This window comes from Giraffa tippelskirchi, chromosome 13 (genome assembly GCF_054371585.1).
Source record: "Giraffa tippelskirchi isolate mGirTip1 chromosome 13, T2T-mGirTip1v1.2.pri, whole genome shotgun sequence".
NCBI classification, from domain to species: domain Eukaryota; kingdom Metazoa; phylum Chordata; class Mammalia; order Artiodactyla; family Giraffidae; genus Giraffa; species Giraffa tippelskirchi.
In genome coordinates this window covers 90,925,759-91,039,688 of record NC_137287.1, presented here as the reverse complement: position 1 = coordinate 91,039,688, position 113,930 = coordinate 90,925,759, and the positions used below count along the sequence as shown (strand labels likewise).

At 38.6% G+C, this 113,930-nt stretch overlaps 4 protein-coding genes across 16 annotated transcripts; 2 read left to right on the top strand and 2 right to left on the bottom strand.

Moving 5' to 3' along the window:
• Nucleotides 1-2,247: 2,247 nt before the first annotated feature.
• Nucleotides 2,248-24,517, bottom strand: CRLS1 (cardiolipin synthase 1). 6 transcript variants are annotated; one of them, XM_081556432.1, is made up of 7 exons: nucleotides 24,045-24,517; nucleotides 21,285-21,422; nucleotides 16,548-16,677; nucleotides 7,392-7,477; nucleotides 6,354-6,422; nucleotides 4,500-4,591; nucleotides 2,248-2,565 (listed from the first exon to the last, which is right to left on the bottom strand). In XM_081556432.1, exons 1-7 carry the CDS (start codon nucleotides 24,348-24,350, stop codon nucleotides 2,478-2,480), a joined length of 909 nt encoding a protein of 302 aa, XP_081412558.1. In that variant the 5' UTR covers nucleotides 24,351-24,517; the 3' UTR covers nucleotides 2,248-2,477. The 6 variants fall into 6 exon arrangements, with proteins under 6 accessions (XP_081412558.1, XP_081412562.1, XP_081412561.1 ...); XM_081556436.1 differs by lacking the exon at nucleotides 24,045-24,517 and adding an exon at nucleotides 23,777-24,035; XM_081556435.1 differs by lacking the exon at nucleotides 24,045-24,517 and adding an exon at nucleotides 23,185-23,352.
• On the top strand, nucleotides 23,435-50,230 carry LOC145532100 (uncharacterized). 4 transcript variants are annotated; one of them, XR_014072990.1, is made up of 4 exons: nucleotides 23,435-23,491; nucleotides 23,926-24,036; nucleotides 24,502-24,780; nucleotides 44,553-44,770. XR_014072990.1 is itself a non-coding variant. In XM_081556438.1 (2 exons), exons 1-2 carry the CDS (start codon nucleotides 24,349-24,351, stop codon nucleotides 25,164-25,166), a joined length of 474 nt encoding a protein of 157 aa, XP_081412564.1. In that variant the 5' UTR covers nucleotides 24,052-24,348; the 3' UTR covers nucleotides 25,167-25,395. The 4 variants fall into 4 exon arrangements, 2 of the variants coding, with proteins under 2 accessions (XP_081412564.1, XP_081412565.1); XR_014072991.1 differs by lacking the exon at nucleotides 44,553-44,770 and adding an exon at nucleotides 25,125-25,395; XM_081556438.1 differs by lacking the exons at nucleotides 23,435-23,491; nucleotides 23,926-24,036; nucleotides 44,553-44,770 and adding an exon at nucleotides 25,125-25,395 and having other exon boundaries at nucleotides 24,052-24,780.
• A 1,925-nt stretch (nucleotides 50,231-52,155) lies between these two features.
• Nucleotides 52,156-101,855, bottom strand: MCM8 (minichromosome maintenance 8 homologous recombination repair factor). 5 transcript variants are annotated; one of them, XM_081556426.1, is made up of 19 exons: nucleotides 101,527-101,855; nucleotides 98,826-98,972; nucleotides 98,461-98,544; nucleotides 96,450-96,532; nucleotides 95,886-96,035; nucleotides 94,530-94,633; nucleotides 93,576-93,774; nucleotides 88,874-88,959; nucleotides 83,869-84,020; nucleotides 83,419-83,614; nucleotides 80,119-80,149; nucleotides 79,442-79,582; nucleotides 75,724-75,865; nucleotides 70,087-70,282; nucleotides 68,138-68,357; nucleotides 67,612-67,821; nucleotides 61,486-61,562; nucleotides 53,932-54,142; nucleotides 52,156-53,273 (listed from the first exon to the last, which is right to left on the bottom strand). In XM_081556426.1, the coding sequence occupies exons 2-18, from the start codon at nucleotides 98,968-98,970 to the stop codon at nucleotides 53,947-53,949; spliced, it is 2,412 nt and encodes an 803-aa protein (XP_081412552.1). In that variant the 5' UTR covers nucleotides 98,971-98,972; nucleotides 101,527-101,855; the 3' UTR covers nucleotides 52,156-53,273; nucleotides 53,932-53,946. The 5 variants fall into 5 exon arrangements, 4 of the variants coding, with proteins under 4 accessions (XP_081412552.1, XP_081412550.1, XP_081412551.1 ...); XM_081556424.1 differs by having other exon boundaries at nucleotides 52,156-53,250; nucleotides 53,953-54,142; XM_081556425.1 differs by having other exon boundaries at nucleotides 52,156-53,250; nucleotides 53,953-54,142; nucleotides 83,419-83,566.
• A 133-nt stretch (nucleotides 101,856-101,988) lies between these two features.
• Nucleotides 101,989-113,602, top strand: TRMT6 (tRNA methyltransferase 6 non-catalytic subunit). The gene is made up of 11 exons (XM_081556430.1): nucleotides 101,989-102,263; nucleotides 104,981-105,108; nucleotides 106,984-107,093; nucleotides 107,647-107,738; nucleotides 107,866-107,949; nucleotides 108,216-108,340; nucleotides 109,109-109,467; nucleotides 109,850-109,935; nucleotides 110,568-110,670; nucleotides 110,762-110,848; nucleotides 112,118-113,602. The coding sequence occupies exons 1-11, from the start codon at nucleotides 102,136-102,138 to the stop codon at nucleotides 112,307-112,309; spliced, it is 1,494 nt and encodes a 497-aa protein (XP_081412556.1). The 5' UTR covers nucleotides 101,989-102,135; the 3' UTR covers nucleotides 112,310-113,602.
• The last annotated feature ends 328 nt before the right edge of the window (nucleotides 113,603-113,930 follow it).

Here is a 113,930-nt window from a genome sequence, read left to right as displayed (position 1 = left end):
TGGGACCAGATGCCATGATCTTAGTTTTCTGAATGTTGAGCTTTAAGCCAACTTTTTCACTCTCCTCTTTCACTTTCATCAAGAGGCTCTTTAGTTCTTCTTCACTTTCTGCCACAAGGGTGGGGTCATCTGCATATCTGAAGTTATTGATATTTCTCCTGGCAATCTTGATTCCAGCTTGTGTTTCTTCCAGCCCAGCGTTTCTCATGATGTACTCTGCATATAAGTTAAATAAGCAGAGTGACAATATACAGCCTTGACGTACTCCTTTTCCTATTTGGAACCAGTCTGTTGTTCCATGCCCAGTTCTAACTTTTGCTTCCTGACCTGCATACAGGTTTCTCAAGAGACAGGTCAGATGGTCTGGTATTCCCATCTCTTTCACAATTTTCCACAGTTTATTGTGATCCACACAGTCAAAAAAGCAGAAATAGATGTTTTTCTCGAACTCGCTTGCTTTTTCGATGATCCAGCAAATGTTGGCAATTTGATCTCTGGTTCCTCTGCCTTTTCTAAAACCAGCTTGAACATCTGGAAGTTCACAGTTCACGGATTACTGAAGCCTGGCTTGGAGAATTTTGAGCATTACTTTACTAGCGTGTGAGATGAGTGCAACTGTGCGGTAGTTTGAGCATTCTTTGGCATTGCCTTTCTTTGGGATTGGAATGAAAACTGACCTTTTCCAGTCCTGTGGCCACTGCTGAATTTTCCAGATTTGCTGACATATCGAGTGCAGCACTTTCACAGCATCATCTTTCAGGATTTGAAATAGCTCAACTGGAATTCCATCACCTCCACTAGCTTTGTTCGTAGTGATGCTTTCTAAGGCCCGCTTGACTTCGCATCCTACGATGTCTGGCTTTAGGTGAGTGATCACACCATTGTGATTATCTGGGTCATGAAGATCTTTTTTGTATAATTCTTCTGTGTATTCTTGCCACCTCTTCTTAATAGCTTCTGCTTCTGTTAGGTCCATACCATTTCTGTCCTTTATCAAGCCCATCTTTGCATGAACTGTTCCCTTGGTATCTCTAATTTTCTTGAAGAGATCTCTAGTCTTTCCCATTCTGTTGTTTTCCTCTATTTCTTTGCATTGATCACTGAGGAAGGCTTTCTTATCTCTCCTTGCTGTTCTTTGGAACTCTGCATTCAGATGGGAGTATCTTTCCTTTTCTCCTTTGCTTTTTGCTTCTCTTCCCAGCTATTTGTAAGGCCTCCTCAGACAGCCATTTTGCTTTTTCGCATTTCTTGTTCTTGGAGATGGTCTTTCTCCCTGTCTCCTGTACAATGTCACGAACCTCCATCCATAGTTCATCAGGCACTTTGTCTATCAGATCTAGTCCCTTAAATCTATTTGTCACTTCCACTGTATAATCATAAGGGATTTGATTTAGGTCATACCTGAATGGTCTAGTGGTTTTCCCTACTTTCTTCAATTTATGATCCTAAATCAATTATTTTTACAATGTAAGTGCAAGTGACACAGCTAAATGGACTTTATGAATCATAAAACTTCCACAACAGCAGATGACCATAGGATGCTATACAAACAACCCAAGTTGAAGGTCATTTTTTCCCAGCTTTTTTATTCCTTGAACATTTTAACAAAAGAACAGTCCTCAAGTTTAAAAAAAAAAAACTTTGAAAAATATACAGTTTCGTATTATTTACATAACATACAAGTACAGGTCCCAGTATCATACAAACATATGTTAGAGATATAGTGGGATGGTATGATATAACTCACTGCCTCCTGAATGGCTAGGGTAACCGACATGTTTGCATTTTCCAACTACCTTTGTCGCTTGTTATCCTGACGCAAGGCACCTGAGAGGTTGGAAGACTTCTGAATGTGAACTTCAATAGCTTCTATTTTGATCTTATTGATTTCAAAACTGACTACATTTTAAATCTCTTTCCAAGTATACTTTATCCAAAACTAAGCTATCTTTATAGTCATTATCCTAAATAATCAAATATTAATCACATGTACTGTTAATACATACACAGATCTAAAAGTCAAACATACAACTGTGCAGCTAAGTTATACAGGATTTTATATTTAACCCCAGGACACTCCCTAGTGCTTTGTGAGCAATCCAAATTCTACTAAAGTGCCCACTCTTCAGTTTCCATGCTCTCAACTGGCTTTTTGAATGTATTTTTAAAAATGGCTTAAAAAAAAAGACTGACAATAATTAGAATAATTGCTACTTATAAATTAATCAAGAAACCTAAGATAAAAAATTCTAAATTATAATTTTATTTGTATTTAAAAATATGTTGGAAATTCTGCATATGCCCATGATCAAGCTTATTTTCAATGCACATTACTTAAAATTTTGATGACATGGTTTGTTCTGACAAGTCCTCCTTCTTCAAGCTGAACACCAAAATAAGGGAACTCCTGTAAACTTCCACTGGCCCTGCCATAGTTGATGTGTACTGCTTCCTTGTTAACGATAATGGATGACTTTTCATCTGCCTTTTATCACCTGGACAGTTTTCCGGCCATAATGATAATAACTGTAAGCTGATGCAGCTGTGGTAAAAGCTGTAAAACACCTTTTATGGAAGAAAAGAAAATTTAGTTTAAATAGTAACTATAAATATACATAAAGAATATACATAACATATACTAAAGAATACATTTAAAAGAATTGTTTAAAAGTAAAAAAGGCTGTTAGTATAATTTTTTTTAACAAGAATCTAAATATATTGCTTTTCCTTAAGACTTCATTTGAATCAATAATGTCAAATAATTAATATTGTTAACGAATCTGAAAAAAATAATAATAGCAATTGTCATTTTTACCCAGACATTATTCTATGATAGGTAGTTTTATTTTCACAGCCTCACCTTACAGAGGAAACACTGCCCCAGAGAGCTTGCTCAGGGCCACAGAACTATGAGTCTGGCCTGGTTCCAACTCTAGAGCCCTTGTGCTCCTCCCACTGTTCCATGCTGCTTAGAGTATTAGTATTAGAAGCTATTTCTTGCAGATTTGGGGGATTCTAATAATCTGAGTCACTTTAAATACAATTCAGCTTGCTTTACTTAAAATTAATAGAAATTAATCAGATTCTCTTTGAAATGACATGTGTGACACTCAGGGCTCGCTGACGGTATGCAGCTAATACGTTCATTTTTGTGCACACATGAGCTTCTGCTTCTGCCAGGTGAAGTGCATGCTCATCAAGACCATTTTTGTTTGACCCCAAACCTGTTTATGCCAGTTTAATATCCTAAATTCACACATAAATTTAATGAAATATACATGTAGGAAGAGTTGCTATTTCTGAGAATTAAGCTAGAAGCCTTGGAAAAGCAAGGCAATCTGCTAAACACTACTGTTGAAGTAAGTAGACAATATGGGCTTCCCTGGTGGCTCAGTATAAAGAATCTGCCTACCAATGCAGGAGACACAGGTTCAATCCCTAGGTCAGGAAGATCCCCTGGCGAAGAAAATGGCAACCCACTGAAGTACTCTTGCCTGGGAAATCCCATGGACAGAAGGAACCTAGCAGACTACTACAGTCCACGGGGTCACAAAGGAATTCAATGCAACTTAGTGACTAAACAACAAGTGGACAATATAATTGCTAAAATACTGAAGAAAATAATAAAAATCTACAAAGTTTCTATACTCTGCTTCATAAATGTCTTACATTCCTATATCATTTTAAAAGAAAAGAAAATGAAAATCAGAGTTTGTATTATGGATGCAGTTTTTTGCAAGAAAGAAAAAATATCCTACTGATGAGCCTATAACCAAAGAAAATGAGTTGGGCCTATACCAGAAGATATAGGACAAATGAGTGTACAATTTATATTTTAGCAAATAAAATGTTCAGCATGTGTATCATTTTTAAAGCTTCTTAGCTTAGCTGACTTCAGTTCACCATTTTCTGGCTCAGACTGCATCAAGCAATGCTTTAATTATCAAGTTAAAAATGTAGTAAAATGTAGAGCTTTAGTATCAGTGTGATGTATGTGGACTCAAAGTATGAATCTGACACATTTTCAAGGCTACACATAATCTTAACAAAATAAAATTCAAACTCCTTTTTTCAAGTTTCTCCCCTACTCTGCTCCCTTCACTAGGCTGGGTGCACTTCCTTTTAACCACTCTCCTATACATCTGAGTTTGCTCAGGGTCTGTCCTTCACCAGAAAGGCTTCCCCTCAGTATCTCTTCTTCATGGCTCAAATGCCGCTACTCCCTGAAGCTTTTCCTCTTCTTCCTACTTGGAATATATTTCTCTCCTCCAAAACCCCAACACAGTATCTCTCATCCCTTATAGCTTGCATGAAAACCCCTATAACTTCTACATCCTATAATTGATAGTAAACTTCTTAAAAATGGTATCAATCAAAAAATATAGCCCCTACAGCTTTAACCAGGGTTTTAAACATGATTAAGGACAAAGTAATTCTAGGATTGTCACAATAAGCCATTTTGTTGACATCCTCAGAGAGTAATTCTAAGTTAAGCTTACCACAGGATCTGAAGGTAAATGCTGTCAGCATAATTGAAAACTGGAGCTGCCAAAGAAGCTGCCACCAAGATTAACTGGACTGCTGTGTTTACCTTTAAAAAAAGAAGTCACAAATGAACAGTGCCAACCCAGTCATGTTTCAAGCTCACGAGAGAAAGGCATAACCCATCACAGTATAACACAACAGACTCTCAGCATGCCTGATGTTGTAATATCTCTGCCAAAAAAAGCTGGCATTCACACAAAAGGCTGAACTTCACTAACTGGCTCATCTGTCTGCACAGCTCCCTTTTACAAAAGGTGGGGAAGGGCAACTATCAGAAAACACCATTATCTTGAATTTTCATAGCAATTCAGTAATGTTGCAAAGTTCTTTGCCTTTTTCTCAGTTACCCATTAAAACAGACCTGCAAATATGCAAATATTGAGGCTACTCTTCACGGGTGAAAAGGTAATGAGTTAAGTGACTTGCCTACAGTCTAGCAGGTTACAGATCCAAACTGAGAACCCAGATTTCCCGACACTTCGTTCAATGCTCCTTTCACTAGCATTAGGTTAGATATGCAAGTTGGAAAGTTGAAATGCATTCATCTCCATGAGAGAGGCTCTCAGGAGGAAATGAGTAGGTCTCCCTACCCTAAAAGATAGTATGGTGGGTGAAGAAAAGGAAGACAACAAAACCACTGGAGATTTTCTCTACTCATCTAGATAAGCATTCTGGGAAAGTAGGTGATATGTTGAAGGAAGCACCAATGTTCTCTCATCCGTTCTGCAGCCAGATTACAAGGATTTCACTCCATTTTTAAAAAGAAGTAATAAAAACTTTCTGAAGAACTTCTTGCAAGACAAAGGAGTTGAGGCATTTGTTCCTAGTACCTCTTTAAGCCACTTTCTATATGGTGCTATACTCCAATTACTATACTTGATACATATAAAAGTCATGGAAATAAATAAATGGGTAAATACACAAATAACCAACCAACCAATCCATATTTGTAGGTAAAAATTAACCCCAGGGACTCTCAGGTTTAAGAGTAATCATCCTTTTGTCCCAAAGATGATTGGCATTCCTAACCTGTTAAACCTCTGTCACAAGGGATGGAGCAAAATAATTACAGCAAACTCATGTGCCTCAAGAGGCATTAACAGTGTCCTCTCTGTGTGCAAAGACTAGCATGCAGTCACTGTCCTGAAAAGGGCTCAGGAAAACAGATGGATAACTAAGAGCAGGAGTTGTTTATTAGTGAATAAAACTTTCTCCTATCTCTTTCCATGTAATTGCATGGATATTGCACCTGAGAGTGAAGTCACTCAGTCGTGTCCGACTCTTTGCCACCCTATGGACTGTAGCCTACCAGGCTTCTCCATCCACAGGGATTTTCCAGGCAAGAGTACCAGAGTGGGTTGCCATTTCCTTCTCCAGAGGATCGTCCCAACCCAGAGATTGAACCCTGGTCTCCCGCACTGCAGGCAGATGCTCTACCCTCTGAGCCATTATATGGTGTTTTCACTACAGGGAGGGGTGGGTAGTGAAAGCAGAAAGAATCTTCATACTCTCTTTGTGTCTCAATCAATATGCAATTATACTACTACTTTCTCCACCTCCTCTAAGTGATGGCCCTAATATCTCATTCAGAGACTTAAATTCTTAGACCACCAGACCACCAACACAAAACACACATGTATACCAAAGCTCCAGAGAGCCCGGAGGACAAAACCACTGGGTTTTGACTCCACTCTATGGTCAATGCATTAAAATCTGTCTTATTTTCAGCTGCTCTAGACTGAGGTTTATAGTCATTATAATAATCCACAAAGGAATAATAACTTAAAAGGATGCTGTGTGTCTCTTACCTTACTGATGAAGGTTGGTTTTAACCTAGCAGTGGCATAACAAGGATTGAAATACTTAGAAAGTGTTCGCTGGCAGAGGACAAAAAAAAAGGATAAACTTTATTCAATTTATTAAGTTTAAAATAAATATTTTGCTATTATTAATATATGTAACAGTTACTGAGTATATACCACATGCCTGGCTATATGCTAGATCTATCATAAAGTCTGGCTGAGGAAATCTTTTCACTAAACAAATCTCCCTCATCACTATTTTTCCTTTATAGGCTAAAAAATCAAAATGAATAAAATGTTGACATTTTCACTGGACTGGGAATCAAAAGATGAGGCTGTTATGCTCATGTAGTGATTATTAGCTAAGTTATGCTTATCTGCTCAAATATTTGTAGAACCAATGAACAAAAGTGCAGACAAATTACCCTATGCTCATAAAACTGTAATTTTTAAAACCAGTTTTAGAGAATCCATAGTAGAAGCTAAGTTACACAGGAAACGGTGCTTAGTCATACAAAACACTCTTAAGAAGGGACTTCCCTGGCGGTCCAGTGGCTGAGACTGAGCTCCCAATGCAAGGGGTCGGGGTTCAATCCCTAGTCAGGGAACTAGATCCCACATGCCACAACTAACAGAGCCCACAAGCTGCAATGAAGATCAAAGATCCTGCATACCACAACCAAGAGGCAGCACAACCAAATAAATATTAAAAAACAAAAACATTCCTAACAGAGTTTGCTGTTAGGGACAGGGCTAGTTGGCCTGAGTTTTATGGGCTATCAACCAGAACAATTTTAACTTAAAATAAAAACATGCTTTTAAAAAATTGATTATTCACATGTTCACTGAACAAATACTATAATGGTGATTCAAAAGCAAGATGATAGTTAGCCTATTTTCTTTAAATTCCTAGTAAATGGATTAAATACATAATTGTCATAAACTATTCCCATAAAGTGAAAATCAGTACACAATAGTGATTTTTTTCCTTTTGCCTTAAGTTACAAATACTACTAAAAAACATTTTTTTTGAAACAAACTCACCGGTGTTGGAAGAGTTCGATATCTGACATAAAAAACAGCAGCAATCAACATTACATCTCTTGAAATTATCATATAAGTAAGTGGAACTGAAAATCAAATATAAGATAATTTTGATTGGAATTTTGAAAATTATTTAGACATTACACATAACATAAAGCCTTACCATAAACTGGTGTTTCACCTAAGTAAAAATTTTATAATAAACATTTATTGATGCCTGTCTAGGGTCCTTACCATGAACCAATAACTTTTATATTCTTCTTTTACCTGCCTTCAAGACAAGGCGAAAGACAGACTATGGCTTTTAAAATCACATTTCAGAATGTTGATCCTCACTTCTTTTAATTTTTTTCCTTGCATATGTTTTTATGTTGTAGTTATCAGTGTGAGCTCTACTCAGCCACCACCATTTCCTTGTTACTTCTCGGCTTTATAAGTTTGGGAAAAAGATAACCTCACTATAATTACATGGAATGAGATTGTAAAGAGGTTGGAAAAGATGTCAGGACTCAAGCCATTCTGACTTTCAAGAACTGACTGCTTGCTTCTGTAGTCTAGATTATTTTATAAACAGCAAATTTTGCTATATGTACAACTTGTGGAGAAACAATATCTTCAATTTTGCCTGGCCAGTTCCTATGCAAGCAATTTCCATTTTTCCTTCTGTTCATTCAGTCAATGAATTCTAACTAAACATGAACTCAACTTGTTGATAGTTTTCTCATTATTCCTAAGATCCTACAGGATGGCCCCAGAGCCAGAAGAAGGACATTTTAAATGGACAGCCAAGGAACTCCTGCTCCCTTGTTCAGTGAGAATGGGAGCACAAAGGTCTTGTTTCGCTTAACATCCTTCCACATCGAAGGAAGTTTTAACCATGACTATAAATCACATTTTATTAGAAAGAAATATTTTTTAAAGGAAAAAATCTTGAGGCTAACACTCAGTTCAAATTGTTTCAGTTACTAAAATAAAAGGATCATGCATAGCCCTTCCATAAGGATAACTTTTAAGGCTATCCTTATGGTCTGCTCCAATTTTGACATTCTATTGGTTCAGCAACTTAAGAACAATCTCACTAATTAATCACAGATTTGAAATTTAAATCTCTGCTGGTTGTGGCTGTTATATATATAAGTGTTGATCTATGGCATAGTACTTCATGACAAGACGATTACAAAGAGAAAATGCTTATTCACTCAAATCATGGCATTTGGAGCATAAAAAAGACTCTACTGTATGAGCCAAATAACAAAACAAACCAGTCATGATTTTTAGCAGGATTTTTGTGCCTGTAAACCCAACTTTTCTATATAGCAATAATCGGCTGCAAAATCAAATAACAATCAGAGTTTAAAATGCAGCAAACTCATGCAAATTATATATAGTAAACACAACATTACAGGAAAATAAACATCTGTTATTGCAGTTCATCACCACAGGTGGAAAAGAATATAAATAAGAGGTTTCTACAGAACAGATAAGGTGATTCAATATACTGCAAAGCAGTGGGTTCTAGTTCTCTTAACTACCAAAATTACCATTTATTGAGCATCTGGCACAATTTAAGCATTATATACATTTTATGTCATTTAATCTACATATCATCTCCATGAAATATGAACCATCATTATCCCCATTTTACCAATAAGTACCAAGCCTCAGGCAGATTATATATCCTGGCCAAGGTCACCAGTTAGTCAGTGGTACTGCAAAATGCATCTCTGGACTCAGTTCACCATCTCTGAATCTGTTTGGTAGAGGAAAGGACTGTTTAAAAAATCAAGTGTTCCCCAAACTAATTACTCATCACAGAATCACCTCATAAAAGTTTTGTAAAAGCATAGATGAAAGCTCCCTGGGGGTTCACAATACAGCCAGACTGGGACCAGGGCTGCAAGGCCTCTGCCAACTGACAGCCTGTATACTGTACATACAGGCTCTTAACTTTCATTCGAGGGGCAACTTTGTCCAGTTCCCTGGTTTTTGAATCTCCTAACTGTTCCTGCCTTCTCTCTCAGTCTTCCCTTGCCTTTTCTTCCAGGGCTAAAGCAGCTTTCCTTTTGTCTATTAGAGTAGACAGCGTGTTAGTGAAAGTGTAAAATGTGTCAGGGAATGCTCCAAGGTTTTCTTCTCTATTTGCTAATTCTGTCTGAAATATAGTTTCTGCAACAAGTAAGTACATCATGGGCAAATTTTATTAGTGTTAAAGGGGAAATAATAAAATCAAGTCACTTTTACACACAAAGTGATCACTATCAATAGCATACACTGTTGCACTGAAAATAAAAAATTTAACACACAGCCACACTCGTTTGTTTATGTATTTTCTATAGCTGTTTTCACACTATAATAGCAGACTTGAGTAGTTGCAACAAAGACCACATGACCCACAAAATCAGAAATATTTATTTACTATCTGGCCTTGACTGAAAAAGTCTGCCAACATTTGTTCTACATGCTAACCTCTAAATCAGGACTTCCGCAACCGCTAAGGAGCAGATAGACAGCTCCTATCTACAGAACAGACTTACAGGTACTGAAAATTCAGGGCCATGTCTGGTCCCTCCCTGTCTGTTCACCCTAGAGGGAATGATACCACTCCATGAATTCCACCAATGCTCAGAGAGCACCCAGTTAACATTTACGAAGTGAGTAGCCAAGGATCACCAGATTTTAGCAAAGTCTCCATCATGAAAGAGAGACCAAAACAAACAGGAAAAAAGAAAGAGTACACATACATACACACACACATAAACAGAAGATATCTTGAAATGATGATATTCACCTATGATGTAAGAAAAAGACTGTTTTTTTTTTAAAGAGCACATAGAACAAGAGCTCTTGGAAATTAAAAATGACAGCAATAAAAATGTCAATAAAGGGATAAATGACAAAGTTGAGGAAATTTCCCAGAAAGAGAACAAAAGAGAGTTTCCAATAAGAAGAGAATCTAGAGAGAAATGTTTAGAACTTAAGGATAAGTTTTCAGACTGAAGGGGCCTTCTCATTACCCAGCACAATGGAAGACAGACTCTAGAACATAAACTATTGTTAACTCTCAGGCCAACAAGGATAAAAAAAAGATCCTCAGGTTCAGCTTCCATTAATATCTGAGAAGGTAATAATTTTCCTGCTAACACAACTAAAGACCATTAAAAAAAAAAAACTTGAAAGTGAAAAGCTTATAAGATGCTAAGAAAGTATCAGAATGAGAACTTGGGAATACCCTAGAGAAGTAAGCAACAAAGCTGAACAGGGGTTTTGGCAGCCTTATGCAACAGCGGAACCGTAGTCAAAGCCCAGAGTCCTTAGGTTGGGCAGTGACAAACCACTTCCTATAAGCTAGGATCTGAATGAATATTCCCACAGGGTTGAGAGAGGAGTTTGCCCTAAGTAAACTAAGCCTTAAAAGAATGTTTTATCTGGCCATCTAGGTAGTCCCAGACTATCAGCATTCTGAGACACCTGGCAGAACTGAACAAAAAATCTCTTCCAGAGAGTGATGCCATCATCCTATACATCAAAATATTTCTCCAAATTATTTTAAAATATTAATACAGTGTCTAAACAGTTAAAAAATACCAAAGATATAATGAGTAAAAATCAACAGAAACAGACACATGAAAGAGACCCTAAAAAGATATTTCAGAAATATCAATGTTTATAAAACCAAAGCTTACTATGTTCAGAGGGCTATATATAAAAATTAAAGGGATATACATGAAAATGTCAGCAGGAAACTGAAAACTATAAAAGATGATTTGCTAAGTTTGAAGAATAGAAGTTCTATAACAAAAAAATACAATAGAAGATTTAAATGAATTTGGCTCAGCTGAAGAGAGAAGCAGTGAAATGAAAGAGTGCACTTCAGCTTCATTAGTAATCACCTGGAATGGAGTTCAGAAAGATAAAATGAGTAGGTAACATGCAGAAAAGAGGCTATGACACTTAAAGTGAGTGAGATCTAACAGGTATACTGCAGGCCCAGAAGGAGAAAAACAGACAATACCTGAAGGGTGTGGCTCAGAATTTTTTCTAACTGATTAAAGATATCAATCTATATATTAAAAAGCCCAACAAATCACAAGCAGGATAAAGAAAAAAGAAAAAACACACCAAATACTATGAAACTATGGAAAACCAAAGAGAAAGAAGAAATCTTAAAAGCAGCCAGAGTAAAAAAAAAATACCTTGGAAAATGAAATGAGTTAACAGTCGATTTCTTATTACCAACAATGGAAATGAGTAGACAATTGCATAGTATTCTTGTGTGGAAAGTAAGCTCCCTCATGCCATGGAGCAACTAAGCCCACATGCCACAACTACTGAGCCCATACGCCAGAACTGGAGAGTCCATGTGCTGCAACATAAGATCCTGCATGATGCAATTAACGTGACACAGCCAAATAAATAAATATTCAAAGAACAGAACATATGGGTCAAATAAAACACAAAGTAAAACGGAAGACTGCTACACAAATATCAGTAATCATAGTAAATGGATTAAATGTTCCAGTTGAGAGATAAAATATTTTTAGAATGGCTATATTAAAAACCTATTATATGTTATTTACAAGCAATACCTAAAATAGATGTAGGCACATTGAAAGTGAAAGATTTTATTTATCATGCAAACATTGGCCAGAGATAAGCTGGTGTAGCTAAAGTAATATTCAAAGGAAAGAGACAAAAGCAAAAATCATTTCTAAAGATACAGAAGGTCACTTCAAAATAAAATATTCAATTCACCAAGAAGACATAACAATTTTACTTTATATGTACTTAACCCAAAGCAAAAATCAGAGCTAAAAAGAAAAAGTAATGGAAAACTAGACACAGCAGGAAACTTCATTCTCTCAGTAACTGACAGAAAAGCAGACTAAATGTAAAAAATAAGTCAGTAAAGAAATAAAAGTAAAAAAAAAAAAAAGAAATAAAAGTAATTTATTAGGACTAAAAATTTGACGAAATGGACACACATAGACCATCACACCCAATGATCACAGAATACAAATTCATTTGGAAAATGCCTAAAAATTTTGTATATAAAATTTGACTGTATACTGGACTGAAGGGCTGAAAATCACAGAGCATGTTCTTTGAATACAGGTAATTATGCCCAAAATCAGTAACAAAAAAAATTGTTAGAAAATGCCACAAATTGAGAAATAAATTTTTATTAACTCCCTAGGCCAAAGAAAAATCATAATAGAAATAGATTACTCTGAATTCAGATAATGATAAGAACACAAATACCAACATATGAGAAACAGTGAAAGGGAAAATGCAAAATGTCTTAAATGCAAACATTAAAAAAGAAAAGCTGAGTGAATTCCCTGGTAGTCCAGTGGTTAGAACTCCACTCTTCCACTTAGGGGGCACAGGTTCAATCCCTAATCAGGGAACAAATATCCCACCAGCCACACAGCATGGTCAAAAAAAGGAATGAGTTAAACATTCATCTACAGCTGCACTATTCAATACAATAGCCACAAGCCACATGTAAAGATAAAGCACTTGAAATGTGGCTAGTCTGAACTGAGATGCTGTAAGTGCAAACTGCACGCTGGCTTTTGAAGACAGAGTATTAAAAAAAAAAAACTCATTAATGATTTTTATTGATTATATAAAGAAATGACTATTTTTGATCTAGTGGGTTGAATAAAATGTTATTAACGGGGGTGGGGTGGGGGGGTGGTGGTACAAGCAGCAATGCATGCTCGGAACATGCTGTCTCCACTGCAGCAGCAGAACAATCTCACACACACACATTTCACCCGTTGCCCTTCACTATGAATATAACTACTAAAAAAATTTAAATTAAATCTATGGTTCCCATTATATCTCTACAAGACAGGAGTGATCTAAAGGATTTAGAAAAGAACATCAGAGAAAAGCCAAAGGATGACACAGATATAAAAGAACAAGATTTAATGAAACAGTAAACATATCAGAGAAGTTTGACAAAGCTCAAAGTTGGTTCTTTGTAAAGATTCACAAAACTGACAAACCTCTGGCAAGACAAGTAAAGAAAGAAAGAAAGGACAAATAACTAATAATTAGGATGAAAGGGGGGACACTACATACCCTACAGACATCAAAAAGTTGATGTGGATAACTTTAGCTTATAAATAGTTTATGGTAATTTTTTTAAATGTAGCTGAAATGAATCAAGTTCCTAGAAAAACATCGTAACTCACAAAACAGACAAAAGATGAACCAGAAAAAATTGAACATGTATATATTTTTAAAAGTGAACCAATTATTTTAAAACGTTTTCCCAAAGAAAACTCCAGGAATCAATGGCTTCAACAAGTTCTACCAACATTCAAAGGAATAATTGAAATCTCACACAAACATCTCCCAAGAATGAGGGGTTGGGAAGGAAGTACACTCCCTAAAATTCATTTTATGAGATTAGTATAAAACTTGATATTAAAACCTAACAAGGGCATTTTTAGAAAAGAATTTTAAGCCAATTTTGTGAACCTAGATGTGAACTGAATATTAGTAGTAAACCAAATACAGCAATATCTTCAAAATATATCATGATCAAGTTGGATTTATAACAGGAATGTCGTCAGGTTGATTTAATTTAGAAAATCAATAATGTAATTCACCATACATTAAGCTTAAAGGGAAAAAATATAACTACCACAATACATGAAGAAAAAGAAATTTCATAAAATTCAATATCTAATGTAAAAAAACTTCTGAGCAAACTCCCTGTAGAAGTGAACTTTACCCTTACAAAGGGGTTCTACAAAACTCTACAGAAAATGTCATATTTAACACTGAAATATTGAAACCTTTCCTTCTGAAACTGAAAAGAAGACACAGACACCACTCTTAGTCAAGACTGCACTGTGTACTATAGTGAAGCAAAATTTTAAAAAGGTAAAAGTATTGATGAAGAAACACACTGTCATCAATTATAGACAATACATAATTGAGGATGCAGAAACTCCAAGAGAATATACATTTATATTATTAGAATAAGAGTTCAGCAAGTTTTGCTAGACACAAAAATTAACATTAGAAATGGATCTTATAAACAATAAGCAGCTATGACAAAATGAAATATTAGCAGAGCTACATTTACAAGAGAATCAAGAATTATCAGTTACCTAGGAATAAACCTAATAATTATTTATTACCTCTCTAGAAATAACTAACATTTTGACATTTTAACAAACCTAAATAGAGTATATACAACACGTTTACGGACTGGAAGACAATATTATAAAAATATCAACTCTTCCAAATAAATATGTAAATTCAATGTATCCCAATAAAATCCCAACAAGTTTTTTCTGGGAAACTTGAAAGTTGATTCTAAATCTACATACAAATGCCAAGAGGTAAGAATATCAAGATGGAAGAACTTGTTCTATCATATATGGACTTTTAGCAAAGTAGTAGTAATTAGGGACAGTCCTGATACAAAGATAGACAAATCGATGGGGAATAAACTAGACAACCCAGAAATGGACTCATGTATATATGCACATGGTTTTTTAATAAAAACTGCTGGGATGGATAATTGAGTGTCCAAAGAAGCAGTTAGAAAATTAATCTCTAAGAGAGAGAATTTTTTTAAACCATCAACTAAGAATAATGTAAAAAAAAAACCTTAAAAGCTTTCTAATACAAAACATAATCACATATAAAGGAAAAGGTATCAGAATGGCATGAAACTTCTCAACAGCAAGATGGAATCTGGAAACCTAAAGAAGAAGGTCTTCAAAGTTCTGAGTAAAAACAATCTGCAACTGAAAATTATGCCCCTTTTGAATCTCAATCAAGTATGGAGGGTAGAATAAAGACATTCTAGACATCTGTAGAATAAAGACACTGTACACCTCTAAAAACTTGCCGCCATGCTGCATCCAAGCACAGGAAACACCTGGAGACTGCATTCCACATGGAAGCCATGGGAGAAACAGACCCAACACAGAAGACAGAAAATGGAAGCACCCAAAATGATGAGTGATAATGAAGGCTTGAAAAGCAACCTACACCAATTATATCAACATTATCCATAATGCCAAAACCTAGAAACAATCCCTATGTTCAACAGGAAAATACCTGGCTAACCTTTGTGTAAAACAATACAATAAAATACAAAGTAACTCTGAAAAAGCTTCAAGGGAAGCATGAAAATACACCCACCACACAATAATCTTAACTGTGAATGTTAACAGAATGCTCCTTAGGATCTTTTTTCCTACAAATTATCTATATTACATATAGCATACTCCTGCCCATTCAATACCCCCAACCATATACACACCATAATCGTGACTTTCAAAGAAGCACACAAACAGTGGTTTAATTCATTTTTAAATTTGGTTATGCAGATTTAAAAGCCTAAAGATAGAGGAGAAAAAGAATCTCTAGATTGAGAAGAATGTACTAGACTGAAACACCACTACACTTCCTATCAAATGTCAGTAACAGCAGGGTACTGAAGGAGCAAATGGCAGTTTCTTTGTTTTCAATTCTACTTCTAACTCAGAAATAAACAGTTTAATTTGCACCAAAGGATAAAAACTGAGAAACACAGCTGAAGTAGAAAATGAACAACCCAAAAAGCAGTACAAAATACCAAAGATCATAAAATTTTGTCACAAAGAGTATTCAGACAATGTACAAACTACATGATAATTGCAACTGCATAATAGTGTCTAAGTAATAATAATAACAAAGTGAAACTTTATAGACATCTCTAGGCCTTCAGAGCTCTCACTTATTAAATTATACTTAGTAAATAAGACAACTCAGGAAAACTTTAAATTGCTTTTAAAAAGCTATGCACTAAGAATATATAAGTTTCAAAAGATTCTAGGATAATGTAAATTAGCACTTTGAAATATGTGCTCAATTTTAAACAATTTTACTAAGAAAACAGATTCTACTAGTATATACAAAGTCATAAATTTGAAAGTAAAACAAACAGCTTGGCAAGCAAAACAGTTCAATAGTTTAAAATTAGGGAAACAAAAAAGTAAAATAAAATTAGGGAAACACTGTAAAGTTGAAAAACATATTTTTGGAACAAAAGTTATTTGTCTCTCAATCAAGAGAAATCCTAAGCTGACTAATGTCACTCTTCCCTGTACTATTTAAAAGCACACATGACGGCGCTCTTACCTGGAATAAGATCTGCATAGGTCAAGCTAATATATAAGATACTGATAAGTATTTTATCAGCAAGTGGATCAAGAGCACTTCCCAAAGCTGATTTCTGACTGGCCCAGTTTCGAGCAATAAATCCATCCAACTGAAAATAGAAGTTTTTTTTAATAAATGTCATAATGGGTACAGAGTAGATATCTTGAAGATTAAAAGGTACCAGAATAACTATACTTTCATAAAATGTAGATAAAACCTCTTCTGTTTCTTACTCCCAAACCTCCAGTTTTACTGGTACACATTTAACTTTTAAATTACCAATTGGTCAGGAAATAATTTCACTTTCCTACTGTACTTTTCTTTTTCAAGGCCTTCAGCTATTTCTCAATGTTTCTACAATGCCCCTTTGAGGAATGAACCCAGACACAAATTTAGAGATGTAAAGAACCCAAATAAAACTCAAAGAAAGCATGACTGACAGAGCATAGACTAGGCGACCCCTACTCTCAAATCCTGGGCTATTTCACTACGCCCAAAATAGCTGCTTTTACCTGCAAGGGCTACTCTTTAACTGCAAGATTTCCTAACTCCCATTCCTACCTACTTTTCTATAACAGTATCCAATTCTCTAAGTTTTAGCTGTTATTATTCTTATTTTAACTGTTATCATCAATATATTTTGTCTAGTGCCACTGTTAATTCCATGGCTGACTATATTTGCATGAGTTGGATGTGAATAAAATATTCAATCCTTTGTATTTGGCCTACTTAAAATTTGATTTTCACTACTCTTGGAAACAAATTATATTTTAAAGCAGAGGTCATACTTGGTTTCCTGGGAGCCAAGGGGCCTGCAGGCTGGTTTTGTTTGAACTGCCCAGAGGTTTTTAAAATATAAATTAGTTGCCAATATTTAAATATTCAAAGTCTTACCTCAAAAAATCCACATCTCCAAGCTCACTTGAGGAATGGGAAGAAAATTGACTGAAACCAAGTACTGCCTACTTTGATTAAACAATGTAGATATTTTCTGATTTTCCAAGTCCCTACCTCGCTTTTATTCATTTTATTTAAACTTCAAGCTTCAACAAATATTTGCATTTTCTAGTCCTATTTCCAAGGAAAAAGATCAAATTACTTTAGATGCAATTTAACATGGTTCATTTTAAAGGATAAATAAGTCCTTCGTATCTCAAGTATTCCAATAACTTAGAGACAGTTGTCATACAGGATAATGGTTAAGAACTTAGTCTTCACAGCAGAATGTAAGTGGTGGTTCAAGCACTTGCTCTCCTACTCACTTAACTGTGTAACTCTGGGCACATTTGGCCTAAGCCGAAACTGAGGCTTAGGCCTTTCCTTTCCTTCCTTCTTGTAAAACAGAGATAATGCTACCTACCTCAAAGGGTAGGTTGTCTCAGTACCTAATATGATTAAAATCTGTTTAGCACTCAGCACTCAGTAAATCCTCAAAAACATCAGTTATCAACTATTACTACCTCAACTGAAAAAAATCTATTTTCTTAAGTATACTAGCTGCTGCTACTGCTAAGTCGCTTCAGTCGTGTCCGACTCTTAGCGACCCCATGGACTGCAGCCTACCAGGCCCCTCTGTCCATGGGATTTTCCAGGCAAAAGTACTGGAATGGGGTGCCACTGCCTTCTCCGAAGTATACTAGAGGTAACACTAACACAAAGTGCCTAGAACTGGGAGTTAGGGCCTCGGAAGATTGAGGTGTCAGTTCAGTTTCTGATCTCAACCTCCCATTTTTTCACCATTATCTTCTCACCCTTATTGCTCCTCTACCCACACTGGATTCCAAGGTCATCAACACTACTTTTTCTTTGTAAATCTCTATAACTCTCTATTCCACTCTCTCTCAATACTACTTAAATACATCTATCATGTACTCCAAGCTGACACCCAAACAGCTGAACACTGAAAAACACCTAAATAAGCTGATCAGTCTCACTTTTTCATGACCACAAATCTCCTGTGGGCACTCAATACTGCCTGGTAAACCTACACCTGCTTACTATGTTTACCTTCTCTTTTCAGCCTGCTCTTGCCACAAATTGACTCCATCCCTCCCAAAGCCTCTCTCCAGCTCATGATCATGTCTATATTTCCTTGAAAAGTAAAAACAGACTGTCAGCACTCCCTCATATTCCCACCTCTGAATCCCACCACCCACCAGTATCCAGGCACATTTATCTCTATTATCCTGATCCCTGACTCCAGGCCCTCTTACCTTCTGTGAGTTTCCCCCACCTCCCAAGCATCATCAATCTCTCTCTTCCTACTCAATCATTTAATTAATTAGTTAATTAACAACAAAAATTTCCCCAGTATATATTTCTTTATAAACTACCCTTCCTTGACTTTATTCCCCCGTGAAGCAAAACTTCCTCCAAGTAACATCTATTGCCATCACTACCTCACACATGCTCACCAACTCACTCCGACTGCTCCATCCTCTAGAGATGGTACTCATAAAGGTCACCAACCTATCCTCAACACAACTGAAGCACCTTCTGAATATCCGGGACAACTTACTGCTCAATTTCCTTCCTTTCTAACCAGTTTTTCCTTTTCAGTGTCCTTTACCAGCTCCTTCTCCATTGCTCCACTTAACTGCGCTTTTCTCGGACCCATTCTCTTCTTTTACCACAGCTTAGATGATTTCATCCAGACTTGACCATCTACATAATAACTCTTAAATCTGTCTCTAACCATGACTTCCTCCAACTTCAAACTACTGTATTCAAATACCCTATTGTTACCTCCATCTGAACAGGCATAACAAGTCTTTTCCCACAAACCCTGTCCTACCCTGAGTGTTAACCATCCCAGAAAATCTAAACCTCCATGCATCTGCTTGTTGAAAAGAAAAAAGAAACTGCCTAGCACTCATATTTAATTCCTTTCTTTCATCCCACATATCCAATTTATTAACCTATCAATTCTATCTTCAAAACACACTCTCAACCCACTACCCTAGATTACTGTATGCTTTCTAACCAGCCTCTCTGTTTCTACTCTTGCATTCCTGTAATTCCCTTCCCATACACAACAGAAATCAGGCTTTTGTCATTCCCCTGCTTAAACCCTCCATGAGTCTAGCCATCTACCCAGTGGCCATTCTAGAGGCATCAAAACCTCCATGGAGCATAAGTGTAAAACCATGCCAGTTAACTTAGATTTCCACACATATTGTCTTCTATATTGAGAAAAGTGTAAATGAGGCCTCTTCCACTTAACATTTCAATTTCATGTGGCAACTAAAGAAAACCTACAAACCAAAAAATCAGCAAATTTGGTAACTGAAAAAGATCTTGTCTATTACAAAAAAAAAAAAAAAATTCCATTGTCAGTATAATGGTCTTTGATAGACCTGGAGACCATTTTAATAAGTAGAGGCCTTCACACTTCAGAGATAAAAGTAGGGACAAACGAAGAGGTTGTGTGAATGGGGAGAAATTTTTGACAAATAGGAGCTAAATTCTGGAAAAAGAGAGGAGGTAGCCACTTTGAGAGACTGTATTTGATGCACATTTGGAAATATCATATAACAATGCAAACACCCTCCTTTGTTTATCCTGCAAAACCTTCAGCTAACAATGGTCCTGGGCAGGTGGAATTTTGTTTCTATGAATCTCAAAGGGAATAGTTGATGTTGCAAAAGATGTTATACAAATTGCATTAACAGAAAATAAGTTTCTCTTTATTCTCACTAATTACTGAGCATAACTTTTCAAACATACATCAGTTTAAAGAGGCACCAAACTACTATTGCTTGTCTGGGTGCTTACTTGGATCTCAGACCAGCCTTGTACAAGAATATATAGTATATATATACAATATCTATTTCTACATGCTTTTGTCCTGATTTAAAATTTTTCCTCTACCATTTCCCCACTTTCTTCAATTTTGTTTTTGCAGGACGTGTAGTTTTATAAGCTATTTCAATTCTTTATGCAACAGGGAGGGTGATAAATACAATAACGTCATACATGACAATGTCTGGCCAGTCCACAAAATCCTATATAACACATACTGCAGCTTTCTATTATTAAAATTATTTTCCAAGTTCTAATTTGAAATAACCTAAATTAATCTTTCCCTCCCTCTAAGCTGACACAGTGGTGTCAAGGTATTCTCTTCTCCTCTGTCCATCTGCTGGGCGAGTGGAAGGAAGGAAGGATGCCTAATGCCCACCTAGGGCAGAGTCTTCTGGAAGATGGGCAGAGGGGTATGGAGCAGGAATCAAGGACCAAACCTGTGGGGTGCCTATGGCCTCCTGCCAGCATAAACCTGAGCAGAGATCTGGCCTCTACAAGCTCCTGGTCACAACAACTGGGCCACTACTTCCCTCTCCATCAGTAAAACCAACTGTTGTTGCAGATCAGATATTTCTCTCTACTACATAAGCAGAAAAAACAGTCTCAGTTTCTCTCCTTTATTTCTATCCCTAAAGCAAGTAGTTGGCTCTTTGAGAATTTTTAAGGCTTTTTTCTTTCATGAAGAACTTCTCCTATGCCTCCCTACAACCTCTACTTCCTTCCTTAGACAATACAAAGAATAACAGAGTCCCACATAGATGCTAATGACAAGCCTTTATAAAAGTACTAGGTAAAATGCATCTTTGAGGATTTTCTTCCAAGGAAAAGCAAACTGAAGCTGCATTATTTCAGTGTAGTGGAGACTGGGATTTAGAAGGGGAGCAGAACAAGGGGATTGCCTTTACAACTTACCAAGTCAGTTAGCCCAGCTAAAGCAAAAACTCCTAATGCAATATTAAAATCTTCTTCAATAATCAAATAGCCCAAAACTGGGGCCAAGCCAATCCTCGTCATTGACAACATATTTGGGATTGTCCATGGGTTTTCATACTGAAACATAAAGACAACAAAATTTAAATTAAATACTATAAATTCATACTTTAAATAATTATATACATTGGAAAATACACTCCATCAACTTATAGGTATGTCATGTACCCAAACACAGACTAAAGTACTGACTATATATAGATTTTCTTACTAGAGAGAAGGAATAAAGATGTATTATCATATAAGTCAAGACTGTAATACACAACTTCACAATTAGAATTCAAAACTAAAAACACACTGCTTTTAAAAATGAAACTTCAACATTGCAAATCAACTATATTCAATAAATTTTTTTAAAAAAGAATTACTTTCCCTTTATACAAAATAAAAAACTTTTAGAAGTGAAACTTCAGGAAAATCTTATACTTCAAGTAGACAAACAGTCTAGAAAGTGTCAGAAAAAAAGCCAAATTATTGACCATGGGCATTCTGGCTAAAAAACATTTATTGCAAATAATCTCTCCTCATTCTTCTATACATATCCATCAAAAGAATGCTAAATGCCACACACAGCGTTTGGAGATCTGAACGAAAAGGGATTAAAAACACCTAACTCCATAACATCATCACTAAACTGGAGAATTGCTGGAAGAAAATGGAACAAGGAATAGTGATTGAGATCCTTGGGAAATCTGTTCAAAATAGCCACAGCAATGTTAGGATCCCCAACCAGAAGCTGAGGGCTTTCACAGCTTCCCTATGGGAGCTTTATGATACCTTGAAACTTCTTTGGGAGGCAAGGTGTCTGAAGTTGGCACCAACAAAAGGGCACCGTGGCAGCTGCTCTGAAGAACATTCCTTCCTTGCCAAAACAAAATCTGTTTCACGAGAGGGTATTTCAACTTTAAAGAACTAAGACACATTGCGAAAAACTGGGTACAGAAATAATACAGAGAAAATGTCATTTCCTAAAGGCTAGTTTCTCCACTGAGTCAAGACTGCCAGTTCTACCTCATGGGACTAGCTCCTCACAAGATAACCCTATTTAACCTCTTTCTCGATCAGTAACCAATGTGTCTAAATCTTAATCTTTTAGAAAAGTAACAGCATCCACTTCTAAAGACCTCTTTTAAAATACCTTGAACCATTCTGTAAGAAAAGGCAGTTCTCTAAAGATACTAAGCTTGTGTTTATAAACAGAACCAGGCAAGAAATGGTCACCTCAGCCTGGAAGGATAAGGGGGTTTGGGGGGTCAGGGAGCAGAATACTGTCACTAAAGCTACAGAAAAATTCAAATTTTCTGGGAAACAATTAGCACTACAAACCTCTACTGGAGGACCTTTTATTGAAGGTAAACCACAATATTAATTAAATGGAATCATTCTTAGAACATATTCCAAACTCAAGTTCAAAGGTCCAAGTGTTCAGAGTCCAGGAAAAAAAGATAAGTCTGTTGACCATACTGCAGTACAGATAAATCAAACACTGATCCAGTACAACAGCAACTCACTGAGGTGGGGGTGGGTGGGGGGGTGGGTAGAGTTCATGATTGAGAAAAGGGAAACACAAAGCAAAAGGTCAGAATACAGAGGGCCAAAATTCATAACAGAGATGCCCATGGGACGAAATTAAAGACACAGCTGCAAACAATCACATCATTTCATTTGGTTAATTAATAAATCAGACTGAATGTTCCTGGAACAATGAAAGGGATTCTTTTTAGCTCCATACAAAATATTTCAGTTAAAATATCTATTAATTCTAATTATTAAATTTGTAAACGTTTCTAAACTAAAATTAAGAGAGCTAATCTCAGATTACCCAACCAGATAACCTGTGGCATACTCGACCAACTACTGCCGTTCTGGGAAGGACTTCAGCCAGGATATGGCAACCTCAAAGCATCCAGCATTCAAACTCCAACATGCTTTAGCTATTAATGGAGCTGAGACCCCTGCCAGGATGTGGCCAACCCAACCCATGCTGTACAACTGATGAAAGCGGCACAGGGGCCCACTGAAGACATAACAATTGAAGATGTAATAATTGCATGAGTCTTGCTACATGACATCAAAAGCTCTCCCACACTCATGCTCTGATGTCTTCTGTTTGGTCAGTATTTCAACAGGTAAGCAGACAAATATTTTCCTCCGTTACCTCAGAAAGTCTTAATCTTTTTCTATAGTTAGAGGTTAAAAGATCTTTTAATTACGATCTAAATTAGTTACCCTTCATCCTATACAATGTTTAAAGTTACCAAAGGTCAAATGGTAAGTTAACCAAACCTGCACAAGCAAACAGAAAGGCCTGTATATATTTCTGAAGACGATCACAGACTTGCCCTAAACATTGGGGATTCGCTTCATAAAATTTAAAGTGGGCTTTTAAAAAGATAAGTGAAGGCTATTTTTACCAATGCAATAGCCAGAGGCGCGTCCAGCTACAGGTGAGGATAGAGGGGGAGGAGAGAGTTCTAACTTGATCACCGAGACGCAAAGAGGATCAGGCTGGTACTGCTGAAATTCGTCCCGACCGAATGACCCACCCGTAACTTCTCTTCAGGGAACGGTTTAAAAGTTCTGAAATGGAAGCATAGGACCTGACCAGCCAGGGCACGTTATTCGTGTCCGGGACCGAGCCCGCCGGAGCCGTCGCCCCTCCGCCTCCTCCTTGGTACGTACCAGGTTGGAGGCGCTCGTCGGGCCCCACTGGTCGCCTCGGGCCTCAACAGCAGCGTCTTCTCCGGTCGCGGGCCCGGGGGCTGCCTTCTCCGCGCCCGAGCAGTGGGCTCGCGGGCTGGCCCCAAGCAGCCGCAAGCCGAGCGCAGCCGGGCGCAGCCACCAGCGCTCAGCCAGGAAACCCAGGCAGCCGGGAGCGGGCGGCAGCAGAGCCCCGCGGGCGCGCCCCTTTCCCGGCCGCGCTCCCGGTGCCCACGCGGCGACGCGCAGGGCCCCCCAAGAGGCGCGGGCCACCCGCGAAGCCAGCATGACCCTGCTGGCGCTCGAGGGGGACGCGGTTGGCGAGAGCTCAGCAATCCAGGGCACTGGCGAACCGCTTCCTCATCAACTCCCCGCAATATTGGAGAAGCTCGACGGCCTCCATACTGGTTCTCAAACCCCAACACGCTGTCTTATACAGGTGGCCTCGGATCGCCAAGGACGGAAGCCTTCGCGACGCTTTTGCGACACCGTCGCCGCTGGGCTTACCAGCGCCCCCGGAGGCGGTGGCGGCGTCATTCGCTCGCCGTTAGGCCCCGCGGGCTCCAAAGTAGGTCTTTCCTGCAGCAGCTGTCTGCCCGCCCACCAACTTCGGGGTCGGTGGGGAGGCGAGGGGAGGAGCATGCAATCCGGACGACTGCGCGGCAGCTGTGGCCGGGATAGGGCAGAAGTCGTCTCCGGTCCTGGTCCGAAACCAAAGGTGTGCGCGGCTCTGGGAGGAGGCGTTCGGGGATGGGGAGCTTCGTGAGAGGTCTAAATATTACTGAAATACCTAGTACGGAGGAAGTGTTTAATACTAGCTCTCTGTTCTTTTCCCTCTTTTGAGCTTTCCATATGCCAAAGATATGGGTATTAAAAACTGTCAATAATAGCAATTATTGATCGTTTTCTGAAAAAAAGTATTTATTGTAGCCAAGCTAGAGTACATCATCCTGTTTAATTCAACAACTTTAGGATGGCATTAATTACTAGTTAATATAGAAATTATACATTATATTGATTGTTGATATATTATTACATTATTGGTATTTATTAATATTGCAGTGTTACAGGACTGTCTTCTTGTTGAGTTCTATGTCAAAGTGAATTTGAATGTTGTTGTGGCCTCTGAACCATTCCCTTCCGGTCTGTGATGACAGACCCACCTTGAAGTTCATCTTCAACTTAGTTCAGAGTGGCTTAGGAAAGACCTACTGAATTTGAACGTCATTGTAGATCTGAGTATTTATCCAAAGAAATCTTCAGCTTCTTACACAGGTATTGAAATGCTGATGCTGAGAGAAAAAATGAAAATGTACCTACTAGAAATGTAAAACGGATCAATAAAAAACAATGGAATTAGAATTAAATACCATATATAGACTTTCTGGATAATCCTGTCAAGGGGGGAGTGAGTGGGCAGTATTTCAGTCTCCTATCCTTTCCACTGGGTGAATTGCCTTTACTTTTTACACCTTATCCTTGTTCAGGAGACTTTCTAGTTGTCTGGAGATTTTTTTCTTCTCTGTGCTCCATGAAGTTCAGTCCCACTGTTTCCGCCTCTAGTAGTTGCCATGAGAACATGATCTTTGTGTGTGTGTGTGTGTTGGGTCTTAATTATGGCACATGGGATCTTCTTTGGTTTTGTGGGATCTTTCGTTGCCACCCAGAGACTCCAGTTGTGTCCTGTGACAGGCTCCAGAAGGCGTGGACTTAGTTGCTCTGTGGCATGTGGGATCTTAGTTCAGGGTTCTAACCCATCCATATCCCCTGCATTGCAAGGCGGATTCTTAAGCACTGGACCATCAAGGAAGTCCCAAAAATGATTTTACTTGCTTTTCTCTTCATATTTTTTTTCCTTTCTTGCTCTGATAGGTTGTATTTCTACTTCTTTTGGTATTTATCTTATCTTACTTTTATGAATTCTAGTTTAATGTTTCGGAGAAGGCAATGGCACCCCACTCCAGTACTCTTGCCTGGAAAATCCCATGAATGGAGGAGCCTGGTAGGCTAGAGTCCATGGGGTCGCTAAGAGTCGGACACCACTGAGCGACTTCACTTTCACTTTTCCCTTTTATGCACTGGAGAAGGAAATGGCAACCCACTCCAGTATTCTTGCCTGGAGAATCCCAGAGACGGCAGAGCCTGGTGGGCTGCCGTCTATGGGGTCGCACAGAGTCGGACACGACTGAAGCGACTTAGCAGCAGCAGCAGTTTAATGTTTAATTATTCAACCTCTATACAGTACTATCGGAGAAGGCAATGGCACCCCACTCCAGTACTCTTGCCTGGAAAATCCCATGGATGGAGGAGCCTGGTAGGCTACAGTCCATGGGGTCGCTAAGAGTCGTACAAGACTGAGCAACTTCACTTTTACTTTTCCCTTTCATACACTGGAGAAGGAAATGGCAACCCACTCCAGTATTCTTGCCTGGAGAATCCCAGGGACGGGGGAGCCTGGTGGGCTGCCGTCTATGGGGTCGCACAGAGTCGGACACGACTGAAGCGACTTAGCAGCAGCAGCAGCAGCATACAGTACTATCAGTCTATCTGATCTTATCTAATCCTTTTCTTATCTAATCTTGTTTGTTGTCGTTAAGTCCCTAAGTCGTGTCCAACTCTTCGAACCCACTAGGCTCCTCTATCCATGGGATTTCCCAGGCAAAAATGCTCGAGTGGGTTGCCATTTCCTTTTCCATATCTAATCTTAAAGTGAAAATGTTAGTTGCTCAGTCATGTCCCACTCTTTGCTACCCCATGAACTGTAGCCCACCTGGCCCCTTTGTCCATGGAGTTCTCCAGGCAAGAATACTGGAGTGGGTTGCATTTCCTCTTCCAGGGGACCTTCCCAAACCAAGGATTGAACCTAGGTCTCTTGCATCTCCTGCATTGCAGGCAGATTCTTTACTGTCTGAGCCACCAGGGAAGCCCCATCTAACCTTAGATACTATCTAATCTTCAGTTTTTCTCTAATCTTTTCTTATTTTTCTAAATTCTAGTTTAATGTTTAATTGTTTATTCCACTACAGTACTATCAATATGGCTATCTGGTTTTATCCCAGGCCATCAAGAATGATACCATCAAGAATAACACCTGAGCTCTTCATTTAGTTGCCTTATTGTTTGGAAATATAGCCTTTTGCTTAATAGGCAAAAATAGTCACAAAAATTAAACTGTGAAATTATTCATGGTTTCATTTAAAATCCAATTTCTTGTGTTTTGTATTTTCTTTTTTATTGTATTCTGTTAAAATGTAATTTCTTTATATGTATTCTTGTATAGTGCCATGTATGGAATTACTTTATACTGAATTGTAAGTTTTTAAAATAGAACGTTTGTCTATTGTTGGTGTAGTGATTTCATTGTTGTTGTTTAGTCACTAAGTTGTGAGCAACCAGAAACCCTGTAATTTCATTGTTCTTTTGTTTTTCACTTCAGCATAAAATTAGGGAAAAAAGTTAACACTCAAACAAAATAAAACTAACACATTAAATATAGCTGACTAGGAAATGGGGAAGTGTCAGTCAAAGGGTACAGTTCAGTTCAGTTGCTCAGTCGTATGCGACTCTTTTCAACAGCATGGACTGCAGCATGCCAGGCTTCTCTGTCCATCACCAACTCCTGGAGCTTGCTCAAACTCATGTCCATCAAGTCGGTGATGTCATCCAACCATCTCCTCCTCTGTCATCCCCGTCTCCTGCCTTCTATCTTTCCCAGTATCAGACTCTTTTTCAGTGAGTCAGTTCTTCCCATCAGGTGCCCAAAGTATTGGAACTTCAGCTTTAGCATCAGTTATTCCAATGAATATTCAGGACTGATTTCCTTTAGGATTAAATGATTTGATCTCCTTGCTGACCAAGGGACTCTCAAGAGTCTTCTCCATCACCACAATTCAAAAGCATCAATTCTTCGGTGCTCAGCTTTGTTTATGGTCCAACTCTCACATCTGTACATGACTACTGGAAAATCCATGGCTTTGACTATATGGATCTTTGTTGGTAAAGTAATATCTCTGCTTTTTAATATGCTATCTAGGTTGGTCATAGCTTTTCTTCCAAGAAGCAAGAGTCTTATAATCTCATGGCTGCAGTCACCATCTGCAGTGACTTTGAAGCCCAAGAAAATAAAAGTCTGTCACTGTTTCCATTGTTTCCCCATCTATTTGCCATGAAGTGATGGGACCGGATGCCATGATCTTAGTTTTTGAATGTTGAGTTTTAAGCCAGCTTTTTCACTCTACTCTTTCACATTCATCAAGAATCAGTTCTAATGAGGTGGATGAAACTGGAGCCTATTATACAGAGTGAAGTAAGCCATAAAGAAAAACACCAATACAGTATACTAACGCATATATATGGAATTTAGTAAAATCTGTAAAGATAACCTTGTATGCAAGACATCAAAAGAGACACAGATGTATAGAACTGTATTTTGGACTCTATGGGAGAGGGTGAAGGCAGGATGATATGGGAGAATGGCATTGAAGCATGTAAATTATCATATGTGAAACGAATCGCCAGTCCAGGTTCGATGCATGATACAGGGTACTCGGGGTTGGTGCACCAGGATGACTCAGGGGGATGGGATGGGGAGGGAGGAGGGAGGGGGGTTCTGGAAGGGGAAAACATGTACACGCATGGCAGATTCATGTCAATGTATGGCAAAACCAATCAATATTGTAAAGTAAAAAAATAGATAAATAAATTTTTTTAAAAAGGAGGCTCTTTAGTTCCTCTTTGCTTTCTGCCATAAGGGTGGTATCATCTACATATCTGAGGTTGTTGATATTTCTCCCAGCAATCATGATTCCAGCTTATGGTTCCTCTAGTCTGGTATTTCACATGATGTACTCTGCATATAAGTTAAATAAGCAAGATGATAATATACAACCTTGATGTACACCTTTTCCTATTTGGAACCAGCCTGTTGTTCTATGTCCAGTTCTAACTGTTGCTTCTTGACCTGCATACAAAGTTCTCAAGAGGCAGGTAAGGTGGTATGGTATTCCCATCTCTAAGAATTTTCCACAATTTGTTGTGATCCACACAGTCAAAGGCTTTGGCATAGTCAGTGAAGCAGAAGTAGATGTTTTTCTGGAACTCTCTTGCTTTTCCTACGATCCAAGAAATGTTGACAATTTGATCTGCCTTTTCTAAATCCAGCTTGAACATCTGGAAATTCTCAGTTCACATACTGTTGAAGCCTAGGTTGGAGAATTTTGAGCATTACTTTGCTAGCATGTGAGATGACTGCAATTGTGCAGTAGTTTGAACATTCTTTGGCATTGCCCTTCTTGGGGATTGGAATGAAAACTGACCTTTTCCAGTCCTGTGGCCACTGCTGAGTATTCCAAATTTGCTGACATACTCTAAGTGCTACACTTTACCAGCATCATCTTTTAGGATTTGAAATAGCTCAGCTGGAATTCCATCAACTCTACTAGTTTTGCTCATAGTGATGCTTCCTAAGGCCCACTTGACTTCACATTCCAGTATGTCTGGCTGTAGGTGAGTGATGACACCATCATGGTTTTCTGGGTCATGAAGATCTTTTTTGTATAGTTCTTCTGTGTATTCTTGCCACCTCCTCTTAATATCTTCTGCTTCTGTTAGGTCCATACCATTTCTGTCCTTTATTGTACCCATCTTTGCATGAAATGTTCCCTTGGTATCTCTAATTTTCTTGAAGAGATCTCTAGTCTTTGCCATTCAGTTGGTTTCCTCTATTTCTTTGCATTGATCACTGAGGAAGTCTTTCTTATCTCTCCTTTGTATTCTTTGGAACTCTGCAGTCAGATGGATATATCTTTCCTTTTCTCCTTTGCCTTTCGCTTCTCTTCTTTTCTCAGCTATCTGTAAGGCCTCCTCAGACAACCATATTGCCTTTTTGCATTTTTCCTTCTTGGGGATGGTTTTGATCACTGCCTCCTGTACAGTGTTATGAACCTCTGTCCGTAGTTCTTCAGGCACTCTATCAGATCTAATCCCTTGAATCTATTTGTCACTTCCACTGTAGAATCATAAGGGATTTGATTTAGGTCATATCTGAATGGTCTAGTGGTTTTCCTTACTTTATTCAATTTAAGTCTGAATTTTGCAAGAAGGAATTAATAATCTGAGCCATAATGAGCTCCCAGTCTTGTTTTTTGCTGACTGTATAGAGCTTCTCCATCTTCAGCTGCAAAGAATATAATCAATCTGATTTCAGTATTGACCATCTGGTGATGTCCATGTGTAGAGTCGTCTCTTGTGTTGTTGCAAGAGGGCGTTTGCTATGACCAATGTGTTCTCTTGAGAAAATTCTGTTAGCCTTTGCCCTGCTTCATTTTGTACTCCAAGTCCAAACTTGCTTGTTACTCCAGGCAACTCTTGACTTCCCACTTTTGCATTCCAGTCCCCTTTAATGAAAAGGACATCTTTTTTTGGTGTTAGTTCTAGAAGGTCTTGTAGGTCCTCATGGAACCATTCAACTTCAGCTTCTTCAGCGTTAGTGGTTGGGGCATTAGACTTGGGTTACTGTAATGCTGAATAATTTGCCTTGGAAATGAACAGAGATCATTCTGTCATTTTTGAAATTGCACCCAAGTACTGCATTTCAGATTCTTTTGTTGACTATGAGGGCTACTCCATTTCTTCTAAGGGATTCTTGCTCACAATGTCTGAATTAAATTTGCCCATTCTGGTCCATTTTATTTCACTGATTCCTAAAATGTCTGTGTTCACTCTTGCCGTGTCCTGTTTAATCACTTCCAATTTACCTTGATTCATTTCAGGTTCCTATGCAATATTGTTCTTTAAGCATCTGACTTTACTTCCATCACAAGTCATATCCACAACTGGGCATTGTTTTCACTTTGGCTCAGCCTCTTCATTCTTTCTGAAGTTATTTCTCCACTCTTCTGCAGGGGCTATTGGGTACCTACCAACCTGGCGAGTTTCCAGTTATAAGATGAGTAAATTCTGGGGCTCTAAAGTGCAACATGTGACTGTAGTAAGCAATTCTGTATTATATACTTCAAAGTTGCTTAGAGAGTAGATCTTAAGTATTCTCACTACATACATGCTCTAATTCTAACCACTGACTGCTTGGGAACCCCCAGTAGTAAAACATCTTTAAAGTAATAGCGAGATTTTTGACATTACTTAATATATGACTTGCTTTATTTTTTTTGTTGTTGTTGTTGTTCCATTTCTCCTTGTCAAATATTTAAGAATCTTGGTTTTCTTTTCTATAGAATAGAGAGACATGTTTTAATGTTATCATCTATTCAGTCCATTTCAGGACAAGTGACTGAATTTTTTTTTAATAATTTTATTTATTTATTTATGTTTGGCTGTGCTGGGTCTTTGTTGCTATGTGCTCTTTTCTTTAGCTGTGGTAATCTGGGGCTACTCTTTACTTGTGGTGCACGGGCTTCTCATTGCAGTGGCTTGTCTTGATGTGCAGCACGGGCTCCACGGTGTGCTAGCTTCAGTAGTTGTGGCACGTGTGCTTAGTAGTTGCAGGTTCCAGGCTCTAAAGCATAGGCTCAATAGTTGTGAACACTGGCTTAGTTGCTCCGCAGCATGTGAGGTCTTGCTAGACCAGGGATCAAACCCAGGTCTCCTGCATTAGCAGGCAGATTCTTTACAACTGAATCACCAGGGCTCCTCTGGACAGTAGAGAATCTGCCTGCAATTCAGGGGGCCTCGGTTCTATCCCTGAGTCAGGAAGATCTCCTGGAGAAGGCAATGGCTACCCTCTCCAGTGTTCTTGCATGGAAAATTCCATGGACAGAGGAGGCTGGCGGGCCACAGTCCTTGGGGTCGCAATGAGTGGGACATGACTAAGCAACTGAGCACACACACCAGGGAAGCCCGTGACTGAATTTTGAAAGATGATAAACACATCCTTCATACTCCCTTTTCCAGTGGAAAAAATTTAAACCAATACTATAGGTAAAGGGTCAGACTTTATTTTTTTGGGCTCCAAAATCACTGCTGATGGTGATTGCAGCCATGAAATTAAAAGACGCTTACTCCTTGGAAGGAAAGTTATGACCAACCTAGACAACATATTTAAAAGCAGAGACATTACTTTGCCAACAAAAGTCCGTCTAGTCAAGGCTATGGTTTTTCCAGTGGTCATGTATGGATGTGAGAGTTGGACGGTGAAGAAAGCTGAGCGCCGAAGAATTGATGCTTTTGAACTGTGGTGTTGCAGAAGACTCTTGAGAGTCCCTTGGACTGCAAGGAGATCCAACAAGTCCATCCTAAAGGAGATCAGTCTTGGGTGTTCATTGGAAGGACTGATGTTGAAGCCGAAACTCCAATACTTTGGCCACCTCATGGGAAGAGTTGACTCATTGGAAAAGACCCTGATGCTGGGTAGGATTGGGGGCAGGAGGAGAAGGGGATGACAGAGGATGAGATGGTTGGATGGCATCACTGACTCGATGGACATGGGTTTGGGTAGACTCCAGGAGTTGGTGATGGACAGAAGGCTGGCGTGCTGCAATTCATGGGGTCGCAAAGAGTCGGACACGACTGAGCGACTGAACTGAACTGAACCGATAGGCTCCTTCAGTGGTTTATTTCTGAGAGAAACCTTCAGATGTGAGCACAAGATAATTTTTCCTCCACAGAATACTCAGCACTTCAGTTAATATTAAAAGGGTTATATAATACCTCCAAATTGATTACAATATGAGAATTTTGTTTTTTAAAGTGTTTTGAAGGTGGTAAATAGTCTTCAGCTTCTTAATTTCATACCTCAAGGGGCTTCCCAGATGGCTCAGTGGTAAAGAATCTGCCTGCAGTGCAGGAGACGAGTTCGATCCCTGGGTCAGGAAGATCCCCTGGAGAAGGAAATGGCAAGTCATTCCAGTATTCTTGCCTGAGAAATCCCATGGACAGAGGAGCCTGGCAGACTACATTCTGTGGGGTCACAGAAGAGTCAGATATGACTTAGAAACTAAACAACATACATACTTCATTTCCTTAAAAACTGAACGGTTTGTTAGTCCTCATATTTTTAGAAACCATGTCTCTGTTACAGGGAAGAACTGAGTCTATGTTGTTTCTTTAACCTCTAACTGGATCTGTTTCTTTTACTTTAACCTTTGCTTCCCTGTTGCTTTTTTTTACTAAAAGGATACTATCCACACATAATGGTCTTCCTCTGGGAATGCTGCCCTTCTGCTTGAATGGTAAACCAAAATGCCTTTGTTCAGGACTCTGTCTACCTATGTATGGCTACAGGAGGAAAGAAATTAAGACATTCCCTCCCCAAAGCTAACCCATTCCCAGAGATATTTGTGAGATTAATGGCCTCTTTTTCTTTTCCTCCCCATTTCCACCCCGTTCTATAAAAGAGCCTGGCATCCAGACTCTGATAAGATGGTTATTTTGAGAAGGAAATGGCAACTCAGTCCAGTATTCTTGCCTGGAGAATCCCATGGACAGAGGAGCCTGGCAAGCTATAGTCCATGGGGTCACAAAGAGTCAAACAGACTGAGCAACTATCACTCACTCACTTTGAGATGTTAGCCTAATATCTTCTGTATCTACTGGCTTTCCAAATAAAGTTGTAGTCCTTGCTTCAGCGTCTCATCTGGTAATTGGCCTGTCATGTGGCGAGCAAAGAAAGCCTGGACTCAGTAATAAATTTGGCTTAGCCAGCCAGGAGACTTGCTGCTCCTGGATAGCCAGCCAATCAGGGAATATTAGAGAGAGGCAATGAGAAAGTAAAGTAAAAAGGGCCTTCAGTCTTACAAAGCGTGTCTGGGAATGGCCAGAATCAGGAAAAGAATGTGTTAATCTCTTCTTGCTTGCAGTCATTCACAGGTGGGCAGGGTCAGACTGTCTCTCAAAGAACAGAACAAAGGCACTTTAGTTTAAGGGTCAGGCCCAGGGGCAGGGTCCTCTGAGGCAGGCCATTATGTATGATTGTAATAACAAAGGCAGAAAAAAAAAAAGTTAAAAAGACAGTTCCAACATGGAGTCAGAATTGCTGCTTCACTGCAACATTCAGAGCCTGATAAAAATTTTGGAAGAGGCCTTCTCCTCTAAGCTAAATGAGTAAAACTTTCCGACATAGGTAAATGGATATCTCAATCCCTCAATATCATTGAGATAGCCACCCAGTTTTTGAAAAAAGAAAAAACTGTACTTATTTTACTGTTCTAGTCTTTACAGTACCAAAAGTGTGGCTCCAAAAATAGCTTGAATTTGTTGTATGTCATAGCAGTAACCAAGTTACTTTGTCAGTTGCATTTTAATCAGATTTAAATGGCCTTAAGTCTTTTATCGGACAGTTACAGTTTCACTCCCATGCTTTTGCAAAAATGCCTCCTCTTCAAGAAGATTTGTAAAAAGGACTGTTGGATAAATACAAGTTTCTGACTTTCCAACTATAATGTTGAACTTGGTAAGAAATTGAAGAATTCTAATGGGAAACCTGAAGGCTTCATAGAACTGTTAACAGAAAGAATTAGTTACATGGCACTAAGTGAACTGGTAAATATGGTTATAATTTTTATGGTTTCTATCTAAAAAAAATTACTGATTTAAATCTGTGTTTTCCAGGTGTAAAGAAAACCTTCTCCTTAAACCAATTATGACTTACAGTAATTTGGGGAAGCAGAATTGAAACATTTAACCTTTTGTCTCTACCTGGTTGATCCTACCAGCAGCATATGCTTGTCTCAAAGATTGAGCTTTGAGATGTGCAGCTGATAGAGTGAAACTGCGGATAGCTCATCAAATCAGTGATGGCTCCTTTGTCGCTCAGTTATTGAAACTAGATTATAATAATAGTTAATACAACTCGCTATACTAATCATTCTTTTAATTTGTTTTTTGTTTTCAAATTGTTTGTGCTTTGTGTCTCCTTGCTGCATTGAGTCATTGTCAACGTAACTAGCTTCATTCCTTATATCCTGTCTAATTTATAAGATTGTTATCCTTTACAGTACCCAGTGTGTAACCAAGCCTCCAACAAAACCTATATGGCTAAACATCTTTAGAAAATAGATCACATTTATAATATAAAGTAGTTGTAATAGTGTGATTCTAGGTGTCTCCTGGATCACAATCAGATAAAATCCAGAGAATCTTTATTGATGGGGTCTGGTCCAAAATTTAGCACCTAGAGTGACATATCAAGAATCTGGGATGAACCTTCCAGTTCTTTGGGAAAAGCTTTGATCATGAACTGTCTCCCAAATATTGGTCAAATTCCTTACCAAGAGAGGAGGACCTTAAAAATGTAATCAGTGTTTATAGCCCTCCAGTGTAAGCTGGTGAGTCCTGAGGAAACTCCAGGAGAAAAATACCTGACATCTAGCAGCCATCAGACTACAGCCACATCCTATGGTGAGCCCCGAGGAAACTTGAGATATGGGATACAGGCTCCCAGATAGCTAGGGTGCATATTGAGGAAATGATTTCAGTGAGCCCAGATTCTTGCATCTTCCCATACATAGAAAAGTGCTAAATTGCTTAAATTGATGTGCTACCTCCCAGGTTTGAAGTCCTCAAAATTCCTTACAAATAAAATATAACTCTTAACTTTTAAGTTGTAAATATTTTTAATTCTGCAGATGTACATGACACACTTCTCATATAGGAATAAAACAAGCAACATTTGCTTTTTTTTTTGGCTGCACTGGGTCTTCATTGCAGCACAAGGGCTTCTCATCGTGGTGGTTTCTCTTGTGGCACAAAGGCTCAGTAGTCGTGGCGCACAGGCTTACTTGCTTCACAGCATGTGGAATCTTCCTGCAGCAGGTATTGAACCCATGTCCCCTGTACTGGCAGACAGATTACTCTCCACTGCACCACCAGGGTAGTCCAAGAAGCAATATTTGGAACACTGGCACTGATGGCAGACATGCCCAGAGAGATCCATATGACAAGACAACAGGAAACAATTAGAATGGTCATTGCTCATTTTTCCACAAGATTGTGGAATGGACGTTGACAGTGGGAAATGGTTACAGGGAAGAACTGACTCTATGTTGGATCTGTTTTTTTTTACTTTAACCTTTCCTCCTCATTGCTTTTGTTTACTAAAAGGATACTGTCCACACATAATGGCCAACTTGGGGAACCCTGCCCTCTGCTTGAATGTTAAACCAAAATGCCTTAATCGGGACCTTGTTCACATGTGAATGGTTATAGGAGAGAAGAAATTAATACATACCCTCCCTGAGGCTAGCCATTCCAGGAGATATTTGTAAGATTTGTTGTGTTGTTGACTTGCTAAGTCATGTCCAACTCTTTTGTGACCCCGTGGACTGTAGCCTGTTGGGCTCCTCTATCCATGGGATTTTCCAGGCAACAATACTGGAGTGGGTTTCCTTTTCCAGGGGATCTTCCTGACCCAGGGATGGAATCTGAGTCTCCTGCATTGACAGGTGGATTCTTTACTACTGAGCCACCAAGGAGGCCCATTTGTAAAATTGTTGTTGCTGTGCAGTCACTAAGCTGTGTCTGACTCTCTGCAACCCCATGGACTGCATTACGCCAGGCTTCTCTTGTCCTTCACTATCTCTTGGAGTTTGCTTAAAATCATGTCCATTGTGTGATGCTATTCATCCATTTCATCCTCTGTTGCCCTCTTCTCCTTCTGCCCTCAATCTTTCCCAGAATCAGGGTCATTGCCAATGAGTTGGCTCTTCCCATCAGTGGCCAAGTATTGCAGCTTCAGCATCAGTCCTTCCAATGAATATTCAGGGTCGATTTCCTTTAGGATTGAACTGGTTTCACTCTTTGCAGTCCAAAGGACTCTCAAGAATCTTCTCTAGCACCACAATTCAAAAGTGTCAATTCTTGGGTGCTCAGCCTTCTTTAAGGTCCAAATCTCACATCCATACATGACTAGTGGAAAAACCGTAGCTTAGACTATATGGACCTTTGTAGACAAAGTGGTGTCTCTGCTTTTTAATATGCTGTCTAGATTGGTCATAGCTTTCCTTCCAAGAAGCAAGCGTCTTTGAATTTCATGGCTGCAGTCACCATCTGCAGTCATATTGGAGCCCAAGGAAATAAAATCTGTCTCTGCTTCTACTTTTTACCCTTCTATTTGCCATGAAGTGATGGAACCAGATGTCATGATCTTAGTTGTCTGAACGTTGAATTTTAAGCCAGCTTTTTCACTCTGCTATTTCACCCTCATTGAGAGGCATTTTAGTTCCTCTTTGCTTTCTGCCATTAGAGTGGTATCATCTGCACATATCTGAGGTTATTGATATTTCTCCCAGCAATCTTGATTCCAGCTTGAGCTTCATCCAGCCCAGCACTTCACATGATGTATTCTGCATATAAGTTAAATAAGCAAGGTGACAAAGTATAGCCTTAACATACTCCTTTCCCAATTTTGAGCCAGTTTGTTGTTCCATGACTTGTAACTGTTGCTTCTTGACCTGCATACAGGTTTCTTAGGAGACAGATAAGGTGGTCTGGTATTCCCATCTCTTTAAGAATGTTCCACAGTTTGTTGTGATCCACACAGTCAAAGGCTTTAGCACAGTCAATGAATGAAAAGTAGATGTTTTTCTGAAATTCCCTTGCTTTCTCCATGATCCTATGAATGTTGGCAATTTGACCTCTGGTTCCTCTGCCTCTTGGAAACCCAGCTTGTACATCTGTAAGTTCTTGGTCCACATACTCCTGAAGCCTAGCTTGAAGGATCTTGAGCATTACCTTGCTAACGTGAAATGACTGCAGCTGTACACTAGTGTGAACATTCTTTGGTATTGCCCTTCTTTGAGACTGGAATGGAAACTGACCTTTTCCAGTCCTGTGGCCACTGCTGAGTTTTCCAAATTTGCTGACATATTGAGTGCAGCACTTTACCAGCATCATCTCTTAGGATTTGAAATAACTCAGCTAGAATTTCATCACCTCTGCTAGCTTTGTTCATAGTAATGCTTCCTAAGGCCCACTTTGGAGAAGGAAATGACAACCCAGTCCAGTACTCTTGCCTAGAAAATCCCATGGACGGAGGAGCCTGGTAGGCTACAGTCCATGGGGTCGCAAAGAGTCGGACACAACTGAGCGATTTCACTTTCACTTTTCACTTTCACGCATTGGAGAAGGAAATGGCAACCCACTCCAGTGTTCTTGCCTGGAGAATCTCATGGACAGAGGAGCCTGGCGGGCCATAGTCCATGGGGTCACAGAGAGTCAGACTTGACTGAAGTGACTGACCACAAGGCCCATTTGTCTTCACACTCCAGGATCTCTGACTCTAGTTGAGTGACCAAACCATCGTGGTTATCCATGTCATTAAGACCTTTTTGATATAGTTCTTCTGTGTATTCTTCCCATGTGTTCTTAATCTCTTCTGCTTCTGTTAGATCCTTACCGTGCCTGTCCGTTACTGTGCACATCTTTACATGAAATATCCCCTTGGTATCTCCAATTTCCTTGAAAAGATCTCCAGTCTTTCCCATTCTGTTGTTTTTCTCTATTTCTTTTCATTGTTCACTTAAGAAGGCCTTTTTATCTCTCCTTGCTAGTCCCTGGAACTCTGCATTCAGTTGGATATATTTTTCCCTTTCTCCTTTGCCTTTGGCCTCTCTTCTTTTCTCAGCTATTTGTAAGGCCTCCTCAGACTACCACTTTGCCTTTTTGCGTTTCTTTTTCTTTGGATAGTTCTGGTCACCACCTCCTGTACAATGTTATGAACCTCTGTCCATAGTTCTTTAGGCACTCCGTCTACCAGATCTAACCCCTTGAATTTGTCACCTCCACTGTAGAATCATAAGGGATTTGATTTAGGTCAGACCTGAATGGTCTAGTGGTTTTCCTTACCTTCTTCAATTTAAGTCTGAATTTTGCAAGAAGGAGTTCATGATCTGAGCCACAGTCAGCTCTCAATCTCGTTTTTGCTGACTGTATAGAGCTTCTCCATCTTCAGCTGCAAAGAATATAATCAATCTGATTTCAGTGTTGACCATCTGGTGATGTCCATGTGTAGAGTTATCTCTTAATGTTGTTGCAAGAGGGTGTTTGCTGTGACCAGTATGTTCTCTTGGCAAAACTCCGTTAGCCCTTGCCTTGCTTCATTTTGTACTCCAAGGCCAAACTTGCCTGTTACTCCAGGCATCTCTTGACTTCCCACTTTTGCATTCCAGTCCCCTTTAATGAAAAGGACATCCTTTTTTGGTGTTAGTTCCAGAAGGTCTTGTAGGTGTTCATAGAACCATTCAGGTTCTTTGGCATTAGTGGTTGGGGCAGAGACTTTAATTACTGAGATAATGAATGATTTGCCTTGAAAACGAACTGAGATCATTCTTACTTTTTGAGAGTGTACCCCATTACTGCATTTCAGACTCTTTTGTTGACTATGAGGGCTACTCCATTTCTTCTAAGGGATTCTTGCCCATAGTAGTAGATATAATGGTTGTCTGAATTAAATTCGCCCATTCCTGTCCATTTTAGTTCACTGATTCCTAAGATGTCAGTGTTCATTCTTGCCATCTCCTGCTTGACCACCTCCAATTTACCTTGATTTATAGACCTAACATTCCAGGTTCCTACGCAATAATCGTTATAGCATTGGATTTTATTTTCACCACCAGACACATCCACAACTGAATATTGTTTCTGCTTCAGCCCAGCTCTCTTTCTGGAGCTATTTCTCCACTCTTCCCCAGTAGCATATTGGACATCTACCTGCCTGGAGGGTTCATGTTCCTAGATTAGCCTTGGTTCCTAAATGCATGTATTCTGGATGTGGGAGAAACTGAACCAGAAAGAAGCCACTGGCCTGGAGAAGATAATTCATCCTGTAGGACAGTACCCAGACTTTCTAGATATGATCAACTAGCTGGCAGCATGGTAGATTTTCCATTTTTCATTCCAGTGTTTGCTAAGACCAGGTGCTCTTAGATGATGGGGTACATGGTAAAAACAGTACCTATGAACTTCAACCCATTGCCTTACTTTTTCAGTTGTAAAATGACTTCCTTAGTGAGAAATAATATGTGGGATATCCTGGTGGTAAATAAGTTCAGTAACGTCACATATGGCATTGCTGAAAGAAGTAAGGCAGCAAGAAGAGACCTATCCAAAATAAGCTCTCATCTTACTTCCAGAGAGAACAAATTGCTACCCTCTTGGGGTCCAGTGTAACTGATCTGTCACCAAGTGGTAGCTCATCCCCCTGAAGTTTGGTGCTGTGTTGTCTCAGATGAGCAGCTCTGCTGTCAAGTTAGACCCTCAGCAACAGTAAAGTCTAGGTCAGTTTTGTTAAAGGGATATTCATGTTGTTGAGCAGATGCCTAACTGCAACCCCTGGTCACATAGCTCTTTGTTTATTAACTCATTGGCAAGGGCTGGGGTGGCTAGAGGAAGAGACTAGCTGACATCCGTTTAGCTGTGAAGCTCCTTTGGTGCACATTCACGTGGATACAGGTGTTCTCAAACTCAGGAGTACATTCTGAGAAGCTCTTTGGCAAGCCTCTTCCCCAGACTGACTTTCATGCATTGAGCAAGTATTTATTGGGTGCCTGCCAATGCAAGATACTGTTATAGGAACAGAGAGCTTAAAAGTGAAGATAATAGCTTAAAGTCCCTATCCCCATGGGACTTACATTCTAGTGGGATAAAGAAACAGACATAAACAAGATGAATAAACTATATAGTATATTAGATTGTCAATACAGAAGGAAGAAAGAGTTGAGGGGAGTGCAATTATAAACAGAATGTCCAGGGAAGATGTCACTAAGAAGGTAATATTTGAATAATGACCCAAAGGAATTGAGGGGATGACCCATGTCGCCCTCTGGTTGAAAAGCATATCAGATTGAAGAAACAGCATATGCAAAGGCTCTTGGGTAAGAATATGCCTGGTTTGTACAAGGACCAGCAAGGAGACCAGTGTGCCTGAAGCAGAGAGCATAAGGGAGGTGAGAACAGTAGTTGAAATTAGAGTGTGAGTTAAGTGCAGGTGTGACCAGCTTGTTTCTTATCTATCCTGACTGGCTAATACATATGATGTATGCTTGCAGTTGTGCCCACTGGGAAAAAATCCTTTTCTCAGTGTTCTTCAGAGCACTGCATTCTCCTTAGATTCCCTAATATGCCAGCAGATCACTTTTGGCTAGTGCCAGATTTAATGCAGAGCCATCTGTAAGCCAGGCTCAAATTGTTTCCCTCTCAGTCAGCTAACTCCTACATGAGGCCCCAGATACAGAAAGGAGAGGGCAATATGACAGGATCAGACACACTGGGAGTGCAAGTTACATTTCTGAAAACATACTGGGCCTTTGGGACCGACTCGAGCCTGTTCTTCCATATACACCTTTCACTTTATGATGGATGCTGCCACATCCACTCAATGTTATGACTTACGGATCAGAGAATACCTCTTAGTGTCCTGTGGCAGTAGATGAAGGCTCGGTAGAAAGCCTAGAGCTGTTTCTGAAAAGGAGGTATAGTTATTTGCTGAAGAGTACCTGGCCTTATGCCAATCCAGGAAGCCTGTATCATGATTGGCCTATGAGGACCTGCCTAGACCAGCCTCTGTAGCGTAATCTGACACAGAAACTTAGGGTACCAACATAACAAAGATGTTTGCACTGCAGCCTGGACCAACTAGAGAGCGTTCTCTTGCTTTGAGCCTATTTGGGTCCTGGACCCAATTCCAGTGTGTGGGGTGGAATTTTCCCAAACCACCAAGCAAATCTCTGGACACTAGCTGGACGTCCTACAATTTGACTCAGTTCTGACACTATCAACTTGGAGATAGTATCAGGTTCTACATGTGAAGGGATCAGTCTTGTAAAACTGCCCTCCACTTCAAATACAAATCCCAAACCCAGGTGGTTATCTGTGCTTCTAGTTGGCTGTACATCAGAGATTCCCACAAATCCCCTTAGTGGATTTCAGTCATTTGCTAGAGCACCTCACAGAACTTCAGAAACCCATTTACTTACTAGAATAGTTATTTATTGTAAAAGGATGTAACTCAGGGATAGCCAGGTGGACAAGATGCATAGGGCAAGTTACGGTGAAAGGATGTGGAGCTTCCACACCCTTGCCCCAAATCTCCACATGTTCACCAACCCAGAAGCTCCCCTAACCTTCTCCTTTTGGTCTTTAGTGGAGACTTCGTTGTTGTTGTTTTTTAGTTGCTAAGTCGGGTCTGACTCTTTGCAACCCCATGGACTGTAGCTCGCCAGGCTCCTCTGTCCATGGGATTTTCCAGGCAAGAATACTGGAGTGAGATGCCAGTTCCTCCTCCAGGGGATCTTCCCTACCCAGGGATCAAACCCATGTCTCCTGTGTCTCCTGCATTGGCAGGTGGATTCTTTACCACTGAGCCACGTGGGAAGCCCATACCCTTGCCTGACTAAATCCCCCCCTCGATTCACCAGGGAAGGGGGACACAGTTCCTGAGGTGCTAGCCTACTGTATTCCCCCTTTGCCTGGCAAAATAATAAAGCCGCTCTTTCTCCTCCATAACTGTGTCTCCATATTTCTCTTTGGCATTGGTGCACAGAGAGGCAAGATTTTGGCAACACCACTGTAAGATGGATTTAGGCCTAACTTCATTTGTTACCTGATTCCCATAGCTCCATCCCACCCTCCATCCAACTGTAATCTACAATGATGTTCTGAATTTCTCAGGGCTAGTGTTAGCTCATCGGTAATATATCAAATTTTTGGTTTTGATTCTAGACATAAGAGCTATTTATATATTAATTTTAAATTTATGGTTTTATTGCTTTGTGATGAGAAATTATTATCTAATATTTTTAGTTTTTAGAATTTAAGGTTTATTTGCAACTTCTATGCATATTTGAAAAGAAGGTATACTCTGTCTCCAGGGTGCAGATTTTGATATTTATCAGTTAGATTCACCTCAATAATATGTTACTCATTTCTTCTTAATTCTTTTTCATTTAAAAAAATGAAGTATACTTAACATACAATATTACATGAGTTACAGGTGTACAACATAGTGATTCACAATTTTTAAAGGTTATATTCCATTTATAGGTACTATAAAATATTGGTTATATTCCCTATGTTGTACAATACATCCTTGTGGCTTATTGATTTTATGCATAATAGTTTTACCTCTTAATTCCCTAACTGTATCTTCCCCCTCCTCACTGGTAACCATTAGTTTTTTTTAATATCTCTTCCTTTTTTGTTATGGCCATGTTTCATTTTTTATATTCCACATATATGTGACATACAATATTTGTCTTTCTCTGATTTACTTAATGTTCTTGAAATCCATCCATGTTGTTATAAATGGCAAAATTTCATTCTTTTTATGGCTAAGTAGTATTTCAGTATGTGCGTGTGTATTGGGGTATTTGAATTAGTGGGGCATTTGTATATATATATGTATATATACCCATACCCAGGATTGCAGTTGCTGGGTTATGTGGTAGTTTTTTGAGACACCTCCATACTGTTTTCCATAGTGGCTGCACCAATTTACATTCCCCCCCAGCAGAGTACAAGGGTTCTCTTTTCTCCACTTCTTTGCCAACATTTGTTGTGTTTTTTGATAGTAGCGTTTCTGACAGGTGTGAGGTGATATATCATTGTGATTCTACAACTTGCATTTCTCTAATCATTAGCAATGTTGAACATTCTTTCGTGTCCCTGTTGGCCATCTGTTTGTCCTCTTTGGAAAACTGTCTAGTCATGTCTTATTCCCATTTTTTAACTGGATTGTGTTTGTGATGTTGGGTTGTATGTGTTGTTTCTATATGTTGGACACTAATCCCTATCAGTCATATCATTTGCAAATATTTTCTTCCATTCAGTTCACTGTCTTTCTGTTTTGTCTATGGTTTCCTTTGCTGAACAGAAGTTTTTAAGTTTAATTAGGTCCCCTTTATTATTGGGTTGGCCAAAAGGTTTGTTCATTTTTTTCCTGTAAGATGGCTCTAGTAGCGCTTAGGTCTCTTTAACTTCATTCAAAACAATTTTGTTAGACTGTATTATGACAGCTGTCATATCAGCATGCAGTTTTCTTTTAAATGGTGGATTTTTGTGTAGACATTTCAATGTTGAAGAGGGAAGAAAAAAGCAACATTTTCAGCATATTATGTTTTATTATTTCAAGAAAGACAAAAATGCAACTGAAATACAAAAAAAGATCTTTGCAGTGTATGGAGAAAGTGTTGTGATTGACTGAACATGTCAAAAGTGGTTTGCAAAGTTTCACGGTGGAGATTTGCTGGATTGTGCTCCACAGTTGGGTAGACCAGTTGAAGTTGATAGCAATCAAATTGAGACATTAACATTGTTGAGAACAATCAATGTTGTACCATGTGAGAGATGGGTGACATACTCAAAATAACTAGATCAAGCAAGGAAAATCATTTGCACCAGCTTGGTTATTTAATCACTTTGATATTTGGATTCCACTGAAGTTAAGCAAAAAAAAAAAAAAAACCTTTCTTGACCGTATTTCTGCATGTGATTGTCTACTTGAACATAACAAAAATGTTCCATTTTTAAAACAAATTGTGACAGGTGATGAAAAAGTGTCCTGTACAATAATGTGGAATGGAAGAGATCATGGGGCAAGTGAAATGAACCATCACCAACCACACCAAAGGTTGGTCTTCATCCAAAGAAAGTGATGTGTATACAGTGCTACTGAAAAGGAGTCTTCTGTGAAAAATGGCAGAAGGTAGTGGAACAAAGTGGTGAATACACAGAAAAGTAAAAATTTAAGTTGAAAAAATGAAGTATGGCTAAGTCCCTTCACTGTTCACTTGAAACTATCACAACTCTTTGTTAATTGCCTATACCCCAATAAAAATAAGAAGTTTAAAATAGCAACAAGAAAAAAAGAAATTTAAGTTAAAAAAAGTGAATATGTTGTTCAATAAAGTTCTTGGTGAAAATGAAAAATGTGTCTTTTATTCTTTTAAAAAAACCAAAGAAATTTTTTGGCCAACCCAATCATTTGGGTTTTTATCTCCTTTGCTTTAGGAAACATGTCAGAAAAATAATACTGCTATGATTTATGTCAGAATGAACTGCCTATGTTTCCTTCTAGGAGGTTTCTGGTCTTACCTTTACATCTTTAATCCTTTTTGAGTTTATTTTTGTATGTGGTGTTATTAGAGTTTGTTTGCTTATTCTTAATTTTTGTCCACTTGACTACCATGAACTGAGAGAAGCAAACCAGAATCTCTTACTAATCTTACTAATCTCTTACTTTCCTAGTATCTCTTGTAGTTTCTGCTTCCTATTGCTCTTTGGCACATATCCATAATTATTATTATTCTAGAATTATATTTTCCTTTAATAATGCTTTGCCTTGATTTTAATCTCCTTTTATATTAAGATGACACCTTTGCTTTCTTTTTGTATTTTTCTGGTATATCTTTGTCCATACTTTCATTTTCAACTTCATAATTGACTTTGTTTTAGGTATAACTTGCATCCAACAGCTTGTTATCCCATCTGAAAGACTTTTGTTTCAAAAGGTGACTTTATCTCATTTGCATTTATTGATTTGACATATTTGGGTTTAGGTGTACTTCTGTCATGAATATGGTAGGCTTTTTTCTTAGTCCTAAAATCCACAATATAATGTTTTCTTGTTTTGCTTTGTATGTTTCTGTTCTAAAATTTGTGCTGGGATTTATTTTAATCAGGAATAAGTTGACAGACATGAGACAACTGCCTTTGAAAGAATTTATTACTTATACTTCCCAAGAGAAAAGGGCAATACCATACCACAAAGGGCCACAGGGTGAATCACTAAGGCTGGTCAGGGGGCGGGAACAAAGGGAAATCCTAGGCACTTACTGCTGTGGTGGTGGGAAGTGGTTAGGTGAGGACATCCCATATTGAGCAGGAAGTGAAACAGTTATTGGGATTTGTGGTTGGAGGATTCATAGTCAGAGAAAGCCAGATCCCAGGAGAGATGTAAACAACTTTGGACATTAGTTTGCCTTGTGATTAATGGATGCCAAATAGACAATAGAGGATCTAAGAAACACAGAAGTTTTTTTTCTGATAATTTAGATAAATATCATCTTTTTTCTATAATTTCATCAAATTATGAAAAATCAGATGAAAAATCATCCAAAAATAATTTTACCATTTGACTTTTAAAACAGCATCTATTATTTTCCCCTTTGAAAAATGTATATAAACATGGTATATTTACATACATCAGCTTACGCTACATCAGTTCAGTTGTTCAGTCATGTCCGACTCTTTGTGACCCCATGAATCGCAGCACGCCAGGCCTCCCTCGCCATCACCAACTCTCGGAGTTTACCCAAACTCATGTCCATTGAGTTGGTGATGCCATCCAACCATCTTACCCTCTGTTGTCCCCTTCTCCTCCCGCCTTCAATCTTTCCCAGCATCAGGGTCTTTTCAAATCAGTCAGCTTTTCGCATCAAGTGGCCCAAGTATTGGAGTTTCAGCTTCAACATAAGTCCTTCCAATGAACACTCGGGATTGATCTCCTTTAGGATGGACTGGTTGGATCTCCTTGCAGTCCAAGGGACTCTCAAGAGTCTTCTCCAACACCACAGTTCAAAAGCATCAATTCTTCGGTGCTCAGCTTTCTTTATAGTCCAACTCTCACATCCATACATGACTACTGGAAAAATTATAGCTTTAACTAGACAGACCTTTGTTGGCAAAGTAATGTCTCTGCTTTTTAATATGCTGCCTAGGTTGGTCATAACTTTCCTTCCAAGGAATAAGTGTCTTTTAATTTCACAGTTACAGTCACCACATGCAGTGATTTTGGAGCCCCCCAAAATAAAGTCTGCCACTGTTTTCTCTGTTTCCCCATCTATTTGCCATGAAGTGATGGGACTGGATGCCATGATATTAGTTTTCTGAATGTTGAGCTTTAAGCCAACTTTTCACTGTCATCTTTCACTTTCATCAAGAGGCTGTTTAGTTCTTCACTTTCTTCCATAAGGGTGGTGTCATCTGCATAGCTGAGGTTGATATTTCTCCCAGCAATCTTGATACCAGTTTGTGCTTCATCCAAGTATATATTATAGAAACATATAGTGTACGTGTATACTATGTATGTAATATTTCCTCTTCCCTCTCGTATCTATCACTTTATTTCATTTGATGTTATCTGTGCTAACTTTTGTAAAATGTGCTTTTATACTAGTAATGCCTTTTAACTCTCTATCCCACAGATACATCATATTTACATCACTATCTACGTTCCTTTCTTTTTTATTTACTGTAAGTTGTATTTTAAAAGATTCCCCAAGAATGGTTCACACTTCAAATTCTTAGTTAGGAGGTATCTGTTGGCTTTAGTTAGGAAGTTTTTTGAGAGGCAAATAACCTCAGTAGTGGCTGACTTTGTGGCCCCATAGACTGTAGCCCACCAGGCTCCTCTGCCTATGGAATTTTCCAGGCAAGAATACTGAAGTGGGGTGCCATTTCCTACTCCAGGGGATCTTCCCAACCCAGGGATCGAACCTAAGTGTTTTGTGTCTCCTGCATTGGCAGGTGGATTATCACTAGCATTTATACATGAATGATAATTGTCTGGCAACCCAGTACCATTTGAACTCTCAACATATAGGAAAAAGGCTGGCTTTACTGGTGCTGCCTTCTAACCTAGAACCCAGAAAACTCCTCAGCATTCTAGGTAAAGGGCATATAACCTAGGCTTCTTCAGTCAGGCATTTCTGGATGAGATTTGTTTTTTGGGTTTGGCAATTTAAGGATGCCCCATGAAGAATCCTTTCTTGCTGTTTTGATGTGAGTGGGGACATTTTTCCAGCTTTCTGCAGAGGCAGTGGGTTCCTTGTGTTCCTGGTACAGAAGTGGCATCCATGGGACATGGAGGCAACAGCACCTTCCTCTCGTGCCTTGTGTGGCAGTGGGGTGGTAGCAGCTTCCTCTTCAGAACAATTTTAGAAATTGCTCCTTGAAGCTTATCCTTCAGTCTTTCAACAGTTCTGACAGCTAACCAAAATTCTTTCAAAACCCTCCTTTTTCTGCTTAAGCAAGTGTCAGTTTCTGTTTATATCCAATAGTGTGCAAACCAGTTCATGGGCCAAATGTGACCCACTACCTGTTATTGTTCAATGGATGAAAAAAATTAAAGAGTATTTAGCATTCTAGACACATGAAAATTTTATGAAATTCAAATTTCAGTGTCTATTAGTAAAGTTTTTTTGGCACACAGCTACACTCATTTGAGTGTTACAATGGCAGAGTTGAATAGTTGTGACAGGGGTTATATGGCCAAGAAAGCCTAAAATTTTTCCTATCTGGTCTTTTACAGAAAAAAATTGACTCCAGATTTCCAACTAAGAAACTTGACCAAAATATCTGGGTATAAAATTCTTTGTTTAAAAGATCTGTAGGTATTACTCTACATACATCAGTGATGAGTGTTGCTTTGGAGAAATTTGAGGACAGCCAGATTTGTTTTCTCCTTCAAAGTGGCTTACCAGTATGCCTGCTGGAGTCCAGCTCCAGCAGCCAGGGAATCGCCCTGAAGGGATGGATGGGGTCGGCGAATGATGCAGCCTCTCACTCATTTGGACTGCATCTCGGCGGAGAAAATGATGCAGTCTCTCGCTCAAAGCACTGGGCTGCATGTTTATTTTAAGCATCAGGTTTTCTTTTATACTTTTACAAAAGCATTAGGTCAGAGGTATGACATCTTCAGTTTCCCCTCACCCATATTTACTGTCTCCATAAATCATTGTTGTCCTTCAGAGTTCCCTCTTAAGTGTCCTAGTGATGACATTGTAACTCAAGTTTGTCTCTGGGCTGTATATCACATTCTTCAGTTTATTTCTTATCTCTTTAAATCTTGTTATCCCCTAGTAACTTAAACTCATCATCTCCTAAAAAGGCTTTTAGCTATTAGTATCTCTAAAATACCTAGTTTCCATAAGCTATAGTAAAATATGCCAACACTACAACATACCTTAAACTTTTAGGTTCTAACTATTCTTAATCATTCCTAACCCCTAAACTCAGCAAACTTCTTTTGCCATAAACATTCCCCTTACAGGCAGGTTTCAGATAACAATGTTTCCCATGGTCTCAAGCTGCAGCCTATGTGCTCATCCTGGAGCATTCTTTGTAAAGATCCTTGAACAAATGTCGATAGTTAACTTTATGGATTATAACATTCTTTCCAGCCAACTCAATCTCAACCGGAAGAAGGAAAGGACAAGTCAGAATCACAAGACCTAACTCCTTCATCCCAGGACCGTGCCTGCAGGATGAGGAGAGGGGGTTGGGGCCGTGCCTCCATTTTGTCAGTAATGCCTATCGCGGCTCCCAACATATGCCTTCTCATTTAACTTCTCCTTTTACTTCTTATACTTCAGCTAGGTCCAGAGAAGCTGCTGCTGTCAATCTGTACACTCTATTCACACTATTGCAATGGTAGTTTTACTTTTTGCTCCAATAGGTGTGCAAAGTACACTTCGAGAGATACTTTGTTGCTTCCTTCAGAAATCTTCAGTCATAGGCATTATCTCTGCCTCCCTCATGCAAGGCTGCCTGGAAACTTTTGGCGGTTCTTCCTAGTCTTGGGGTCTAGGGGTCTCAGTTGTTTCCTAGTTCACAGAAGATGGACTATATACTTTTGTTCTTCAGTTTCCTCACTGCTCTCGAGCAACCTCCCAGAGAGAAATGAAGGAGAATGCCTCCTTCTTGTTAACTAGAAACACCTTTTATTCTCTTGTTCTTTTTCTATATTCTTTTTTAAAATATTTTTGGCTGTGCTGGGTCTTCATTGTTGCGTGGGTTGCTGCAAGCGGAGGCTACTTTCTAGTTGCGATGCGTGGGCTTCTAATCTGAGGTGGCTTCTCTTGTTGCAGAGCATGGGCTCTAGGGCCTACAGGCTTCAGTAGCTGTGGCACTCTGGCTCTAGAGCAGTTTCAATAATTGTGGCACTTGGGCTTAGCTGTTCTGCAGCATGTGGGATCTTCCCACATCAGGGATTGAACCCATGTCTCTTGCATTGGCAGGCGGATTCTTTACCACTGAGTGGTCAGGGAAACCCTTTTTCTATATTAAGTCAAGTTGCTTAAGCACTCTGGTTAAGTTCTGTAACACTCTTGTGTCCTCATTTATAAATGATATAATCACCCACTTTATATTCATTGGAAGGACTGAGGCTGAAGCTGAAGCTCCAATACTCTGGCCACCTGATGTGAAGAACTGACTCACTGGAAAAGACCTTGATGATGGGAAAGATTGAAGGCAGGAGGAGAAGGGGACAACAGAAGATGAGATGGTTGGATGGCATCACTGACTCAATGGACATGAGTTTGAGCAAGCTTTGGGAGTTGGTGATGGACAGGGAAACCTGGCATGATGCAGTCCATGGCGTTGCAGAGTCAGACACGACTGAGCGACTGAACTGAACTGAACCCACTTTATGTGTGTTTACCTCACAGGGGTATGTAGTCAAAATCTTGTTTTACATACTAGGGCCATAGTGGTGAATAAAGCAAAGTCTTTGTCCTTGTGAAGCTAGAGAAAAGATGATTAATTGAGCTAGAATATGGAACTGGAAGTAATGAAAAGTAATCAGGTTTCAGATGTTCTAAAGATAGTGCTAAGAGGATTTGTTGATAGACTGATTAGGGGATAAGAGAAAATTAAGATAACTTTAACATTTTTGGCATGAGAAACTAGCAGGATAGTTACTAAACACTATAAAAAATGTCAGAACACCATGGCAAAAGGGAGGATACAAATAGCTTGTCAAGAGAAAATAAAGGTCACATGCCAGAAATAAAAATGGCTTTGGATTTCCAAACAGCAACACTGAAAAGTAAAAGCAATAGTGCAATATCTAAAATTCTGAGTGGAGATGATTTCGAAGCTAAAATTCTATGCCCAAACTGTCAGTCCAGGAATAGGGTAGAATGTATCTTATAAACTCTTCCTCAGGAAGCTACTAGGAAATGGATTCCACCAAAATGAGGGAGTAAAATGAGAAAGAGAAAGACACAGGAGCCAGGAAATGGGAGAGAAAATGAAAAGTCCCAGACAGATGTGTAGTTCAGATTGGAAAGGGCCAGAGAATTCCAGGAGAGGTCTCCAGTTAAAATAGGTTTTTTGGTTTATCTGCATATTCTAAGAGGAGACTTAGACTTGTAGTGGAGCCTTGGGTTCAAATTAGTGGTAGTAGTTGAAAAACTATTAATTTTAAGGGGAAAAAATTATACAAGGAAGGAGGTGAAAAATATTCAATAGACACAGTGACATTAAGACTATTTTCAGTTCAGTCACTCAGTTGTGTCCAACTCTTTGCGACCCTATGGACTGTAGCACACCAGGCCTCCCTGTCCATCACCAGCTCCTGGAGCTTGCTCAAACTCATTTCCATCAAGTTGGTGATGCCATCTAACCATCTCATCCTCTGTTGTCCCCTTCTCCTGCTTTCAATCTTTCCCAGCATCAAGGTCTTTTCCAATGAGTCAGTTCTTCACAGCAGGTGGCCAAAGTATTGGAGCTTCAGCTTCAGCATCAGTCCTTCCAATGACTATTCAGTGTTGATTTCCTTTAGGAAATCACTGGTTTGATCTCCTTGTAGTCCAAGGATTCTCAAGAGTCTTTTCCAACACCACAGTTCAAAAGCATCAATTCTTCGGCACTCAGCTTTCTTCATAGTCCAACTCTCACATCCATACATGACTACTGGAAAAACTACAGCTTTGACTAGATGGACCTTTGTTGGCAAAGTAATGTCAATGCTTTTTAATATGCTGTCTAGGTTGGTCACAGCTTTTCTTTCAAGGAGCAAGCGTCTTTTAATATCATGGCTCCAGTCACCATCTGTAGTGATTTTGGAGCCCAAGAAAATAAAGTCTGTCACTGTTTCCATTGTTTCCCCATCTATTTGCCATGAAGTGATAGGACAAGATGCCATGATCTTAGTTTTTTGAATGTTGAGTTTTAAGCCAGCCTTTTCACTAGATTTAACTAAAATTTATGATATATAACTTAACTGGAAAGAAATGGGGAAGTGTATATATATATATGTATATACGTAGAAGGGTTTAAAAGAACTACACTCTTATATTCTGAGGTAGGTAAAAAGTCAGTATAATTTTTGAAACTGAAAACTCAAGAATGACCATTACTATAGATAGATAACAAGAATTTACTGTATAGCATAGGGAACTATATTCAGTTTAATACACTATAATGGAAAAGAAGAGGAAAAAAGAATATAATATACACATATATGCATAACCAAATCACTTTGCTGTATACCTGGAACTAACCAGTATTATAAATCAAGTATACTTTAAGAAAAAAAAAAGAATTAGCATTAGTAGCATGTCCTTTAGAAAAATGGAGGTAAATGGGAGAACAGTTGAGACTTAACAGAAAATTAGGGCATGTGGAAGAGTTGAACAGAGGCTGCTACAGTCTTGCACAGCTATTTAAATTTTCTTTATTAGCTACGATGTTAAGCTTAATATGTCAATATATGGGTGGACACTAGACTTTAGGTGACCAGGAAATAGTATATACAGAAATCTAATTACACATGAAGCTTGTATCATGTTATAAATCAAAGTCAGTAAATAAAGCTAAGGGAATTCCCTGGCAGTCCAAATAGTTAGGACTCCATGCTTTCACTGCCAAGGGTCCAGGTTCAATCCCTGGTCAGCAAACTAAGATCCTGTGAGCTGCATGGCACAGCTAATGAATAAAGAAAAAAAATTAAATTTTAAAAAGTCAATATAAATATATTTTCACAATTTGGGGGAATTTAAAGTTGGCTTCAATTTATTTCTAAAAGATGCTCAATTTTGTGTGTCAGAACTATTTAAACATTTAAATGTAACCTTGTGACTGTCTACCTAGATGGACATTTGATATGCACAACCATGAAATATTTATAAGAATAAAAGAAAGGTTAAAAAAAAACTATAAATAACTTCTAATCATATCATTTAGATAAAATGTAAAATATTTTTAGTCTTCTGGAGAAGTAAAAGATTAACACGTGATTTTATCACTTCTTAAATTAGTTCAACTCTCTTTTCCTATTACATTTGGGATGTCATTTTCAGAGAACAGTTTTTTTTGTGTATTCTTCATAACAAACCCAGGACAGCCTGGTTTGGTAGTCCTTTTACATAGTTTGAAGTTGGTAAACCTTTGGGCCTTTTTTCAAGAGATAACCTTGGTCATTTAGTGATCCAATAAAATTTTCAAAATCAGCAACCTAGTAGAAAATGATAAAAGAGCCTGTTAAATAACATGCAAAAAATGTGATTTTTAAAATTAATCTCTCAAACAGTAATATACAATTGTCAAGTTTTTTGGGCAAATAAAATCGTTTGTACTTCTTACAGAGAAAGCTGCCTACATACGAACCTTGGATTCTATAACATCTAGCTAATCAAAAATAACTCCAGTATGCACAGAATCTTTTATATTTGTTTTAGCTTAGCTTCAAAACAAAAATTAGACTAACTTTTGAAATTGAATGAGCAATTTTCCATATAAACTGTTTTTCATGTTTAAAGTGCTATTATACCCATTTTCACTAAGACTTTTAAGTAGTTAGAGCAAGTGGAATCACGTCCATTTAACGAATGAGAAAACTGAAGTTCAATGATGTGTAAGATGACTTGCCCACAGAGACTGTCAGAATAACATGGAAATTTGCTATGATGTTTCTCCTATCAAGATGTTGAAAACTCTTTTGAAAAGAAGTTTGAATTTTAGATAAAAACTGCTTTTTTAAAGCTCTGAGCAACTAATTTTATGTCTTAAATAAAACAAGCATGTTTTTTAAATACTCCACAACAGCCTATTCCATGATTTTAGTCTAAATCTTTTGCCATTTAAAAGTTCTTCTATATTAATAAAGCCCTCCTGAAATTATTATAAAAAGATTTACTAATTATTTGTTTTATCATACCTGAATGTTTAACTCTTTGGCAATCTGTTGAAGTTGATGAAACTGAAATAAATTATTGTAAGTTCTTTCAGCAATATTGTTGAGAGCAGAAATAAATCTTTTTGCTGCTGACCTGTTGCTCATTCCAGAACCATGCTGGGATCGTTCAAAATCTAGGTTCCCAAATTCATCAGAGTAAGTTCCTAACATGCTATGGAAGGAAAGAAAAACAGTTACCCAATATGTTTCAGCTATAGAAATTTTTGTCCAAGTTATAAAAAGAAAAATGTGGAAGTAGCCCTGAGGCTCAGGTAACAAAGATTTAAACGTGTATTTACTGAATGGTGATTGTGAATTAACTATGTATGGACTGTTTGGGGATAAAAATATTTTGGACATAGTTACCACTTTTTAAGAAACTCCCTATATTTAGAAAGAGAACTACAAATGTATTTTTGCATAAAAATACAAAGTTGACAGGCTACAATATAAATACTTGGAACATTCTCTTTGATTCATGAAAAGAAATTCTAAACATACTAAATTTAGGCTTTCCTTGGTAAAGATGTCTTCCCAGCTCCTAGGGCGACATCTGGCAAATAAAATGTGTTGCAAAATACTCTGGGAATGAAGTAGAAAGGTTCTGCTGAGTTGCAGTAATGATGGTTAGATACTGAAGGATACACCTATTTCTCCAGCTCTTGCTGCTTTCTTCTTATTTTCACAGTATCATCAGGGAAAGAAATACATAATTCATAGTGAATTTTAGCCAGAAGTCTGAAGTACCAGTTAGAGATTAGCCATCCTCTCTAGTCCAGCCCTGTTGCTGACTGCCTGCCTTAATTCTCGGTTTATATATAATCTCACAGCCAGGCTCAGAGGCAAAGATGTTATTTAATGAGTTAATTAATCAAATACAAATTGGTCACTAGACAGTAGGCTTCTCATGGTGGAACAAAACAGGTGCAATTCCTGCCCTTAAGGAGCTCATAGGAATGAGTTTAAAGGGTTATTAAAAATACAGCTTCATTTTGTTCCCTTAATAGATAAGAGCCCACATGAAAGACAATAAGCTGTACATACAGGAGTGTGTCATCCAAGTAAGACTGTAGTAACTAATAAAACAATTAGATGAGTATGTATATTCCCTAGAAATATAGCACAATTTTTTATAATTAACTACTTTACCATATTATTTGTTGTTGTTTAATCACTAAGCCGTGTCCAACTCTTTTGCGACCCCATGGAGTGCAGCCTACCAGGCTCCTCCATCCACGGAATTTTCCAGGCAAGAGTACTGGAGTGGGTTGCCATTGCCTTCTCCAAAGAAACAGCTTCCTGTCATTAAACAAGAAGTCTCTATTGTTGGTCCCTGTTTTTAATTACAAAAAAAGTTTAAAATACAAGATTTCTAGAATTTTGGTTGGTTTCAGTGACTTACTTTGGATCTCTGTTAGGTCATATTCTCAGTTTCCTATTGGTCTCATCCCACTAGAAGTCAGGCAGGTAGTTGGTTTTTGTGGCCATTCCTTTACTTCATATGCTGCTCACTATAGTGAGTCCTGGCAACATGTTGTATGAGAAAGTCTAGTAATTCTAGTATTTATAAGGTTGCTTATAAATAGAAACTGGAGGTTCTCCAGCACAAAGAAGCAAGTTTGGTAATTTTTACCACAAGACCCTTTAAACCCTAGTACTGAGGCATGTAAAAGAGAAAATTGATAGTTCAAGCACTGTGTGATGCTCAACCAGTAAGATATTAAGATAAAGAGGGTAAAAGTTAGCAACTGGTTGAAAGGGTTTTTTGTTGTTTAGTCACTCAGTCCTGTGGCCACTGCTGAGTTTTCCATATTTGCTGGCATATTGAGTGCAGCACTTTCACAACATCATCTTTCAGGATTTGAAATAGCTCAGCTGGAATTCCATCATCTCCACTAGCTTTGTTCGTAGTGATGCTTCCTAAGGCTCACTTGACTTTGCACTCCAGGATGTCTAGCTCTAGGTGAGTGATCACACCGTCTTGGTTATCTGGGCCATTAAGATCTTTTTTGTCTAGTTTTCTGTGTATTCTTGCCGCCTCTTCTGAGTATCTTCTGCTTCTGTTAGGTCCCTACCATTTCTGTCCTTTATTGTGCCCATCTTTGCATGAAATGTTCCCTTGGCATCTCTGATTTTCTTGAAGAGATCTCTAGTCTTTCCCATTCTTTTGTTTTCCTCTATTTCTTTGCACTGATTACTGAGGAAGGCTTTCTTATCTCTCCTTGGTATTCTTTGGAACTCTGCATTCAGATGGATATATCTTTCCTTTTCTCCTTTGCCTTTCACTTCTCTTCGTTTCTCAGCTATTTGTAAGGCTTCCTCAGACAACCATTTTGCCTTTTTTGCAATTTTTCTTCTTGGGGATGGTTTTGATCACTGCCTCCTGTACAGTTATGAACCTCCGTCCATAGTTCTTCAGGAACTCTGTCAAATCTAATCCCCTGAATCTATTTCTCACTTCCACTTACAATCATAAGGGATTTGATTTAGGTTATACTTGAACGGTCTAGTGTTTTTCCCTATTTTCTTCAATTTAAGTCTGAATTTGGCAATAAGGAGTTCATGATCTGAGCCACAGTCAGCTCCACGTCTTGTTTTTGCTGACTGTATAGAGCTTCTCCATCTTTGGCTGCAAAGAATATAATCAATCAGATTTCACTATTGACCATCTGGTGATAGCCACGTGTAGAATGGTCTCTTGTGTTGTTGCAAGAGGGTGTTTGCTATGCCCAGTGCAGCGCATTCTCTTGGCAAAACTCGTTAGTCTTTGCCCTGCTTCATTTTGTACTCCAAGGCCAAACTTGCCTGTTATCCACGTATCTATTGACTTCCTACTTTTGCATTCTAACTCCCTATGATGAAAAGGACATCCTTTTTTTGGTATTCGTTCTAGGTCTTCATAGAACCGTTCAACTTCTTTGGCATTAATTGTTGGGGGCATAGACTTGGATTACTGTGATGTTGAATGGTTTGCCTTGGAAAAGAACCGAGATCATTCTGTTGTTTTTGAGACTGGACCCCCAAGTACTGCATTTCAGATTCTTTTTTTTGACTGTGAGGGCTACTCCATTTCTTCTAAGGGATGCTTGCCCACAGTAGTAGATATAATGGTCATCTGAATTAAATTCGCCCATTCCCATCCTTTTTAGTTCACCAATTCCTAAGATGTTGATATTCATTCTTGCCATCTCCTGTTTGACCACTTTCAATTTATCTTGATCATGACCTAACATTCCAGGTTCCTATGCAATACTGTTCTTTACAGCCCTGGACTTTACTTTCACCACCAAACACATCCACAACTGGGCATCATTTCCGCTTTGGCTCAGCCTCTTCATTCCTTCTGGAGCTATTTTTCCACTATTCTCTAGTAGCATATTGGACACCTAACCACCTGGGCTTCCCAGGTCATGCTACTGGCAAAGAACCCACCTGCCAGTGCAGGTGACATGAGACATGGGTTCGATCCCTGGGTCAGGAAAATCCCCTGCAGCAGGAAATGGCAACCCACTCCAGTATTCTTGCATGGAGAATCCCATGGACAGAGGTGCCTGTTGGGCTACAGTATATAGGGTTGCAAAGAGTCTAACAGGATTGAAGCGACTTGCATGCACAGAATGACCTGGGGGATTCATCTTTCTGTATCATATCTTTTTGCCTTTTCATGATGTTCATGGGGTTCTCAAGGCAAGAATGCTGAAGTGGTTTGTCATTCCTTTCTCTGGTGGACCAAGTTTTGTCAGAAGTTTCCACTATGACCCATCCACCTTGGGTGTCCCTACACGGCATGGCTCATAGTTTCACTGACTTACACAAAGCTGTGATCCATGTGACCATTTTGGTAATTTTTCTGTGACTGTGGTGTTCATTCTGTCTGCCTTCTAATGAATGAGCATAAGAGGCCTGTGCAAGCTTCCTGATAAGAGGGGCTGACTGTGGGGAAAACTGGGTCTTCTTCTGGTGGGCATGGCCATGCTCAGTAAAATCTTTAATGCAGTTTTCTGCTGATGGGTGGGACTGTGCTCCCTCCCTGTAGTTTGGCCTCAGGCCAAACTATGGTAGGGGTAATGGCAGAACTCCTCCAAAAGGATTTATGCCAGCATGCTGCACCTCCCAGAACTGCTGCTGCCAGTGTCCCTGACCCTGCAGCAGGCCACTGTCAACCCACACCTCTGCCAGAGATTCCCAAACACTCACAGGCAAGTCTGCCTCAGTTTCTTGCGGGGTCCCTGCTCCTTTCTCCTGGAACCTGGTGTGCACAAAATTTTGTTTGTGCCCTGCAAGAGTCTCTGTTTCTCCAGTCCTGTGGAAGTTCTGTAATCAAAGCCCGCTGAACTTCAAAGTCAGATTCCCTGCGGATTCTGAGTACCTTTGCTGTATCCTCAGGTTGGGAAGTCTGTTGTGGAGCCTAGAACTTTCACAACAGTGTGAGTTCTTCAGTATAACTGTTCTCCAGTTTGTTGATCACCCACCTAGAGGTTGTATGGTGGGGCTAATGGCAACTACCTCCTCCAAGAGGACTTATGACACATATCACGCTTCCCAGGACTACTGCTGCCAGTGCCCCTGTCCCCATGGCAGGCCACTGTTCACCCATGCCTCCACAGAGACCCTCAGACACTCAGAGGCAGATCTGGCTCAGTCTCTTGTGGGGATCACTGCTCCTTTCCCTGGGTCCTGGTTGAAAGGATTGGTAGTCATTAATTGTTAGTAATTTTACTCATTATGAGACAGCTGCTCTTGTGCTAGCAATAAAAAATTAAGAGCTATCAATTCAAGAGTCTTTAAAGCTTTAAAAACTGTTAAGTGTAACCTCACGGTTGCTGACAAATTCTGACATGTTGATTTAAGAAGAAAAGTTCTGCTTCTTGCACAGATTACCTAAAAGGGCAAGAAACAAGTTGCAACTTAATGCTTAGACCTTTGGGAAATAGCATGGGTGCCCTTCTACCCACACAGCATGCTTCCAGAGGCAGTAGAGGGAACAGGGTGTCCTCTGGGGACAAGTCAGTGCCAGCCTGGTGATGAAGAAACAACTAGGTAAATCTCTCCCTATAAAGACAGGTAGAAAAGGATCTGAAGCTCAGAGCTACTGGACAATGTATATGGAGAGCTCTAAAGGTCAGAACCAATAAATTCTTTGAAAGGGGCAATTTTGGAAACTTCTGATCTGTGACATGGGATCTGCCAGTTTTTGAAACCTTCAATGTATGCAATGAGTCACAGTAAAGGTTATCTGCACAGTTTCATCATCATATCATCAAAGCTGGCAATATTGATAGTGTTTACTGAGTGTCCACTAATGTGTCAGAATCACATCTATCACTTTATTTAGCCTTAGTGCATGGTATCTCAGAGCACAATCCTTTGTGCTGAGTTCTACACAAAAGGAGACTGAAAAGCAGAGTGTAACTTGCCATGGCAGCTCCAGTTCAGTTCAGTCGCTTAGTCACGTCTGACTCTTTGCGACCCCATGGACTGCGGCATGCCAGGCTTCCCTGTCCATCCATAGCATCCTTCCCTGTCAGATTTTAAAGCCCACATTCTGGCAGCAATGCTGTACCACTTTTACTCAGAGCTAAAGAGAAACAATTGGTTCTGACTCCAAGCAAGCCCAGAACAGTAGCTCTTAGGGAAAAAAAATTACTTAACAAAATAATTTCGTCTTTAAATTAGTATTTTTGGAGCCTCAGATTCCTAACAGATTTATATTTTAACATATTAAAAAGAACTAATTTCTAAATTATGATAAATCCACACAATGAAACACTGCAGTTGTGAAAAATAAAAAGACACTCGTTAGGCAGTGACATGGAATAATTTCAAGATCATTTTCTTAGTGAAAAAACTGAGTTATAGAATGTGTATGCTACCTTTTGTCTATAAAAGGGGAAAAAGAATATACAGATATGGAGTTGTAATGTATATTTTATATCTGAAATCACACAAAAATTGATTTGTTGTCACTAGGGAAGAGGAAGAAGTAGGTAGCTAGTTAACAGTATATGAAAGAAACTTTTACCATCAAATACTGTTTGAACTTTGGAATTTTGAGGTACATGAATGTGTAAACCTAGTAAAAAAATTTTTTTTAACTGAAACGCCTATCTAAAATAATCATAATAAGATGTTTTCTCATATGCCACTTCTTAAAAGTTAACATGTGCATAATAGGAAACCAAAAAACACAAGAAGCAAAAAACAAAGGCATCCATGACCACAAGCAGTTTACCATTTGATGTGTTCTAGGTTAATTGATTTTTTTAAAAACCACATGTCTAAGGTAGTCATATATTATCAGTTAAAATACAAATTTTTTTTCTGTCTCCTAAGAACTATGATGTACCAAATGATATAAAATGCAAAGGTCACATATTAGCAATATTTGTCAAATCCTAATGCATTTATTGATCCTTGAACCCAGAAATATCATTTCTTAGAATACACTTACCACACATGAAGTATCTCATAGAGATTACTCATTGTAGCACTACTGGCAATAGCAAAAGAATGGAAAATATTCATGTGTCTAGCAATGAGAGACTGATTAAATAAACCGTGATATGGTATATCACAGTATATCTAAACAATAGAATACTATGTAGCTGTAAAAAAAACTTTCTATGTCCTAATAAGGAAAGATCCCTAGATAAAAGATATAAGAGAATGGATAGGCAGTTGGTAGAGGCTGGGGGGGTGGGGGGGGTGGGTAAAATGGGTGAAGGAGGTTCAAAGGTACAAGCTTCCAGTTATAAATTTTAAGTAATGTAAGTATGGTGACTAGTTAGTAATACTGTATTGTATATTTGAAAGTTGCTAGAGAGGAGATCTTTAAAGTTCTAATCACAAGAAAAAATAAACTATAACTGTGCGGTGATGGACATGTGCAGTGTGATAATCATTTTGATATATAAAGTACGGAACAACAGTGTAAGTCATATGCTATTTATAAGAAAGAAATGAGTGTCCTGGTAAAGAGGAAGGGTGGACGGTAAATAGGATGGGGCAAGCCTTCTCAAAGTATGTGTTTTTTTTTAATTGATTTTAGAACTATGTGAATGTATCAATAATCATTCAGGGACTTCCCTGGTGGTCCAGTGCTTAAGAATCCGCTCTGCAATGCAGGGGATGCGGGTTCAATAACCAGTCTGGGAACTGATATCCCACATGCCTCAGGGTAACCAAGCCTGTAGAGAGTCTGTGGGCTGCAACAAATATCCTGCATGCGGCAACTAAGACCCAAGGAAGCCAAATAAATATTAAAAAATGACCCAATTTTAAAATTACCCATACAAAAAACATTTTTTTTTAACATGTAAAGATTATTTACACAGGAACATTTTAAGCCAGGAAAGTATAATTTGTCCTGAGGAAAATAAGTGATCAAATGCGTTAACTAAAAATAATTTTGCTTGGCCTAATTAAATATATAAATTGAGACAGAATGACGACCATTTTATTTCATTTCATGAATGTTTTATTTCATTTAAAGCAGCACTTAAAATGTATTCTTACCTGTATTTCATAATTTCAACTATGTCCTCAGCATCTTCTTTAGTTGCTTCCTCTCTCAATTCCAACCTTGCTCGTGCCTTTAAAAGAAAACAACCATCTTCAGGTAACAAAAGATAAATACATTTAACATTGAGCAGGTAGAGTATATCTAAGCTTATTTCATTTACTCATTTTACACAAAAACTTTTGTCAGGAGAGACTACAATATACAAAGTCAGAATTTTAAAATATTATCAAAATCTTGAATATGACAATTATCTCTCATTTTAAAATCTATTTTTATCTACTAACATCTTTCTGAATGTTCATTCCAGAAGATTTGATTATGCCTTTTACTTTCAGGAAATTATGCCCAACTATTAATTTGTTAAAACAACAAAGATGAGTTCATCAGATTTTAGAAGCAAAAAGCTCAAACTCTAACCCAGCTAATTTTAACTGCCAGAGTTCTCTTAGCATTCTATACTTGTGAAGAGATATAATGCTGTTAGAAAAATAGGCACTTACAGACCTGTCATGTATCAAATCAAATACTGCTAAGATATTTGACACATTCCATCTTACCATATGCTCATTTTTGAATACCTAAATTCTTATTTAACCTAAGCAATCTTCAAACTTCAAGAGTTCCCTAAGTGTCATTAAAGGAAAAACAAAACAAAAAAAAAAACCCACTACATGGCATGTAACTGGTCCTGCTCTTAAAAAGTGTCTAAACATTGCTTGATATGTTAAATGTACCACAACCTTCTTTTTAGACCTTGCCTTGGGGCATGCAGGATCTTAGTTCCCCAACTAGGGATCAAACCAGTGCCCCCTGCATTGGGAGCAGGGAGTTTTAACCACTGGACTACCAGGGAAGTCCCATGACAACCTTTATTTTATTTATATTTTATTGAAGGATAATTCAAAAAAGCAGAGACATTACTTTGCCAACAAAGGTCCATCTAATCAATGCTATGGTTTTTCCAGTAGTCACATATGGATGTGAGAGTTGGACTATAAAGAAAGCTGAGCACCAAAGAACTGATGCTTTTGAACTGTGGTGTTGGAGAAGACTCTTGAGAGTCCCTTGGACTGCAAGGAGATCCAACAAGTCCATCCTAAAGGAAATCGGTCCTGAGTATTCATTGGAAGGACTGATGTTGAAGCTGAAACTCCAATACTTTGGCCACCACATGCCAAGAGCTGAGTCATTTGAAAAGACTCTGATGCTGGGAAAGATTGAAGGTGGGAGGAGAAGGAGATGACAGAGGATGAGATGGTTGAATGGCATCACTGACTCAATGGGCATGAGTTTGAGTAAACTCTGGGAGGTGGTGATGGACAGGGAGGCCTGGTGTGCTGCAGTCCATCAGGTCACAAAAAGTCAAACACAACTGAGCAACTGAACTGAACTGAAGGATAATTGCTTTCTGGAATTTTGTTGTTTTCTGTCAAACCTCAACATGAATCAGCCATAGGTGTACATATATCCCCTCCCTTCTGAAACTCCCTCCCATCTCCCTCCCCATCCCACCCCTCTAGGTTGATACAAAGCCCATGTTTGAGTTTCCCAAGCCATATAGCAAACTCCCGTTGGTTATCTATTTTACATATGGTAAGTTTCCATGTTACTCTTTCCATTCATCTCACCCCCTCCTCCCCTCTCCTCATGTCCATAAGTCTATTTTCTATGTCTGTTTTTCCACTGCTGCACTGTAATAAACTCGTTAGTACTATTTTTCTAGACTCCATATATATGTGTTCAGTTCAGTTCATTTCAGTTCAGTCACTCAGTTGTGTCCAACTCTTTGCAACCCCATGGACCACAGCATGCCAGGCCACCCTGTCCATCACCAACTCCTGGAGTTTACCCAAACTCATCCATTGAGTCGGAGATGCCATCAACCATCTCATCCTCTGCCTTCAATCTTTCTCCTGCATTCAATCTTTCCCAGCATCAGGGTCTTTTCAAATGAGTCAGCTCTTCGCATCAGGTGGCCAAAGTATTGGAGTTTCAGCTTCAAAATCAGTCCTTCCAATGAACACTCAGGATTGATCTCCTTTAGGATGGACTGGTGGATCTCCTTGCAGTGCAAGGGACTCTCAAGAGTCTTCTCCAACACCACAGTTCAAAAGCATCAATTCTTCAGTGCCCAGCTTTCTGTATAGTCCAACTCTCACATCCATACATGACTAATGGAAAGACTATAGCCTTGATTAGACGGACCTCTGTTGGCAAAGTAATGTCTCTGCTTTTTGATATGCTGTCTAGGTTGGTCATAATTTTCTTTCCAAGAGTAAGCGTCTTTTAATTTCATGGTTGCAGTCACCATCTACAGTGATTTTGGAGCCCCCCAAAATAAAGTCAGCCACTGTTTCCCCATCTATTTGCCATGAAGTGATGGGACTGATGCCATGATCTTAGTTTTCTGAATGTTGAGTTTTAAGCCAACTCTTTCACTCTCCTCTTTCACTTTCATCAAGAGGCTCTTTAGTTCTTCACTTTCTGCCATAAGGGTGGTGTCATCTGCCTATCTGAGGTTATTGATATTTCTCCCAGCAATCTTGACTCCAGCTTGTTCTTTATCCAGCCCAGCATTTCTCATGATGTACTCTGTATACAAATTAAATAAGCAGGGTGACAATATACAGCCTTGACATACTCATTTTCCTATTTGGAACCAGTCTGTTCCATGTCCAGTTCTTACTGTTGCTTCCTGACCTGCATACAGATTTCTCAAAAGGCAGGTCAGGCAGGTCTGTTATTTCCATCTCTTGCAGAATTTCCCAGTTTAGAATACAATATTTATCCTTTTCTTTCTGACCTACTTCACTGTATATAACAGGTTCTAGGTTCATCCACCTGATTAGAACTGACTCAAATGTGTTCCTTTTTATGGCTCAGTAACATTCCATTGTGTATGTGTACCACAACTTCTTTATCCGTTCATCTGCTGGTGGACATCTAGGTTGTTTCCATGTTCTAGCTATTGTATAAATAGTGCTGCAATGAATAGTGGGATACATGTGTATTTTTCAATTTTGGTTTCCTCAGGGTATATGCCTAGGAGTGGGATTGCTGGGTCATATGGTGGTTTTATCCCTAGTTCTTTAAGGAATCTCGCATCTTCCATAGTGGCTGTATCAATTTACATTCCTACCAACAGTGCAAGAGCATTCGTTTTTCTCCACACCCTCTCCAGCATTTATTGTTTGTACACTTTTTGATGATGGCCATTCTGACCAGTGTGAGGTGACATCACACTGTAGTTTTGATTTGCATTTCTCTAATAATGAGTGATGTTGAGCATCTTTTCATGTGTTTGTTAGCCATCTGTATGTCTTCTTTGGAGAAATGTCTGTTTAGGTCTTTTTCCCACTTTTTGATTGGGTTGTTTGTTTTTCTAGTATTGAGTTGTATGAGCTGCTTGTATATTTTGGAAATTAATCCTTTGTCAGTTGTTTCACTTGCTATTATTTTCTCCCATTCTGAGGCTTGTCTTTTCACCCTGCTTATAGTTTCCTTTGCTGTGCAAAAGCTTTTAAGTTTAATCAGGTCCTACTTGGTTACTGTTGTTTTTATTTCCATTATTCTTGGAGGTGGGTCATGAGGATCTTGCTTTATGTCAAGTGTTCTATGTTTTCTTCTAAGAGTTTTATAGTTTCTGGTCTTACATTTAGGTCTTTAATCCATTTTGAGTTTATCTTTGTGTATGGTGTTAGGAAGTGTTTTAATTTCATTCTTTTACATGTAACTGTCCAGTTTTCCCAGCATCATTTACTGAAGAGGCTGTCTTTGCCCCATTGTACATTCTTGCCTCCATTGTCAAAAATAAGGTACCCATAGGTGCATGGGTTTATTTCTGGGCTTTCTATCTTGTTCCATTGGTCTATATTTCTGTTTTTGTGTCAGTACAATATTATAGCTTTGTAGTTTAATCTGAAGTCAGGAAGGTTGAGTCTTCCAGCTCTATTCTTCTTTCTCAAGACTGCCCTGGCTATTAGGGGTCTTTTGTGTTTCCATATGAATTGTGAAATTTTTTTGTTCTAGTTCTGTGAAAAATGCCATTGGTAATTTGATAGGGATGGCACTGAATCTGTAGAGTGTGTTTGGTAATATAGTCATTTTCAAAATATTGATTCTTCCTACCCAGGAACATGGAATACCTCTCCATCTGTTTATGGCATCTTTGATTTCTTTCATTAGTGTCTTATAATTTTCTGTGTACAGTTCTTTGTCTCCTTAGGTAAGTTCATTCCTAGATATTTAATTCTTTTTGTTGCAATGGTAAATGGGATTGATTCCTTAATTGCTCTTTCTGATTTTTCATTGTTAGTATATAGAAATGAAAGTGATTTCTGTGTATTGATTTTGTATCCTATAACTTTGCTAAATTCACTGATTAGCTCTAGTAATTTTCTGATACTATCTTTAGGGTTTTCTATGTACAGTGTCATGTCATCTGCAAACAGTGAGGGCTTTACTTCTTCTTTTCTGATCTGGATTCCTTTTATTTCTTTTTCTTCTCTGATTGCTGTAGCTAGGACTTCCAGAACTATGTTGAATAACAGTGGTGAAAGTGGACACCCTTTTCTTGTTCCTCATCTTAGGGGTAAAACCTTTCAGTTTTTCACCATTGAGAATAATGTTTGCTGTAAGCTTATCATGTATGGCCTTTACTATGTTGAGGTAGGTTCATTCCTTCTATGCCCATTTTTTGAAGAGTTTTAATCATAAATGAGTGCTGAGTTTTGTCAAAGGCTTTTTCTGCATCTATTGAGACGATCATATGGTTTTTATCTTTCAATTTCTTAATATGGTGTATCACACTGATTGATTTGCATATATTGAAGAATCTTTGCATCCCAGGAATAAACTGAGCTTGATTGTGGTGTATAAGTTTTGATGTGTTGCTGAATTCTGTTTGCTAAAATTTTGTTGAGTATTTTTGCGTCTATGTTCATCAGTGATATTGGCCTGTAGTTTTCTTTTTTTTGTGTTGTCTTTGTCCGGTTTTGGTATCAGGGTGATGGTGGCCTTGTAGAATGAGTTTGGAAGTCTTCCTTCCTCTGCATTTTTTTTCAAGAATTTTTAAAGAATTGCATTTCTATATGCTAACAATGAAAAATCAGAAACAGCAATTAAGGAATCAACCCCATTTACCATTGCAACAAAAAGAATTAAATATCTAGGAATGAACTTACCTAAGGAGAAAAAGAACTGTACACAGAAAATTATAAGACACTAATGAAAGAAATCAAAGATGCCATAAACAGATGGAGAGGTATTCCATGTTCCTGGGTAGGAAGAATCAATATTGTGAAAATGACTATATTACCAAACACACTCTACAGATTCAGTGCCATTCCTATAGGCATTAGCTCTTCTCTAAATGTTTGCTAGAATTCTCCTGTGAAGCCGTCTCGTCCTTGGCTTTTGTTTTTTGGGAGATGTTTGATCACAGTTTCAATTTTCAGTGCTTGTAATTGGGTTGTTCATAATTTCTATTTCTTCCTGGTTCAGTCTTGGAAGATTGAACTTTTCTAAGAATCTGTTCATTTCTTCCAGGTTATCCATTTTATTGCCATATAGTTGTTCATAATAGTCTCTTATAATCCTTTGTATTTCTGCATTGTCTGTTCTAACCTCCCCTTTTTCATTTCTAATTTTGTTGATTTGATTCTTCTCTTTTTCTTGATGAGTCTCACTAAAGGCTTGTCAATTCTGTGTATCTTCACAAAGAACTAGCTGTTAGTTTTATTAATCTTTACTATTGTTTCTTTCATTTCTTTTTCATTTATTTCTGCTCTGATCTTTATGATTTCTTTCCTTCTACTAATTTTGGGGGCTTTTTTGTTCTTCTTTTTCCAGTTGTTTTAGGTGTGAAGTTAGGTTGTTTGATGTTTTTCTTGTTTCTTGAGGTAGGATTGTATTGCTATAAACTTCCCTCTTAGAACTGCTTTTGCTGCATCCCATAGGTTTTGAGTTCCATGACAACCTTTAAAAATTTTTTTTATCTACCCATTTCCAGTGTTACCCAGTAGGAAAAAGAGCAAATAATTACACAGAAAATTTAAGAGAAATCTTATAACCCTCTACCCCATTTAAGCCAAAAGAGCAAGAACTTAAAATAAATGAACCTCTGTTAGACGAATCAAAGATTCCAGCTGCCTAGTAGTGATTGGTGAGCTACTTAAACGCTGGCTCTGTTTCCGGAGCTCAAGGTAAAAATCCTGAAGAATTTGAGCAGCTTCTGTGGATAGCCTTGGATAGACATACTGCCGAGAGTAGCCAATGTACTTTCTCAATAACTGGTGGGGAATTGGATCTATTGTTTCTCCAGGAATCACCTAAAACATGATAAAAAGGCCCAAGATGACAAGGATATGACATGAAATCTTTCTGGTAAAACAACTTGTTTAGATAAATATAATATTCTAATACTTAGATAAATACTATATTCTCCAAATAAACCAAACTCTGCAGTTCTAGCTCTTGGTCTAGCTGACTTAGATTATTTCAATTGAACTTTATATAAACTCTAGTATTATAATATAAAAGGTATTTGCTAAGAAAGTTTACATACTACTGCTCTACAACAAGCAACACACTGAACTCTGACTTTCAAACAAAACTGAACCAAATTATTAAAGAGAAGAAACTTACCTTTAGTCTTTCTGATAGTGGCTTATCAGAAACCACTTCAAGTATAGAAGTATTTGAATCCTGACTATTCATACGAGCTACTGTGGCACTGCTAACAGCTCTCTGCTTTCCAGCCCTTATTGCAATCACATGTTCAGAGAGTAAATGATCATGATCTTCATTTGGAGTGTCTAACAGGATAAAGACCAGATCAAATCTGGATAGTAAGGCACTCCCCATTCTAAAGGTATGAAAGAAAGAAGAAACACTGATTGGAATTAAACGGAAAACGTAGAAAGCTGTTTACTCACTTCTTTACTAATCAAGTTCCATGTAGAACTTAAAAAATGAAGCTTTAGGTTAAGGAAACAAGCAATAGCTTCTGGATTCAGTGTACCCACCAACTCCAGAGACATACCAGGTCACATGTGCACAGGCTTATATGTACCCACATGTTGATGCCTTTCCATCAAAACCACTAAATTCTTCTCTATGTTCTATATGACTTCTGATGATCTAGGATCATTGAAATTACAAGCTAGAATGCTTCATGATACATTGAAGATTATCTGGTTGAGAAAGTCTTAATCTTTTACATCTTTTGTCTCATCAAAACACTGAGTCTCTCAAAGCATCTATGCCCATTTAGAAGCAAAAATACCACTTTTTCTTAAATATACATCTATATGCCTATTAGTATTATAGTAAAAGTGCTGTGTTCTACTTCATTTTTGAATCTACCAATCACATAACTCCTTTATTTGAGACCAACAAACTGAAATCCAGAATGATTAAAGAATCTGACTAACATTCTAGTGGTACCACTAAAACCAGAATCTAAGTCTCCTGGATCCTTGTTCAATAGGATCTTTCTGATCTTTCCAATCTAGGACTTTGTCATTTTACTAAGGAATGCTAGTAAGATGGCTTTTTTGGTGCTGGTAGTACAGAAATACCCAGAATCTCAAAGTAAAATTGTGTATTTTACTATGTACCATTTCTACAATAAAAGTATTTATTATTGGGACTTCCCAGGCAGTCTAGTGGTTAAGACTCCACCCTGCTAATGCAGGGGTTAGGGTTCAATCTCTGGTCGGGGACCTAGTAAGATCCAACATGTAGCCAAAAGATTTTTTTAAAAAGGGAAAAAAAGTAGCTATTATTAAATATTAGGAAATTAGCATTTTGTTTCCCACTAGAATTTTTAAAGTTTTAAATTTTCATCTGAGGTATCTTTTTGTCTTTTTTTCACTTATACATCACTTAAGTCTATTTTCCCCTTCCCAAACATTTTGTCCAACCTGTACAGAACAAATCAGAAGAGAAAGCATACTCACATAAAGATATAAACACTGGTTTTGGGAAAAAGTAGGATCACATCACATATACAAATAAGCAAGTAACGTGCTCCTGTCCCTTAACAGTAAAGCACAGGCATGTTCCTTATCAGAGTACATGCAAAGCTACTTTCACTCTTCTAATTGCTGCTTTCCACAGTATAGTCTTAGCATATAGTTCAACTACTTCCCTATCAATGAGCATTTCAAGTTGTTTCCAGTTTTTGATGGTGATAAATAATGCTGTAAAACCCACCCTGTCAACATATCTTTGTGTATTTTTGTGCCTATTTCTGTGAATATAACTCCTAAAAAAAAATGGCTGGAGCAAACAGAAAGTACATTTAAAATAGTGATAAACATGCCAAGGTGTCCTTCAAAATCTCAACTGTGTATGTGAGACCCCATTTCCCCACCCCATTGACAAAAATGATTAATATTTAAAATGTTTGCCAATCTGGTAGATGTCAATAGCACTTCATTGCTTTAATGGGGTGTTATAACACGTTTTTGTACATTTATTGGAAACTTGCAACTTCTGTAAAATATCCATATACGTCCACACTCATCTTTATCTTTTTCATATCTATACGGATTCAATATATTAAAGTATAAATATTTGAAGAGACTTACTTTAAATTCTCAGAAACTGTTTTGGCTTTATTGTAGTGTCCTCCAACAGGATTTGCAGCAGCAATGATGGAAGTTCTTGCAGGGAGGCTACAAACCATGCCAGCCTTAGCAAGACTAATACTTTGCTGTTCCATGGCTTCTAACAAGGCTTGATGTTGATTCCCCATTTTATCAAATTCATCTATTCCACAGATACCTGCAACCAGAGTAAAATAATTCAGATAAAAATTTTTCCTTTGGTCAAGTTCAAACCTAAAAGGAAAGAAATTATTCCACAATAAAGCATATTTCCATAAGTTTCCAACAGTTAAAATTATGAAGTGTCATACAGTACAAAATATGTGCTTGATTTACAGCAAATAAAATATTGGTCTTATTTAATTAGCATTTTCCACAGGCAAAGCACTACATGTGAGGGTTACAAAAATGAAGATATGAGAGTAACCCTCAAAAAGCTTAAAGAGTTAAATCTGAACAGATGAGGTAAGTATGTACACATTCAAGATAGTGTAATACAAACTATAATAGATATGCATCATCATATGAATTTTCTGGGGGTAGGGTAGGATTAAAAGAGGAAGGAGAATCTGGAAAGGTTTCAAGAAAAAGGTGCTATATGAGCTGGGTCTTTTGGGAACAGTGGGCAGCATGATTTGGGAAGGAACACATGGGCTCTAAAGTCAGAAGACTAGAGTGCAGGTTTCAGCAATACCAGGTGTTGACTATAAAACCGTATAGTTAATTGTACACTCAAACTCTTTAAATATGAAGACCCACCACTGAGTGAAGGCATTTTATGTGCCAGATGTATTTTATATCTAATCCACAGGTTATTGGAGGCCCTCTAACATTATCTTGTAGTATTTTTCCTCTCCTCCTCTTCATACCATGATAATTTGGTGGTCATGCCCCAAGGGCTTTGCTATGGTTAAACCTCTGTATACCTCTCTATGACCAGTGCAGATCTCTCTTGGATTGATGGTATTATTGAAAATTCTTGAGATTACTAGTATAGTTCCTCAGAGGCGGGGACAGGGTACGAACAAAGTCAAGCTACCTCTTTGCCACTTTTCAAAGTTTAAAGCAGGAGCTGGCAAACTTTTCCTATAAACGGGCAGATGAAATTTTGATGTTTTGTGGGCCACATAGTCTTGTCACATATTCTTGGGTTTTCTGTTTGTTCTTTACAGTCCTTTAAAATAGCTTGTGCCCACACGCCACAACTACTGAAACCCACATACCCTGTGCTCTGCAACAAGAGAGGCCACTGTAATGAGAAGCCCTCACACCACAACTAAAATGTAGCCCCTGCTTGCTGCAACTAGAGAAAGCCCTCAGGAAGCAATGAAGACCCAATGCAGCCAAAAAAAAAAAAAAGTAAAAAAGGATTAAAAAAAAATAAAATAGCTTGTGGACTACACTAAAACAGGCTGAAGAGTGGGTTGATCTGTGGACTGAAGTTTGCCAGTCCCTGGTTTTAAAGCATAAAGTTTAAATTATGAACACTTTAAGCTCTTTCTAGTTTGTCTACAATTGATATATCTTGTTGCTTGTTTTCAAACAATTTTTTGGTTATTTCATCAGATATTGAAGAAGGGAAATATAAAACAGCTCTATTTCTCATTTTTTCCCCTGAAAGTATTCAGTAAAGATTTTAGTAGGATCCTATTTATTATTTGGTAGGATTGTATTTATTTCTAGAATCTGGCCTCTGTTGACTAATATTCTTTTGTATTTTAACAGTAATATATATATATTTGTTAACAGTGATATTTTTACCATCATAATGCTTGGCTTATCTACATAGATTTGAAAGAGATCGCCATGGACTTTTAACACTCTGCATCTTAAATCCCATTAGCAATCTGCACAGCTAAACACTGTATCACCTTCAACTTCTATTTAATGGAAGATCTGACAGTTTATTTAACAAGGTGTGAAAGTGTTAGTTGCTCAGTTGTGTCTGACTCTTTGCAACCCTGTGGACTGTAGCCCACCATGCTCTTCTGTCCATGGAATTTCCAGGCAAAAATACTGGAGTGGGTTGCTATTTCCTTCTCTAGGAGGTCTTCCTGATCCAGGGATCGAACCTAGGTATCCTGCATTGCAGACACATTCTTTACTGTCTGAGTAACCTCTTCCTGTTTATTATTTTCTTCACCTGCTCACTTAGTAAAAATACTGTCACTTCTAATGACCTATACAATAACCAGAGAAATGTTTTAGCATTTATGAATTCATCAAATATTTGCTGAATGCTTTTTATAAGAAGAGGTGGCAAGAATACACAGAAGAATTATATAAAAAAGGTCTTAATAACCTGGATAACCATGATGGTATTATCACTCACCTAGAGCCAGACATCCTGGAGTGTGAAGTCAAGCAGGCCTTAGAAAGAATTACTAAAAACAAAGCTAGTGGAGTTGATGGAATTCCAGCTGAGCTGTTTCAAAGCCTAAAAGATGATGCTGTTAAAGTGCTGCACTCAGTATGTCAGCAAATTTGGAAATCTCAGCAGTGGCCATAGGACTGGAAAAGGTCAGTTTGCATACCAACCCCAAAGAAGGGCAATGCCAAAGAATGTTCAAACTATTGTACAATTGCCTTCATTTCACATGCTAGCAAGGTTATGCTCAAAATCCTTCAAGCTAGGCTTCAGTAGTACGTAAACTGAGAACTTTCAGATGTACAAGCTGGATTTAGAAAAGGCAGAGGAACCAGAGATCAAATTGTCAATATTCTAGGACCATGGAAAAAGTAAGAGAGTTCCAGAAAAACATTTATTTCTGCTTCACTGACTTAACTAAAGCCTTTGATTGTGTGGATCAAAACAAAATGTGGAAAATTCTTAAAGAGATGGGAATACCAGACTACCTTACCTGTCTCCTAAGAAACTGGTTTGCGTGTCAAGAAGCAACAGTTGGAACCAAACACAGAACAATGAACTGGTTCAAAATTGGGAAAGGAGTACAACAAGACTGTACACTATCACCCTGCTTATTTAACTTATATGCAGAGTACATCATGTGAAATGCCAGGCTGGATGATACACAAGCTGGAATCAAGATTACTGGGAGAAATATCAACAACTTCAAGATATGTGGATGATACCACTCCAATGACAGAAAGTGAAAAGGAACTAAAGAGCCTCCTGATGAGGGTGAAAGAGGAGAGTGAAAAAGCCAGCTTAAAACTCAAGATTCAAAAAACTAAGATCATGGCATCTGGTCACATCACTTCATGGCAAATAGAAGGAGGAAAAGTACAAGCAGTGACAGATTTTAGGGCTTCCCTGGTGGCTCAGATAATAAAGAACCTGCCTGCCAATGCAGGAGACCTAAGAGACATGGGTTCAATCCCTGGGTCTAGAAGATCCCTGGAGGAGAAAATGGCAACCCACTCTAGTACTCTTGCATGGAGAATCCCATGGACAGAGGAGCCTGGCAGGCTACAGTCCGTGGGGTCACAAATAGTCAGACACAACTGAGCGACTCACACACACACACACACAGCGACAGATTTTATTTTCTTGGGCTCCAAAGTCACTGCAGACTGTAACTGCAGCTATGAAATTAAAAGATGCTTGCTCCTTGGAAGGAAAGCTATGACAAACCTAGACAGTGTATTAAAAAGCAAAGACATCACTTTGGCAACAAAAGTTTGTATAGTCAAAGCTATTGTTTTTCCAGTAATCATGTACAGATGAGAGAGCTGGAACATAAAGAAAGCTGAATGCCAAAGAATTGATACTTTCAAACTGTGGTGCTAGAGAAGACTCTTGAGAGTCCCTTGGACTGCAAGGAGACCAAACCAGCCAATCCTAAAGGAAATCCATCCTGAATATTCATTGGAAGGACTTGCTGAAGCTCCAATACTTTGGCCACCTAATGCGAAGAGCTGATGCTGGGATTGAAGGCAGGAGAAGTGGGCAGCAGAGGATAAGGTGGTTAGATAGCATTACCAATTCAGTGGACATGAATTTAAGCAAACTCCTGGAGACAGTGGAAGACAGAGGAGCCTGGCATGCTGCAGTCCATGGGGTAGCAAATAACTGGACGTGACTTATCGAATGAACAACAACACTATATTCTAGGCATGTGGATATAACACTGCAAAGACAAAATTCTCTGTCCTTGTTGTGAAGGTTACATTCTGTTCAGTGTTGGAGGCAGACAATAAAAAAAAAGTAAACCATATGGTATATGAGCAGGTAAAAAGTGCTCTGGCAAGAGAGGTAGAGTAGGATAAGGAGAACAGGGTAGTGGGGGTGGGGGTTACAGTGTAAAATGTGTTGTTAAGGGAAGGTCACACTGGGGTCTTTTGAACAAAACATTGAAAGAGCCCTGCAGACTATCTGGAGTAAGAAGGTTCCAAAGTACAAAGGCTGTGATATGGGAACATGACATGCCTGGAGTGCTGGTGCTATACTTCAAGGTATAGCAAGGAGGCCAATGTAGCTGGGGAAGAGGAAATAAGAGTGAAGAAACGGGTAGATAATGAGGCAAAAGAGGTGATTAAAGGGCATCTGTGTCACTATCAAACCTGGCTTTCACCAAGTGAGATGGGAAGGCACTGGAGGGTTTTGAACAGAAGAACAATGTGATCTAAGTTTTAATGGGATTGCTCTGCCTTGTTACCAACAATAGAAAGAGCAAGGGTGATCACAGGCATGCCAACTAGGAGATCACAGTAATAATCCATGCGAGAGATGATGGTGCAGCAGCAGTGGATAAGTGGTATCCAGAAGGTAGGGCAAAGTCTGCTGACAGCCTGGATGTGAGGATGAGAAAAAAATCAAGAATGTCTTCATGTTTCCTGATATGAGTAAATAGAAGGATGGAACTGTCATTTACCGAGAGGGGAAGATCAAGATTTTGGCTTTGGACATGCTAGGTTTTAGAAAGTTGCAGAGACACTGCATAGGCAAAGGGATATTATGTGCCTGGAGTTCAAGGGAGAAGAAACATAAATCTGGAAAACTTCAGCATATAGGTAGGTGAAGAGCCATGAAACTAGATAAAATAACCAAGCAGGTAAATACAGGCTGAGAAGAAAATACTACAAAAACTAAGTACTCTGAGGAGCCAACCAGTTAAGAGGTTGGGGAGATGAAGAACAAGTAAAGACAGACTAAACAGTGAATAAAGTAAGAAGAAAATCAGAAGAGTGCAGTGTCCTGGAAACCAAGGAGATAAAGTATTCCATTGACACAGTGATCAGCTGTGCTAAACACGGCTGACAGTTACTGGATTTAGAAATGTGACAAACTGGAAGGAATGAATGATTTCAGCTGGACTAGAATCTGGGTACACACTGCCTGACACATACATAGGTATATGTTTTCCCAAAAGGGTTAAAACATCACAAAGAGAAACAGGCAGCAAAGCCCAACTGTCAATCTCTTCCTGCTGCGCCTTCCAACTAGATTTCTTATAAAAACTAGTTGTCATATCCTCAAACACAAAACAATGAGATGGGTATTTCTAGTTTTTTTGGCACTCATTCTCAACTCACTGGTTGGGAAAGTGCTGTCCAAATGACTCTTGGAACAGAATGTAAAGAAAGTAATTGAAAAAGAAAAGACTTAAAAGAAAAAAAGCCCCAGAATTATTATTATTATCTGCTTTGGCTTCTTACCTTGATCACCAAGTACTAGAGCACCAGCTTCCAAAGCAAAATCTCCAGAGGAACTATCTTTTGAAAGAGTTACAGTCAAACCAGAGGTGGTTGTGGTATTACCACAAACATACACGCCACGTGGAGCAACACTGCATACTGCCTAATGAAATGGAGAATTTAAAAGAATCAAAGTAAAAGGGAAATAATACAGTAGTGGCTCACAAACATTAGCTGTATGCTAGTCATTCTTCTAAAAGCTTTCCCGTACAATCTTGACCACCACAGTAAGAGTATTATACAGAGTATTATACAGTATTATACACAGTACTATACACCTGTTACTGATGTAGAACTAAAGTCTGAAGAGAGTAACTCACACAGCTGTGAAGGTGTGAGGTTAGGATTAAATCAAACCCAAGCAGCCTGATTCTAAAGTCTGTGGTCATGTGAATACACAGTTGTAACTTATGCTTCATTTCAAGTTAAAATAGCAAATATGTAAGTATTAATTTCAGTTTCAGAAATCCCAGTGCTTCTTTAAATACCAGGTAATAAAATGTCTTAATAGTGTTCACCTTCAAACAAGGTAACAGCACACAGAAAAGAAGTTAAGTAGTGCAACAGCTAAAAGCATGGACCTCTGGAGTCAGGCAGACCTGTTTAAATCTTGGCTCTATCATGTACCTACTGGTGGTGCTGCTCTTGAAACTTCAGCTTCCTTATGTTTGATTACATACTGCCTTGAGGACTAAATGAGAACATATATGCAAGGCACTTAACCTGGTACATGGCACATAATATGTGCCTCGTGCAAGGCCACTGTACACCTCTGTGCACCTCACAGCCCTAGTAGGCAGTGCTTACCCTGCTATGCCAATAGTGTGCTCTGGACTGATGTAGCACACAACCTAAGTGAAGCTTTGGAGCCTAGCTAAATAAATGGTAGCTATCATTATTTTTGTTACTTGTAATTCCTTAGTTGTTAGTTTGAGAATATGTTGGCTTACTAAACGGTCAGAGGAAAATAGTGTAAAAATATAAACAACTCATAACTGTTCAGTTCAGTTCAGTCACTCAGTCGTGTCCAACTCTTTGCGACTCCATGAACCACAGCACGCCAGGCCTCCCTGTCCATCACCAACTCCCGGAGTTCACCCAAACTTGTGTCCATTGAGTCGGTGATGCCATCCAACCATCTTACCCTCTGTTGTCCCCTTCTCCTCCTGCCCTCAATCTTTCCCAGCATCAGGGTCTTTTCCAATGAGTCAACCCTTCGCATGAGGTGCCCAAAGTATTGGAGTTTCAGCTTCAACATCAGACCTTCCAATGAACACCCAGGATTGATCTCTTTTAGGATGGATTGATTGGATCTCCTTGCAGTCCAAGGGACTCTCAAGAGTCTTCTCCAACACCACAGTTCAAAAGCATCAATTCTTCCACTCAGCTTTCTTCACCGTCCAACTCTCACATCCATACATGACCACTGGAAAAACCATAGCCTTGACTAGACGGACCTTTGTTGGCAAAGTAATGTCTCTGCTTTTAAATATGCTATCTAGGTTGGCCATAACCTTCCTTCCAAGGAGTAAGCGTCTTTTAATTTCATGGCTGCAATCATCATCAGCAGTGATTTTGGAGCCCAAAAAAATAAAGTCTGACACTGTTTCCACTGTTTCCCCATCTATTTCCCATGAAGTGATGGGACCAGATGCCATGATCTTAGTTTTCTGAACGTTGAGCTTTAAGCCAACTTTTTCACTCTCCTCTTTCACCCTCATCAAGAGGCTCTTTAGTTCTTCACTTTCTGCCATAAGGGTGGTGTCATCCGCATATCTGAGGTTATTGATATTTTTCCCAGCAATCTTGATTCCAGCTTGTGTTTCTTCCAGCCCAGCGTTTCTCATGATGTACTCTGCATATAAGTTAAATAAGCAGGGTGACAATATACAGCCTTGACATACTCCTTTTCCTATTTGGAACCAGTCTGTTGTTCCATGTCCAGTTCTAACTGTTGCTTCCTCACCTGCATACAGGTTTCTCAAGAGACAGGTCAGATGGTCTGGTATTCCCATCTCTTTCACAATTTTCCACAGTTTATTGTGATCCACACAGTCAAAGACTTTGGCATAGTCAATAAAACAGAAACAGATGTTTTTCTGGAACTCTCTTGCTTTTTCGATGATCCAGCGGATATTGGCAATTTGATCTCTGGTTCCTCTGCCTTTTCTAAAACCAGCTTGAACATCTGGAAGTTCACGGTTCACGTATTGCTGAAGCCTGGCTTGGAGAATTTTGAGCACTACTTTACTAGCATGTGAGATGAGTGCAATTGTGCAGTAGTTTGAGCATTCTTTGGCATTGCCTTTCTTTGGGATTGGAACGAAAACTGACCTCTTCCAGTCCTGTGGCCACTGCTGAGTTTTCCAAATTTGCTGGCATATCGAGTATAACTGTACAGTTCAACAAATTTCCATGCAACTGGCATCCAGATCAAGAAACAACATAACTAGCATTCCCAAAGTCCCTTTCCAGGCACCACCCAGTTAACTTGTAACACAGTAAACTAGTTGTGATTTATATGAAACTTTAAATGAATAGAAAAAAAATAACTAATTTAACACTCAGCCATAGGGAATAATGACTCTGACGGACAGTAGGTTTATAGTACAACGAGGAGACCAGGGTTTTCATACAAGGAGGAGACTAGGGTTTTCAATTCTGGCTGCACTTCAGAATCACCTGTGGTTATAAACATGTAGATACTAAGACCCTTATTCAAGAGATTCTTAATACTGGGGAAGGCCACAGTATTTTCAAAAAGCTCCAAAGCTGATAGTGATAGGGTTCCTAACCATTCTTACATTGGCTTGGCAGGTGTCACTCCAAGCACAAGCATTCCAAAGGCTGCACCTTCTAGGGCAGCACGGGGAGAACTACTAGGCTCTGATGGGCAGAGCTAAAATCTTGGGGACCAACAACAAATTGGTTATGGGAATTTCCTTGTTTTAGACTCCGAGAGAAGCAGTGGAGATGGATAGGACTGACCTTTATCAGACTATTCGTAAAGCCTAATTCAGTGTTTATATAGTTGTATAAAGAGATATTGGGTGAACCTGCTTTACTTTCTCGAACTATTTTATTCATAGGTGAGGTCACAACAATAAAGACTAGTAAAGCAATGCTGGATACAAAAAAAGGTTAGGGGGACTTCCCTGGTGGTCCAGTGGTTAAGACTTCATCCTCCCAATGCAGGGGCGGGGGGGGGGCCAGGTTAAATCCTTGGTCAAGGAACTGGATCCTGGATGCTGCAGCTAAGAGTTTGCATGCTGCATCTAAAGATCCCACATACCCCAATGAAAACTGAAGATCCTGAATGTCACAACTAAGACCCAGTGCAGCCAAATAAATTAAATAAATAAATATTTTAAAAAAGAAAAGAAAGAAATCGTATTTTTTTTTAATAAAAAAAAATAGGGATTAGGGAAATGGTTAATATTTTACAATAGTTGACATCTTAACAGAGCAGTATGCTTGTACAGCCTGTGTGACAGGAGAGTGGCTCAATTTGAAAGGATGGTCAGATACAAGTTACTCACACAAACCCCAACTCACTCACAGTACTTGACAAATGATATCCTCTGGAACACAAATACCACATGTTTTAGGAAAATTAATTTGTGAATTATTCATGCATTTTATAAGCAAAAGGTCAAATCCTAAATGTCTGATTTCCTACCTGTAGCATCTGACTTTTTCCCAAGCCTGGGTCTCCAACAACAAGGACATGGGGGTCTCCTCGAATCGGAATTCTATTTTTGTCATCTGCATATTTCTGGCTTCCTCCAAAGAGTGCTAATGCCAAACCTGCTTTAACAAGCTCAAATGTGAAAGAAGAGAGAGAAAAAACAAGAAAGAAAAACAAAGATGACTAGCAAAAGGGGTGCTCCTCCTATATCTATAACATTTGTATGGGGACTTTTTTTAAAAAAAAAACATGACTGCATTTTGCTTTTCTCTTTTCCTAAGAAAAGTCTAAAAATACACTTCTTTAATGTAAATGATTAGAAAGCATATAAAATAAGGTATCGTAAAAGTCACCGAGTGAAGACCTACCTTGCCAGGCATTGAATCCATTCCACAAAACTGAGAAGTATTTGTTAGTTTCTGCTTTACCATCTACTGTGTCCAGAGTCACTTTAAAAGAAGTCCATTCCTATTAATGCTAATTGGTAGGAAGCTCTATCTTACAAGGGATTGTGGTTTCTCTCTCACATCATTCATTTATAGAGAATAACGATTCATATGAAACTATGAATAACTGGCCAACAGAAATTACTATTTTTTTGCAAAATCTTTATATTCTATTTTTGCTAAATTTATGTATTTTTGAGTAAAATGAAGTAAAATACTTACTTCATGACCAAAAATGACAGGACAAAGCGAGCTGAAAAACAGAATACGATTTATAAATTCTAACTCACATTTACAGGTGATAAAGAAGATTACTTTACAATCTGCTTAATTTACTTTACTGAGTACTGAACAGCTCAAGAAACTTTATTCTAACAATAAATTTATCAAAATTCTTGATGAATCTGTAAAGGGAAGAATACTTTAGAAATTGTGTCTTGTTCAATGCATGATACAGGGTGCTCAGGGCTGGTGCACCGAGATGACCCAGAGGGATGGGATGGGGAGGGAGGTGGGAGGGGGGTTCTGGAAGGGGAAATCATGTACACCCATGGTGGATTCATGTCAATGTATGGCAAAACAAATACAATATTGTAAAGTTAAAAAATAGATAAATAAACTAATTTAAAAAAATAAATAAAATAAAATTTAAAAAAAGAAATTGTGTCTGTGTAAGGGAGACAGGATACTTAATAAAGCATTTACATTACTAGCCTTTAAAATGCATCATAGGGACTTCCCTGGCAGTTCAGTGGTTAAGATACCGCGTCAGGGGTTCGATCCCTGGTTGGGGAACTAAGATTCTGCATGCCATGTGGCATGGCAAAAAAAAAAACCAACAACATCATAATCATGTGTTATGATTATGGGTTATTCTGTACCCTAATACTTTAGGGTAAAGAATTATCTTTTATATGAATAGACATCTTTAGACCTGTGTAGCCAAGTCACTGAAAGGAGACTAAAGGGTGAACTGAGTACACAATATTTAAAGAAAGAATAAAATTTCATTTTTTCAGTTCAAAGAATCAGAATAAATAAGGCCATATGTGAACATATGAAGTATTATATTTAATATAAAGAAGTATCTCACATCTATCAATTGCATAAATAGGAACAAAAAGGACAGGGTGGGAGACATACAATCAGGAATAAACTCTGAATCATTTTATCTCTATTAATATATGTAAACACAAAGTTGGTATCCTGCCATTCCCCCTTGGCAATCATTGTTCAGCATGCTCCTGCAGATCACTCCTCACCTCCTACCAAGCAACTGCATCTATGTGCCAAAAGGCTTTCTATGGCTGCAGAAGCATTAGCAGCAGGCATGCTGGGCAGAACAGAAGTGCCAGCATGTCTAATATTCTCAGGAGCAGCTCCAAATCTAGACCCTTAAATGGAAAAATACTGAGGCTAGGTCTTCAGTCAAGTGTCCCAGAGGCCTCAGAAAAGGTTAAGCCTTCATTAAGGCACCAGACACTAACTGCCTCCCTTCTCTGTCTCACTTTCTCATTCCCCTCCCTGTATTTCTGGGGATAATCTCCCAGATAAACCACACTTATGCAAATCATTGTTTCTGAAGGAACCGAAACTAAAAGAGCCTTCTATTTGTCTTTTCCATTCTCTTCTCAAAGGCTTCCATTTGTTAATCTAGCAAGGGTTGACAACATTTTTCATAAAGGGCCAGAAAATAGTTTCACTTTTACTCTCTGGGTCATAACTACCCAACTTTCATCAAAGCAACAATCAATAATTTGCAATTAATGAGTGGGGCTGTGTTCTAATAAACCTTTATTTACCAAAATAGGCAGCTTGCCTAGTTTGCCAATCCCTGCAAGATTCACAAATGGAGAGCCATGAAAAATTCTAAATTCAGAACTAAAAGGTAAAAGCAAACTGTAGGAAGGAAATCCCAAGTTTTTCATACTAACATACATACTTCATTAAGTATGGCAGAAGAAGGACCACTGCACATGTTCATTGTTATTTTAATTGGTAAGAGGTACCAAAGAGGCGTTCTGGTCCTCAACCAGGGAGTTCCTTGGCCACCTGCTGCAGACCACTCACCACTCCACCACTTATCACCGGATCACTGAGTCTCCCTAGCTCAGGGCACCTTATCTATCCGGATGGGTTTGGATGGCTATCTATTCAAAAGACATCTTTGAGGATTTAAGAACAAAGAACTCTCAAGAAATCTATACTTTTCCCAGCCTGCTAATTAACATATTAAAGGCAGAAAGAAAAAAGTAAAATTCTCCTAAAGCCCAAAGGCTAAATGACAAGATCAATTTTTCTAATACAATGCACTTCAAAATCTCAGTTCTTTACCTCTGTTTGGTACACCTACTATTCAGTCTCTCATTTTCTATTCCTGCAAAATTATCCAAAAAACTGCCAAAATAACAGCACATTGTGTTAACCATGTTAAGTATATAATGAAATCTCATTTAATCTTTAGAACAACATTCTGAGGCAGGTATTATTATTTCTACTTTAGAAGATAAAAAAATGAAGGAGAAATTAAATGCCCCAGATTACAACTGGAAGTGGCTGAAGCAAGATTCTAACTTAGGTTTATATCTCCCTAAGAAAGTCTGTAACCACTAAAGCAAGAGTACCTCTACATTGTTTCTTCTCTATTGCAGGACAATAACACAGAAATAAAAACTATTCTGAAATACTTCTCAATAGTAAGTGACTTCTATGTGACTCTCTTGCTTGCTTTCTAAAAGTAAACAAACAACCCTCTACATACAACTAATTGAAATTACTTTGGAATTCACTGCCCCATGACTCTTCTGTTGAGTAACCAGTTAATGTAAGATAGTAAATTTTCCTTATTGTTTCAACTAGAGATCAGCAATCTTATTTGTAAAGGTACAAACAGTAAATATCTGTGACCCGTCTCTATCACGTCTACTCAACTCTGTCACTGTAGCTCAAAAGCAGTCGGATACTATGTAAATGAACGAGTGTGGCTGTGTTCCCATAAAAGTTTATTTGTGGACAGCAAAATCTAACTTTCATGTAATTTTGTGTGTCATGAAACATTCTTCTTTTGATTTTCTTCAGTCATGAAAAAACATAAAAACCAATCTTAGCTCACAGGCTATACAAAAATGAGTAATTAGCTTAATTATATCTCTTCTACCCTGCCCTTTTTGTTTGTATGAATAGGATTACACAATTGATGAATGGAAAATACTTCTTTATATTCAACATAATACTTCATGTATTCATATATGGCCTTATGTATTCTAATTCTTTGAACTGAATATGAAATTTCAGTTCAAATATGAATATGAAATAAAATATGAAATTTTATCCCTTCTTTAAATATTATGTATACAGTTCACCCTTTTAGTCTCCTTCTTTCAGTGACTTGGCTGCACAGGTCTAAAGATGTCTAATGAATTGTAATCTGCAACCATTTTGACTGGTTTGCAGTTACTGGTAGTCCAAAGCACCCCCAACATACACATGATAAAATAAAACTTGAGATAATCTCATACATACTTGACAATGAGTTTAAACAGGTTTTCTTCAGACTGAATCTCCTGGATGGCATAAAGGTCTTTAAGTGAGAACTCCATCAATGCTCCATGCTTAAATCCATCCTCAGAAGCCTTTGTTTTCTGTCCTTTGTTATTGCTAACAGAATTTGCTTCAATGTACAAAAGGAACATGCATTTGTCATTCTTATTTCGAGAACCTGTAAATTTCAAAGTACAAAAATACAGTAATTGGTATTTTCATTTTCCCTACAGAGATTCAAGCAGAATGTAAAAGAAAGGCATGGTGAGTTATATTACTAAATAAACCTTTATTTTAGAGGAAAAGTTTCACCTGTATAAGAATCAAGGCGTTCTTCAAATTACTGGAAATTCAAAAATATCTTTAAAAGGGAAAAGATGAATGCTGACAAACTACTGAGAGAGAGTCAAATTGAGGAAAGTTATACCACACCTTCCTCGGCACTGGAGACTTTGACAACTCCGGTGATAGTCACTGTGTCTCCTGGGACACAGCTATCCACGAGATCATGAACAAGCTCACATTCTATTGTTCGTGGAATCCGACCTGCTTCTCGCTGATCATCAGACATCAACTCCTGTATTCTAAAAAGTTAAACAATTTTCAGTCAGTACTTATACTGACTCTAGGTTATTTCTTCAACATATTAACTATTCAGGGTCCACATGGTGCTAAGCTAGATAAAGGGCAGTTCTTTAGTTTAAAAAGGTTCAACAGTATATCTAAAACTACTTCAGCAATTTCCAATTAAAGATAGCAGAATAGGCACATGCATTTGCCTACCTTCCACCAAAATGTGCACCAAAATGACAGTCATTAAAAGAGTGAAGGGAAATTTAGGGGTGTGCGGAGGTGCCATCAACAAGTGAGAGAGATGAAATTTTAGAAAATAGAAAATGGGAAAGTACTGATGGATAAAATAAGATGAATTCCAGAACACATACAGGAGAAATTTACACAGGTACAAAAGAAGTGGGAGCCAATGTTCTCAGCCCCAGAGAGCCTTCTAAGTTGGAGCTGGCAGGAATGAAAACTGGGAGTAGATGGCTGAAACATAACAGGTTAATCAACTGAAAGCAAGTTACTGAATAGCTATTCAGAAATTATTTGGAAGGTGGGTAGACAGGAAGGTAGAAGAATGAGGGCACCCCACCAAAGCCATCAGGCCTCCCCACCCAGCAAAACCAGAGCACTGTTCCAAGGAAACAGACCATCCACTCTGTGAAGGTAGCTAAAACGTCCAGAGGGGAGTCAGAGCTCCGGCATAAGGCTCCTCATTCTGGCGCTTGAGAAGCCCAAGTCAAATTAAAAAACACATTCATAAAGCAAAATCTGATAGTCAAAACCCTACCTTCTATCCAGTGATGAGGCTTTTTGAAGAAAAACTCCTACCTAAGAAATAGCAAAGGAAACCTACCCTACCTACTTCAAATTTCTCATTCCTCATCAGATATTTGAGGATGAAATGGCAACAATTCAAAAAGAAGAGCATTAAAAACAAAACAAGCTAACAGTTTCTGAGAAAACATTATCTTCATAAAACAAGAATAAGCTGCTATAAAAAAGAAACTATTGGAAAACACAAGTGTGAAATCAGGAAAGTTAAAGATATATATAAAAAGCAAACATTTACAGAAGGGATACAAGCAAAAAAAAAAAAAGAAATCTAGAGAAGAACATAAGGAAAACAAAGGGTGGGGGGATTCCCAGGTGGTCCAGTGGTTAAGAATCCATCTTGCAATTCAGGGGACATGGGTTCAATCCCAGGCCACAGAGCAACTAAGCCCACATACCAAAACTAGAGAACTTATATGCTGCAACTACGCTGAGCCTCTGTGTTCTACAGCCCAAGTGCCACAACTAGAGAGAAGTCCTGGTGCCTAGAGAACCCTGGACACCACAACAAAGATCCTATGTGCCACAAATAAGACCCAATGCAGTTAAATAAACAAATATTACAAAAAAAAAAAAGCGAGGGTGAAGGACAAGCAATTGAATGGATGAACCTGACAGGAAGCACAAAGAGAGAAAACAGAAAGGAGATATTCTACAGTGGAAGAGAGTGTCAAGCAGGATGAAGAAGACATGATCAGATAGACTCAAACTTTTCCAGAACACCATGGATAAAAAGATTACAAAGAGCTGCAAAAGTGCTAAACAACAAGGTTAAAGTCCAAATATGAAGCATGTTAAAATATGGGATAATTCAGTGAAGCACAGGAAAAGATAATCCATTTTTTAAAAACATTCTCTCTTTAAAAAAAAATTTATTTGGCTCTATCTTAGTTGTGGCACATGGGCTCAGTAGTGGCAGCCCACGGGCTTAGCTGTCCCATAGCACGTGGGATCTTCGTTCTCTGACCAGGGATCGAACCCAGGCTTCCTGCACTAGAAGGCAGATTCTTAACCACTGGACCACCAGGGAAATCCCAGTTTGCCAGTTTTTAAATGTGCTTTGAGAGTGAAGGTAGTGGGTAACTGTGCAGTAGGGTTTGTGCTTACATTCATCATGTAAGTGATTAAAAGGTTTTAAAATAATGCATATTAAATGTTTTTAAAAACTTAATCAACATGGAAGGTTAATTAAGCAGGGACGTCCCAAAGATAATCCATTTTGATTTTGATGCTTGGGTCACTTTCCTTTAAGGGGGGGAAAAACCCAACAAAACAACCCAACCCAATTACACAAATTACATTTCCTTTTCTTGGCATCTGATCACCTGAGTTGATTTTTTGTTGAACAATATTTACATTATCATTAAAAATATAAGTTCTGTTTGTTGGTTTTATCAGATATGACCTATGAATAAAATATGACAGATAATTCTGATTAGGAAACAGAAGCAAACCTTGAGTATTTAAAAGTAACATTTTAGCTGAAAAAAGTCCAAAGGTGGAAGGGGAAGAAGGGAAAGCAGGTACCATGTCTCTAATGTCCTCAGCTCACAGAGTGGATGAGTCAAGTGAAGAAAGAGGCATGATAATGTCTAGAATTATGTATAAGGCAACAAGAAGTGGTAGGAACTGTGACCTTCCATGTTGATTAAGTTTTAAAAAACATTTAATATGCATTATTTTAAAACCTTTTAATCACTTACATGATGAATGTAAGCACAAACCCTACTGCACAGTTACCCACTACCTTCACTCTCAAAGCACATTTAAAAACTGGCAAACTGGGATTTCCCTGGTGGTCCAGTGGTTAAGAATTCGCCTGCCAATGTAGGGGACACGGGTTTGATCCCTGGTCCAGGAAGATCCCTCATGCCACAGGGCAACTAAGTCTGTGGACCACAGCTACTGAGCCCATGCTCTAGAGCCCATGAGCCACAACTACTGAAGCCTGCATAACTGGAGTCCGTGCTCTGCAATAAGAGAAGCCACCAAAATGAAAAGTCCATGCACTACAACTAGAGAGTAGCCTCCACTCGTCACAACTAGAGAAAGCCCAAGCACAGCCAAAACTAAATTAATTAATTAAAAAAAATCCTGGTGAATTGCAATGAGAAGTATCAGAATGACACAAACATGCTAAGATCACCTTGCTTTTAAAAAAGTATATTTTAGACTTTTCTTATTCAAAGAACACCCATTTCTGTGTCACCTTTGGAAAAATTTAAAAACACAGATAAACAGAAAGAAGAAAATAACAATCACCCTCATCTTACTTCCCAAACAGTATACTCTCAACATGTCTTATTTACCAGTGTTGTTTTTTAAAAAAAGATAAATAAAGTCAGTATTATATATTAATAGTAGAAAACATTCTGTGACCTGCTTTATCACTAAATTCAGTGTAAACATTTCTGGATGTCATTTCGAAACACTCTCCTACATCATCATAATTAGTGGCTATACAGTAATTCACTGTACCATCCTTCTTATAATATTTTCTTCAGATGTTTAGGCTATTCTCCATTTTTGGCCATCAACACTGTGAAAACGTACCTTCAGCAAGTGATTTCTGCACGTGTTGTAACTGTCTTCATCAGATGAACTCCTAGAACTGGGACTGCTTCTGATTCTGATATACACTATAAAACTGTCACCCTGATGCATCCAAACGTTTCAATGCTAGCTGAAAAACTATAACTTAATTCCTTATGGACATTCAAGCTAAGGCTCAGATAAAAATAAAACTGAATTTACTATATATGGCAGGAAGGCAGCCTTTCTTCTAAGGCAAAAAATCGTTTTATCAATAGACTAAAACAACTATCATGTAAGCTAATATTGCATTAACAAAGTTTTACTATACACTGACTGATTTAAAATGAACTTGGGTAATACCTTTTAAAAATCCACGAAAAGGATTTAAATGTCCTCCTATTCTCAATCATCTACCCCTAAGTTTGATTTCCTAATATTAGGAGGTGATCATTCAAACTCAGTTAAAATACTTAAGCCTATTTTTAGTCTGCTATTTTTACCTGAAAACAAAGAGACTTTAAAATCACTTAAAAGTCATAATAATATAATTAAATCACTGGATCTTCCATGGATCTATGTGGACCTCATAGCACCTTTGAGGCCCTCACTACCCTCTTCAGTGGTGAAAGTACTATAGACACAGGCTAGAAACCAGGCTTCCCCATTCACAAGGCATATGATCACACTCAAGAGTTTTAAACATTTTGTCTTCTATAAAATGCTGTGTTTGTAAAAATCTCAGCATAGTGCACAGTTGATTACTGTATATATTGGTCTTGGTTTTTATAGGGCAGAAGGAGGTCAAGCTAGGACAGGGCTTGGTAGCAATTTACTTCACTTTTCCCCTATGTTCTTAGAAGTTTCCTGGTTAGCACTCTGACTTCAAAGCTATCCATTACATTATATTTAGGGATGAGTTATGGGACTATAGCCAGAAAAAAAATGGGATAAACTGTTTGACTAAAAATATACACACACAGAGAAAACTATCTGACTTTCAAAAAAAACCATCCTTTTAAAAATATCTATACAGTAAAATGTCTCATGAATAGCGTGAACATGAAATATCTATTTCTAAGGGAGTCTCTATTTTAAAACTTGAAAACAGTATTATTTCTAGAATATTTTCATTATGGAATGAAACACTGTTGTTGTTTAGTTGCTAAGTCATGTCTGACTTTTGTGACCCCATGGACTGTAGTCTGTCATACAGCTTTGCTTGTATGTAAATCCAGTTCAATGAGTCACATAAATGAGATATAAAATAATTTCTCAGTAGCAAATGACAAAATACTTGCACATCAAATCCTTTCTGGAATCTGATAGAAAACAAATCTCAAATAAAGGTAATTATCACTTCAACACATAACTCTTCACCAAATAAACCTTTTATACTTTATTACTATCTATACATAAGAATCAAAGTATAATACAGGAATACTGTAGATTTACTTGGCAGTATGAGAGCTCTAAAACCTGCCTTTTATTTAATAGTCTGATTGCTTACTTGATTGACTGCCAGTCCATCGTAACTGTGAGAGGAGAGCTACGAAGAGCCGTAAATGACTTCCCTCGACATGCTGGCACAGGACACTGCAACAAGATAACCCACACTTAAATTTTGCTAAATGATAATCATATCGCAGGAAAATTCAAGTTAAAATGCTTCATTTAGTATGTTTAAAAGTTGGTCCCAGAATAGTATTAAAGTAAGATGAGCTAAAAGCTGCAATGATCTATTTGCTTCTATTACTGATTCTGTTTTTGAGGCACTTTTTCACCTGGTCTCTCTTGATTACTGCTCTTATTCTTTCTGCTGCGGGTATGCAAGGCTCCTTACATTCCTGTCACACCAAGCACTTATTCCTTCCTTTGTATTCAAGTAGTCTCCCAATTCTTAAACATTCCCTTATATCCAGTCCCACATACCCAGCCTCAATCTTCTCTTTTTCAAAAGCCTTTCTTAGGTCTTCTTTAATCTCCAGTTCTCCTATCTAATCTCTTTCTGCACTATTTGTATAGTATTAAATATAATATTTTTATTGTACCACACAGGCAGTCCTCAACATGTAAGTCAGTGTTTCAAGTTTTCATGAGTCATTTATTTTCATAAATCGCTTAAGTACCTCAAGATGCATTTATAAATACAGACTGTGGCAAACTGTGTTTTCCAAATATGGTTGCAATATCTCCCCTCAAACCTTTCCAGAACCTTGCCACTCCCCTGCTAAGAGCTAGAGTCTAATTTCCCTCTCCTGGAATGTGGACAGGCTTGTGACTCACTTTGTAACCAACTGAATGTGACAGAAGTGATGCTGCTTGACTTCTGAGGCTGCCTCAAAAGAGGCAAAGCCATTTCTGCTGTCAGCTGGAACTTTGCCTATTGAAGCTATCGGCAGTCATGTGAGCAGAATGAGTGTCCTGAGCAACTATACTGTGTGTGAGAAGTCAAAACCAGCCCACAGAGAAAGATGATATACAGAAGAGATGCTGGCCAGCACCCAGCCACTCCAGTCCCTTGCTGTTCCATCCAGCTCCATAAGAGATCAAGATCTAGAAATACCAAGACAACCAGTTCTTCCAAACTCAACCTACAGAAACCACGTGAAAAAATAAAACGATTGTTATTCTGAGTCATTATGGTGATTAGTTATGCAGCAATAGTGACTAAAACAGAGACCACCTGGAACAATCATCTTTCTGATCACTTTGATTCACTTAAGTTCAGACACATGAATAACAAGTTAGCGTTTCTACCTACTATATTATAGGGCATGGAAATACCTTGGTCAAATAATATTCACAGAAAAAATCTGATTTAAATCAGGATTTAAATTCTGGACTCTCCAGGGAATTCTCTCTCTGGTGATCCAGCGGTTAAGACTCTGTACTTTCACTCCAAGGCCTTGGGTTCAATCTCTGTTTCGGAAATTAAGATTCTGCAAGCTGTATGGCATGGCCCCAAAAATAAAATTAAAAAAAAAAACCACAAAAAACCACCTGACCTCTCTGACCTGAAGGCAGTCCTGAATCTTAAGCCTAAATAATAGATGCCACACATTTATCAACACTATTGATAATTCAGAACCAATAGCTGAATCTAACACATTCTATTCTTCCTACAAGAGAAGGAAGCCTTAGGAATTTCAATTTGAGTAAAAATGTAATTAATGCTAAACTTATTAAAGTCTAAGGATGGTAAAGGCAACTCTGGAAAAGAAGAATAGGTATGGCAAGTCTCCCTACCTTATTAAAAGTTTTAATAAGGTCAATGTAAATAGGATCGTGTAGATCTGGTATAGGAACAGTAATATAAAACAGATTCACATGTCTACAGGAGTACAGTGTACTACAGGTGACATATTACACATCAGCAGAAACAGAAGGATTAATGTAAAATTGTGACAATTCGGTTTTCACCTGAAAGAATAAAATTAGATCCTTAGCTTAACGCCATTCACAAAGTTAAATTTCAGATGGACAAAAGATCTAAATAGAAAATACAAGACTTAAGAGTACTGGAAGAAGAAAAACATGGCCTGAAAAGATACATGCACTTCAAGGTTCACTGCAGCACTGTTTACAACAGCTAAAGCACAGAAGCAACCTAAACGTCCACTGACAGAGGAACAGATAAAAATGTGGTACACACATACAATGGAATAGTACTCAGCCGTTAACAAGAATGAAATAAGGCCATTTGTAGCAACATAAACAGACCTAAGAGTGTCGTACTGAGTGAAGTAAGTCAGACAGAAAAGGAGAAATATCATGATATTCCTTATACGTGGAATCTAAAAAGAAATGATACAAATGAATTTACTTACAAAACAGAAAGAGACTCACAGACTTAGAAAACAAACTTATGGTTGCCAGGTGGAAGGGACAGTTAGGGACTTTGGGAAGGTCATGGACACACTGATGTATTTAAAATGAATAACCAAAACCTATTGTATAGCAGACGGAAGTCTGCTCAATGTTATGTGGCAGCCTGGATGGGAGGGGGGCTTGGGGGAGAATGGAGTGTGTGTGTGTGTGTGCGCATGTGTGTGCGCGTGCGTGTGCGTGTGCGTATATGAGTCCCTTTGCTGTTCACCTGAAACTATCACAACGTTGTGAATTGGCTATACCTCAATACAAAATGTTTTCGATGTAAATAAAATTAAATTAAATTTTAAAAGCATTGGAAGAAAATGTAAGAGAGATGCTTATACTGCTTGAGTGAGGGGCCCTTCTTAAGCCCTGCATAAAATGTAAAAAAGTCATAAGGAAAAAGACTGATCAATCTAACCATGTCAAAATGTAAAACTCTAAAACAAAAAATGTACCACAAAGTTAAAGATAAACTAAAGACTGGGAGAAAATATCTATAATGTAAGAAATCAAAGGGGATCTTCCCAACCCAGGGATCAAACCCAGGTCTCCCACATTGCAGGTGATTCTTTACCAGCTGAGCCACAAGGAAGCCCAGGAATACTGGAATGGGTAGCCTATCCTTTCTCCAGTGGATCTTCCTGACCCAGGAATCAAACCGGGGTCTCCTGCATTGCAGGCGGATTCTTTACCAACTGAGCTATGAGGGAAGCCTGTTCGATACCTAGAATTCATAAAAACTTCTATCAATAGTATAAACAGAAAAATGAACAGAAATTAAAACAAAATTCAATAAAGTAACTGAATGGCCAATAAAGATGTGAAAAGATGCTCAAACATAACAGAAATCATAGACATTCATATTAAAAGCGAAATACCATTTTATACCCATCAGTCTGCCAAAAATTAAAAAACCCAACAATACTAAGTGTTAATGAAAATATGGGGAAATTATAACAGCCTAATACTACCAGAAGGCGTGTAAGCTGGGACCAATATTCTGGATAGTACTTTGGCCACAGCCTAAAAAGTTAAAATTAAGCATATCATATAACTGAGAAATTCCTCTGCTAAGGAGACATGTATAAGAACATTCTCAGCAGCATCATTTGTAATTGTGAAAAACTGAAAACAGCACCATGTCTGCCAGGAAAATGGATAAACAGTGACTATTCATTTACTCCACTCAGTAAATGAAAAGAATTAGACATGTATCAAGACAGGTATGAGGAGTGGGAGGTATATATGTATACAAATAGCTGATGCACGATGTTGTACAGCAGAAACACAACACTACAGAGCAACTGTACTCCAATAATAATAATTAAAAAAACAGGTAGAACTCCAAAATAACCAAGTGAAAAAAAGGTAGCAATTTGCTACCTTCAGAATATCACTTATGTAAACAAAACAAATCCTATACATATATATAGTCAAATATGAAAATGTAGACTTGAAGAATACATGCTGATTTCAGAATAGTGGCTCCAGGGGTAGAATAAGCTTAATGGAACTGCAGAGGGAAACAAAAGAGACTTTTATAATACTTAACATTTTTTGTTAAAAAAAATTAGCTAAATATTTGCCAATTCATAATGGTGCTATACAGATATTAGTTACATTATTCTCTACATTCTTCTATAGTTTTAAAATCTACAGTTTAACAAAAAAAGGAACACATCTCTTTCAAACAGCAAAATAAAGGAAGAAAACAATATGTGTACCTAGTAAGTCAAAATATAAAAAAATGAACAGAAAGAATACATGTTAACTTCAAGATAGTGGCTGTCTCTGGGAATGGGACAAGCAAGGGGTAAAAAAGAGACAAATGTTACACCAGTAATGCTTTATATATCTTTCAAGATATATCTGGAGCTAGCAAAATGTAAATTCTAAGTGGTGGGTAGAGATGTTTCATTTCTTTATTTCTGTACCCTGAAGTATTTTATAATTTAAAAACCAAAAATAATAAAAATAAGCTCTGTATTTAGAAACACTGGGAAATGGTTTCCGTAAACTGATTTGTCTTCTTTACCAAGATAAAGAAGGAACTACTGGGGACTCCCCTGGTGGTCCAATGGTTAAGAATCCGCCTTGCAATGCACAGGATATGGGTTTGATTCCTAGTCAGGGAACTAAGATCCCATGTGCCGCAGGGCAACTAATAAGCCCATGCTCCACAACTACTGAGCCTGCGTGATCTAGAGCCTGCATGCCATGCAACTCATGATGCAATAAAGATCTCGCATGCCACAACTGCTGCAGCTAACTGATGCAGCCAAATAAATGAATAAATAATATTTTAAAAAATAATGAAGTAAAGAACATGATATCACCTTTGTGGGAAGATTATATTTTCCATCTGGAAGAGAAAAACTCTGAATTTCTCCACATGCAGCACAAAGAAAAGCCATCTTGGTACAAAGAGGCTTTATATTACTGACTCGAACCACTGTTCCTCTCAGAGAAATGTATTTTCCATAGTAATTTGCTCGGACATTCTTCAGCTGTGTCAGCGGCTCATAATTATATACCCTAAAAGCAAAAATAGGAACGTATTTACTATGAACTTACAGTGAGCAGAAAGTTGAAGTTGTCTGTATTTTCACAAGTTCCTTTTAGAAGCAATTATGGAATTCCCAAACCATATCACCCCACACATCAGGAATTTCACAAGTATTAGGTCATTTTTAAAGATAAAAGAAGTTAAATCTTCCCTTTTCCTCTTGTCCCACTGGCTGTTCTCTATGGGAAAAGGAAACAATAATGCCAAAGGGAAAGTCTCAGATTCAGCAATTTTTGAGTTTCTAACTTCTTTTTCAAGAAGTATTAGGAAATGTCTTTTTTAAATTCTGGGGAAAAACAAAACAAAAATACCTGATGATCCATCTCTTCTAATGTGAATTTAAAATCTTGTAATACAGTACAGGTGAATTCAAGAAAAAAGTCCATTTGTTCTGTGTTTAATAGAAATCTAATAACTTCAACAAAATTTAATTATACCACTTCATGTATTATAGGGATTATTAAATGTAAACAGCAGAGTCTTGATAGGCACACATCCAAAGTTAACACAAAGATTTGCACGCTCACATATCAACTTATTCGGGCAGAAAAGGTTCATTTCTATCATGATCTCTTTAAATTCAGCATGTTCACTTGGGTGTGATAACCACTGAATTAGTAATAAAGTCATACCCTTTCCTTGATTTTATACAATGAGGTTCTCATTCTTAAATAGGCTTCAGTGCCTGATTCTGATAATACTTTAATACCAGCAAATTCTTCACCTTGCGTGAATGTGTGGCACATTAACCACTGTTTCCCCATTTCGAGACAATCCTTCTTGGGCTTGTAACTCAGCTGCATGCCTTTCGAGGTCCTTAGTTAATACCTAGACAAGATAGACATTTACTTAAGAGTTACTTAACAAGATATCCTCTTGAAGCAGAACTCTTTTACAGAGAATATGAAGTTTAGAATATAAACAGTTCAGAGAGATTAACAGAACTCTAACTGCCCTTTAAAATTATGATAATCATGATCAATTATTTTATAGTGGATTATGTTTTACCTGGGGTTTTGCTGTCCCTGGACTGACAGAAAGTCTGCTACTTTCTGTCTCAACTAAACCTAGTATTAAAAGTCCTTACAGTAGCCCCCAAAGCTATACATTCTAGATGCATTCTGGTGAAAAAATATTTTCTACTTCTTCAAATTCAATGTTAAGATAAAGAAATAAAGATGACTTCTGAAATAACCAATACTTACTTTCTTGGCATTTGACATTAAGTAAAATAAATATTTAACATCTACTTGTGTACAAAGCAGCATGCTGCCATGAAAAAATGGCTCATCTCTGAAAAAAATGAGATGTGAATACACAGCTGTAATTGTTACCATAAAGATACACAGACCAAAAAACCATATGAGTTTTGAAAAGGAGTCATGAAAAAGGTTTCACAGAGTCATAACTGAGTTAGACCCAAGACATTTCGATATGTGAGGCAAGGGGCATTCTATGCCAAATGGACAGAGGTGCAGGACTCAGAGAATCCTTGAGGGAGCTCAGTTTAGCTGGATGGTAGTAAATGGAGAGTGGGAAGAGAAGTTGAACTATGTTATGGAAGGCTTTCAATGTGACATAAAGGGTTTGGATGTCATTTGGCAGGAAACAGTCACCATGGTTTCCAAGGACAAACCACGTTTTACCATGTATGGCAACCGTAAGGAAAGATGAAAGAGACTGTAAAGATGGAAAAGAGGTGGATTTAAGAGATACTTTAGAAATAAAAGTGAAAGGATGTGGTAATTTAGATATAAACTAATGAACAAGAGGAGTCTGAAAACAACAGTCAAGGTTCCCAGTCTTAGGTCCCTAGCAGTGTATACATCTTTGTGATGAACCTTTGTAATGAACCCTCACTCGGATACCCTGACCTCCTCTGCTCTACGTCCAGTCCTCAGTAACACTTTAAGACCCATTATAAACCACTCCCACACCTATGAAGTCTTCCTCTAACCAGACTGCAACCTTTCAGTTCTAGCAAAGGTCTGTTGGTAAAAATTAACAATCTATGAGAAGGTACTGTTACTTTGAAATCTTCCTTTGAAAGTTTGACAAAAGTCACAAAATAAACATTTACCTGATGTATTGCCAGACCCATGCAAGCCAGGGTTTTCTCAGGTGTATCCCTTAATTCATTTGCTATATTTGGTATCAGTTTAGTTATTTCATCATCATTTGTCAGTTCTTTAAAATCCACCAAAATACTTCCCTTTCTTTCTATTTCATCCTATAAAATATTAAGATATGAAAATAAGGATTGCTTTTTCAGAGTGAATTATCATATATGAGCATTCAATCATACACTATGAGAAAGCATATAATGTTAATATGGTGATAGTAAGTATTCTATGTTTTGTGCCAAGCACAGTTCTAGTATTTAAAATATATTAACTTATTTATGCCACTTAACAACCCTTTGAAGTAGGTATTAATACTATTATAATCTAATAATAGATGAGAAAACTAAGGCACAAAGAAAGTAAGTAATTCACCAATGTCCACACTGCTGGTAAGTGGGAAGCTGGTAGCTGGGCCAAGGCAGTCCACTGTCTACAGTCACAATTACTAGCACCTCAAATACTCTGTTAAATAAGATGATACATAAAGGTGGACTAGTAGCTTTGCTGTGCAAGAACCTTACCTTATCATATAAATCAATACGTTCTGTGAAAAAACTTTCAAATGCTTCAATCTTCTCAATAAAAGGGATGCTGTCACTGTAAACTAATCCAACAAATATGGTATCAGACTAATAATATCACAAATGTACAAGCATATTTTTCATGAGACAGAAGAAATACTATTTAGATACATGGTAGATGGCTTATAAATCACTGTGCATTCTGATTACATTTAGATTAGAACTGGTATAGAACGTAAACAAGATTCTAAAACAAGTTCAGGTCTGCATAATCTGAAATGCAGACAGGAAGTAGCTCTAAAACCAATATCTGAAAATCTTTACATTGAAATGTGACACCTGGTAAGACCTACTACTTCAAATAGCTAACATGATAGAGCCAAAGCTTAGCACACAGACTAAACTCTTATTTCTTTGCAAAGAAAATCCTACTAGTCCAAATAGCCACTTGTCAAATCTCTTCCTGAGATCAGGGGAGGTAGGTTACAACTTGACTCCAGTCCCAAAACTGTAAAGTTATCTTCCACATGGTAACGTTCTGTAACATTTTTGAGTTGGTCTCCCACAGACGATCAGTACAATGAAGGAGTCTGGAGTTTGAAAGTACAACTGGCCAAAGGCGCCTTGTTCTGAGGTAACTGCTAGGGAAATATTGCAGGTATTGGTGGCTAATGCATCCTAAAGCAACAAAAGACACATCAACTATGAAACATAACATTTCTCATACGACAGAAAAAAAAGAACACCTGACTCTTAATACGGAAAACATTTGTAAATCACTTTCTTCATTCACAAAATGAATACTGAGTACGTGGTATGAAGCAAGATCTTTGCCCTTAAGCAGTGCAGTCTAGTGGGAGATATTACAAGCCCACAATACTATCAGACCATAGAAAAGACAATTCTCCAAATCCATATGCACTGATATATGAAGTTAACTGATGTTCTGGATTTCAAAAAGGAGATTCCTTAACTATGTTTCTACACAAACTTTGTTGGTCGTGTCTCTTGGTTCCAAGCCTACTCTTCTATTTTCCGTTCTGTGATTCTATGATCAAGATCTGCACAATATATTTCCCCGATTTCTGTTAAGGTTCTGCCAATTAAAGGCAACTTTAGACACTGGCAGGTGGCAGGATAGAAAGAAAGGAATTTATTGTTTCCAATTCTTTTCAGTGTTTCTCCAGATGTAGAGGATAGCTACAGTTCTAGCCCCCAACTCCAAGCACCAACCATTCTCCTGCCAGTATTACCAGCAGCAACCAGCTTAGTTCACCTCAGAGTCTGAGAACAGCTGTGAAAGATATTTTGCAGAAGTCCAAATACAGCTTTGTAGGGTGTCCCTCTAAGGCTGAAACCGCAGCTGTGCTGTGGCTCCTCCTTTGAATTCTTAGGTTCTGGAACCTCAGTGTGCATGCATGCTGAGTCGTGTCCAACTTTTTGCAACCCCGTGGACTGTAGCCCATCAGGCTCCTCTGTCCATGGGATTATCCTGTCAAGAATACTGGAGTGAGTTGCCATTTCTTTCTCCAGGGGATCTTCCCCACCGGGAGACAAACCCCTATCTCATCCATCAGCAGGTGGATTCTTTACCGCCAACCAGGAAGTCCAACCTCAGCGCTATTTATCTTCTGTTCCCTCAGTCAAAAGGTTGGTTGCTGTTTTCCAGAGTTAATACTATCTAGAAGTTTACCTTAATGTTCCCTTTTTGTTCTTTTAATCCTGTCTGTATACCCAATTCCCTGTATTAAATCCACTTTTTGAAATAACTAGTGTGGTGGTTTGTTTTTCTGATACAAAAATGAAAACTAATGCTCCTGAAACATAATTTGTTTGGGTGAATCAAGATTAAAGAAAAGGAAATGAAGATATATATATATATATATACATAAAATACATACACACATACACATATATATGTAAGCAGAATAAATTATAGTAATTTGAGATGTAGCATCTAAACAAAGTTAAGAAAATAAGACTTATGGTACTTTAGCACTTTAAACTCTACCTTCAGAGAAATAAAGCTTCCAGCCTTTATATGGCATGAACTGATCCAATGTTGACTGTAGTAGCAAAGACTGTGGGGTTGGTTCTGAAAAAGCAAAAAACCCAACAAAAACACAATACTTGGTTAATAGAAACATTTTTTTCTAATTTGCTTCCTCTTTTAATAATGAGACACTGACATGTTATTAACAAATATCTAAATTACAGGTTTCAGTAATTTTGGATATTATCATCCAAATGTTACCTTTAAGGGTAACATCAATTAAAAGAGAGACAAATTTGAGTTAAACTGCTTTTCACAACAGGCATGAACGGATTCCTTCATGGAGAAGAAAAAAAAATTGAACTACTGTTGGCCTCTCCTACCAGGATGTTTTCCTGTGGCTTTATTCAGGTCAGGTCTGTGCTCTCTTTCTCTCCATTTTCCTGAGAAGCCCCCACCACCTCTTCCACTTTTCCAGCTTTGAAATCTTCCTCGTCCAAATCCTCTGCCTCTGTACTTTACATTCATGTCTTTTAAAAGATAGAAAATAGGAAAGTCCTCATCAAAACTGTAGGGGAAACTGTGCTCCTAAAAATGTACTAACACAGTAAATAAGCAAAAATTAATATATATTCTAGTTTGAGACCTGCAAACAGGCTTGCGATGTTGCACAGCATGGTACAAACTCCAAACACTCTGCAGTTACTCTTCTAATCCTCACCTCTTTTTAAGGTATACCACAGATGTTTAACAAATATACTGAATGCTTAAACCTTTGATAAAAATTTTTATCATGGCATAAAAATAAGAAAAGGTACCATACTTGTTTTCAAGGAATTCCCACAATAGAAGTAATTAACTGTAAGATAACTTTGTAGTGTTGTGAGACTTATTACAGGGCAGCACTGGCTGAACATTATCCTGACCTGTGACTTTAGGAATACATCATCATAGTTCCTTACAGTCAGTCCAGTAGTGTTCTATCCACTTTTATAAGAGACACATGGGTATTCTTTTTTTAATTAATTAATTTTTATTTTGGTCATTTGCTGTTGTTCAGTCACTCAGTCATGTCCAACTATTTGCGACCTCATGAACTGTAGCACATCAGGCTTCCCTGTCCTTCACCATCTCCCGGAGCTTGCTCAAATTCATGTTTGTTGAGTTGGTGATGCCATCCAACCATCTCAATCTTTTCCAGCATCAGGGTCTTTTTCAGTGATTCAGTTCTTCGCATCAGGTAGCCAAAGTATTAGAGCTTCAGCTTTAGCATCAGTCCTTCCAATGACTATTCAGGACTGATTTCCTTTAGGATTAACTGATATGATCTCCCTGCTGTTCAAGGGACTCTCAAGAGTCTTCTCCATCACCACAGTTCAAAAGCATCAATTCTTCAACTGCTAAGCCTTTATGGCCCAACTCTAACATCCATCCACTGGAAAAAACCATAGCTTTGACTATAAGGACCTTTTTCAGCAAAGTAATGTCTCTGCTTTATAATATGCTGTCTAGGTTTGTCACAGCTTTGCCATGCCACAAATCAAAAACTACAATGAGCTGTCACTTAACACCTGTCAGAATGGTTATTGTCAAAAACACAACAAATTTATGCTGGGGAGGATGTGGAGAAAAGGGAACCTTACTACACTGTTGGTAGGAACGTAAATTGGTGTAGCAACTATGGAAAATAGTGTGGAGCTTCCTCAAGAAATTAAAAATACAACTACCATATGATTCAGCAATTCCACTCCAGAGTACAGGAAGAAAACAAAAACACTAACTTAAAAAGGTATATACACCCCAACATTCACAGACACATTTACAACTGCTAAGATATGGAAACAACCTAAATTGAATGGATAAAGATGTGGTATGTACACACATACACACACACAATGAAATGTTACTCAACGATGAAAAACAATTAAACTCTGCCATGTGCAACAAAATAGATACACCTGGACAGTTTTATGCTTAATGAAGTAAGTCAGAGACAGGTACTGTATATTTTCACTTATAAGTGGAATCTAAAAAATAAAACAAAGACTTTCCTGGTGATCCAGTGGTTAGGAATTTGCCTCCACATGCCTTTGGGGCAACTAAGCCCATGTGCCACAACTACTGAGCTCGAGCTGGGCAAATACTGAGGCGCCGGAGCCCTAGAGCCTGTGCTTTGTAACAAGAGAAGCCACTTCATTGAGAAGCCAGGGCACTGCAGGGAAGACCCAACACAGCCATAAATAAAAAATTTTTTTAAATGTTTAAAAACTAGTAGAGAGGGGTGTGGATGCAGTCGGTAAAGGGGATTAAGAGGTACAAACTACTAGGTATAAAGTGAAAAAAAAATGCAATGCACACAACAGGGAATAGAGCCAATATTTCATAATAACTTTATGATTGGGATTTTCTTTTCTTTACGGTTTTTTTTTTTTTTTTTGGCTGCACCGCATGCAGGATCTTAGTTTCCTGACCAAGGATGGAACCTGTGCCCCCTGTGGTGGAAGCACTTAGCCCAAGGTATTCCCTTAAGTATAACTTTAAGTGAAGTATAATCAATAAAAATTTAAACATATTGTACACGTGAATCTAACATAACATTATAAATCAACTACACTTCAATTTAAAAAAGTTCCTATCCTAAGGATAAAAATAAGAATTTATCAGTATACTGTAGGGCAATTCATTCCAAGACAGCCTATCCGTATCTTTATTTAAAGCGTTTAATTAATAAATAAGTTAATAAGTTCATGATGTTAAGGAACTAATAGGGCTTTGATAATATATAGACCACGTCATATGTTAAGAAACTGAAGAGCACGGGAAATAAGCGAACTGATTAAGATCAAAGTTGTCTGGTGACAGTACTGAGCTGAAACTTCGACTCTGCCATTCTTAAGCTGAAGCGCTGCTTCCAAACGCTACCTGCCGCGCCTTTTACAAATAAGGTAATATGGTGAGAATAACTAGTAAAAATTCCAACACAAATCCAAGAGGTAGAACTGGAGAATGAGTAAAAGCCTCCGTCGGGCTACTATGCTTGGTTATATACGCCACTTCATTTACGTCTCAAGACTAAGCTCTTACTTGCAAAAGACAGAGGTCCCAAAACACTCTCAGTTCACCGCTCGGCTGACTCTCTCTTCCTCTGGGGGAAGGTAAGGCGGGGCGAGAGGAGAATCCGCGGTCCGAGCTCCTCAGGTGACTTTACCCAAGCCTCGCAGACTTTTCACCCTTAGCTCTCCTGACGTTCCGGCGTAGGACCGAGGCTTGTCTGTCGGAGTGGCTCGAGGACCTCAACTTCTCCACCTACGCCGCATAGGTTAGCCGGAAAACGTCTAGAGCACACAGCTACAACAGCGATACAAACCAAACTCTATAGTTTTTCTAGTTCTTTTTTGGCGCTTCTGTGACGCAACTTCCTCCCGAAGCCGCGCAGAGATGTGAGGGGCGGGATGGAGGACAGCCAATCAAGGAGATTAGCCAGACGGAAGCCGCGAGGCTCCCGGAAGCCCTCCCGAGGTTCTGACCGGAAAGCGGAAGCGGCACGCAGCACGTGGGGGCGGTGCCGGTCGGAGGGCTCTGCGTCCCTTTAGGTTGTTGGAGGTGAGCCTGCCGGCGGCAACGGCCTAAAGCCAGGGGCGGAGCGCGAGGAATTGGAGGGACGCTGCGGTGCTCTGAGACCCTCTGAGCATCATGGAGAGCTCTGAGGAGCAACCAGGCGCACAGCCACAGTATCCCGGGAACCACTGCATCCGCGACGGCGACTTCGTGGTGCTGAAACGGGAAGATGTGTTTAAAGCAGTGCAAGTCCAGCGGAGAAAGTAAGTCAGGTCGCTGGCCTTAGGAGTTCTCCGCCCCACCTTCTAGACATACTGTCTCACCCATTCTTGGTTCTCTGGATTCTCAATCTTCTCCCTCGTTATCTCCTCTCGGATCTTTCCACTGAGGCCTTTGCCCCCAGGATCCCATGCTTGACCCTCCGGATCACCCTCACGCCTCCTGTCTTCCAACAGAACCGTGACCTTATTCCTGGTCATCTATCTTAGGTATCTTACTTACTCTTTCCAGAGTCCTTTCCCCTTCTTGGCCCTCGCTCGGGTGCCCCGCCCCTCTTCAGCAAGCCGCCCCCCACCCCCCCACTTCCCACGTCCTGGGGTTCTTTCCTCAAGTGTTGGGTTCTCTCTTGTCTTCTCACATAACCCACCCTTCACCCTCTAATCTCATCCTTGCCTCCCAGAACCCCCTCATCACTATTTTGTGTCCTTGAAACCAATACCTTTTCCCCCCCAGAATTTCTGATAAGAAATGTGTGCTTGCTTCCAAGTACATAATTTTTATAAAGTGCTTATACTAGTTAAGCTTTTAAATTTAAGTATAGCAGTACAGCAAAGTCCTTAGGTTATAAGTTCGATGTATGATTCCACAGCTACACAGCTGTATAATGACTGTACAGGTGAACCTTTGGTTTTTCTTTCTCGTATTGTTCTTTTAAGTTGCTTTATCACGAGATGTGGTTGTTTGAATGTGGGTCTTAAAAACATGTTCTTTTAGACTAGGCTTTTCATTCCCAAAGAGACAGACAGCAACATCTTTATTTCTAAGAAGTATTCTTAAGACATATATTTTGAAACACTTTTTATCAGTTTTCTTGGCAGAAGCATAGCATTAGTTTCCATTTTATTTAGAAAATGATTCTTAGCTCAACTGCATACCAGGGCAGACTCTCCCTTCACTCTTCCCACAGGGCTGCACTCATCTGGTTGGGCAGAAGCAATTCTGGCTCTGTGAGCGGACTCTGCACATCTCACTCTTGCCCGCATCCTTCTAACTAGGTCCCACTTTCCTGACAGCGACCTCCTGTCAGGCCGGTCAGTTTGAGTGATGTACCCTTCTTTGCATATCAGATCAGCTGCCAGAGGGTAAACCCAACCCAGCTCAGACCCAGTGTTTCACTAGCACTGGACTACTCAAAGGATGAGGGAGGGGATGGTGCACAATCTATAGTCTGAGCTGAGTTTCAGCTTCTCTGAGGGGATTCATGTCCACAAATATTTTGAGTGTCTATTATGTGTCAGTCACTGAGGACCCAGCAAAGAACACGAATTGGCCCTGTCTGAATACTTAGGATCTTGGAGAAATTCACTCAGATGATTCTAGGAGGAGACTTAATGAAGATGTGACACATACACATACAGAGTTACGAAAAGGTTTAGAGCACCAGTAGAGACTTGTGATGCATCCAGGGGTCTAGAATGATGGGAAGCCTTTGGCCAGGGTGATGTGGTGCCATCTGATTCTGTCGTGGTCAGCCTCTCAGGGCACACAGAAAGAGAAAGTGGGATGGGGCACATAAACTACACGTCTTTCAGAATTCAGAGTTCTATTGATGTGGGCCATGTCCTGAAGCTAAGCAGACTTCCTGAGATCCATTTGTTCTTTGTTGTGTATTCTGTGTCATGTAGTGGAAAGAACCAGGCTTTGGGTTCAGGCAGGCTTGGATTTGAATCCCAGCTCCTACTATGTAACTGCATCTTGGGCAAGACACTTTTTCCTAAGCTTCAAGATTGCTCATCTGGAAAGAGCTACGTCCAGGATGACTGAATTGAGAATTAAACCAAAAAGTGTGAACCATCTGGCACATACTACCCAACCTCTAATCAACACTCAGCAGGTGTTATTTCTCTTCTTTTGAAAGGAAAGTTTTTTGGCTTTTGTGGGATTTCCTTTTTAAATTGTACTGTGCTTCATTCATGTCTGACTCTTTTCAATCCTATGGACTGTAGCCTGCCAGGCTTCTCTGTCCATGGGATTCTCCAGGCAAGAATACTGGAGTAGGGTGCCATTTTCTTCTCCAGGGGATCGTTCCCACCTAGGGATCAAACCCGTGTCCCTTAAGTCTCCTGCATTGGCAGGGTGGATTTACCACTAGTGCCACCTGGGTAGCAAAATCTAGGTAGTGGGAAAAGCTAAAATTGCCTGGGCCTCAGTAGAGCCTTGTCAGTGTTAGGCATCACTTACAAATGTGTAAATTGTCAGTAATGTTTACAGGCAAATGTCATTTGGTTTTACTGGATAACTGTCAAAGAAAATGGCCATTTAGGCCAGGGAATTAGTTAAATCCCTGCCATCTCAATGATTGTTCAGTTTTGAGGTTTTCTTGTGTTCAGGAGGTGAAACAGTATGTGTGTTAGTGGCAGGGCAATCTTGGCAACACTTTATGCTACTCAGGAAATCTGAAGTCTGCAAATTTGGACATCCTATCAGACAGTGCAAATTGGAGCCAGATCAATGCCTCGGAAAAGTAACGTCTTCTGTCCCTGTTTCTCATTCCAAATTCTTGTTTTTGTGCCTTGTTTGTTAATTTTATCTGTCTGCCGATAGCCCAGTTCTCTTTCGTTCATTTGTCAGTTCATGGTCAGAGATAATGCTGCCGATTATCCTTTAGGGAGAGTGATTATGAAGTAAACTAGGTCAAATATATCTTTCCTAAATTGAGTGCAGATGAGATTCAGCTTATTGATTGCATTTTTCCCCCCAGGAAAGTAACTTTTGAAAAACAGTGGTTCTATCTGGATAACATCATTGGCCATAGTTATGGAACCACATTTGAAGTGACCAATGGAGGAAGTCTTCAGCCTAAGAAGAAGAAGGAAGAGCCTACTTCAGGTGCACTATACTACTTAGGATGAATGAAATAGATGCTCTTGAGCTGCTGGTCAGAAACCTGTCAACCTGAATTAATTCTGAAATGCTAGCCCAGGCCGTTCCCAAAGGAATCTGAACTCACAATCTGAGAACTGTAGCTCAGAATGAATTCGGGTCTGCTTTTGGCTTTGAGATAACCTGGGTTCTGACTCCAGCCCATCATTAACCAGCCCTCTGACCTTGGGGCAGATATTTAATCCCATGAATCCTTGCAACTTCAGTGTAAGAGCAGGTATAGAGCCCTGTTGGTGTCTAGAAGTTACCAGCTTTTGAGGTAGTTAGCATATAGGGAAGAGGATAAGATGTCAGGTTTTTAATTCAGTTGACTAGGTTTAAGTTCCAGCTTCATCACTTACCTTGTAACCTTGAGCTAGTTATTTGGTTTCTCTAAGTTTTATCTGTTAAATAGGACCATAACACATGCTTAATGACCAAGCTATAGTGAGTATTCAATCATATGACTCATAGGAAGTTCTTAACAATGCCTCGCCTGTTAAAGTAACAGCCCCATGGATTTAGTATTATCATTAATTAAAATTGAATGCTTAAATTTTTATTAAAATAAGTATACTTAAAATATTTTATTAATAAAATTATTAAATAATTAAAATACTATTGAAATTCTGGTTCAAACCACTTTATTAAATATTCATTAAATATTATTTCTAAATATTCATATTTTTATTAAGCATCAAATACATTCCAGGCATGATTAAGCACTGCAGTTACAGCAGTTTGTTAGATAGACCATCCCATAAAATTTATTTAGCGGTGAAAGTGTTAGTCACTCAGTTGTGTCTGACTCTTTGCAGCCCTATGGACTGTGGAATTCTCCAGGAAAGAATACTATAGTGGGTTGCCATTTCTTCTTGCAGAGGATCTTCTCAACCCAGGGACTGAACCTGGGTCTCCCATATTGAGGGCAGATTCCTTACCATCTGGGCCACCAGGGATGCCCACTTCGCAGTAGGAAATGCCAAAAATAATCAAGTAGACAAGCAAATAGCATAATTTCAGGTGGTGATGTGTGCTACGCAGATGATGGAGCAGGGAGGTGTACTGAAGGCTGATTGAATGCGGTAAGACTTGGCTAAGATGGTGAGCTTAGCCCTGAGTGATGTAAAGAGGATCCACCCACTTGGAAACGTTGCAAGAGCATTCCAGGTGGAGGGAGCAGCAAATGCCAAATTCCCACATTGTAACCACACTGCTGTGTCTGAGGAACACGAGGAAGTGAAGTGGCTAAGTACAGGGCTTGAGAAATGAGGCCTGAAAAGGTAGCTGGGTACCAAATCATGTATAACCTTGTGGGTTGCCTTTAAATTGCTACAGAAAGTCACTGTGTGGTTTTGTGCGTTGGAATAGATGAGCCAGTTTGCATTTTAAAAAGAGAACTCTGCTGTCCAGGTGGATTGTTAGGGGGCAAGAATGGAAGCAAGAACATGAGTGAGAGGCCTTGGCTAGTTGTGACAAGAAAGGATAGTGAATGGGGGCAGGGGCGCTGGAATTCATTGGAAAAGACCCTGATGCTGAGAAAGATTGAAGGCAAAAGAAGCAGAGGGCAGCACAGGATGAGATGGTTAGATAACATCACTGAGTCAATGGACATGAATTTGAGCAAACTGTGGAAGATAGTAGAGGACAGAGGAACCTGGTGGATACAGTCCATGGGATCACAAAGAGTCTGACACAACTTAGCAACTGAACAGCAACAAGAAGTAGAACTGAAAGGCCAAATTTAAGTGGCTAATGGGCTGGATATAGATATAAACTTAGAAGAAGAAAGACTTAAATAATTTCAGATCATATATGTCATAGAGCAATTTTCTTTCTTAGAAACCAAAGAAGCGGGCACTGATAATCGAAATATAATTGATGATGGGAAATCTCAGAAACTTACTCAAGATGACATAAAAGCTTTAAAGGACAAAGGCATTAAAGGCGAGGTAAAATCCAAAGGATTTTTTTGTTTTGTTTTCATTTGTTATTTAGGAAATTGCTTGCTTTTTAAAGCAGACTTTTTCTAAGGTAAGATGTAAAAATGCAGTACATTTCTATTAAAAATAGCTTGAAGTGTTTATGCAATTCAGTATATCAAAGATTTTGTTTCTTATAGGCAGGAATATAAGTGAATGACATTACTAATATTGTTAGTAAAAGAGAATTTGATAACTTATTGCATCTTAGAGCTTGACTTTGTTCATTTTCAATAATGTTTTCAGCCAGTGTCTTCAGGATTGGCAGTGTACTTTACCTCTTTTCTCCCTAAATTGTATATGTCTGTTCTTTTACTTTGATTTAAATGGAGTTATAAGGTACTAATATTTTAATACAAATTCTGGATAGAGTATAAAAATACTAAGTTCATCCATTTGGACTTCTGTGGAAAAGGGCCTGGAGAATCAGACTTTTGGATACATTCTGTGGTAAGAAACCTTTGAAGTTATCTGTGCTGTGAAGATAAAGTTTCAGGAAATCTGCTTGCTCCTTTTCTTATAGGAAATAGTTCAGCAATTAATTGAAAATAGTACAACATTCCGAGACAAGACAGAATTTGCTCAAGATAAATATATAAAAAAGAAGAAAAAGAAGTAAGTAATTATGCTTTTAAAAGGATGGAAATACAAAATATTTTTACAGATTTATAAAATGTATTATTCAAATAAAATATTTTTAAACTAGCTTTTTAAAAGTGATGTTCTGTTTTTCTTCCCCCAGATATGAAGCCATGATTACTGTTGTGAAGCCGTCCACCCGCATTCTTTCAGTTATGTATTATGCAAGAGAACCTGGAAAAATTAAGTACGCTTTGTTTCCTTTCAAAAGTATAATTGGGGGAAAATATATCTTTAAGAAAGTCATGATTTTAAATAAAATGAAAATCTTGCTCATCTGCATAAAGTATCCTCCTACTTCATAAATTGTAAGTCCTTTTTTACTATTGCCTCCAAAGCAATCAATAATCTTATCAACATCATTTTTATGAAACAAACAAAACTTGAAAAATGATGGTTAAAATAGAAGACTTTACTTAGCTAAAAATGAATACATTATTCTTTTTTCCTTAGCCACATGAGATATGATACACTCGCCCAGATGTTGACATTGGGAAATATCCGTGCTGGCAATAAAATGATTGTGATGGAGACGTGTGCAGGCTTGGTGCTGGGTGCAATGATGGAACGAATGGGAGGTAAGATTTAATGTTTTCATGTTCAATAAAACCCTACCATGATTTGAGTAGAGGAGTGTAAAAAATTCAAACTCACGGAAAGTGAGGTTGAGTTACTGGAGGTTAATGAAATGACTTGGGTGTGCCTGCACAGCTCCAGTCTCCGGGAGCTTCCTCCACAGTCCGCATCTCCCAGTCTGAGCTGTGTTGGCATCCCCGATGGCAGTGTCCTTTCCAGCTTCCATGTCAGCAAGAGTGGTTCTGAAGCCTATGACTGGCTAGGGCTTCAGGACAGTGATTTCAGTAAGCTCTTGAGTAGCTGGTGCTCATTTTATTGGCCTGAACTGAGGGGAGGGGGTAGGGTGGGAAGACTACTAGCTATGTATTCTGTCCTAGAAGAAAACAACACAGCCTGATTTGCCTGCCCTTTCTCTGACCCTGTTGAAGATAAGAACTTTTAACTGCCTGTTTAAAAATTGGCCCAGAGGGAAGCTGAGATCCAGTCACCAGTCATGTGACATACAAATTTGTAGGCTCACAGGGTTTTACTGTGGTGTCAGTGGGGGGTACGCTTCTTTAAGACTTCCTGTGTACCTGTTTGGGATTGTGTTTCCTCCATTGGGAAGATACATAGAGTCCAGATGGACCTCCCTGAGGAGCTGCATCATCTTCAACCTGCGAACAGCGTAAAGCAGAGAAAACTTCAGTCTCCATAACATGGCATACCCTGAGGGTTACATAGTCAAGTCATTTCCACTGAGCAGATGTCTGTTTCTTTTATCTTTTCAGGTTTTGGCTCCATTATTCAGCTGTACCCTGGAGGTGGACCTGTTCGGGCAGCAACAGCATGTTTTGGATTTCCAAAATCTTTCCTCAGTGGTCTTTATGAATTCCCCCTCAACAAAGTGGACAGTCTCTTAAATGGAACATTTTCTGCCGAGATGTTGTCTTCAGAGCCTAAAGACAGTGCTTCAGTTGAAGAAAGTAATGGCACACTGGAGGAAAAACAGACTTCTGAACAAGAGAATGAAGATAACATAGCAGAGGCCCCAGAGAGCAATCACCCAGAAGAACAAGAAACAATGGAAATTGTCTCTCAAGATCCAGACTATAAGGAGCCTAAAGAGAGTGGAAGTAAAAAGAATTATGTAAGAATGTTAAGAGTTCCCACTACCCTCATAATGTCTTCCCCAAGGTTTCAGTTAACTTCATGTAAGCCTTGAGATTTGATTTGACTTTAAGAGCATCGACTCCCAAGATAATAAATATCAAAACAGAGAAAGAGTGTGTGTGAGTGTATACATGTGTGATTTCATCTTTGGGATGGAACTTTATGATACAGAAGCATTATATAGGTAGCTTCATGGTGGTTGTATAACAGCAGGCCTCTTAAGTGTTTTCACCTTCCCTATGAATGATCTCCCTCTGTTGCTTTAGTTCAAGTTGATAATTATTGTTAAAATGTTTGGATAGACCAGTATTTCCAAAAACCTGACTCAGGATGTTGGTTTCTTATTTTTCTTCTTGAAGATTCAGGAAAAGCAGAGGAGACAAGAAGAGCAGAAGAAAAGACATTTAGAGGCTGCTGCTCTGTTGAATGAAAGAAACGCAGATGGGTGCGTTGATGAAAGATCCCAGGCGATGTCTTGATGTTCAAGGGCTCTGCTTCAGGCAGATTAGCACTCTCTGCCTGTCTGCTTTGGTTGTAGTGGGAACAAGCATGATGATTCTGTCTTGGGTTTGTAAAGAAAGGAGACTGCATCTGGCAGAGGTGGGAAATTGATTATGCTGGTTTCAGAGTTTTAAAAGAAATTGAAATTTCTCCAATGATAGCACATGATCAGATGGGGCTTTGTAGTCCCACTAGCTGCAGGTGGGTGGGGCATTCCGGTTAATGTGATACTGGCTAAGGGCAAGGGCTAAGGAAAACCTAACGGGAGACATAGATTCGGGTATCTATAAAGCCAGTATTACAATGTTGGATTTGTTTCCAGATTTTTTTTTTTAAATCAAGAATGCCATAAAATTCCACTTGGAGTTGCCAAGCACCATGAGAGTTTATAATCCAGTTTGTGTTTCTTAGAAAGTAATAGTTAGTGATTTTACTGTTTGGAACCTCTAGAATATTATATTTAAAACTCTTCCTTTGTGTGAGTCATGCAAATAAATATCTGAATATTTTAGATGCATTTTAAAACCTGTGCTCCACCTTGGAACATAAATAATTTGTCTTAACATTTTCTTGCAGTTTAATTGTAGCTAGTCGTTTCCATCCCACTCCACTGCTGCTGTCTTTGCTGGACTTTGTGGCTCCTTCAAGGCCGTTCGTGGTCTACTGTCAGTATAAAGAGGTAATACTGAAATGGAATGGACTGGAACTCTTACATATAAACATTGCAGCCCTCAAAATAGTTAATAATAGAACTCTGTTTATGCCTTTAGCCTCTGTTGGAGTGCTACACAAAACTTCGGGAAAGAGGAGGGGTCATCAACCTCAGGCTGTCTGAAACCTGGCTCAGAAATTACCAGGTACGTACATGTTCTTACAGCCAGTCCCTGGGAGCTACTCTTCTGGGTTGCAAGCTCTGCACAGTAGTGCTGAAAGCTGAGGATCTCCCTAGTTCTCTGTCTACAGAGATGAAAGAGTCTCATGTCTGTAACTCAAAGTGCCCTGACCCTTTTCTCTTTTATCATGTCATGGTCAGTAACTCAAGTCCAGAGACACTTAAAATGCAGACAGCTGTGCTTATGTTCCCCCAAGGCTTTGAGAACACTGTAGAGTGAATAACTGATAATAGCAAAATTCCTCAGCTAACAAGAAGGTGACCCTTTCCTCTTTGCTGGGATGTCTTTGCAGCAAGTGTTCAGGATTTCCTGGTGGAGTCTGTAAGTTCAGGTTCTCTGAAAGGTAGAAGTGTAAGAGATTTATTGGAGAAACACCTTTGAAAGATAGAGAGGGAGCAGGATTAGGCAGGGAGCGTTGCCAGACCATCATGCAGGTCTGATGCCTATGAAAGAGCTGGAGGACGAAGAGGGAGGAAGGGCTTGCATGCTGCTCTGAGAAAGTCTCAGGATGATGAGGAACCCCAGAGCAGAGATTGCCCACTAAAGGAGTGCAGTGTTGGACAGTTGTGATACCTGTGCTCAGCTCTCAACTTGGAATAACCCATAGGCTCCATAGGTGTGACTCTCAAATGCACACATCTTAAAGGAGCAGCAGCTAGAGGCTTTCTGTTGCTTCACCTCACAGCCAGTTCCCTCTTAGAGATCGGGGGGGGGGGGGGGGTCGCATCCATGACTGTCACAGGCCTTGTTGTGCTTCCTGGACATCTTACTTAATCTAGGACATCTGCAGACCTGGAAAACCCTGCACTTCATGGTAGTCATCTTATTTAGTTCTGGAAACAGGAGAAAAGAATTTTTGACAAAAGTTAACAGGGTGTTGGAGAAGGAAGGCTCTGGCTGTAGGTCTATAGCTACTTCTCCATGGACCCAGCTCCACTGTAGGCCCAGAGTGCTACACAAACCAGTTGCCCTTTTACCGCCAGGAACAGGAACTTGCTTCAGGTTTAGGAGAAATTATTTCACTTACATTTTTCAAAGAAAATCACTCAAACCAATTTCTATACTTTTATCTGCACTGTTACGTGAAAGAAGGACCTCCTTAGGAATTGGTCTAATTAAATTGTTCTCTCTTGAAGAGAATCTGTGTCATTTAAATTCTGATTTCTGGCATATGTATTGTTAGCATGGCCTTATCTGCTTAGGGAAACATGAATGTCTTTCTGTCTTGATTAGGTTTTGCCAGATCGAAGTCATCCCAAACTACTGATGAGCGGAGGTGGGGGGTACCTTCTCTCAGGCTTCACTGTTGCCATGGACAACCTTAAAGCAGACCTCAGTCTCAAATCTAGCACCAGCACTTTAGAATCTCAAAAGACTGAAGAGCCAGCAGCTAAAAAACGGAAATGCCCAGAATCTGACTCTTAACCTTTTAAAAATTGCTTTGATTTTTGTTCTCAGACATTATACAGTTAGTAAGTAAACCTTAAATGCCATTACTAATTGTGTTTTCATATCCTAAGAATAAGAACATGTTTATACACCTGTTCCCATGAAGGACGAGTAAGCCTTCTGTCCACCTCTGACATAGCTAGGTTTGGACTGTCAAAACCTTGAGCCAAAATACCTAAACCTGGGGTAAGCAGTGATCTGGTATATGGCCAATTCTGTTTAATTCACAAAAATCCTTTAAGTACTTTCAGTACTCTGTGCAAATTTCTTGAGAATTTAGAGATCAAAGAAATATATTTATACAAAATTTTGTTTATATGTTAAGCTAAGTGGAATAACACACCATCAGTGAAACTTGGGTACTAGAAAGAAGGAATTTGTGGAAGAAATTTCCTTTCTTCATTACATTCTCTTCAACCTAAGCAATATAAATGTGTGTGAGATTTACAATACCAAAAATGTCCATCCTTTTCCTTTCAGTGGAATAAACTTTTAAAAAATATTTTACTATTTTAATAGTTGATGACCTGGAAAAACTCTTGAGTATTTATTTTACTGCCGTTTTTGTCAATAGGTGTAGTAGGGTACTTTTTTGCATTAATTTGCCAAACCTCTCATTCTTTTGTTCAAAATAAAGTGACTAGAATTTTTATGTACTATTAAAGGAAGCAAATGTTTTTTTCTCTCCCCAGAGACTTATGGAGATAGATAGATACATGTATGTGAATGTTGGTATGCGCACATATATATATTTATGTACACACACATGCTCATGGAGACAGAGAGAATGCACTGTCTGTATGAACTATAACAAAGTTTATTGCAGGGCTTAGACCAGTCCTCATTGCATTAGTGTCACTCCTTGTCAAACGTATTTTAAAGTGCCTTTTTTGGTGATTATTAATGCTGGTTTGTTGAGCTCTGGCATGACTGGGGGTTAGCCTTTCTAAGCTCTGAAAAAAAGTGTAATCAAATTATTTTGGTCATCTGCTGCAGCCAAGAAAAAATGTTTAGAGGAAGTCAAGGCTCTTGTCCACTGAGAATCTGAGTCTTGCTCACTAAACATGTTTATCATGTATGTTGTTCATGTCATTATAGAATAGATGTGGATCATCCAGCAAGGAGCATCTCAAAAAAAAAAAAAGAAATTGCTCTTTCCTAATAGCATGTACTGTTCTAAAAATGGCCAGTTGTTATTACCAACAAGTACAGTTCTGATTTCTCTTTCTTAAAACAATTGCTTTTAAGGAATAAAAGCATTTCATACTATGATCTGTCTGACTTACATTAATGATGCTGTTAGTGATGCCGCCTTCCTTCGCTTTGAGCTGATTGTGACACATGGTCTATGTAAGAAAACATGTCTGGCTTGGCACCTCACTGAACATGTCCATGAAAACAGTTGTCATCCGCATGCATCCAGTCAACTCTGGTCAAAGAGAACACAATATACGCACAGACAGATTCAGTAGTGGCTGGTCTCCACTGGTCACTGTTGGTAGAAGCATTTCCTACTTCAAACTCAACCAGCTTTCAAGTCTCATCTCTTTCAGTTCAGTCTAGGGGTCTGCACTGCCAAGGCCCTGTGTGCCCATAT

Coding starts and splice junctions, on each gene's coding strand:
- CRLS1 (XM_081556431.1), bottom strand. CDS start 24,350: ATGCTGGCTTCGCGGGTGGCCCGCGCCTCTTGGGGGGCCCTGCGCGTC. Junction 21,423..24,044: donor CGACGAGCGCCTCCAACCTG/GTACGTACCAAG, acceptor TTTATGTTTCAG/TATGAAAACCCATGGACAAT. Junction 16,678..21,284: donor TAGCTGGGCTAACTGACTTG/GTAAGTTGTAAA, acceptor TTCTATTTTCAG/TTGGATGGATTTATTGCTCG.
- MCM8 (XM_081556424.1), bottom strand. CDS start 98,970: ATGAATGTAAAGTACAGAGGCAGAGGATTTGGACGAGGAAGATTTCAA. Junction 93,775..94,529: donor GTGCCACACATTCACGCAAG/GTGAAGAATTTG, acceptor TTTTGCTTTTAG/GGTATATAATTATGAGCCGC. Junction 84,021..88,873: donor ATGGACTGGCAGTCAATCAA/GTAAGCAATCAG, acceptor TTAACTTTTTAG/AATACAGGAGTTGATGTCTG.
- TRMT6 (XM_081556430.1), top strand. CDS start 102,136: ATGGAGAGCTCTGAGGAGCAACCAGGCGCACAGCCACAGTATCCCGGG. Junction 109,468..109,849: donor GTGGAAGTAAAAAGAATTAT/GTAAGAATGTTA, acceptor TTCTTCTTGAAG/ATTCAGGAAAAGCAGAGGAG. Junction 109,936..110,567: donor AATGAAAGAAACGCAGATGG/GTGCGTTGATGA, acceptor ATTTTCTTGCAG/TTTAATTGTAGCTAGTCGTT.
- LOC145532100 (XM_081556438.1), top strand. CDS start 24,349: ATGACCCTGCTGGCGCTCGAGGGGGACGCGGTTGGCGAGAGCTCAGCA. Junction 24,781..25,124: donor GTCCTGGTCCGAAACCAAAG/GTGTGCGCGGCT, acceptor TTAATATTGCAG/TGTTACAGGACTGTCTTCTT.